Source organism: Callospermophilus lateralis, chromosome 7, assembly GCF_048772815.1.
Source record: "Callospermophilus lateralis isolate mCalLat2 chromosome 7, mCalLat2.hap1, whole genome shotgun sequence".
In the NCBI taxonomy this organism is placed as follows: Eukaryota; Metazoa; Chordata; class Mammalia; order Rodentia; family Sciuridae; genus Callospermophilus; species Callospermophilus lateralis.
Genome location: NC_135311.1, coordinates 64947837 through 65092015, shown reverse-complemented (window position 1 = coordinate 65092015; position 144179 = coordinate 64947837). Strand labels below are relative to the sequence as shown.

At 40.3% G+C, this 144179-nt stretch overlaps 3 protein-coding genes, 1 long non-coding RNA gene and 5 pseudogenes across 10 annotated transcripts; 4 read left to right on the top strand and 5 right to left on the bottom strand.

The window, feature by feature from the left end:
* Positions 1-26406: 26406 nt before the first annotated feature.
* LOC143405154 (uncharacterized) lies at positions 26407-30763 on the top strand. Its single transcript, XR_013091984.1, has 2 exons — positions 26407-29072; positions 30641-30763. It is a non-coding gene; the product is annotated as an uncharacterized LOC143405154 (long non-coding RNA).
* Positions 30764-30775: 12 nt separating this feature from the next.
* LOC143405153 (ADP-ribosylation factor-like protein 4D) lies at positions 30776-31356 on the bottom strand (the record flags this gene model as incomplete). Its single annotated transcript, XM_076863511.1, has 1 exon — positions 30776-31356. A coding segment is annotated over one exon (498 nt), but the record flags the coding sequence as incomplete, so codon positions are not given.
* A 1034-nt stretch (positions 31357-32390) lies between these two features.
* Positions 32391-38250, top strand: LOC143404364 (pantothenate kinase 2, mitochondrial pseudogene; annotated as a pseudogene).
* Positions 38251-45155: 6905 nt separating this feature from the next.
* Positions 45156-46854, bottom strand: LOC143405149 (nucleolar complex protein 4 homolog pseudogene; annotated as a pseudogene).
* Positions 46102-91672, top strand: LOC143405150 (glycogen debranching enzyme-like). 7 transcript variants are annotated; one of them, XR_013091979.2, is made up of 11 exons: positions 46102-47015; positions 68773-68926; positions 69171-69268; positions 71298-71444; positions 72451-72563; positions 73262-73473; positions 74606-74703; positions 76425-76512; positions 76610-76743; positions 85761-85824; positions 89467-91672. XR_013091979.2 is itself a non-coding variant. In XM_076863508.1 (8 exons), exons 2-8 carry the CDS (start codon positions 69261-69263, stop codon positions 76721-76723), a joined length of 780 nt encoding a protein of 259 aa, XP_076719623.1. In that variant the 5' UTR covers positions 66851-68926; positions 69171-69260; the 3' UTR covers positions 76724-76747. The 7 variants fall into 7 exon arrangements, 2 of the variants coding, with proteins under 2 accessions (XP_076719624.1, XP_076719623.1); XR_013091978.2 differs by lacking the exon at positions 46102-47015 and adding an exon at positions 59003-60029; XR_013091983.2 differs by lacking the exon at positions 46102-47015 and adding an exon at positions 75140-75272 and having other exon boundaries at positions 66852-68926.
* On the top strand, positions 48149-51092 carry LOC143405151 (BTB/POZ domain-containing protein KCTD5-like; annotated as a pseudogene).
* On the bottom strand, positions 89155-89761 carry LOC143404363 (COMM domain-containing protein 2 pseudogene; annotated as a pseudogene).
* A 10036-nt stretch (positions 91673-101708) lies between the features above and the next one.
* Positions 101709-103815, bottom strand: LOC143403750 (endoplasmic reticulum chaperone BiP pseudogene; annotated as a pseudogene).
* Positions 103816-104691: 876 nt separating this feature from the next.
* Positions 104692-128027, bottom strand: LOC143404362 (rho GTPase-activating protein 29-like). The gene is made up of 9 exons (XM_077110069.1): positions 127911-128027; positions 119660-119735; positions 115787-115926; positions 114890-115078; positions 114481-114618; positions 111186-111418; positions 108084-108399; positions 107849-107957; positions 104692-105542 (listed from the first exon to the last, which is right to left on the bottom strand). The coding sequence occupies exons 1-9, from the start codon at positions 128025-128027 to the stop codon at positions 104692-104694; spliced, it is 2169 nt and encodes a 722-aa protein (XP_076966184.1).
* Between the last annotated feature and the right edge of the window lie 16152 nt (positions 128028-144179).

Here is a 144179-nt window from a genome sequence, read left to right as displayed (position 1 = left end):
AAAGGAGTTCACATAGATGTCTTGAAAACAAAATCTGACAATGTTACTTAAAAGCTGTGCTGCAAATTTTCTTATTAAAGGAAATTTAACAGTAGAGAGGAAAGAAAGAAGGGAGTGTTAAGTAGGAAGAAAGGAGAAAGAGAGGAAGAAGGGAGGGAGGAAGAAAAAAAGAGGGAAGAAAGAAGACAGGTTAGTTGCATAAGCAGATAGACCCCAAGTGGAGCTATCAAGAGGAGAGTAACTGATTAGGGTTAGCAAAGGGGAGCCCTACTGTGTGGTCCCTGAAGGCCTGCTGCTCCCTGTGCTGTCTCCACACAGCCTATCAACTCTAATTACTTGTGTCCTGATAGTTAAGATATATGTGGCTTTCCATGCATAACGTCCCTGCAAAGGCAAAAACACTATGCCAGGCATTACTCAGACCTCTTGTGTGTTACTGATTCCATCTGTGGGGGGCTCTTCAGTTTGAAGAACAGCACAGAGAAATGCAAAAGAAATGAACAATGATTGTGAATGGTGATTTATTGGAAGACTTGCTAAGACCGGTGAATTGATTGGAAGAAAAAAATAGTTGGAATTACTTTGAAAGAAGAAAGAGATTTAGTAAGGCCTGCAATATTATCATTACCACCAAATAAATAACCACTCTATAATAGGGCTAAAGGAAAATGAAGGTAGAAGATTGTTGTCTGAGTAGAATCTGAGACAAGGGCTGTGTGGGGCTAGTTAATGTAGGAATGCAATATTTGGGAATATGGAATGAGAGTGAAAAGGGAAGGAGAGAAAACCAATCCAAGAAAGCATTACCCATTTGAGTTGGTACTCCCACAGTGTCCACTAACTTTTAAAAATCTTTCAATGATCATTATGAAATAAGCCTCTAAACTCTCCACTCAAGGGAAGAAAGAGGGAAGCATTGATCCAGAGGTTCCTGTTCTATCTTGGACAAAGGTCGCCACTTTGAGTCCTAGCTACCTCTCAGTGAAGAGGTCCATGGTAGTCCCTGTGTGAGCATCAGAGAAGGTTGGCAGAACTGGTGAGGCTGAGAGGCTTGGACTACGGCAGCACAGTTGGAATAATGGGCTGGGAGGACCTGCACCATGTAGGAGAAGGGCTTGGGACAGGGTTTTCTGTTCCTATTCCTGAGTCAGGCTCCTACTGAGGGAGGTTCTTTAAAGGAAGATTAAGGAGGAACCCCTCCATTTAAACACTAAGGCCCTCGATTTCTAATATCCAGAACTTTCTTCTTACTTCAATAAGTTTAAACTTAATTCCTAAAAAAAAAAAAAAAAAAAAAAAAATGTTATAATACATGAGAAAGTAATCATGCGGATAGCACATTGCACAGACATATTTGTATTAAAAAACAACAACATATCAGAGATGGAAAATATTATTATATCTTATTTTTCCTAACACATGAACTAAATATTTTTTCAAATAAAAAATTAAATTTAAAAACAACAGCAACAACATTTACTGTAGCAGGGCATAGTTGTGCATATGCCTATGATCCCAGCAACTCAGGAGACTGAGGCAGGATCACAAGTTTGAGGCCAGCCTGGGCATCTTAGTAAGACTCTCAACAAATTAGAGAGATCCTGTCTCAAAATAAAAAATAAAAAGGGCTGGGAATGTAGCTCAGTGGTAAAGCGCCCCTAAGCCCAAACCCCAGTCAAAATAAATAAATAAATTATTGCATTATAATTGTGTAAAGGAAGGAAAATCACTGAAGGGCGGTCACATTTGAGGATTATATCTTTTTCCACATGACAATATTCTTATGTGGAAGTAGGGGAGGTATTATAGGGAGAGTTATATAATATAAAGCAATGACAACATATGATAGATATTATTGAAATAGCTTTTGTTTTTTAAATTATAAGAGCTAAGTAAATTATTTCACATTTTAAAACTTATTTTTAAGAGCTCTAATTGAGAATATTAAAATAGTAATGTCAACAGACAACATTGGAGAACTTGAAGACTTCCAGAATGACACACATTTCAGTTTCCATCAAAAAATAGCGATACTGAGAGGTGTCCAATGAGTGATGATTTGTCAAGTGGAGCAAGAACTGCCCTTTGTACTTGCAGTGCCTGACACAGTTGTTTAAGCTTGTTACCCCATGGGACAAAGTTCATGACTATATTTTAACAAAGTATCTTTTCACAGTCAGTTCATTAAAACAAAGACAAGTTTCTGCAAAACATCTGAAACTAACACTGTAGAACTGAAAGAAGAAATAGACAAATATACAATTATGGTGGAAATATCAACATCCCTTTCTTGATGTTGAAAATGATACAAGAACTAGACAGAATATCCTCAATGATATAGAAGAACTCAATGCCATCAGTCAACAAAAATATAAAGAGCTTTGTAGAACACTGCACTCAAAAACAGAAAGACCCTAATACACAGCTACCAGAATGACCATAATAAAAACTAGTGACAACACAAAATGCTACAGCTCTGCCTGCTATTACCACAACTTGTATGTATTTTTAAATTAAAATTTAATTCTAAGATAAATGTAGATGAGTATGCAATTTTAACTTCCTATCACCATTGTTCCTGATAAATAATAGGTGTTCAAGATTTTTTCATTGAGTGATTAATTGATAGTACACAAAAGAATCTACCCCAAATTCACTTCAGTTTCTACTTAAAATTGAGTAATTGTTTTCTTCATCTGCCATTTATTATTTATTTTACACCACTTTCTGTATGCGTTCTGTGTATGTTTCATGATGTTTCTTTATGCTTGAGTTTTTTTAACTATTTATTTGTTTATTTACTTAATTGCAGTATTAGGGATAGAAGTCAGGGCCTCAAGGATAATAGGAAAGCCCTCTACCATTGAGCTACTTCTCCAGTCCTTTTAAAAATTTTGACACACATTTTCTCTAAGTTGCCCAGCCTAGTCTCAAACTTGAAATCCTGCCTCAGCCTTCCCAGTAGCTGGTGTGGTACCATGCTGAACTAAAGTCTTTTTTTTTTTTTTTAAGGTGGAAACTGGATGCCATGGCCCATGCTTAGAATCCCTGGTACTGGGGAGAATGAGGCAGAATGATGGCAAGTTCAAGGCCAGCCTGAGCAACTTAGCAAGATACTGTCTCAAAAATGAAAAGTGTGGGGATATAGCTTAACAGTAGAGTACCACTGGGTTCAATACTTAGTATGGGGCAGGGGCAGAAGTAACCTTTTGTGCCAGGAAAAGATACAAAAGAAACTTAAATGTATATTTCTTAATGGAAAAGACAATGAGAAAAGGCAACATACTGTATGATTTCAACTATGGAATCACCTTTGTCAAAACCTATTGATTATACAGCACAAAGAACCCTAATGTAAACTATGGACTTTAAGTGATAATAATGTAACAATATTGATTCATTGATTATAACAAATGTACAATACTAATGCAAGATGTTAATAAAAGAAGCTGGGGATGTATATTAAAACTAAGGGTATATTAGACTCTGTATTACCACTTAATTTTTCTGCTTTGAAAAATAAAGTTTATAAACAATGTTGCATGTTTCATTATATTTTATGAGTGTTTGTGGGGTTTTGTTTTGTTTTTGTTTTTGTTTTTTTGTTTTTTTTTGGTGGTTGTTGTTGTTTTGAGATGGGGTCTTTCTGTGTTGCCCAGGCCCAAACTCCTGAGCTCAAGTAATACTCTGGCCTCAACCTCTGAAGTATACATGACTACAATTGGCTTGCATTTTCAATTAATGTGTTACTATGCTGGTTCATGTATATAAAGTATTTTTTATATTGTGTGAACACTGGCTATTTATATGTAGTCTTTCCACTTTTATTTCTCACTTTCAAATATTAAACTCCATGATTAGGCTCTAAGTAAAGCATTTCCATTAAAGACTTGATCTAGCAGACAGATGCAGGGAAACTGGCCACAACTCTGTTATAGGCTATTTGAAAGCCTGATTGGAAGTTCCATTGTTGAGTCCTGTGGGAACCATAATTCCCAGGCCAACTCACCTGAGAGTGATCATGCTCCTGGACCCATCACAGCTCTGTCACTTAAGAAATGTGCAACCTTGACGAAGTCATCAGTGTTTCTGAGCCTGAGTCCCCATCTGCAAATGGAAGGGGTAATAATCATTTTCTCTTAAAGCCCTTGCAGTATTTCAGTTATCCTGAACAAGTTGAATATACCCGTGTAATTAGCACCTTGATCAGGAGACATTTCCTTTCTTGTCACTTCCTTTTTGTCTCTACAACCCAGAGTAACTACCATTGTGATGTCTGATAGCATAGATTAGCTCTTTCTAATTTGTACCTAATGTCAATAAATCATGAACTCTGTGCTGTCCAGGGTTATTTTCTTAACATCATGTTCTAAGATTCACCAGTTGCAGATAATTAGAAATTGTTCCCTTACCTTACTGCACAGTAGTCTGTTGTGTGAATATTCTATGTGTATTTATCCATTCAATCCTTGATTGGCATTTAGATTCATAGAGTTATTTTGAGGATTTGTATATACTAAACTTTTGCATACTTAACTCTCCCAGATAACCAGCACCTGGGTTGAGAAACAAGCCAACCTTGTGTTCCCATTCAGTCACTATACCCTAAATATATATATGGCCCCCTAGTATCCTCCAGCATGGAGCAAGATCTGCATGATCCCACAGTCGATCTTTATTCACCACTGACATGATGTCCCACTGATCCAGGTCAGTGTGCGGTTTACTCAGTTCTTCCAGAGAGCAGATCCCATGCCCTCAGAGCCAAGGGTGGTTGTTTGCTCCTCTCCTGAGCTTCACTGTTTTTGCATATAGGACACTTTCTAGGGCATAGGTCAGCCCCAGCAGACCTGCCACACCTGAGCGTGAACCCTCTTACCTTCCTAAGATCCCATACCCTGGAAGATACTGGGGGGCAACAAATATATACATACATACATATATATATGTATTTGTTTTATGATGCTGAGGATCTAACCCAGAGCCTCTTGAATGCTAGGCAAATGCACTACCACTGAGATACAACCCCAGTTCTTTAAAAATTTTTAAAATAGTACCTGACTATCAGTTATTATTGTTGAGGTTAGAAGAGATTTTTATTTGTTGTTATTTTTGTTCATTTGTTGTTGTTGTTGTTTTCTTTCTCTTCACCAGCAACTTGTGCCAGAAAATCATTTGCAACCAATAAAAGTGGACTCTCACTATCTGGAAGAGGGGGTATTAGCACCTTAAATCCCTTTACAAAGATAGAGGTGGGAACTTGCTTAAGAGTCGATCACTTTAAATCACTGAAGTGGCTTTCTCTACATGGATATGGACTCCCCCCAGGGCCCCAGGGAGTGGGGTGGGGGTGTATGTCTAAGGGAAGCCACCTGAAAAGAGCTCACTTTTACCTCTGTTGTCCAAGGAAGTGGGGCATAATTGTACCTTTTGTGACTTCGAGTGTCTTGTTTGTCTGTTTTTGGAACTATGGATTGAACCCAGGGGTGCTCTACAGCTAAGTTACATCCCCAACCCTTTTTATTTTTTATTTTCAGACAGGGCCCCTCAAACTTGCAATCTGCCTGCTTCAGCCTCCTGAGGACCTGGGATTACAGGCATGTACCATCATGCCCCGCCAACTTTGAGATTTGGACTGGAAAACTGGGCCAAAGTTTAGATCAGTGTTTTTCAAACTGTGCACCTTGAATCATTAATGGCTCACAACCAAGTATTTTTTGCTTAAATAAAATAAAGTATAGAGAAGAAATATCGCAATGTGAGTCATATATAGAAAGGGTAGGTTTTATAAAATTTTTGTTTCAAGTTCAAGTGAGTGTGTGTATGTGTGTTGGGTTGAGTAAATGTGTTTCTCACTGTGCGTGGACAAAATTGTTGTAGGTGGATCTTAGGAAGGTAAGAGGGTCTGGACTCAGGTGTGGCAGTCTGCTGGGGCTGACCTATGCCCTAGAAAGTGTTCTATACGCTACAAACAGTGGAGCTCAGGAGAGGGGCAAATAACCATCCTTGGCTCTGAGGGAATGGGATCTGCTCTCTGGAAGAACTGACCTGGGTCAGTGGGGCATCAGGTCAGTGGTGAACAAAGATCGACTGCGGGATCATTCAGACTTTGCTCCATGCTGGAGGATACTGGGGGGGCAACAATTTGGTGCCTCAGGAGGGAACGGCCTTCACCACCCCTTAAGCACCTGGCTTCATTTCTATTCTTGTTTCTTAGGAGGTGACCTCAAACATATCAGCATTAAAGGAATGCTGCCCCAAATGAAGCAATAGTCCTCTCCTGACTTCATCAAACAGAGCCACCCACTGATAACCTCTGGCCCAGTTCTCAAATGCCTTTCACCTTTCCCCTAGATATTTTGATTACTTTTTTAATAATTCTGGAAATGTTTGACAATCTGTTGATAGGAATGATGAGGGTGGAGGTCAGGACAATTAGCAGGGAAGATCCTTTCCTTTGCAAAGTCCAGATTTTTCTCCCAACCACAGGTTGGGCAGAATGGGATCAGCAAACAAGAACTCTCAATAAGGAGAGAGGAAGGGACTTCCCAGGACACAAGGCAGAGGAAGTGGAGGTAAATTTGTTGATCCAGTTTGGCAATTGTTTCTTTCCACTCCCTCCTCATATAATGTTGGAATAACTATTGATTATCAGGGAAGAATATATGATAATGTACTAAGGGCAGAAGTTTTCTTTGATTATGTGTGTGTGTGTGTGTGTGTGTGTGTGTGTGTGCGCACGCACGCACGCATGTCTGTGCAGGTGTGTGTTATATAAAGTCCCAGAGATAAGCTTGAAGAGCTGCTTTCTTATTTCTTCAATGGCAAAAGGACAAATGTAAAAGCTCCCAGTTGCCACCAGCTAGATCTTAAAATCAAAGGGTCTCTCTTTTTTGGGGGGGGGTGGATGGTGGTTACTGGAAATTGAACTCAGGGGCACTCGACCACTGAGCCACATCCCCCGCCCTATTTTGTATTTTATTTACAGACAGGGTCTCACTGAGTTGCTTAGTTCCTTACTTTTGCTGAGACTGGCTTTGAACTCATGATCCTCCTGCCTCAGCCTCCCAAGCTACTGGGATTATAGGTGTTTGCCCCTGCACCCACCAAAGAGTCTCTCTTTAAAAAGGTGGAATTTGGTCTACATGATAGATGCCCTTTGAATAGGGATATTTATCATATCAATATGCTTAAAATACATAGAATTTGAAATAATGGCTCACATATTAACTTTTGGCTGTCTTTCTAGTGTTCAAATTGGACATGAAATTGGATATTAATGTCTAACCTCCTCTTCTGGGCAAGTAGTGCGCCTTGCAGGTGAATATGGGGGAGTGAAGCTGGATTGCAGGCATAGACTTTGGGGACTAAGAGAATCCAAAACCTAATTCTCCTTGTTGCATACTGGGTCACCTTGAGAAATATAGTTAGTATCTAGTTGGAATGCTTTAGGCTACCAATAGCAGCCTAGTGTGAAGTAATGGAGTGTGGTAATTCTGCAGATTCTAAGATAGACCTGAGTTTGAATCCTAGCTCTATCACTTAACTAGCTGAGTGACCTAGCAAAATTTTTAGGCTCCTATACCTGAATTTCCTTATATGCAAATGAAGAAAATAATAGACCTGTAAGATTGTTCTAAGCCGTAAGAATGAAGGGCATGTGGGTGTGGCTCAGTGGCAGAGCACATGCGTAGCATGGTTCTGGGTTCAATTCTCAGTGCCAAAATCATCATCATCATCATCATCATTGTCATTATCATCATCTTTAAATATATGAATTAGTTTTAAAGTTCTAAAAGGGTTCCCAGAACTGAGTTCAATATTTAACAGTAACCAAACACCCTAATCAAACAGACTAAAACATTAAAGAAATGCAACCTCTCTCTTAATGGGAAGCCCAGAGGTAGAAATGTCACTACAGTTGATGAAGTAAGCAGCACAGAATTGTCATCGTGTATCTGTTCTGCGGTCCTGAATGGTGGCTTCATTTTCAGGCTAGTAATGTCTGCAGAAGCTCCAAACATCACATCTAGAAATAGGATATATTTCTCTCTGTGGCTTTTTAAGAGAAAAAAGTAACATTTCAGAGAAATTCATCCTCAAATTTCTAAAATCCCAGTGGCCAGAATTAGTCTTTTGACAAAGGGAATAAATGAGTTACTCTTAGACCAATTCATTTCATCTGCCTCTGAGGCTGGAGGTGGGTCAGCTTTCTCTGGATGTTTGAAAGTAAGCAAATGTTTGAATGATGTTTGGGTTCCATTAGGAACTCATCTAGAGGAAGGGGAGGCATGGTGGAGAATGGATACTGGATAGTCAACTAATAGTTGTTCACCACACCTAGGATGGACAAAGACTAAGAACAGGCTGCAGGATAAGATAAAATGGCAAAAGAAAGTGCAAGAGGCAGAGCCTGGAGAGATCCACTAAGGTCATTCCACACCCTTCCCCCGCCCAACCCACTCCCAACCCTACAAAAAGACTGTTTAAAGAACCTGGCCAAGCCCACTGAAGGGGAGGGAGCTGTGAAGGACATCGAATGTCAGCCAAGTCCCTCACAAATCCTGTTTGGGTGGGAAGAGACAGAATTACACTAAGCTCATTTGGTGAAAAGTTTTACCCAATTAAGAACATTATGGATAAGATGGTGAGTTCTTAAATGATGTGAAGAGCTATGAGGGATCTGAGATTTTACTGTACTTCCAAGCTAACAAGCTGGGCTGCTAGTTTCATGGATTCTAGCAGAAGACTTGAGACTCTTGCAGCAAAGGTAAAGGACTTTAATACTGACAGCAATCTCAGTAGTCAAAGTATGAGCTTTTGTGATTTTTCTAAGCCGTAATACCTGCAGGGCCTTGCAAAAAGAGCTACATGACATCTGCATGTATAATGGATTCCATCACAGGGGAGAAACCCCAAACTTTGAGAACCCCAGTATTTTATAACGTAATGTAAGCCTGCTTGTTCTTTGTTCCAGAAGTGAACACTATCTTTATTATACTAAATCACAAGCATTTCTATCTATGCGGCCTTGAATCCTGATGAAATGCCAATGAGTACGACACTCCATTGGCCACTCTGATTAATCTGACCAATAAAGGCCAAGACCAAACCTGTTCAATTTCTCTCATGCAGCATTAATTTAAGCTGTTATCAATAGGACTCCAACTACTTCTCAGGATCCCAGAGTCAGGCACCGAACAATAGATAATTTCATAAATCCCATAAATCATCAGAGTCTATTTTAGAGAATCATGTGGCTTTCTCCTTAAGTTTCTATGCTGACTTTTCCACTTTGAGATATTAATCCAGGCCCAGCGAGATATATCAGTGATGGCACAAGCTCTATTTTGGCCCTTAAAATGTAAATCTAGAGCTATTATATCTGGTACAACACTGATCAGTGAGTTGAGTCCAACCTGGATGTCTTCCAAGGATGATGTAGTAGTATTGATCACTTCAACTAAAGTCAGGCACTAATTTTGTATCATTTTTTTTAATTGGACAATTCCTGGCATAGAATGACTACATACAAGGAGCTCATAAATAAAAATGAGGTGGTTGTCTCTCTCTGAATATCTCCCAAATAATTAAGGGTAGTTTCCCTTTAGAGAGATATCTATAGTTCTGATATATATAGCACAACTTCCAGTGGTGCTTCCTTAAATATATGAAGATTTCTTATGACCACTGCTAAGTTACAAGTCACTGAATTTTCAGAAGGCAGGAGGGTCAATACCTGGGTTCCATAAAAAGAAACATAGCCCCCAGGGAATATATCATGCTCATGAAAAGAAAATGTTGGTTACAATTATGGGAGAGATCCCTAAATAGAACCTACATGTTTTACTAATGTTAGCTGGCCAAAAGTAGGTTTCTGCCATTCACAACCCAAAATTCATTCTAATATATCTTCTAATACCTGTTGCCTCTCCATCCAAGTCCATCCTCCCATTCATTATCTTTACTAATTCTGTTGCATCTATCAATCAATATTCCACCTCCAATTTCTGATAAACTAGGTTAGAAAATGACCAACGTCCCACAAGAGATTTATGAGGAATGGTATGACTCAATCATTTGCTAAGACTCATTGTTAAGAGATAATTCTTCAGGGATTGCTCATGTTTCTGTACATTTCACAAACACAATAACAGACTACCCTGGTTATCAACTGTCTTTCAAAGAATATTTGTATAACAAACAACCCTGGGAGAGAGAGAGATGATATCTCCCTCTTGGAACAAAGGTGCCTATCTACTTGCTATCTATCATAAAAGGTTTGGGTTCGGGCTGGGGATGTGGCTCAAGTGGTAATGCACTAGCCTGGCAGGGTGGGGCGCTGGGTTCAATCCTCAGCACCACATAAAAATAAAATAAAGATGCGGTGTCCACCGAAAACTAAAAAATAAATATTAAAAAATTCTCTCTCTCTCTCTCTCTCTCTCTCTCTCTCTCTCTCTCTTTAAAAAAAATTAAAAAAAAGGTTTGGGTTCCCTAAGTTCAAGGTTTTTCTCTTCTAACATAATCCACTGTGTATGCAGGAGCCCACTGCATACACTGTGCATACACTGTGTTACTTAGGACTTGGGAAACTACCACAAATGTCAATCTGACTATTGTGATTGTGATGAAAAACAAAGTCTTATATCTATGATCCAAGAATCTTGCGCCTTCTGCCAGCATCCAAGAAATTGTGGCAGGCCAACTTAGATTATAAGAATGGGAAAATCTCAGATATTTCAGTTATTAATAAAGAATCACAACTAAGATGGAATGTAGACAGACATATAAAAAAGAAAGAATGAGGGCTATATAGACCAATTAGGCTTGCTTTCTTCTTCCTCTTCCTATTCCTCCTTCTTTGTTGTGGTACTGGAGATAGAACCTGCCAGGGGTGCTCTACCACTGAGATACATCCCTAACCTTTTTTAAAAATTTTCATCTTGAAAAATGGACTCACTAAGTTACTCAGGCTTTTCTGGGATTTCAGGCATATGCCACTGAGCCTGGCAAGTAGCAAGCGTTCTCTAAACAACTGAGACTATTTCGAGGCATATACTTTTTCTCTACTATAAATTTTCACTTTTACTGATTAATAGATTAAACAGATTTGCCCAGGTAAGGGTAAAAAGCCCTTGTTGGGTTACCTCACCCAGTTCATTTACAATCATACCTATGCAGTAAATTTGCCATAAAACTCAGAAGAACTGGGTTTAGAGAGCTTCTAGACAGCTGAATATGTGTTGATTCCTGTGCCCCTTCTCCAGTACCTCACTCTATGAATCTCTCCATTGGTAATTCTTTATATCCTTCACAATAAATCAGCAAGAGCTTCCCTGAGTTCTGTGAGTCACTTGGGCACATTAATTGAACCTTCGAGTCATGGGAACCCCGATTTATAGCTTGTTGGTTGGAAGTAGAGGTAAACTGACCTGGGGTTTGTGATTAGCATCTGGGGGAGTGGAGACAGTAGTCTTGGGGACTGAACCCTCAACTTATGGGATTTGACATTATCTTCAGGTGTTTGGTGTCAGACTGGATTGTATTAGAGGACACCCAGCTGGTATCTACAGTAGAATTGATGGCTTGCTTGGTATATGGAGAAAACCCCATACACATCTGGTGTAAGAAGACTTCATATTGGTTGTGTTTTGAGAGCAGAGGAAAAACAGGTACTTTGTTTTTTCCAGTGCAATCCCAGATTCTTGGAAACACCCGCTGTATCCTTTCTCATGAAGGAAGGCTGTTGGCAAGATTTCCCAGACTGTTTTAAGGGCCGTACATTAGCTGCTGGGTCTGCAATTCTCTACCAGATGACTCTATGAATTGTCTGTCTCATCCCTTAACCCCATGTGGAAATCCATCAGGAACAATGCAGGATGGTCCCAGATCCTGCACCTCCCCTACCCCCACACATAAAATCTGTTAACACCTCTAGATGTCTTACCTACTCTCATTCTCATAATTGTCACTCAGTTATTTCCTCTGATGGACAAATGCCACCTGGCTGACAGTCCTGACAAACAGGATAGATTGGATTAACTGTCCCTAGGCAGCCCTCCCCCAAACAAAGAATAAGCTCATTTAAACTGAACTGAAATTTTAAGTTTACCAACTGGCCAAGAAGTCACATTGGAAGCACTGTCAACCTCTTTTTGGAGAATATGAAATACATTACAGAATTATAGGAAAGTTCAGGGAAATAAGGGAAAAGTTGAGCAATTGAGTCTTTAAGAGAAGAGGGATTTAGATTTATAGACCAATGGATAGTCTCTGAATGTCCTTGTTAAGATGACCTTAATGCTCATGGGAACCTTTTAGTCTTATGTCACATAGCTCAAGTTCTCATGGAATGGCATCTAATTGGCCTCATTTGGGTCACATGTTTGGGACAGGAGAGGATAGGGATCTCAACTTCCAATTGAACCAAGTCTGCATTTGGTAGGGTATGTATACCCCGAAGAGAAACAGAGACATTTCCCAGCATGTAAGATTTCATTTTCTTAATCTTCTCCATGTTATGAGGGATGCTGTTGCTAGCAATTGAGATTATAACTTATATTTCCTTTACTAGCAGGGGAGAGAAAGAATCAAAGGAAAGGTCTCTGAATGGCCTGGCTAGGTCACAAGCTTTCTGTGTGGATTTTGGGATGAGACCAGGATACTGGGACTGGTTCCTATTCTAGAATCATAGGATGAAATAGGAAAGGAACAGTTCCCTAAAGAATGAAGGTATTTTTAATAAAGGCGGGATTAAGGGTGGTACTAGCGAGAGAAAACAACAGATGTCTTCTGTGGTCACCATTTTTACATTATCCTTTTTCCCAGTCTGGAATATTGTGTGTCCCGGTCCCAGCATAAAGGAAATTAAGGCATTTCTAATTAAGTATCACAGCAGTCACAGCTCAGACCAGCATGGGTGAGTTTTTCAGGGCCACCAGAACATGTTTGGTGTAGTGGGGAGGGGGCTTGGGTGCACCGAGGGGGGTGAAAAACAACCTGGAGAAAGTCTTAGATGTTGACCATTGGATGCTCAAATCCATTCTGAGGCCCCTGGAAGGCACAGCTAGAGCCCAAGCTGAGAAGCCAGTCATTAAATACTGCCAGCTTCTCACCAGGGAACTAAAGAGAATCAAAGGATTGGCAGGGTCAGGAAGCCAGGTTTGCCTTTTAGGGCTTAGAGCCCATGGGTCAGAAAGGAAACTGTCTTTCCTCTCATTCCAGTCCTCTCTGGGATAAAAAGCATGGTCTGAAATGTCAAGCTCACAGTACAGGGGGAAATGAGAGTAAGGGTGAGATATGTCAGTAAAACTGAAACGAGGTACCAAAGACCCCTGAAGGCAAGGTACTTGCAAGTAGAACTTAAGACACACCCTAAGGTTCCAAAGCCAAGGATAGGACACTTTATGGAGCATGAGAATGGGAATGAAATGAAAAAATAATAGTAATTCTCAATAAATATTTCTAAGCAATTTTTTTTCTTACAGAAGAATAAAAGCATCAGTTATGCATGTAAGTGATATATATTTCATAGTAAATCATATTAGATTCTACATAATATATTACATTATGGCATACATATAATATTGTATGTGATATAAAATTTCTATCGACCCACCTCTTGCAGCTATTATAGGAATCATGTAGAAAATCAGCAACAAAAGAGAATGTCTTTGCTGCCTCACAGTCTTCATAGATCCTGTCAACATAAATCCCCAGCCATAGAGCTCCTCACATGAGCTCATAGAATAAAACCTGGGATCCAGTAAACTGAAAAATATGAGATTTGGAGATGATCTGGAGGCCATGGTTCAAGATGTAAAGCAGTCATAAGAACACAAAGGATACTCACCTAAGAACCTTTGTTCATAACCTTACACAGCCAACACTTGCATAAATCTTCAGGTGACAGTGAGATCTTGCTCTGGTGTTTAATCCAGGTGACAGTAAGATCTTGCTCTGGTATTTAATCCAGACTGGCATTAAAAATATTCAACAACCAAACAGCTGAACTATACATCTTTTGGGAAATGGGTAAACAAATCATGGTACAGCCATACAATGGAATACCACGTAGGGATAAAAGAAATGAATGCCTAATTTACACAATAGGGATGACTTTCAAAAGCATTATATTAAGTGAAAGAAGCCAGACATAAAAGAACTACACAGTTTATGGTTATATTTTTATGAAATTCTAGAAAAGGCAAAATTAAAGTGACAAAAAATAATCTGGTGTTTTCCAAGGGATTGATTGACTACTAAGGGGCATTTGATTAGTTAGTGATTTTTTGTTGTGGTAAACATAGAGCATTAAAAGTGTAATTTTAACTACTAAACGTACAGTTCAGTGGCATTAATTATATTAACAGTGTTGTGTAACCATCACCATTACCTATTTCCAGAACTCTTTCATCATCCCAAACAGAAACTCTGTACCCATTAGGTAATAACTCCTCATTTCCTCTTTCACCCAGTTAACTTTTATTGTTTATAAACTGTACCTCAGTCAAGATGATTTTAAAAATTCACTGCCTCTATCCAGACACTGTGATAAGTGTCCTCACATAGTTAAGCCCTTTCTTAGTAATCTTTGATTACACAACCCCCTTTGGACTTTCCACTGTGCTTCTGTACCTGAGGATCCAGGTCAATGGCCGTCCTAACTTTTTCAGAATGTGCGCAGTTTGGACACACATCTGGTTTCCCCTGGTTGAAGACTTGCTCTTCCCTCTCTCTAATCTCAATGATTCTTTTAACCCAGCTCAGACTATCAGCATCTGTCTTTGAAAACATATACACAACACCACACACACACACACAAATATGTCCTTACTACAGTTTCCTCCTTCAACCATGTGGAACAGCCTGTTCTGTGACTTAACTCACTCCTAGATATAGGTCCTCTTTCCCTTGGCCGTTTTCCCTCCCAACAGTCAGCTAAGTCCAACTTGGACTTCACACTTATATTTTTAAGTGGTATCGACTGCCAGATATAAAGAAAGACTGAGTTTTCTTTTAAAAAGATAGGAATCCTTTTTCTTTGTCATCCTTTATATGACACTCCTCTAACCCCACAGTCCTAAGGACAAGGACTGATATCTTCCAAATTGTCTTATTCTACTGTTTCCTATCAATAACTTAGAAACTGACTTGTTGGTCCTGTTGTTCTTTCAGGGAAGGGAGTAAAATGTGCCTCCCTCATGAGTCCCCTTCCCCTTCCTCTTCCAAGGCATGTAACCAATGCTTACCTCCCTCCTTTTTCCCCAAGGATGACCTTTGATTAAAAACTTAATTCATCTTTACAGAAGAGATACTGGAAAACTTCTGTGAGTGTGTGGCTAAAACAGTGGCCATTTAGAGCCCATTTCTTATTCTCCATGACCTAGGGGACATGATCTGATAGCATGAGGTTAAGGAACAACATTAAAATAGTCAATGACAGGTAAATGAAATGGGGTCTGTGGTTTATGTGAGTGGAGATACCTCCAAGGAGACTGGACTCGGACTGCACATTCCAGACTTCTTTGTTGAGTTTGCAGTCGTGGACTCCTCCCCAGGCAGTTTTGGGGGTCTTGAAAAGGCAACAGATCACTCCCCCACGTGATAGAGCCCCATATCACCTTTAATATTCTAAGGAAGATCCACTGTGGATGGAAGAAAGACTTACCCTGTGGAAAGGCAGCAGGTCTCTTCAAGAGGTAGGGAGAGGAATCCCTAGGAAAGACGTCAAAAGAAAGATCTAAGAATAGAAGTGATATTTACTAACCAGGGTACACCTGTGAGGAGCTCCCTGTGAAATAATTTAATGCACTGGGTACACACAGTATTTTGGGGGGAAAAATATAAAAGTATGGCCTTCCCCACACTCACACCTCAACTGGTCCTCAGTGGAAGGACTCCTTGAGGGGAGTGGCCTATGCCTAGTAATTCTAGTCAGATAGCAGCTCTGAGATTACCAGGGGACTGTGGCAGAGTGGGAGCCCAAGGAAGAATCATTTGCAACTGAAAAACAGCTCCTGACAAACAACTCTAGAACACAAATCAAAATCTTTCCAAATAGTTAAAGAGGAATGATCAAGGAGAATCTGACATTTGGGCCACAAGTGGATCAGAGCTAGACATTTTACTCTACCCCAAAGAGGAGGGAGAGGAGTTGCCACATATCTGTCAAGATCAAGGCCACATTTTCTAGGGTGGAGTCTTGAGTGAGCATATAAAGAAACCTATACAACATCCATGTTAAACAAAACTCACCAGCAATAAGCTGCGGAAAATGTTCCAGCAACAAATAATTAATAAAGTGTTGTTAACTCTAATATAGAGAGAGAGTGACTACAATTCAGTGAGGAAAGACAACATAACAAAAAAGCGAATGGTACACCTCAAATAAGCTGAACTAAGGAGGTTTTATTTACTAAGGGACTATTTATATACAAATTTGATTTAAGGGAACTACATGGGATGGTGCAATTACCTAGGGCCATATGGGGCCCCATTATTACTTTTCACTTTCAAAGACAGGAGGAAGGAAAAGTTATGGGAGCCCAGAGAGAAAGGATCTGGTTAGAGAAGTAATGAACTTTGTTCTAGAGACCTAGCCAGTCAGAGGAAACTTCCTTGGGAGGGAACCAAGGAAATAAATATTTTGAGTTTACTGCCATCCTATCTCCAGTCTCCTGCTGTTTTCTATATACTGAAACCAGCTGGGAGCCAAAGGGCACAGGTGCTATGCTAATGAAGCCCACAGAGGTCACACTTGCAGAGCAAGAGACAGAGTGGAGAGAGGAGCTGTGAATAGAGCCCAGGTGGAAATAATTTGAATATGCAAATCACACAGGAAGAGATACTAATGGGCCTACTGGCCACTGGAGACTGGGCTCAATCTCCCCAACTATTAAAGATCAGAGTCTGAAATCAGAATGCCTGAAACACCTGCTCCACTGCTTGATTATTATATGATCTTGGTCAAGTTTGTTCTCCTCTGTAAAATGGGGCAATAATACATCTACACTGAGAATGCTAGTATAAAGATCAAATGAGAAAGGCATGGAAAGCCCAGGTAGTGCTTGGCATGAGGTAAACAATACATGATACCTATTTTTTTCCCCTCTCAAATTGGTAATTAATAAAGATCCATAAGCCAAGCATAGTGGCCCAATCTTGTAATCCCAATAGCTCAGGAGGCTGAGACAGGGGGGTCATGAGTTTAAAACCACTTCAGTAAGGAACTCAGTGAGACCCTGTCTCTAAATAAAATATAAAAGAGGACTGGGGATGTGGCTCAGGGGATGTAAAGTACCCTTGGGTTTAATTCCTGGTATAAATATATATATATATATATATATATATATATATATATATATATATATATATATTATACTTGGCATTGGTGAGAGTATGGGGCAAAAGACATTCAAAAACCCTGTGTGTGTGTGTGTGTGTGTGTGTGTGTGTGTGTGTGTGTGACTTGAACCCAGGGCCTTACATATTTTAAGCACATGCACCAATCTACATCTCCAGTCTTTCAAAAATATTATAATGGTATTATAACAGCATATAATCTTTTGGAAGACTAATTTGACTGTATTTATTATAATTCAAAATTAGAATAAACAGTTCCATGTCTAATAATTTTTTCCTACACAATTACTTTCAGGAATACCCAAGGCGGGGGGAAAAAAAAAAAAATATATATATATGCATATACACACACACACACACACACAAAGTTCTTTAATACTAGATTACAATTGAGAAAAGTTGGAAATAATCTAAATTTACATAATAGCATTCTGTGTAACCATTTGTGTTAGTTATCTATTGCTGTGTAACAAATTACCCCACCCCCTGCAAACTTCATAGCTTAAAACAACAAAATTTTATTATCTCAGAGTTTGTGTGGGTCAGAAATTTCTGTGTAGCTTCACTAGGTTTCCCTGGCTCATGGTGTCTCATAGGGTTTAATTCTACTATTGACAAAGGCTGTGATCTGAAGGCTTGATAGGAGAGAGGGAGTAGGAATAGAGATAAATATATGCATCTTTTATTCCTGCATTGTGCTTCCCCAATAATTTGGGTCGGTGTAGGCATCTTCTCTTCCTAGTATAATATCCATGTCAAGGGGTTGGACTTTGATGCAGAAAAAAAATGGAGGAGGACCCTCTGTCCTACCTGATCCTGGCCCCATCAGGCCATATCATAGGAAACTGTTTTCCTCCTTTTGAGAGAAAACACGGTGGTTTGGAGCTTAAACCTGAGCTTGTTGCAAGTTTTACCTACATTGCCTTGCTTTGTTATCCGTGAACTATTTTCCTGTGGTATTTTAGGAGAAGGGGTTGGCATCTAAAACAGAATTAAGAGCTGGGTGTGGTGGCACATGCCTGTAATCCCAGCAACTCAGAGGCTAAGGCAGGAGGATCTCAAGTTCGAGGCTAGCCTCAGTGATTTAGCAAGACCCTGTCTCAAAATAAAAAAAAAATAAAAATATCCAGGGGTATAGCTCAGTGGTAAAGTGCCCCTGGGTTCAATCCCTAGTACAAAGAAAAACAGAATTAAGATAAGCATGTATTCCAGCAGGTCCTAGCTAAATCCATATCTCAACATATCACCAACTTCAAATTTGTAAAACAACATTTTTCATAAAGACATTGTCATGGAGCGTCTGAGTTTTCTCAACATGAGGTATTTCTCATCATTTTCACTCAGTTAAGAAAGGTTTTTAATCCTTTTATCAGTTTGCTCGATCTATAAAGAACTTGAATGGTATTCTAAAAATACTTGATAATGAATTTATTCATTCAAAAATGAGCAAATATTCTAATATGATAACATCCTTAAAATATCACCAGAGCACAGTAGTACTTTAAGGACAGTGTATAGTGAAATGGTCTACATACTAAGCAGGACTCATATTCCCACTCAGAGAATGGAAACTTCCCTTTCCCTGTCCACCAAGCCAAAAGAGGAGTTAGGAAGACCAGACTAATTTAGATCACCTTCCTAGCCCAGATCCAACACTGCCTGTGCTGTCGACTTGGTCTGGGGAGGTAGCTACTGGAGTCATGGACAGCTGCTAAGAGGTCTGGGCTTGCAGGCCATCAAATCCTGCTGTTCTCACTTTCTCCCAGGGCCCAGAGGTAGGAAAACCTCCCCCAAGCTCCATGGCTGAGAAATTTCAGTCTTGCTATGGAGACTGGAAAAAGGATTACTGTTTCATCGTTCATTCAGCAGATGTTCACTGAGTACAACTGTGTGCCAGACCTTCTTCAAGGCCTTGGGAAAACAGCAGAGAAAAAAGTGTGCAAGGTCTCTGTTCTCATGGAGGGGAAATAGAAAAATAAGCAAAAAACATAAATATATCAGGTAGGCTAAGAGCTACTGGGAATAATGAGAACTGCTACTCTCTAGAGGGCTGTAGGAAGACTTCCCAGTAAAGGTGCCATTTGAGAAGTGATTTGGAAGAAATAGGATAGAGGGAAGCTTGGGGCTGAGAGCAAAGAATGCAGGTGGGGCACTAAGTAAGCACTGAGGGCCTGAGCAGGAGTGTACTTGAAGGATCTGGAGAACTAGAGTGGGGAGAGGGGAGGGTCAGAGAGGAGTGAGGGCCCAGCAGGCAGGTCCTAGGAGGCCACAGCAAGGAGGGCAGATGGGAGTGAGGAGATCAACCCTGTCTTCTGGGCGCAGGGCCTAACTGCAAGCTGTGGCCACACTGTTGGTTGTTGTATCTCCACCATCCCCCACCCCTCTTTTTCCTGGTCACAGAGTTCACCTCCCATAATACCAGATGCCACTTGAGCATGAGGAAGTGATTTGTGATCCCTAAGATGCAGCCCATGGTCAGATAGATCAACAAAGAGAGAAACTATGGACAAGAGCATTCAGGAGGATCTCACAGATTCCAGAACAGTTGTAGATTGTGTCTGAAGAGTAGAAATTGATCTAGGACAAGGGTGAGGGTTGGATGAGCCAGAGAGCTCTCAGTTCCCCAGATGGAATTGAGGAGTTCTGGCTAATGAGGAGAAAGGGAGAGTAAAGTCACATGAGGAGCAGGTGACTGGGAGAGGGATAGAACCTGGAGCAACAGTGGTGTGGCTAGAAATGAGTTCCCTGACATGGTATCTCAAAGTGACCCCAGGGTGGGAAAGGACTTTGGGGAAGAATATCTAGAAAGCAGGAAGAGCCTTCACAGACTAGATTCATTGGTAGCTCTGGTCTTTACATCTGTAATTCTTTCTACCTGGGATGCTCTTTGCCTGGAAAACTCTTATTCATCCTTTTAAATCCAGATGAGTTATAAGTTTCTCTATGAAACCTTCTCCAATTTAGTTCCCATTGTAGGCTTCCACAGCTCTTCACTGATACCCCATTCTGACACTTGCTAAACACAATGCATTGTCATTTCTTTGGTCTTCTCTTCCCAGACTATAGGTGGATTTCTTGGGGGCAAACTCGATGCTTTTTGTATCCTGGGTACATAATACTATGCCTGAAATATAATAAGTGATTATTAAATGAATGATGAATGAAATATGATAAGGGGAAAAGGGCAGAAGGTGATAGTGGGAAAAGGGATGACGTTTTGAAATATTTAAATTAAGATACTGAGATATTCTAGTTATTGGTGGAAGAGATGAGGCTATCCTTGGAAACTTTTAGAAGATGCTATATATGGAAGGAGGAGATATAAATCACATATGAGGAGGAATTATAATTGTTAACTGAGAAAAGCTATAGAAGAAGAATGCAGAGAAAAGTAGGTGGAATGTTAGATTAAGTTGAAAACCTGAGCCTACTGAGAACCTCAAGTTCAGGGAGTCTTTCTGATTTTCTGGAAACCTAGCAGTCACATTTTATGATATGATCATACAATACAATTACAATGACCTTACACACTCAAGATTGATTCTTTTCATAGACGTCAACGTAAGGGTGGATGCTGTATTCTTGGGTTGCATGATGCATGAACATAAGAGTTTTGTGGCATTTTTTCTGGAGGCTGATCTTATGGCTGAGTCAATGGCAAATGGTCACATTTCTAATTATTTTTCCCCTATTTTAGGAAAATTAAAGTTATATGGGCTATCATGCTGCTTTAATTTTTACTCTATCTCAACCATTTCAGAGTGTACCCTTTCTCACTGGTTTGCAACCCAAACTTCTCCATTGGCCTCCTGCACCCCCACCCCACCAGCCATTTGACTATGTCTGGAGTTTTTGATGGTCCCAACTGGAGGAATGCTGCTGATATCTACTGGGTAGAGACCAGAAATGCTACTAAACATCCTGAGATTTACAGGAAAAACTTCAAAGTAGCAAAGAATTATCAAGCCCAATATGTCAATAGTGCCAAAGTTGAGAAATCCTGCAAAGTTTAATCCTTAATTAGCAGCACAGGATGGCAATTATTTGGCTGGCTTGCTTCAAGATCTTGTGGAAGAGATGGGGTTATCCTTGGAAACAATAGTTCCTCCCAATTCTGAAATGTGGGAGGGAGCCAGAAGATTCCTTTAGAAATCTTAAGCAGCTGAAGAGCTTGTTCCTTGCATTGTACCAAAATAGTCACAAGACGGTGCCAAGAGATTCCTTTTGGAAACCTAAGCATGCTGTTCTTGGTTTGGTCATTTAAATTATGCTAAAATAATACTTCAGTTAATATATTTAATTGGAACACTACAATTCATGAGTTCAAGTGCAAATGTTTCAATTTAAACATAGATCAATTTTTTTTCACAGTTCTAATTCTCACAGAAGGATCTTGGAGAGAAAATTTCTATCTCTATTAATCTAAAAATTAAATGAGAATTTTTTTTTTTTTTTTAATCAGTTGGCTGGTGGTAAGTTGGTAGTCCTATTCTATAGAAAGGATGAGGTTCTTGGGATGTGCTGCAAAGAGTCCCTGTGTTGAGGGATTACTGTGAAGAGAGCTGCCTCATTACAAGTTTATACCTGAGCAGATGCGAGACAGTGCTAGAAGTAGGGTTTCTCTGGAGTCCTGGGCTTTGTTCAAAGAAGAACTCAAAAACGTGATTTTAGATGACAAAATTAAGTAACAATTAAGTAATTTGGGAGGGCGTGGCTTGGGAGGCTGAAGTAGAAGGAACCTGAGTTCAAAGCCAGCTTCAGCAACTTAGAGGCCCTAAGCAACTCAGTGAGGCCTTATATTTAAATGAAATATAAAAAAAGGTTGGGAATGTAGTTCATTGGTTAAGTGCCCCTGGGTTCAATCCTGGATACCAAAAAAAAAAAAAAAAAAAAAAAAAAATCAAGTAACTTATAGGGCCATTCATTCCCCAAACCTCTCTTTTTCCAGTTTGTCTCTCATCCTGGGCCTAATTCTTGGGGACTGAGGGCAGAGCCTAAGGAGGCTGCACCTCACTGCACCTTTCCACCAGCCAACCTGCCTCCAACAGGTGCAAAAGAGCCAGGCTGAGAAATACATGTTATAGTGTATAACTATAACTGTTAACAGCCACAGAGAAAAGAAACCTGGGGTCTTTCAGACATCCTAATAGGCCCATTTGAATAGTGATAATTCCCTTGTAATTATTGTTTCTATTTATTGCACTTTCTTATGCTTGTCTTTACATACAAAATAGGTTTAAGAACAAAATTAAAGTAAGAAACAGCCCTAAAGCTTGGACCAAAGAATCCCAAGTTTGTCACATCCGAATTTCTGAGAAACTTGACAGAGAAGAGGGAGGGAGGAGAAAAGAAGGCAGGCAGGTGGGAGTGGGAGGAACCAGGAGGGAGCCTGGGCCAGGCAGGTCTAGTGCCTCCCATCTGAACTCACCTGTTCTCAAAATAACCAGCTTGGTGTTTTTACCTTCATTTGATGGGTTAACTGAGAACTTGAGAAGTAACTTTTTCAAGGTCACACAATTAGTAAGGGGAGGAACCAGGAGTCCACCAGATAGCTAAGAAATGCCAAATATGTGGAATTTTAATAAACGCTAACCATCCATAACTTTTAGCACTTGCTCTGTGTGGTTGCTGTCAGAGGAATATTTGGAAAACAGGTTATTTGCTCTCCTGGCTTTGACTAAAGGGCAATGACCACAGATGACATAGATGGGATGCAGGCTCTTCCCAGGGCGAGGGACTCCCACCCTCCCTCACGAGGCCCTGTGGTTGCCAGACAGCCAGACCAGGCTGGAAGATGTAGCTACAAGGCTCTGGCCTGTCTAGTAAAACCTGCCTGGCTTCCTCCAGTACAGTAGTTTCCCTCTCCTGTTTATTGAGATGCCATAAAAAGAAAAGTGCTTGTAAACAACTTGAGCAGCATGAACAATCTAATTAAAATAATTAAAATAATAGCTTGTGAAAAAAAAGTAAGTAAAACTAATTATTATAGAGTAGCTGTGTGGGAGGATGAAAATTGCTGACATTCTTTAAGTCTAAGCAGTTCTATTTGGCAGGGAAAGCATAGGCGTTTGAACAGATCCCTTCTGAGGATACCCCCACCCTGGCCCAACCTGGATTTAACCTCTCCTACTTCTCATCTTGCTTTTTAATTTCCTTCTTGGCCACAACAACATGCTGGTGACCCTGCAGTGGTTCTCAGATGGTCCCTTTTAGACAAGCTTTCAACTTTTTTTTTTTTTTCTTTGAACTCAGAGAATTATGAATGTTTAGAATCTGAGACCATTAGAACTGAAAGAACCCATAGACCCCTTAGGGAAAGGATCTCTAGGATGCATGATACCTTTGCAAAACTGGATGCTTAGCCAGCCCCCACCACCACCCCTACTGCCCCCCCTCGCCATACCTTTTATTTTTGTTTTTAGCTACAGTCTCTCCCTTTAATGTCCCACTATTTCTCCTGCTATGCCTGGGGGCCTAGAGAATAATAAAAATGCTTCTTCCAAGTATTTGAAGACAATGATGGCAGCTCTTGTCCAGTTCCAAGGCCAAACCTGCTAGGTGTCCCACCCACAGGAGTACCCGGTGGAAAGGTATCACAGTTTACCTAAGCCCCAGGGTGTTTACCTGAGATGGGCAAGTACAGCCCTGCAGAGGGGAGGGCCTGAATCTTCATTGAGAGGAGTCACAATCACAGATGAGAGGAAATGGGGTAAACATCAGCCTAAGTACAGAACAGGACCAGAAGGACATCAAACAGTACATATTAGTTCACAGTAGAGAAACAGGTGGAGAATCAGAAAGGCAGTTCAGAGCTAAGACCATGGACAGTAAGTTTGTTTTGTTCTCTTTCTCTCAGTGCAAGGTATCAAACCCAGGGCCTTACACATGCCAGACAAGCACTCTACCACTGAGCTATGCCCCCAGTCCATAAATTTTTATAGGACCAGATACTCTCAACTAAGCAGATACCTGGCAGTTTTTCAATATCTATCATATGACAGGCTTTTGCAGCTGCCTTTATAATCCACTCTAGAATCTTTTTTAATCATCTCACTGAATAAGTGGCTAGTTGATAGAATGCATCTAAACTTTTGGGTAACAGAGCATCTGAGGTGCTCGGAAATGTATACCTGAAAATGAAGCTGACTTGTTTTTTGCTTAGGAAAAAAACACATAAGTGAAACTTCTTTTTTATGAAAATATAATTTAATATAGAATGGAGTTACATCAAACTATAGCACAGCACAACAAAAAACTTAAAACAAAATATTAGAGATTCCTATACTTAAAGCTCACTGGGTCATACTTAGTCACTTACTGGCTGTCTTTGTGAGTATCCTTGACAACATTTACACCTTACTTCACTGCCCTGAGCAACCCTTTCTCTTTTCCTCACTTCCCTTCTGACCATTAGCCTTCAATTCTTTTTACTTTTCTCCTACAAGTTACTTTATCATCTTTTGCATCCAAGGTCTTTTACTAAACAAAGGATAGCCCTCTCTCTGAACAATTCTACTTCCATCTTTAAAATTAATATTACACTTTTTCTGTACCATTCTTATAAAATTTTAGATTTTAGTTCTAATATTAAAATTAATGCAGAAGAGGTATTGATAATTGAGTCCAAAGAAGGAATTGATGTGTTTTATAGGGTCCTTACCATCACTGTCAATCTTTTCATATATGATTTCTGCTTATAGTCATTCAACAATATTTATGGAGTTCCACTCAGTCCTAAGAAATAAATTGTTTGGGGAGATTTTAAAGAAAAAGAAAATTAAATTCTACTCCTAGCTTTTAACTTCTTGAGAGAAAAAGTAGAGAAAGATCACCCAATGTCTATAGCCACACTGACTCTGGCGGATTAGGTATCTAGGTGAGGAAGCTTTGAGGACCTCCACCTCATTCAGGTGGGGTGAGAAACATATTTATCCAGAGAAATGTCAGGGGAAAATGCAAAAGGGAGTGGGAATGGAAGAAGATAATTTGGTGGTTTCAGACACATTTCAGTGACTTTCAACAAATACTTGCTTATGTGATATGAATGAAAAGGCAAGGATGTGAGATTTTTCAAAAGACAATTGGAAATTCCAACCTCAGAAAGGAGTCAAGGAATGACCTGCAAAGAAATGATAAACCATGGGCTCTAATGAGGCTACCCAGAGAAAAAGTACAGTGTGAGCAACCGAGCAGGCTAAGTCTAGAATTCTTGAAGATACTTACAAAAACTGTTTAAGAGTGCATGTGAGTATACACACACACACATACACACACATACACACACACACATACACATACACACACAAAAAGCTAAAGAGCAATCAAAAAGGAGAGTGCCTCTCACCAAAGACAAAATCAGAATCACAAGAAACTAGAAAAGAATAAGATGAGGAACTTTCTTTTTGGGTGATCATCAAACCAGTCATAAAATTAGAGTTTAGTTTTTGTGGGGAAGACCAAAAAAAATCAGCGGTTCTGACTTTGAAGGAAGACACAAAGCTGGGAAGGACTGAAGTACCACCAGAGACTGAGGGGAAGCAGCGGTGGAGGAGGAGTCACTGCAGCCTGGAAAGAGGTATGCACTCGCCCAGGAAACAGTGTCCTGCTGGAGCCTCAGGGATCCCGTCAATCCATAGTGCCAGAGATAAATGTTAGCCTTAGAAAGGAGTAGAGGAACGCCGCTCTCAGAAACAGGAGAGGAGGCTAGGCTAAGAAGAAAGCAAGGCTGTTTCCAGTGGAGAAAAAGGAAATGGAGAATGAAATTGAACTTTCTACCATCTCTCAGAGTGAAAGAACCAGAAGGAACTGTGGTCTTTGGAAAATGTAAAGGGGCTTGATAAAGCTAAGAAAGTCAGACAGGCATAACTCAGGAATTTAGAAAAGGTGTGCACTCTTGTCCTCATGATTCATTCACTGAGAGAATATTGGAGTTTTTATTTTTCTAAGTGCTTATACGCATATTAATTAACACTAGCTCACTTAACTCAGAACGATCCTTAAGGAAGCTTTATTAAAATCCCAATTTTGAGATCAGGAAACCAAAATACAGAGATAAAAAAAAAAGATGCAATTTGTCTTTGCATTGCCTTTCCTATGGAGTTAGACAAACCAAGGTTGTTTCACTCCAAAACTGTCTCCCATTCTAGAATACCTTATCTTTCCCATTGCTTCTTACCAAATTCATGCTCTCTCTGTTCATGATTCCTTACTCTGATTTGCTATTTCTGGTCTGGGCTGTCTCAGAGGACCTTCCAATATTAGAAATACCCTTTCTGGGGCTGGGGATTTAGCTCAGTGGTAGAGTGTTTGCCTGGCATACATGAGGCCCTGGGTTCAATCCCCAATTTGCAAAAAAAAAAAGAGAAAGAAATGCACTATCTTAAAAGCAAAATTTTCACGAAGGATTACATTAATCATTAAGGATTACTTCACGTGTATCTTTTCTGAGATGGCCTCTTTTCAGATAGGCCTGAGATAGATATTCTCTTGCTCATACCCTGCACAATGCAAATGTGGAGGACACTACTTAAGTTTTTCTGTCATTGGCTTCCCAAGCACGTGGGTACCTTTGTGTCTACACTGATGTCAGCTCCTTAAGAATGTTAGAACTTCAGGGAGGGAAAAGGCAGTTTAATCTTCCTTATCAGCCTTATTTTCATGATGTTAGTTAACAAATACCCTTTGCAGTTTTCAAAACCCTGTTCTTGAGAAAATCCAATTCTCTGTATTCACACCTGTAGCTGACTTCGGCTGTAGATACTCCTCCTTCAAAGCAAAAAAAGAAAAAAAAAATAGGTGCAAACTCTATTGAGAGTTTGGAGATATGACAGTAGAAAAAAGATGACCTTGCAGAGAAAGGGCCCATTCAGTAGCTTCCATTTCTTAAATGAGAAATGAAGAACTATGGCAAAAATGAGGATGTAAGAATGTAAAGCAGAAAGTGTCAGAAGGACAGGATGCGAGGACCAGAAATTTGAGGAAATAAGAGATTCAAGATCATTACTGTGAAGATGAGAAGGCTATGTTACAAAAGAAACAAGATATTTGGGCCCTATGAATACTAATTTAGGGCTATGAATTCATAGGATATCAATTTCTGAAATTTACTGGGCATCATAATAGCTCAGAATTGAGCACACAAGCCCTGACACATGCCTATAATCCCAGCAGCTTGGGAGGATGAAGCAGAAGAATCACAAGTTCAAAGCTAGCCTGAGCATAGTGAGGTCCTAAAGCAAATTATGAAGACTCTGTCTATAAATAAAAAATAAAAAAGCATTGAGCACACCAATCTTATAGAGTTGTAATGGAGCATTACATCACACCTTCTGTCAGAATACCCATATGCCAACCTCCACTCTGATGTGGCATACAGACATCCTAATGCACTCTCACAGAGGCTCTGTGTCTCTTTGTAACACTTAGTACACATGGCTGATACATGACAGAGCTATAAGACAGAAGGAGTCAGGATCCTGTGGACAATGGAAACTTCATGTCAGACCTGATATAGATTTGTGTGTAACAGAAACAAACTCAGATCTTAAGTCACAAGTATTTTCACGTTTTCTGCCTCCCACAGTTGATCCTAACTAACCAGCAAAAAATCTCCAATTAACTAAAAAGAATAACATAGCCACAAAAGTACTCATGTTAAACCACAGTCAAAATGACTACAAATAAAGGGTTTAAATGGTGAGTAATATCGATGTTAAAATAACTTTAATTCTTTATGGAATTAATATATTAGAAATTTTTTTACTAATTTTATAAATATAGGGTAATGATATTTATAATAAGGAATTTCATAAAAATGATAAATGAAGACATGAATAATTGCACAGATTGCCTCAGCATTTTCTTTATCCAACATTTATTGAGTACTATACCATGCTAAACAGTATGTTGGCTGCCAGGGATATGAAGATAAAACAAGGAGTCCCTACCATTGAGGAGTTCACAGAGACATAAACAGATGATTTTATGTATTCTAATTTCCAGTATTATTTATTTATTTCTGAACATAAGTAGTTGATTAAGCAAATGGACAATTTTTTTTTCTTTTTTTTTTTTTTAACCTGTAGAAAAGAAATCAACTTTGGTAGAGAAAAGGGCTAACTGTAATTTGTCTCTCTGAGCAGTAGAGGGCAACAGAACATCAAAGTGACAGCTTGAGTAAGCCTCTGTGGACAATGATGTAGGCCTTTTTCTATAAAAGCAATTTATTCAACTAAGTGTTTTTTTCCCCAGACTCAATAACATATATTTAACTATGAATATACAAATTGCACAAATTCATTCTGAATAAAATACATTCATGACTTGACAAAAATAACAATTTTGTGGGGCTGGGGTTGTAGCTCAGTGGTAGAGCACTTGCCTAGCATGTGTGAGGCATCTGGTTCAACTCTCATCACCACATATAAATAAATAAAATAAAAGTTCACTGGCAACTAAAAAATATTTTTTAAAAATAATTTTAATTTATTCCTGTGGCATTTATCATTTTTTAATTTTTTCTCCATGTTATAAAATCATGAAAATTCATCATTCAAGAAAATACATTTAATCTGTTTTTTTTTCTCATAAGTATTGTAGATCACTTCTTTCTTATTGGTGTCTTCCCAAGATTAATTAATAAAACACAATGTGGTCACCAGCTGTGGGTTTTGACAGAAGAATTAAAAAATTTCTTCAAATTACTTGTGAGTAGCATCTCTTTGCATCATAAAATTTGACAACCTTCATTTATGTCATCTCCTTTGACTATAATTCATATAAAAATATTCATGTGATCAAAGCTTTTTAAATTGCACTAAAGCATTTTATATTAATCCACGGTGTGTTTTCTATGAAAAAGAAGGGGAAAATGGCTTTTCTTCATCATGTTTTGTTTAAGATTACTGTGGAAATGCTCCTCTAGGTGCCAGTGAATAAGTTAACTCTCATTTGGAAAGTTATCAGCTGGCAGGTATTTGTGGAGTTCCAGTAAATGCTCAACTTATAAGTATTCACAGAAGGAAATATTTTAAATTTGAGCTAGGGCAGTTTCCTAGGATTTCTGTAACAAATTACCAGAAACCCCATGACTTAAGACAATAGAAAATTACTCTGTCCTAGTTCAGGAGGCAGAAAATCAAAATAAAGGTGTTGGCAGAGTGTGTTCCTTCTAAAGGCTCAGAGGAGATTCTGTTCCTAGCCCCTTTTCTAACTTGTGGTGGCTGCCAGCAATCCTTGTTTTTGACTTTTAACTGCATCACTTTAATCCCTGCCTTTGTCATAAGAGGTATTCACCCTATATGTGTCTCTGGGTCTTCCCGTGACCTTCTTATAAGGTCATCAATCATTGGATTTGGGGGCACATTCTAATCCTGTATGGCCTCATCTTAACTAATTACATTTGCAAAGACCTTATTTCTAAACAAGATCATATTCTGAGGTTCCAATGGACATGAATTTTGCAGATTCCTTTTTCAATCCACTACAAATAGTAAGGCTATTTTGTATGTCTTCAAAAAAAATATTTAAAAGGAAGAAAAGTATTTTCTCTATGGAAATGAGTACCACATATATTCTATCAAAATAGATACATACCAAAATGTACTCAACTAAATTTTTTAATTTATTTTCATATTCATGTTATTTATGTTATCTTGTACAGGAGTTTTGAAGTGTATAATAAAATAACCCATTCATTATACACTAAGTATAACATAATATGTATGCTGATCATTGTCAACAAATAGTGTGTACATTTTATTAACCCTGTAGAATTAATAAATAAAGGAAGATATAGTAAAATCTTACTATAAGTAGAGTCCAAAAAGTTCTATTATGTAAGAATTATGGCCACATTATTGCAAGGTTAAAAAAAAAAACAAATTTCTCAAGTAGATTTCCAGTTAATGTGCATTTTTTTAGAGGCATCAATCTTTAATAACTTACAGGCAAATGCTAAAAAATAGTTAATAATACAGAGAACACACATGGCTTATAAAAAGGATTGTGGATATACAAATGTGAGGGAGAGATCTTGGTATTTTCACACAGACACAAAAAATAAAGACTATTATGACTGGCATTTCTATAAAAGCAGCTGGGGAACCCTCCAGCTGGAAGAAGGGAGAATGGGAAGATAGTTCTCATTCATCCTAAATGCATTCTCAGAACCTTCTACCCCCCATAAAATACATCCAAACAATAAGCTAGAGAAGGAAAACAAGAAACAAGCCCGAGGTAGAGTCAGCATTTACATTTGTCTCCAATCTTGCAGCCCCTACTTCTCCAGAGGAGAGAATAAAGGAGATATGTGCAAAAACAGCTCCTCTCCCATCCCGTCCCCCAGTGTGGCACCAAAACAGGACCCCCTTGATCCTCGGTCCTTCATTAAGGTGCACAGATCCTGCACTCTGGGCTGACCAAGAGGTCACAGGCCCTGCCTGGCTATCCAAGTGTACAGACCCCTAGTACATGGGGAGGAACAGCCTCAGGTCACCGTCTCTTCTTGCTTGCCCGGGCCACCTTCTTCCTCTTGAGGATCATCTCATACAAGCGCTCAAGGCCTGGCTGCAAGCCCAGCCCATCCACAGCACTGCAGCCCTGCACGTGGGTGAGCGTGGCAGCTGCCAGCTCACGGACTGCCAGCCTCTTCTCCACCTCTGCTGTGCTGAGTGCCCCAGGCTGGTCCTGCTTGTTGGCCAGCACCAGGACGGGAACGCCCTGGTTGTCTGAAGCCCGACTGATTCGATGCAACTCCACCTTGGCCTCTTCTAGTCGCTCAGTCTCTGCAGCATCTACTACAAACACCAGTCCATCTGTCCGGCGGGTGTAGGAGCGCCAAAGTGGTCGCAGCTTCTCCTGACCCCCAACATCCCATACTTGGAAGGTGATTCCGCGGGAGCCCCCCAAGGGCACCCGGATCTTCTCAGTGTTGAAACCTTTTGTGGGGACCGTCTGAACAAACTCCTTGAACTTGAGGCGGTAAAGGAGGGAGGTTGTGCATTTTAATTTATGTTTACATTTATAAAATGTATAAGAAACAAATTATGTTAAAATTGTACCATATATTAAATTTAAAAAGCCTTAAATAATCACAGAGCACTCTTCACCCTGCATACCTTTAGCCTGTCCCCATTTGAGAATTGCAGCCGGGTAAAGTATGAAATCAATTACCAACCCAATTTATGTTATCTTTCTTTTTTTTTTTATCTTCAATTTATATTATCTTCTTCTTTTTTTTAGTTGTAGACACAACACCTTTATTTATTTATTTATTTATTTTTATGTGGTGCTGAGGATCAAACCCAGTGCCTCACATGTGCCTGTCAAGTTCTCAACCACTGAGCTACAACCACAGCCCTGAATTCACATGATCTTAGAGACACTTTTAGAGTTTTCAGAGAATAAAATCAAGACTAAAGAACTTTAAAAAGATGATAAAGGGAAATTCCATTATGTTGCTTAACGACAGGGAGGTATTTTAAAAAACAAATCCTTAGACAATGTTATTGAGTGAACACCAGAATGCACATACACAAACCTAGGTGGCATAGCCCCACTACACACTAAGCTGTATCTTCTAGCTACCATGTATAAGGTTTGTCTTGTTAATCAAAGCATCTGCATGCAGCACATGACTCTACAATGAATTGTACAATTCTCATTATCAGAAAGGAGGGAATGCATCTGGGTTTTGAAAAAAGTCAAGTTTTTGTAGCAAAGAGTTGTTTGAAAAAATCTTTCTGAAAGATAAAGATAGTGGATAATGTCTCTTAAAAATTCCTAAAATAATCACAATAACAGGCTTAATAAGGGTACTATGTTGTTTTTTTTTTTAAATGAAGGTCATAAAGCTAAACCACAACTCATTCAAGGCAGTTATGGCTAAGACTAGGCCAATGATTGTTCCAACTTATTTGAAGAATAGAGGTTAAAGAATTGAAACAAATGTCCTCTAAACACACTTCAAATATCACCCTCCTGCTGGCCTTTTGGTAGGCAGAGGATGACAGACTCTACAAGCCATGCTCCCTGATGAAAACCCAAAGTTAGTAGTCTGAGCTGCTAGTTATGAACATGCTTTAAAACAATTGAGCAGACAGAGAAGTGACCTTTTAAAGATAATATAGCCAAATCAAACTCTGGTTGAATACATGAAACATTCCTACAAGGGAATTCTGGGGTTTCAAGACCCAGCACAAGACTTCTTCTTCCCTACCTTTCTAAGGCCTAATGATAAATGGGAATTAATTCAGAACACCAAGAAAAGCAGGAGGAGAGTTGCCAGTGCAGGAAGTGATGTTAGTGTAGGAGAGTTCAGTCTCCATGGCAGAAACCCAAGGAAGCTTCAGGCTCACTTTGCAGGTGCCTCTAAGGGCAGAGAGCTAAGAGGCTAAAATGGAAGGATGGTTTGAAAGTGGGCCTAGCACATGATGGCACCAGATATCTGCCTACACTTCCTGCCTTCCTCTGCCATTTTTAAATACATGAAATACCAACTAGCATTTCACCTCTGGGAAAAATAAAATAAGTTTTCTTCTTCTGAAAAACAGAATAAACTGAGGAGAACTAGGTATGCTGAGGATGGACATCAGTGTCCTCAGTAAAGCCCTCTGCCTTCTTCTTTGGAGTTCCAAACCTCTCCCTGCAAAACTAAAAGGCATCAACATTCTAACCCCAAGATTAAGGCAACTCGTAGGGAAGTCTGTTTATTGACACTGTGGTTAGTTGGGGCTAGGGTTGTGGCTCAGTGGTAGCGCACTTGTCAGGCATGTGTGAGGCACTGGGTTTGATCCTCAGTACCACATAAAAATCAATAAATTAATTAATTAAATAAAGGTATTTGTCCAACCACAATTTAAATATATATATTAAAAAGCTGTGGTTAGCTATGTACCAAGAACTTGACTTCCTCATTCCTTAACCTCATGCTTTTCTGGGAAGGGACTACCAGACTGGGCATTTCATTTTCTGGCCTCCCTTATATCCAAATGTAGCTTTTAACTACACGGAATATGAGTAGAAGTGGTGTGTGTCACTTTCAGGCCAGGGCTTTTAAGAAAGTAACTGTGGAGCTGGGATGTAGCACAATGGTTCAGCACATGCTAAACATTTGTGAGGTCCTGGGTTCTGTACCCAGTGGATGGTGGGGTGGTAGGGAGAAAGTGGGAAATAAAGGAAGGAATAAAGAAAGAAAAAGTGCCTTTTCACATTCTCACTCACCCTGTGCCAGCTGGAAGCAGAAGCCACAAAGGTCAAAGATGCCTGTAGCGTCAGTTGAAGGAGCCTGGGTCTCTGTGTCACTACATGAGGAAAAGCCACCCATGAATCAGGAACATCTGAACTATGCTGCAGTTGAGAAACAAGCAAATTTCATAGAAAACAATGAAGTTTTGAGGCTTATTTTGGTAACGAGCATTACCATAATTAATTAACCTTCCCATGTACATAGAGCACCCAGCACAGGCACTTAACCTGTGGAAGGAAAGACCTATATATTCAATAGTAAGAAACTCCGAAAAGCTATCTAGAACAGTCCCATTCTTAAATATGATGGACAACTAAAGATCCAGTTTAGTGGTAAAGTGCCCCTAGGTTCAATCCCCAGTAACTCCCCGAATAAAATTGAAGTGTTGAAAGACAAAGAAAATAAGCAGAATAAACAAACAAATCAAAGATTTACTAATCCAGAAAGAAGAACAGAGATTGTAGGCTTATAAAATAGGAAAAAAAAACTAAAACATTTGAATTTGTGTTCTTAGAGAAATTTGAAAATATATTAATTACTTCCACAAAATTAGCACTAGATAATCCTACTCCTTGCCCTGTCCCCCTACACATCAAAATAAAAATACAAAAGGAAATTCTTGTAAACTAAGCATATGATTGCTAAAATTTTAAAAATCAATTGAAAGTTCATGGGGCAGTGTGCCAGGTTTTGTGGCACATACCTGTAATCCCAGGGAGTCAGGAGGCTCAGACAGGAGGATCACAAGTTTCAGACCAGCTCTAGCAACTTAGTAAGACCATGTCTTAAAATAAAAACATAAAAAGGACTGGGTATGTAATTTAGTGGTAAAGTGCCCCTAGGTTCAATCCCCAGTAACCCCCCAAATAAAATTGAAGTGTTGAAAGACAAAGACTAGGACCCCTTCTAGAATATAAATCAAAAGATTAGAAAAAGAGAGCTTCAGAGAAGGTGAAACAAAGAAAATAAATCCTTAAGTTCCAACATTCAGCAAATAGAATACAGAAGAAAAATAGCTGGGGATATAGCTCAGTTGGTAGAGTGCTTGCCTCACATGCACAAGGCCCTGGCTTCAATCCCCAGCATCTCACACACACACACACACACACACACAAAAAAAAAAAAAAAAAAAAAAAGTTGGGCCTGGGGTTGTGGCTCAGTGGTAGATCACTCACCTAGCATGCCTGCGGTGCAAGTGTGAGGCCCTGGATTTGATCCTCAGCACCACATAAGAATGAAATAAAGATAATGTGTCTAACTACAACTAAAAAATAATAAATACTTAAAATATTTTTTAAAAAGAATAGAGAAAAAATAAAAATAAGGAAGAATGAAATGATAAAAATTATAGAGACCTCCTCCAAAGTTAAAGACATAACTATTCTTAATAAAGGGGATAAATGAGTACCAAGGGGAAAAAAAGACCATGTCACGTTACCATGAAACTTTAGAACACCAAATGATTAGAGAAAGGATTTTATTTTTATTTTTATATTTTACTGTAGTAAGAACATATAAGATGAGGTCTACCTTTTTTACTACATTTTAAGTATGGGACAGTGTATTCACTGCAAGCACAGTGTTGTACAGAAGATATCTAGAACTTACTTATCCTGGTTAACTGAAACTTTCTAGACATGGAACAGCAACTGCCCATTCCCCCTCCCCCAGTACCTGGCAGCCACCATTATATTTCTGCTTTTACAAACTTGACTATTTTAGGAATCTCTTGGAAGTGGAATATTGCAGAATATGTCCTTCTGTCATGAACTCATTTCAGTGAGCATAATGCCCTATAAGCTTATCTCTGTTGTTGCAAATGGCAGGATTTTCTTCTTTTTATGGCTGACTAGAATTCCCATTGTGTACATATCACATTTTCTTGATCCATTCACCTCCTGATGGACATTTAGGTTGATTCCATATCTAGGCTATTGTGCACAGTGCTGCGATAAACATAGGAAAAGTAGATTTTTTTAAAAGTCTCTAGAGAAAAAGAGGTCACTTACCAAGAAACAATAATAAACTGGCATCAAACTTCTTATTAGGAACACTTTGTGCTAGAAGAAAATGAAACAATGTCTTCACCATTCTGAGGAGGGAAAAAAATTGAATATACAATTTTGTGTTGCCCTAACTGTTCTTGGTTCCACTAGGGTGCCTCCTTCCCTTAGCAATTTACTTAACACCCCTTCCAGATTTTTGTAACAATGACAATACAACAAACCAAGACAAAACAAGACACAAATATACTGTATCAATCCTCTCCATTTTCTCGAAATGGCCATCCTTCCTCTCATCCTATCTACTTCTAGGGATGAGCAGATTTGCTCCTGTCCTATCTATCTCTAGGGACGGGCAGCTTTTCCTTGTCACTTAGGTGGATCTTTACAAGCAACTTGTGAAGGTTGATACAGCAGGAGCCGCTTTATTATGGGACAGAGAAGTATATATACCCAACTAATTACACACAGCTTAACTTAATTAACATAAACTAGATACAACAGTCAACTAATAAGGATCCTCATCATCTTAATGATTATACACAGCTTAACTTAATTAACATCATTAGATACAACAGTCAGTCATTAAGGAATCTCTATCATCTCAATGGCTTGCTGGCATTACTACTCAAACCACTCCCCCTGGCAAAGTGCCAGGTGCCATCTTGACTTGGTTGTGGCTCTCAACATTGTGCTCTGCCAAACTATAAATCAACATGAAGGCATATGAAAGACATTTTCAAATTTGCAAGTGCTCAGAAATTTTATCTCCCTTCTATGTGTTTGTTTGTTTCTGTTCAATATGCCTTTGGATATATTCCAGAGAAGTGAGGTACAAACCAACAATGATGTAGAATATGAGGGAGTGGGACTAGGAGTGAAGTTTAATAAAAAAACAATTCCAGGTTGAGAGTTGTGCATGGAGTTTGCTAAACAATCTAAATGAGAATAGGAAGCCAGTTGACCCCCAAATACAATGTCTTCAACAACAAAAATGAAATGTGGTCTACATTAAAGATATAAAATAATTATGGAAATGTGTGATATCCATGATGTAGTAAAGAAATGTTCTCTCAGTAAAAATAAAAGAAAGACAAATAGAAATATCAGGAAACACAAACAACAAAAATTGTGAAAAATAAGTTATGATACAAATACAAAGCCCATTAGAATACAGCATCATCTTATTTCTGAAATGATAAAAGAGAATTTATTTCATTTGGGCACTAGAACATTCTTCTCCAAGGATTCTAGAGATCATGACCTTAAAACTATAAAAAGAAATGTAATTGTTGCACATTATTTGACTATGCAGTAAATGATAGTTAAAAAGACACAATAATATAAATTAGGGAAAGCACTAATTTTCAATTTTGAGGATCAACCTATAAGCAACATGTGAAAGATAGGTCTCAGGTAATGGGGGTCACTGGGGCGTCTGGCTAGCAGCCTGTCAGCGCCTGCTGTTGGGCCTCGACAGATGGTGTGAGGCCCCATGGGCTCAACTCCTACAGCGGCCCTGTTTGGGTCTCTGGCTCGCAGGTCGACAGCCTCCGGAAAAAGCAGCCGCTTTTTCCATGGTTTGGCTTGGATATGGTGGAACCCTTGTCAGGCTGGTTTATTTTGAACCCAAAGACATCACTGCTGAAGAAGAAGAGGAAGAAGTGGAGAGTCTTCAAAGCATTGGAAAGTACTTGACCTCCAATGTGGCTTATGGGTCCAGGGGCATTAGGGACGTGCACCTGGAGCTGAAGGCCCTGACTCTGTGGATGCAAAGATAGGTGATCTTCAGCTTTGCCAACTGCATGAGCTAGACTGCTTAATCCAAGGAATTTTATGTATTGACTCAGTTGGTTTCAATGGACCATCACAGTGCTATTACTTTGAAAATCCTGCTGATTCTGAAAAATGTCAGAAGTTACCATTTGAGTTGAAAAACCCACATCCTCTGCTTCTGGTGAACATTTGCTCAGGGGTTAGCATTTTAGCAGTGTACTCCAAAGATAATTACAAGAGGGTCACAGGCACAAGTCTTAGAGGAGGAAATTTTTTTTGGTCTCTGCTGTCTTCTTACTGGCTGTACCACTTTTGAAGAAGCTTTTGAAATGGTATCTTGTGGAGGTAGCACCAAAGTGGATAAAGTAGTGCGAGATATTTATGGAGGAGATTATGAGAGGTTTGGATTGCCGGGCTGGGATGTAGCTTCGAGAACATTAACCAGGTAGTATTTGTTGGAAATTTCTTGAGAATTAATACCATCGCCATGCAGCTTTTGGCATATGCTTTGGATTATTGGTCCAAGGGACAGTTGAAAGCACTTTTTTCAGAACATGAAGGTTATTTGGGAGCTGTTGGAGCACTCCTAGAACTGTTGAAGATTCCCTGATTGTTACCTGGGAGGGTATCCTGAAATTTCTACAATGGGATCTGTGGAGTTTTGTTTTTTAAAAGACTTACTCAGTTTTATGATCGTGTACTACCGAATCAAGTTGAGAAATGACATGTATTTTTCTAAGTCATCAAGATAAATCCTTAAAAAATTTCAGTCTAAACTAGCAACCAGTAAGGAAAGAAGCATTAAAAAACAAGTGGACCATGTTCAGGCAGCATGAGGATTGCTGTGTTTAAGTTGCCCTTCAGAGTAGTGCTGTTACACATGTGGTATGTTTGGAAATCTCAGCAAAACTCACTGAAGAAGCCTTGGATGAGCTGTCCCACATTGAGTTGGCTCTGGTTGTGCATTCTATTTTGACTTGCTGTGTGCAGGACAGGCTGCTGTGTGTGATAATCTAATCACTGTTTTCTCAGTAGGACCTTAGAGATCACCTGTGCATTACTCTGGTTTGCATTTAGCCTTTGTGTGTACATATTGAAAAATGGTTTATTTTAAGCATCTGCAAACTTAATTTTGTGGGTTAATTCTGTTCCTGAAACTGAAAAAGCAACTTTTAGAAGTGCAGCTCTTGTGTTACTTCTCTAAATCATGGGAAGATCCATATGGAAGGAGAAAACTGCTGACAGAATTCTTTAGTGTAAGGGGCATAATGACCTGACCAAAGTGGGTGAGCTAGTGGAAAAAGCAGAGGCTGGCAGTGTGACACCAAAGAGCCTCTGGAAATGACAGCTCTTCAAGGAGCCATGTAGAGAGTATCCTTTCAGGCTGAGTAGCAAAGGAGGAACTGAAGTGTCTGCTGATGAAATCTGGGAGCCTCTGGTGCTCATGTGTTTCAGGCTACTCGAGTGTCTTGCTAAGGGCTGGACCTTTTCTTTCTGCTGTGCAGAATAAGTTAAGAAGCCTTCCCCTTGGAGACAGTGCAGCTTTTATATCTAATGTACCAAGTGATGTGGGAATCACAGTTGAAGGCAAGGAAATGCCTGGTATAAAGCAGCCTTGTAACCAGAAGGAAGATCTCAAGACCTTCCCTGTTCTGTGATCTCTACACGTAGCTCAGTTTTTTTTCTGGGGTGGAAGAGAGGGGTGAGTAAATTGGGTGTGGGCTGTGTGATGGCAGCAGAGAGTCAGCTGCATGCAGGGCATCCCATAGCCTTTTCCCCGAGTAACACGTGCCTTTATGCATGTGCCTTGACACATCTAGAGTGTGGGTCCAGTTGGGCTGGAGCCTCCTGCAGCATAGTAAGAGGGATGCTGCTGGGATGGCAGTCCACCCTTATTGCAGCCACTCATCTCTAGGCCTTCCACTCTCAGTTGTCTGCTTGTTGGCTGCACTTTCTCCTTGCTACCAAAAACACCACCATCATCTACCCACTTGTACTGGGACTGGAGGTAGGGATTTCTCAGCTCCTGTGCCCTTGGCTTTCCTGGTCTGCTGGGCAGATTATTCCCGTGAACTTCCATCTCATGGAGAACATGAGGTTATGACAGTGCTCCACATGGGCAGTCTCCTCAGCCCTGGCTATTCCTACAGTCTAGCCTAGAAGGAAATTGAAGCCTTGAAGAGCAAATATACCCAAGGTCACACAGCTGCAAATGGATAAAACTGGAATCAAGCCCAGATCTGTCTGGACCCAGAGCATGAGCTGTGAATGTCTCGCTGGCCTTCCTCCAATCCACTGCTCCTCTCTTGAGAAGCTGTTTTTCCTCACTTTCTACCTTGTGTTCAGCCCAACCTGTCATTCCATGAGAGTGTTCTTGATAAGCCACCAGTGAACCTCAAGTTACAAATCTAATGGGTATTTCAGGATCTTACCTGTGCCAGCTCTTAGCAGGCTCCTCTTGCTTCTCTGCCTTGTGGGATATTTCCATCTTTGCCAGCTTATTCTTTGATGACAGATGGTGTCAGTTCTCAGACACAATCCTGGATCTCCTTAAGCCATCTTGATCTCCTCAAGGCAGCACCCCACCCAGACATGGACCTTGAACTCAAGCCCTAGATACTGTTTCCTCTCCACCTGTGGACTTCCAAGCTATCCCTGCAGATGTGCACATCCTCCTCCAAGCTTCCTGCTATATCACGACCTCCAGCCCAAAAGGTGCACTTAGGTTGGTCACCAAAGCACCTGTCTGCTCTCAGTGGTTGTCCTAGTCTGCTTTCCACCTGGTGGCCTGAGTGTATCACCTTATCCTATCCCCAGTAGAAGCAGTATGTGGGCTGTGGCTATGGTGCAGAGAAAAATATATGGCCTGAGGAGGGTGGCTGGTAAGGGGTAGGAGGTGGCTGGGTGTAGGGAGATGAGGGCAGTAAGGGCACCTATGCTTGATTTTGGACTGTCAAATAGGCAGCTGAGTTTTTAAGTCAGAGATACAGAGCTGGATAATGTGCATGCAGATGGGAAAAGCAAGGGGATTTTGTGAATTCCAACAGCATGAGAAAAATAATAGTAATGAAATGGGCAGTGAAGGAATAAGAGACAAAACAAGCTATTCATAGGGGCCTGTGTCTCAGACTGAGTGTAGGTCTTCAGGCACCTGGTGGAGAATGGATGAGGCTATCCAGATTCAACTACAAGGTCATAGATGGCCTCACAACAAGTTTTCCTGAAGCCATGAGACTAAAGCTAAGCTACAGATGTCCTAGTGAGGAGTGAGGAGTAGCACTGGCTTAGAGGACTTTGGACCAAGACTTTTTCTCTTCAAGACAAATACTTTCAGCTCTGGGATATATAGCAAGAGGGTTGGTTTGGGGGTGAGTCCTTGTGGTCATGTGGGCTGAACAGGGAAAAAGCCCAGTCCTGCTACTTCAGGCCACCCTGAGTTCACAGTTGGGAGACTGTCAACATGTGCCTGTATAATTGAAGCCAGGGTGGTTGGTAAGGCCTGGACTTCCACTGTAATCTCCATTTGAAGCCTAACATTCTCACACTATGGCCTGTTACAGAAGTGGCTAGAGGCATCAGCACCTACCTCCTCTGCTTGAGCAGAACCTTTCCCTTTGTGTTTCCAAGTGTTGCTACCCAGGCAACTACTCTGAGTTGAAATACATACACTCAAACATTAAGTATTTTCAAAACCTGGTTTTTATTTACATGTGTTTCAGTCAATTACATGCACGTTTTGTTTTTAAACAAGTGATTAGCAAAAAAATACATTAACATTTTAAAATAGCAATTAAATATACAAAAATATACCTTACCAAAAAAAAAAAAAAGTATATCCAGAATGGGCTAATTCACTAACTCCAAGAGCACTGCCTACTCAGAAGGAACCTCATCTTTCTGGGTTATTTAAGAGCTGGATGGTCAGTCCCCTGCCTCCACCAATGTCTTCCTGCACCTCTCAACATGGAAGACACACACAGCCTTCTAAACACAGGTCAGACCATGTCACTTCTCTGCTCAAAACCTTGCAGTGGTTTCCCATTGAATCTAGAGTTTAAAAAAATCTCTAAATTGATCCATGTGGCCCTCCACCATCTCACACTCCTGCTTTGAGGCTTTTGCTATTGCCCCTGTCTGGAACTTTCTTCCAAATATATTCACATGGAATACAGAAAGTGAATAGATAGTATCTTTCGTGGTTTTGTTTTGTGTTCCTAGGGATAGAACCCAGGGCCTCCTGATGCTAGGCAAGTACTTTACCACTCAGCTATACCCCTAGCCCTTATTTATTTTTATTTTGAGACACGGTCTCCCTACATTGCCCAGTCTGGTCCTAAACATGCAATCCTCCTGCCTTAACCTCCTGAATAGATGGGATTACAGGTATGAACCACTTTACTCAGAAGACAGTAACTTTTAAATTGAGAAATAAAGAAATATCAGCAAAAGCATATAATTGAATGTCTGGAGGTCATTACCAGAATACTAAAAAGAAAAAAATAATTATTTTTTGCAGTACTGGCAATTAAAAAGTGGTCGCTATTTCTACATATGTACAGTCATGTGCTGAATAACACAGCAGTCCACAAACACAATGGTTGTCCTATAAGATGATATCTAGTGGTTATTGACATTGTAATTGTTCCAGTTTGTATAAGTACATACTGTGGTGTTCATGCAATGACAAATTGCTTAAAGGTACATTTTTCAGGATACAGCACAACCATAGGCAATGCATGACCGTATGTATGTTTGTGATGAGCTGAGAAATGAATTCTTGAAGGATATGCACCAGATTACTTTCAGATGTAACTTTTCAGGGATCAGTTGAAAGGAATACAGGGATAAAAATCAGTATTAAAGGTTTTAGTCTTTTTAACCTGCCAAAATGGGAGAATATTTGCCTGTGGCAAGTGGGACTAGGAAAAAGGCAAAACACTTGTTTTTCTATAAAAACTCTCCAATAGTATTTTATTTTTACGTTGATGGAAATTAAAGAAAATCAATTTCAAAAAGGAAAAGAATAAACAGTTCTTGTTTCAGTCTAGCACACACAAAAATGTACACTACAACCCCAAAGTACCATCACAACTGAGATGATGGTAGATTTGGAAATTTTCAAAGTATTACCAGCTGCTCACTAATAAAATAAGATAACATGAAACATTTGGTTTTAAGCATTTTAACTTCTTGATATCAACCCACAAGAGTTTCAAAATGTTCCTCTATTAACAACATAGTCACTATATGAACATCAGGACCTCTTCTCTTATCCACCTGTCATCTGCTGGGGAACTGGTCCAGTATTTTAGCATTTGATCTTATTTTTCTCCCTCTGGATCATGTGGTTTGCTTGGCCTCTTTATGAGATTGCCAAATGCAAGTGTCACATGCCAAGCCAAACATCTGTCACTAGGCAGCAGAACATTTATTGATCTTACCTAAAAGAGTGTTTTCTACACTAGGAAGCCCAGATGAGGACCCAGCCCTGGTGAATGGTGTGGCTGGACTTCAAGGTCTCAGGAAGCAGCCAGTTTCTCCCCATGCTCACAGAGCCCTGGAGGGCCCAGCGTCTCCTTGTGAAGCGATGTCCAGAAAGAGAACAGGGAGGAAATTCTGATGAGGAAGTGATAGGCAGGTCTACAAAGAGTTCTTTGAGTCACTTCTATAGATTCTATAAAACTCAAGGGCTAAGACTAAAAGTGGCCTCTGCTGTTTATTCATGGGTCAGCCTTGGCATCTGATGCAAATGCTCTTCCAAACCCTAGCCGGCTGGGGGGATAATAAACACAGTTTTGTCCAGACTGTAAGCAAAAGAGAAATTCTGGTTCTCTCCCCCTGATTTTATCCCAGGCAGGAAGGGAAAAAAATAACAAAAGGTTCCTGTATCTCCTCAGCAGATCTTTAGCATGGGAATGAGTATGTTGCCCTGGTTATGAAGATCAATCGACTACAACATAATTAAGTGCCAAACCAAACTGGCCTGTGATGCCACATGCCTGTAATCCCAGTGACTAGAGAGGCTGAAGCAGGATGATAGCAAGTTGGAGACCAACCTCAGCAACTTAGTGGTACCCTGTCTCAAAGAGAAAATGAAAAGTGCCAAGGAGGATACAGCTCAATGGTAGAGACTTACCTAGCACGTATGAGGCTCTGTGTTCAATTCCCAGCACCAGGAAAAGGGAGATAGGGGGTGGAGTGGGTAGGTGAAAAGCCATTTGAGGTGTTTAAGATAACAGGACCCAAAAACTTTATCTGTGCATTTATGTGTGAACTTTTGAGAACAAAGGCCTGAAGACAATATTACAGACCACACAGGTGAATTTATTATGTAGTTTATTAAGTTTATAAGACATCTAACAATTACATTTTGGAAGGGTGTGTTTGGAGAGTAACATGTTGTTAGAGTGCATGATTAGCATGTACAAGGCCCTAGGATTAGTCCCCAGCATCAAAAGATACAATATAAGTAAAATAAAAATTGGGAGAAGTTAGTAAATATGACATTCATTTTAGAATTATTAATATCATTCCATTTTTTTTTCTGACAATGATACTACTCAAGGATTGATTGTCCCTTAAGGTCATTCTTGCTTCTTGAAAGAAAACCCCTATTATCACATAATTACCTACCACTCCCCCAATTCTCCAAAATAGTGGGGCAATGTGTTAGAAAGGGAACTTCATTTTAGAGTACTTTTTTAAATGTCCCCCCCTCCAAGTACTGGAGATTAAAACCAGGGGCACTCTACCACTGAGCTACATAATCAGTTCTTTTTATTTATTTATTTTTTTATTTTGAGACAGGATCTCACTAAGATACTGAGGCTGGCCTTGAACTTGCGATCCTCCTGCCTCAGCTTCCCCCACTGCTAGGATTATAGGCCTTAACCACCTCATTCAGCTCTCCCACTACTTCTTTTATTTATCTATCTATCTATCTATTTATTTATTTATTTATTTATTTATTTATTTTTAAAGAGAGAGGAGAGAGAGAGAGAGAGAGAGAGAGAACTTTTGATATTTATTTTTCAGTTTTTGGCGGATACAACATCTTTGTATGTGGTGCTGAGGATCGAACCCGGGCCGCACGCATACCAGGCGAGTGCTCTACCGCTTGAGCCACATCCCCAGCCCCACTTTTCATTTTTTGAGACAGGGTCTTGTTAAATTGCTTAGGGCCTTGGTAAGTTGCTGAGGCTTGTCTTGAACTTGGATCCTCCTGCCCCAGCCTCCCGAGCTACAGAGGATCATAGGCATGTGCCACGGCACCTGTCACGAAAATTGGATCTTCAAGAGAAAACCTGAGGCTGCTGCCCTCAATGGACAACTAGACTCCTCTGGTGTAAGTGGGTCTTGGTACATGAGAATGCTGACTTCCAGCCACCTGGAGGAACAGGCTAGCCTCAGATGAGGAGTGGGGTGCAGACACATGCCCCTGGGACTCTGCTGTGTCCCTGCAATGCCGGTGGCTCCCAGGAAAAAAGCATCCTCTGACCTGCGTACAGTGGCCATGCCTATGATCCCAGCAACCCGGGAGGCTGAGAAAGGGGGATGGCAAGTTCAAGGCCAGCTGGTCAACTTAATGGGACCCTGTCTTAAAATAAAAATTAAAAAGGGCTGGGAATGTGGCTCAGTGAGAGTGAACCCCTGGATTCAATCCTCAGGACCAAGAAACAAAAACAAAGACAACAGAACACCCCAGCATCCTCTGAGCTCGAAGAGGAACACTGACTGCAGATATGTACACGTGATCCTCCCGTCATGACTCACCAGGCCACAAAGAAACTGCTGGCCCTGCCTGGTCTTATGCAGTGGGAGGCACAGGCACTTGCCCCCTGTGGGGTGTACACAGCACACCCATACTACTGGCTGCCTGGAGGCCCCTCGGCACCCCCACCAGGCTGCCCCCTCCCACCTGTCAGGGCCCACTCTGCCTAGATACTCTCTCCTACAAAATTATTTATTGGCATGGGAGCAGATGGCAGCCAGGGTCAGCTAAGTGTGAAGAACTGGGCACAGAGGTCATCCTGCCGGCCCAGCAGGCCTTGAGCTGGGATGAATTCCAGGGGCACTGGCTCGGGCCCCTTCCTCTTGAGGTCCTGCTCAAAGACCTCGAAGGCAGAGAGCTCCAGGAGGGGCGCAATGCTGACCTCTGCGACAGACAGCACCTGATTGATGACGCTGGCGGCTCTGGACACCTCAGGGTGGTAGTGCTGCTGGAGAGTCTGCAGCTCCCAGAGGCAGCTCTCCAGGGCTCGGCTCTTGGCCGGGTCCTCCTCCTCAGGGTCATAGGGATCACTGTCCATCTCAGGGCTTTGCGGGCGGTGCACCAGCACACGGCCGTCAGGGTGCCTGCGCAGCAGGTTGCAGATGAAGGGCAGGACCATGAGCAGGGCCTCTGGGGGTGCCGTCAGGGCCAGGCGGGCTAGGCGCATGGCGAAGGCAGCCACCAGGTGCGCAGGGAGATGGGAGGACGACAGGAAGAGGTCAGCCAAGTGGAAGAAGCGGGCTCGGTACTTGACATGGAAGACAGACGGGTCCAGGAGGCCGTAGAGCTTCCGGTAGAAGTCAGGGTATTCCAAATTGTGCTTGTGAATCAGGATAAAAAGTCCATTCAAGGCCAAAAGGCTGATGGCACCCCCCACATCACAGGCACTGGTGAGGAAGTCGATCATGAGGGTGGGCTGGGCCAGGTGGGGGAGGATGGAGTCATGTGTCACCAGGAGCACCTTCTTGTAGAGGCTGAGGGGCAGCTTGTGCTTAAGGAAGCTGAGCCACATGGCCTGGAATGCTCTCCTGTGCTCCCTCAAATGAGTGACCTTCCACTTGTCTGACAGCTCTGCATGCTTCACGTAGAAGCTGGAGAGATAGTGCTCCTGGCGAGGCAAGCTCACGGCGCTCAGCAGAGTAAAAGCATTGTTCCAGAAGATGACGGACGTCTCAGGCTGCTGGTTGATGACCTGAGCCACGGCATCTAGGCAGCCTGCATTGTATGGTAGCGAATGTCGTCAAACTCCAGGTACTCCCGGAACTGGGAGAGGAGCAGGCTGTGGTCCTCTGCAGGTGAGACCAGGCCTCTCACCACTGCCCTGAAAAGTGTGCGGGGGAACAGGTAATGGCCTTCCCACTTGGGCTGCTCCAGCGGGTGTGTTCCTTCCAGCTGTACAAACTTCATAAGTGTCCCAAGGGCCAGCTCCTTGACCTGAAAGGCAGGGTGGGCCAAGAGCTCCCCCAGGCGATTGCACCTGCTGCAATAGCGGTGTCTCATCCACACCTTGTACTTGCGCATGGCTCCCTGGGACCCTGCCCTGACCGTGTCCTCAGAGGGCAGCTGGCCCACGTACAGCTCAACCCGCTCCAGCAAAGTTCCAAAAAGTCGGCTGCACGCGCGGACTGCTTCCTGGACCTCCTCCTGGTCCTCGGACTGCAGTGCGGCCAGGACGTCGTTGGCCTCGCCGCGGCTGGACAGCACCGCCTGCACCAGGCAGCCTAGCGCGCGGCGGGGATCGCAGGGCCGCCCGCGCTCGGCCTCCCCTTCCATCTCCATGCTTTGCCGGCCGCGCGGGGATCCCACTGCTTCTTGATTTCTCAGTTTTTACACCTCTTAAGCATGATCCCAGGTATGCATTAAGACCAAGGGTTTTTATGTTTACCTCATAATAAAGGACATTCCTGAAATCGCTCCCTTCCCCCACCCTGTTATTCTCATCTGAACATATTATTTTAATTTATAGCTTCTATCACAGGTTATAATCCTAAATTGTAACTATTTGCCAAAGCATTTCCACTTTCCTCATACAACTAAACTTCATTTCCTGATCTCACTTGCAGTTAGCTGCAGCCAGATGACTGTTCTAGCCAAGGGAATTCAGGCAGCAAAAAGTAGCTTCCAGGTCTAGCCTGCAGGGTTCTGCCACATGTAATCCTCCATTCTCTTTTTCCATTCACCAATTTCATAGATAAGATTTAAAGACCCAGAGGAGTATAGAACTTCAAAGGAGAAATGGGTTAGTGCTAATGGAGAGAGTCCAGGATCCTCAAGACATCAGCAACAGCCTGGTTGGATCATTCCCTAATCAAAAGCAAGTTTTTACTGGATTAGTCTTTTGAGTTCTCTCTCTCTCAACTGGACTCTGAACTCAGGGGCACTTTACTGCTAAGCCACATCCCAAACCCTTTTTATTCTGAGACAGGATCTCACTAAGTTGCTGAAGGTCTTGCTAGATTGCTGACACTGGCCTTGAACTTTCATGCCTCCTGCCTCAGCCTCCCATGTCCCTGGAATTAAAGGTAAGCCCCACGGCATCCACAGGAGTTTTCTCCTTATAGAAGATTCCAGTTAATAAATTGAAGAAAGAATGATAGAATTAGATTACCACCATTTTAAACACCAATGAATTAATGAATCTAGACAATGATCATCAATGACTGTTATTTGTGATGGAAAGAGGGATCTTTGAGATTATTCACAGAATACTAAGAACCCTTCATTGAGTCTAGGTCTCTCTTTTCTATTTATATTCACTTCCAGACCATAATCAATCCCAGGATTTTAATACATCTATACATTGATAACTTCCAAAATTATATCTCCTTCTCTAACAATCCAACAAAGTTCTAGATTTCTATTTTGATCACCTTCTCAAAGTCTCTACTTGGCTGCTTACAAGGAATCTAAAGCATAACATGTCTTCCCCATCTGAGTAGATGAGTCTAGGCCACTATTGTCTATCACCCAGTGACAATCTTCTAAGAGGCCCCCTCTAGGAAGTTCTTCAAACAACCTCCAGAGTCAGTTACCTTTGTAAAAACACAAATCAGCGCTGTGGCAGGGCTTGCTGAGATCCTCGTGGAGAATCTCTCAGAGCTGCTGCCAGCAGTACTAGGAGGCCATGGGGCCAGACTGGGAGGTGGCCAATGCTGCCGCTGAAGAGCAGGGCTCAGCTGGTGCCCTGGCTCAGTGCCCTGGCAGCTTGTCCCAGGGGGTCCGGCTCAATGGACTCAATGTCAGTGTCACTTACTTCCTCACCCCCCAGCAGACACTGTTCCAGGACCGAAGTTCTTCCTGTACCGCTTGTGGCAGGCCGACGCCTACCTCGACTCAGACAAGGTGAGGGCCGCACAGGCCCGGGACCTGGGCCACAGGACAGCACTGCACCCTGGTGCCCACTGCTGCCTCAGGGACTCCCCCCCCCCCACCCCGTCGCTGTGCCAGGGGCGCCCTTTGCCCTGGCCTCCTGCCTCCAGTGGTGGAGGAGGAGTTCCGCCAGACCCCTGACTTGGCTGCAGACCTACTTTTTCTCCCTGGACTCTGGCCCTGGGGTGAAAGGGGTGCCTATTTAATTGACCGGAACCCAGGGACCTTGCAGCTGTGTTGAACTCCTCGAGACATGGGAAGCTGGTCCTTAACAAAGACCTCACTGAGGAAGGAGTGTGGGAAGAAGCAGAATTTTACAACATCACCTCACCCATAAAACTTGTAAAGGACAAAATTAGAGAACGAGACAGCAAAACATCACAGGTGCCCGTGAAGCATGTATACCCTGTGTTCAGTGTCAGGAGGAGGGGCTCACACAGATGGTGTCCACCATGCCTGATGGCTGAAAATTTGAGCAGCTGGTCAGCATGGGCTCCTCTTACAACTATGGGAATGAAGACCAGGCCGAGCTCCTCCGTGTGGTTTCCAAGGAGCTGCCCAACACCCCATATGGCACAACCAGTGAGCCCAGCGAGGAGGCCAAGATTTTGCAGGAACAGGGCTCAAGGATGTGAGATGCAGCACTGACAGCTGAAGAAATGATATACTTTTGCCCAAGATTCAGTGAACCACCATGTCCAGGAAGTACGTCTGTGAGAAGAAAACTGCTTTTGATCATTTTTCTAGAGATCTGGGTGTGCATCCTCTTTTGCCTCAGAGGTGGCTGGTGAGAGACAGCCCAGCTGTCTAAGGCCAGGCATCCCCATAGACAGGAGGCACAGGGGCCAGGGGGGCTCTCTGGCAGCCTGCTCTGTACTTTCCCAGTGCTGCATGGGACTGAGGCAGGGTGCTCCCAACAAGCCTGCGCAGTCCTGATCCTGAAGACCATCTGAAGGGCAGGGCCCTTGGTGCTACATTCACAGTCTGTGATAGCAGCTCAGGCCTCACCAGGAGGAAGGGGCAGCAGCCATGTGGATTGTCCAGCACACCATGGCTCAAGTCCAGATGCCTGGTGATCACTGCTTGAGCACCTGAACATCATCCTCGGGTCAGGGAGGATGCTCTGCCTTCAGTGTGATCAGTTAACAGTTTCTCAACCTCGGTGAAGACCCCTGACAACGGTGGACTCAGCATCATCACTACTTTCTGGGCACCTACCCTGAGGACCGGCCTCCTTCAGAGCCAGGCTCTTATTCCAGCCTGCACAGCCAGGACAGTCAAGGCTTCTTGATTTGTATTTTCCAGGCAAGAGAACTTTGTATCCCTTTTTTAAAGTGTGGATAGATTACCCAATGTTTATACTCTTTAGAAATGCCTAAAAGTGTTGCTATGTTTTAGATGGATCTGTCAAATAGTTAAAAGGAAGTAGAAGTTTTGCCTCATGGTTTCCACCTGAGGGTTCATCAGGGAGCTGGTGCCCACCAGTGCCTTTGTCCCACATGGGATGGAGGCTAGGTGGAGGCCTGTCCCCTAGCTTCTGGAGCTGACACTCCTAGTCACGTTGAAAAGTCAGGATGTTTACAGTGCATCATGTGTCTCTTTCTCTCTGGCTCTGTTTTCTCTGTAAAACTATGCACTTTTTCTTTCTAATACTCCTGGAGTATTTGAGACTTGACACAACCTACATGACCCAGCCAGTGTGCCATCCATGCTGCTGGGTTGCTGTAGAGGCTGCCCCCTGCAGGATCTGATACTCTTGAGTTGGGGCTGGGGGCCTGGCCCCAGTGAGCAAGTTCTGCCTCTTGAACTCTGCTTCCCAGGGGAGCTGTGCAGACTGACCACTGGAGTTGCCTGTGGGAGGTCAGAGGCTCTGACACTGTCCAATGTCAATGCTTCCAGAAACTTCTTGCCTAGGTCCTCTTTTTTTTTTCTTCTTTGCCAATAGCCTGATTAACCAAGTTTTCCAGTATTTAGGATTTACCTCCTCCTTTTGTAAGGCCTCTTTTACGTTGTTAAAGGTTCAGCTTAAACAATTTATAAAAACCTTTCTATAGGGCAGATTTAGTCTCTGGCTGACCCAGGCCTCCCCAGCAGAGCTCCAAGGGAAGGTGTCCCTATTGGCTCTAGGGAGCTGCTGGGTGTTAGCATTTTTTGATTTTGACATTGACATAATAGGTAGGCTTGTGTATTGTTTTGTTTCTGTTTTTTAACTTAAAGATATTAAGACTTAATTCACTAAAATTTATTCTAAGGGGAGAGTTATGCTTTTGTACTTTTTTCGGTATCCATATTTTATCAGCTTACCATTTAATGCCTAAGTTTCTCCTGAAAATAACAAATAAAATTGTGTATTTATGAATGAAAAAAACACACAAATCAGATAATGCCACACACTTGTGCAGAATCCTCATACATTCTCCTTTCACACTCAGTAAAATTCAAACTTTTTTTCATTGATAGATTGTCCAGAAAGGCTTCTCTAGGATGTCTAAATGATGTGAGTGACAAAGCCATTGGTTAAGCACTTATTATTATTATTATTATTATTATTATTATTATTATTATTTTTAAATCTTAACCAATTTGGAAATCTGAATACTCATTTCATTTTCATTTTCAGAGGTATCCTCCTTCCTGGATACCTCTCTGACTTAACTTTCTACCACTATCCTGATTCTTTACTCTTCTCTACTTTTGTGATTTTTCCTTGAAGGCAATAGCTCCTTCCTGCCTCTGGGCCTTTGCATCTGCTCTTATTCTGCATGGTATACTCTTCCACCATGTGTGCTCATGGCTTTGTCACTCACATCATTCAGACATCCTAGAGAAGCCTTTCTGGACAATCTATCAAAAAAATAGCACCTTAGCCAGGCACAGTGGTGCACATTTGTAATCCTAGCAGTTTGCGAGGTTGAGGCATGAGAATCTAAAGTTCAAAGTCAGCCTCTGCAACTTAGCAAGACTTGTCTCATAATAAAAAATAAAAGACAAGGGGCTGGGGATGTAGCTAAGTGGTTAAGCAACCCTGGATTCAATCCCTGATAATCCCCCCAAAATAGCATCTTTCCTCTTCCCATGGCCACCACCCACTTTGACCATCTTTTCCCCCTGTTTACTCTTTTCCATTGCCCTATTAGTACTTAATATTACATATTCGCTTGCTTGTTATGTGTCCATTTAAAGCCTATGGAAGTTCATGAGCACAGGAATTTTGTGTGCCTTGTCCACTGCTGTCTCTTCAGTGCATAGAAGAAGTGGTCTCAATGGGTATGAATGCAATATATATGTATTTTTGAACAAACAAATCAATTAATGGATTCTAAACAAATGTTCCTGTTTCACTCAATTAGAGTTGTGAGTTTAATTTAGCAAACCCTATATATTTCTTACTGATTGGGTAATCTTAGGAGAGTTGTTTAATCTCCCTGTGCCTCAATATCTTCATCTGTGAAATCTAAGAAAATGTCACCTATTTCATTAAATATGAGGTTTGAATATGAATACATGAAGTGCTTATTGTGGAATAATACCTAATAATAATAAGTATTCTATTAGAGCTTGCTGATATTGTTGGGTTTTGTTTATTTATTTATTTATTTATTTATTATTTTGATGGTGCTTGGATTGAACCCAGGGCCTTGTGCATGTGAGGCACACACCCTACCAACTGAGGTATATCCAGCCTCCTGATATTGTTATTGTTACAGAAATCTAGACTTTCAAAGTTTAAATTAAGGGGGTAGAAGAAAGGGCCATTTTTCACATTATAAAGGACATTTGAAAATCATAACAAATGAATGTGTATTAGGATTTACAAAGCAGAGTTTAAAAATAGTAGAGAAACTTGAAATGAAAGTCTTAGAAACTTCTGCCAATTAAAAATCAATCAGCAGCTGGGTGTGGTGGCACATGCCTGTAATCATAGCAGTTTAGGAGGCTGAGGCAGAAGCACTTCAAGTTCAAAGCCAACCTCAGGAAAAGCAACGTGCTGAGCAACTCAGTGAGACCCTGTCCCTAAGTAAAATCCAAAATAGAGCTGGGGATGTGGCTCAGTGGTCAATTGTCCCTGAGATCAATCCCCAGTACTAAAAATAAATAAAGTAAAAATCAGCAATAAAGACAAAGGAAGTCTGAAACTATGATGGACCCATTCAAATTTGATTAACAACCAAAAAAATTAGTTTATATACAACTTTGCAGGATAACAATTGCAGTATATATCAAAGCACATATGTATCTTTAAAACTGAATGCCACAATATAAGCAAAGAAGATGGAATCATTTCCCACTGTCTTTGTGCCTTCTACACCACATAACCACAATGTCCCTCTTTACTAACAAGTTTGATCTGGAGGAAGCAACATAATTTTTACTCCAGCCCAGACTTATCACATTAGTGCAAAGCCAATAAACTTGACCCACAAAAAGGGTTCTACAAATGAAGTTGATTGATTAGCTAAGTGTTAACTATCAATTCTGCACTAAAAATAAGCCAACAATTGAAGCAAAAATATGGACTTTTTTTTATAAAATTTGATTTTAAGCCAGTTGCTTATGCATTTATCTCAGTTTCCTGTTCTACATGTCATTAGGGAAAAAATGTTTTCTCTATCTTTTTTGTTGTTGTTATCTGCATTGTTCTGGTGTTTTTACTTTGTATTAAAACCATCAGGATTCTGCTGTACTCTCCTTTCGCCAAACTGACTTGCCAAGCATGTAGCATTCTTCTGTTTCCACAAAGCAACCTCCCACCTTTCCTTAGAATTTCAAAGCATGCCAATGAAAGGGAATTGTGCTTGGTGTCTCAACATACCTCAGGACTCACCCTCCTGTCCTTCCAACAGCCAGACAAAAGAAGAGCTTCTCATAAAGACAGCTCTTAAGATTCAAGGGAGAATTAGAAATCAGTGAAGTTAACTATAGCACTATAAATACCATTCTAGTTGAGTCTACCGCATGTTCCTACTGTGATTTCAGATTGAAAATGCAAAGCCATAGACATGGAATAAAGTATTGCTTAGGACATTTTGTGTTATAAAATGACTCAAAAAATAAAAAAAAAAATAAAAAAAATGACTCGCTTGTAATAACAGATCTTCTCTCCTATTTCGTACCTTGTGAAGCAATTGGTTAAGCACTTATTATTATTATTATTATTATTATTTTTAAATCTTAACCAATTTGGAAATCTGAATACTCATTCTCAGAGAGATTGCCAGCTGAGAAATTATATTTCATTCCATGACAGAAATTGTCTATGGGCTATTTATTTTAAATTTGTTAAGCATATCAGATTTAATCTAGAAAGTCCTTCATTTTAAGTATTCAAAGAGCATGTGAGCTAAAAGCTTAAATTAAGTCTTTCCAAGGATGGACACTTTTTGTTGTTGGTACAATAAAGATCTTTTGTGCTATTTTAAGAATTCCCTTGGCTAAAGATTTTGAATGCAGTAAGAAATCTATAGACCTCAGACACTGTCTAACCATGAAGGTCAGCTTAAAGTTACAAGAAGCATTTTTTCAACCCTCAGTCTGAGAGAATAAATACACTTAAGTAATAAAGGAAATAGTATTAAATACAAGTAACCTGGGCACTCATTACCTCAGTGCAAAAATTCAAGGTGTCCCCAGTGCCTTTCTCATTTTCATCATTGGCATCAGTTAAAGTCAAATATATATATATATATATATATAGAGAGAGAGAGAGAGAGAGAGAGAGAGAGAGAGAGAGATATGAATAGATGGATATAGATGCCTAAAAATTATGTATTTTTTTTTCCAAAATGTAGTTTGAATATGTTTCTTCCTTACAAGAGCATATTTTCTAATGTCAACCTAAATCTGATTTTCCTCCTGCATTTCTTAAATTTTCTTGAAGTACCACCATCCTATCTATCAGGGAGACTTTTAATACCAAAGTCATTTTTTAAAATTCTTCCCTTATTTCATCACCATATGCACTCAGTTGCCAGGTTCTATTGGGTCTAGCTTTGCAATAACCTCTCGAGTGCCCTCCTCTTCAATCCCCCTAACTCGAGAGATTACCTGCCCTGCTGTGATAACTACTCCTACAATTGTCCCTGCATTTAGCCTCTCCCTATCTCAAAGCAAATAGTTCTGTCGAATCAATCTTTTAATGAACAACTATGATTTTTGATTCCCTTCTCAAATGTCTTACAAACTACAAAACAAAATCTAGATGCCCCTCTCTAGCATTTAAAACCAGAATATGACCATGATCTACCCTCGACCACTGAGCCACATCCCCAGCCCTATTTTGTATATTTTTTATTTAAAGACAGAAGTTTCATGGAGTTGATTAACATCTCTCTGTTGCTGAGGCTCGCTTTGATCCTCCTGTCCCTGCCTCACAAGCTGCTGGGATTACAGATGTGTACCACCAGGCACAGCTGGGTTTTTTTGTTTTGTTTTTAGTTGTAGATGGACATAGTACCTTTATTTATTTATTTTTATGTGGAGCTGAGGATGGAACCCAAGGCCTCCCAAGTGTGAGGCGAGCACTCTACCACTGAATTACAAACCCAGCATTGCGCCCGGCTTTTGTGCATAGTTTTTTAAAAACATTTTTAGTTGTAGCTGTACAGAATACTTTTCTCTATTTATTTACATTTTTGTGGTGCTGAGGATTGAACCCAGTGCCTCACATGCGCTAGGCTAGCACTCTACCACTGAGCACAACCCCAGCCCTTGTGCATAATTTTTAATGGACATTTCACAGGAAAGCAAGGAGCTAAAACTGCAAACCTCTGTTCTTGCATTCTGATGAATGAAAATTTAAAGTCAGACAACGAAAGCCATGCAAGAGAACTTGATTATAAGTAAATGTAAAGAGAAAGTGAGGTGAAAGTAAAATCCTATTGAGGCTTAAGCAGAGAGCACTGTCAAGAGAGGATGGGCTGTCTCCCAGCAGAGAATGACAAAGGAGACAATGCTGTCTCCAGGTTCATTACTGTGTGCTGTTTACCAGGACAACTGGGGACTGCCTTCTGCACTCTTTGCCAATCAGGTGTTCAACTCCTCCTTCACCTCAGGCAGTGGAGTTTTGACCTTAACTGGTCTTCTCTGGAGCTGTCATGGTGGCCATCCTTTTGGGGATGGGGGTAGGTCATCGACAAGTCAATCCCATGTTAATGTGGGTACTGGACTCAATAGCCAATTAGAAGTTACCTTAGTGCACCTGAGCTACTAAAGGAGCCTTCTTTCCCACACCAATGGAAACCCCTCTAGCCATAATTCCTAGCCTCACACCAGTCTTAATGGGCCCTGTCAAGAGTTAGTCCCATTAATCCTTTTCTCTTGTTGTGTGTTCTCATTAGCGTCTTTGCTTCTATTTATTTTCTACAAATGAACTACCATACTTTGCTTTCTCATCTACTTTGGAAGTAGTTTAAAGAACACTTGTGACCTTGTCATGCATTTCACTACTCATCACTAGCTACTGCCTAACAGACAGATTTGTAGAACTATTCTACTTTCTTTATTATTAGGATGAAGCAACACTCTTGATTTGGCCCTAGCTTGTTCAAATAACATTTGAAACACCATCAATTCTAAATATGTCCCAAGTGAACACAGCACCTGGTAGTAACCATTTCCTAAAAAATAAAGTCTTTGTTTCACTATGAACTTTTTAGATCACCCTTAAGACATCATCAGATTTATTCTTATTTTGTTTTGTTTGTTTTTTCCTGTGTGTGCCTAGCAAAGTCTCGGTATTAAAACAAAACAAAACAATGCCTCATTAAATATTGAATGAATGAATGAATGAATGAATGAATTAATCATCCACATAATCAATCAATGAAATGAGTGTGCACATAGTACTTGTTTCCTACTACCTCCATATTAAGAAACAGAGCCAATAAAGAGCTTGGTTCCTACTATCTCTGTATTAAGAAAGAAAGACAATAAAGAGCACCACATATATCAGTAAATACTTGCTAAGTTTAATTTATGCAATTTTAGAGCCAAAGAGGACCTTAGAGATGATTCCAGTTGTTTCCCTCCCCTCTATGAGTACATAGTGGTTTTGAATCTGTATTAGCAAAAAACATTTAGTTTTTCTCCCTCCTTGAGGGCAAAGACATTATAATGACCAGTGTCCTTGCCTTCACCTCACCTGTTCACCTGTTGCTTGGGGGATTGTAGGCACTCAAAAGCTTTCTGAGTGATGGTGTGAGAATGCATGTAGCCCTCTTTTGTCCAATAAGCAGCCATTAGCTACATGAGGCTATTTAATTAATTAGAATTAAATAAAATGTAAAATTTATCCTTTGTCACACCAGCCTCATTTCAAGTGTTCTGTCATCATATGTGGCTAGTGACTACCACATAAGCAGAGAACAATCCCTTCACTGTAGAAAGTTCTGTTGGCCAATGCTGGTCTAGACTATTTCACTCAATTTGAAGAACTGAATGAGCTCAGGGAAGTTGTCACTTGCACAAAAACAAGCTATTAGGAGCAGAACTGGGAGTAAAACTAGAAACTCCTAAATCAAATCCATTGTTGTTAAGTTATAGATGATTCATTGCAGAATTCCAATTATGTGTAATCTTAACTTAGAGTTCCAGTGATATTATATGAAACATGGTCTTTGTCTTATGATTGCTGTAGAAGTTATTTGTATTTTAATTATCAATTTGTATGTTTTATAAAAAATATACAGCAGGTACAAAATGTATCTAGGAGTTCTGTACTTCTGGTGTATGAGAAAAAAAAATGATGCTAACTTTCAAAATGCTTTCAATGTGTTTAGTAAAACAAAATATTAAAATATTATGGGTTTGTACCAATTTAATTAGAAAAATTGATTCATAGAATAGGCTCTGGTTTTAAAGGGTGCTTTTGTTTTGGTTTCTTTTAATGCAGTCCTAGATTTACTGATTTGTAAAAATTGACTGGATCTTAAACAACAAATAAATACAGTTTGTTATGACTTAAAATTCAAAGTTGGTTTTAATTTGAAAAGATTTTTTTTCCTGCTTTTATAGGGAGCATCAGTGTTTTTTTTTCAATGCTTTTAGAGAAAAGGTCTCATTTTCTACAACTTCCATAATGTGTTTTTTTATGAAATTAGTGTTTAGTGTTCTCTGGAAAAAGAGAAATCCAGTTCAGCCTGATAGGACCGGAATAATTACAAAGAGGTGACGAAGCCACTGTTCCTGATCATTCCTCTGGCTTCCCTAACAGTAGACTATCAAGAAAGCTAGGAAAGGAAGGACCAAGTAAGAATTTGGAGATCCCCTTTAGGCTATCCCCTAGGGAGGACTTGGAGCTCTCACAGTTGCTCAGCTGAAGATCACTCTTGATCCACTCGAGTAATGTCCTAACTAGAAAAAAGTTCTTGAAAAAGCACTCTCGTTTCTTTTTCTCTCTTCATTTTTTTCATTTGAGCTTTCTATTTATACACAGTCGTTGAGTTCATCCCAACAAATTCATGGTATTTTGTTTTGCTTTTTATTCTAGAAATTGAACCCAGAGGCACTTGATCATGGAGTTACATCCCCAACCCTTTTTTATTTTTTATTTTCATCTCCTAAGTTGCTTAGGGCTTTACTAAGTTTTCCAGGCTGGCCTCTAACTTGTGATCTTCCTGCCTCAGCCTTCTAAGTTGCTGGGATTACAGGTGTGCACCACCACATTTGGCTAAACATTATAGTTTCTGATAGAAAATTCTACAATCTAATATTTGTTTTTAAAAACTACAAAGGCAATTTTTCAGCTTTCCATAGAAATTTGAACATGGGTCAAACAAAAAGAACTAGTGATGAATGAGATCAAGTTTTAGCATTAAAAGATAATTCAGAAAGGTTCTATATTTGAAAGCCTTTATTCTTCAATCAGGTAAACTAGTATTAAAGATGATTATGTATCAGTTCTTAGGGATCAATAATATCTATTCAACCACAATACCAAAGAAAAATGTGTGTTTACCACCGCATTTCTTTGGAAGTGAACTTTTTAAAAACTTTTTTTAGATGTTGATGGACCTTTATTTTATTCATTTATTTATATACAGTGCTAAGAATTGAACCCAGTGCCTCACACATGCTAGGCAAGCACTCTATCACTGAGCCACAACTCCAACCCAGGAAGTGAATTAAAAAAAAAAAAAACAACTTTTTCTTGGCTAGGAATGTAATTATTTTGAGGTCCTATGTTTTTTAAATCAATCAATCTCTCTCTCTCTCTCTCTCTCTCTCTCTCTCTCTCTCTCTCACCCACCTCACACACAAATTTTATAGACTTCCAGTAGGGAACCAGGCTGATAGAGCCTTTTCCATCTACAACACCTGGCTTCAAAGGTCATTCTTGACACTAATATGCAGCCATCAGATGGGAAGAAGAATGACAGGATCACACCCAGGAGTTCTTCATGAACTAGACTTGGAAGTTGCACATATTTTGTTGACTGAAATTTTCTTGCAGCCACATCTAATTACTAGGAATAGTTTAAGTAAGAAATCTCAGCTTTGGGAGTTGAGTTCTTTGCTTGTTGAGTTCTTTGCTCTAAGAAGTTTATAACTTCATTTTTTGTTTACAAGACCAAGGTAATAATTATACTATTAGGGCTCTTCATTTGAGGAGTTTGTTTTCAATTAAGCTGGCAGCTGGTAGGATAAGGAGGATGATGGTGAAGTATAAGACTGATGCTAGTTGACCAATAATAATGAATGGGTTAGTGTAAATAGGTCAGCTACCAGGATTCAGAATATACACTGACTCAATGGTAGGAACATCATGCTACTTTGTTTAAAGATATGGAGTATAGGAAAGAGTATAATAATTAGGATAGAGAAAACTAAGGCCAATATGCCTCCTAGTTTATTAGGAATAGATCGGAGGATGGCATAGGCAAATAGAAAGTATCATTCTGGTTTAAAGTGAGGGGTTGTTTAAAGGGCTAGCAGATGTGTAATAATCGGGGTCTCCTAGGAAGTCTGGTGAGAATAAGACAAGAACTATTAGGACTAGGATAAGGAGAAGGACCCCAAGAATGTCTTTGATAGTACAGTATGGGTGAAAAGGGATTTTATCTGGGTCAGAGATAAGGCCAGAAGGATTGTTTGACCCTGTCTCCTGGAGGAAAAGAAGGTGATTATTACTAGTGCTGCGATAATAAATGGTAGTACAAAGTGAAATACAAAGAATCATTTTAAAGTAGCTATGTCAACTGAGAACCCTCCTCAAATTCATTCAACAAGCGTGGTTCCAATGTAGGGGATAGCAGATAGAAGATTTGTAATTAAGGTTGCCTCTCAGAATGATATTTGGCCTCAGGGAAGAACATAGCCTATAAATGTTGTGGCTATTACAGCGAAGAGAAGAATAACTCATGTTTCATGTTTCCAAGTAGGTGTAGGACCCATAATACAACCCTCGGCCTATGTGAAGGAAGAGACAGATAAGGAGCATTGAGGAGCCATTAGCATGTATATAACGAATGAGTCAACCGTAATTAATGTCTCCACAAATGTGAGTGACAGATGAGAAGGCTCTTTGGTGTCTGATGTGTAGTGTATTGCTAGAAATAACCCTGTAAGAATTTGGATAGCAGACACCTAAAAGGGAACCAAAGTTTCATCATGTGGAAATATTAGAGGGTGCAGGTAAATTGATAAAGGGATGGTTGATGATTTTAATTAAGGGATGAGTTTTTTGGATGTTTATCATTGATGTTTTTATTGTTGAATAACAATAATGATTTTTATGTCATTGTTCATGGTTAAATTCCATGTAAAAATAATGACATACATTACATATTTATTAAGCATACTTTTTGTTTTAGGTTTTGTAAGATTTTCCTCAAAGCTGTCTCCAATTTATGGTAGATTAGGGATAATTGTTAGTGGAGGAATTGGGTGTGAGGTTGTATTATATTTTGGAGGGTCTTTTTTAGGTTTGATAGTACTTTTAATTTATTTAGGAGATATGTTAGTGGTATTTGGTTATACTACAGCTATAGCAACAGAAGAATATCCTGAGACATGGGGGTCAAGTGTAGTAATTTGGGGTGTACTGTTACGATTTTTAATGGAGTTTTTGATTGTTATGTTTATGGTATTGTATGATGAAGTAGAGATTGTGATTGAATTTAAGAATTCTGAGGATTGAATAATATTTGAGGGGGGATGAGTTAGGGTTGATTCCTGAGGATTTAATGGGGGTGGCAGCTATGTATAGTTATGGGAGTTGATTGATGTTTGTAGGAGGTCGATCACTATTTGTTAGTGTTTTTATTGTAATTGAATTTACGCATGGAAATAGAATACAGTGATAATTGCTAGTAGTGTTGAGATTAGGAAGGATAGGAAATACAATTTGATGAGACCCTTTTGGTTTGAGGTTTTAACAGAGGCCATTGAGTGAAGGTTGGCAGTGAGTTTGAGGATGGCTTTTTCTAATCAGACTAGGTCTAGCAGGGTTGATGAGAGTTTTTGACTCATAACGAGGTTAAGGTAGGGAACTGAGCGGTGAATAATAGTAGGGAAATAGTCTAATAGTTTGGAAAACTTTGATGTGCTTGAGTACATTTTAGTTTTAAGATAGAGGGTTATTAAATTTAGCTCCATAGCAATTATAAATCCTAGAATGGTGATTAGTAGTGCTGAGATTTTTAGATACATAGGCATGGTTTTTTTTTTGAACATTTATAGGTGGGATATTGTAGGAAAGGATAAATCCTACAAAGATACTGCTGATTAAAAAGCATTTAATTGAATTAAGTAGCTGGGGGTTGTTATAATTGATAGAGATTAGTGTTGAAAATCGAGGCTGTCCTTTAAGAGCATAGAAGATAATTTGTGTACTATAGACAGCAGTTAGGGAAGTGGCAAAAAGTGTGATAGTAAGGGCTCAGGCATTGGTGGTATATGATGGGTTTGCAGACTCAATAATTAGGTCTTTGAAATAAAATCCAGTTAGATAAGGGGTCCCTGTTAGTGCTAGGCTTCCAATAATGAGTGAGGATGGGGTGAATGGAAGGGCTTTGAATAGGCCTTCTATTTTTTGAAAATCTTGTTCATCATTTAGGTTATGAATTGATTGACCCAGAACATATAAATAGTATGGCATTGAAAAATGCATGGGTGCAGATGTGGAGAAATGCTAAGTGGGGTTGGTTAATTCCAATAGTGACTGTTATTAATTCTAGTTGGCTTGAGGTAGAAAATGCGATAATTTTCTTAATATCATTTTGGGTGAGGGCACAGATGGCAGTGAATAAGGTGGTAATGGCTCCCAGGCAGAGAGTAAGTGTTTGGATAGTCTTACTATGTTCTATTAGGGGATAAAAACAAATAAGGAGAAATACTCCTGCTTCTACTCTAGTGCTGGAGTGGATTAGAGCTGATTAGGGAGTAGGGCCTTCCATGGCAGAGGGCAATCAGGGGTGTAGGCCAAATTGGGTGGATTTTCCTGTTGCTGCTAAGAGTAAGCCTAGGAGGGGAAGTAGAGATACATCTATTATGAAGAGTTGTTTAGTTCTCATGAGTTCGAGTTGAGTAGAAATCATGCTATGGCTGAAACAAATCCAATGTCACCAATTCAGTTGTATAGAATAGATTGGAGAGCTGCTGTATTAGCATCTGTACAATCATACCATCAACCAATATGTAAAAATGATATAATGCCTACTCCCTCTCATCCAATGAAGAGTTGGAATAGGTTGTTGGATGTGACTAAGATTATCATGGTAATGAGGAATATTAGTAGATATTTCAATAAGCAGTTGATAAAGAAGTCTGAGTGTATATATCATATTGAGAATTCTATGATTGGTCATTTAGCAAATAGTGCTATGGGCATGAATAGCATAGAGAAGTAATCTAATTTGAAGCTTATGGAGAGAGTAAAAGTTTGAATTGTCATTCAGTGTCAGTTTGAAATAACAAGATCATAATTTGAATTGATAAATATTAGTGTTGGGATTATACAAAATGAATATGCACAGATAATAGATGTTTTTACATAGTGTGGGTAGTTGCTGTTTTTATAGGAGTTGGTTATGGTAAAGAGAATGGGGAAAGTTAGTGTAACAAGTGACATAAGGATGAGTGAAGAAAATATATTAATTATTTTTATTTGGAGCAAATTTTTGCTCCTAAGACCAACGGATTACTTCTATCTTATAAAAGTTAAGAAAGTCATGGGTGTAATCACGGAGAGCATGAATTAGCAGTTCTTGCATACTTTCTTAGTAAATAAGGGATTATGATTCTCTATTGTTAGATTCACAAGCTAAAGTTTTATTTAAACTATATTTACAGTATAAGTGTCCCAGGATGATAGTAGGATTTGATGATAGAATAATAAGTGGGAAGAGGTGAAGTAACATGAGTGTGTTTTCTCATGTGAAAGAAGGATTAATGTTAGATGTGTGGTATGTAAATTTTCCCCATTGTGTTATGTTTAATTAATTATATATATATATATATATATATATATATATATATATATATATATATATATATATATATAGTGAGTAAAGGGAAGTGATTAATATATTAAGGCCAGTTAAAGTAATCATAATATTTGATCAGGTGAATGATGATGTGATAATGAATAGTTCTCCAATCAAGTTAATTGTGGGGGGAAGAGCTAGATTAGTTAGACTAGCCAGAACTCATCATGTTGCCATAAGGGGAAGAATGGATTGTAAGCCTTGGGCTAGCATTATAGTTCAGCTATGAATTTGGTCATAATTACTGTTTGCGAGACAAAATAGTATGGAGGATGTTAATCCATGGTCAATTATTAGTGCTGTGGTTCCTGTAAAACTTCAGGGTGTTTGAATTACAATTGCTACAATAACTAATGCTATATGACTTACTGATGAGTAGGCAATGAGGATTTTAGGTCTTTTTGTTGTAAGCAGATTGAGCTTGTTATAATTATATCCCATAGAGATAACATAATAAAGGGATATGCCATATTACTTGCAATAGGGTGGAGTAGACCTGAAATTTGGATTATTCCGTATCTGCCAAGTTTGAGTAGAATAGCTGCCAGGATCATGGAGCCAGCAACAGAGGCTTCAATATGGGCTTTGGGGAGTCAAAGGTGGAGACCATATAAAGGTATTTTTACAATAAAGGCTATAACACATGCTAGTCACAAGATATCACTAGTTCAGGAAGAAGAGAGTACAGATGACTGGTTTATACAGATAATAAAGTTTACGGACCCGGTGGATTTTTGAACAGACTAATGCTACTAGAAGGGGAAGGGAGTCTACCAGAGCATAAAATAGGAAGTACAGTACTGCATTTGGACGCTCACTTTGCTTTCCTCATCGAGTAATAATAATTAGTGTGGGGATTAGGGTGGCTTTGAATAGAATATACAATATGATTAGTTTGGTGGCTGAAAAAGTTATAATTAAAAATGATTGGGCTGGAGATGTGGCTCAAGCGGTAGCTTGCTCGCCTGGCATGCGCGTGCAGTGCTGGGTTCATCCTCACACCACGTACAAATAAAGATGTTGTGTCTGCCAAAAACTAAAAAAATAAATATTTAAAATCTCTCTCTCTCTCTCTCTCTCTCTCTCTCATCTCTCTCTCTCTTTAAAAAATGATTGAAAGGAAATTAGTATAAGAATATAAAGTTTTTTTAGGATCAGTGGTCTCGGTGAAGTGGTTTTGGCTTGCTATAATTATAAGGGGAAGGAGTCATGGTGTTAAATCAGTAAAGGGGAAGATAGGGGATCTGAGAAGAAAGTTAGTGAGAAAATTAGATCTGTGTTTGCTGTTTGATTTAATGTAAGGAGCACAATTAAGCTGATTAACAGACTATGGATCGAGGGATTGATTCAAATTATTAAGGGTTTTGAGAATCATATAAGGGGGGAGAGTAGAATTGTAGGTATAATAATTTTTACCATTGAAGGATATTTAGGTTCTGAACATAGTCTAGTCCATATGTGTTAGATACTATTACAAGGAGAGCTAGCCCTAAGGATGCTTCACAGGCTGCAAATACTAGTAAGACAAGAGGGATTATAAATGATAAGGAAAAGTGAAAGTTTAGAATTAGGAGGGAGCATAAGACAAATATAGATAATATTATGCCTTCTAGGAATGATGATATTAAATGAGACAAGTAAAGATGTAGTATAATTTAGGAGGATGTTAAGTATGATAATAGGCATTTTGATAATTATGGTAACACATAGTCTAGTGAGTCAAAATCACTTGTTTTATCTAAAACTAATTATCATATTCAATTCATTCTAAGCCTTTTTGAACTCATTCATAGGCTAACCAAAGGATGAGAATTAGAACTAGAAAAAAGTTATAGTTAGTATAAGATTGAGATTGTTTGAGAGGCTCAGGGAAGGGGGAAATGTAGAGAAATTTCTAAGTCAAATAAAAGGAATGTAATTGCAACAAGGAAAAATTTTATCGAGAATGGTAGGTGGGTAGATCCTATGGGATCAAAACACATTCATAGGGACTTGCTTTTTTGGTGTATACATTTAGCTGGGGTAATCAAAATGCCACTGAGATTAGTAATAGTGCAATAGAAGAATTGATAAGTAGGGAGATTATAAGGTTTATTACTCTCTCCTGGGTTTTACCAAGACTTATTAATTGGAAGTCAACTCTACTGAATAATACTAATGGAGTATGAGCCTCATCAATAAATAGATACATAAAGGAATAGTCATACAACATCTACAAAATGTCAGTATCATGAGGCTGCTTCAAATCCCAAATGGTGATTAGATGTAAAGTGGAAATTTAATTGACGGATAAGGCATACTAAGAGCAAGGTTGACCCAATAATAAGGTGGAGACCATGAAAGCCTGTAGCCATAAAAAATGTTGAACCATATACACTGTCTGAGATTGTGAAAGATGTTTCTAAGTATTCTGAGGCTTGAAGTAAGGTTAAATATAATCCTAGTGCAATCATGATGGATAATGCTTGAACTATGTGCTTTCAGTCTCCTTCAGTTAGACTGTGATGGGCCCAGGTAATTGAGACCCCTAAAGCTAAAAACACAGAGGTGTTGAGTAGTGGAACTTCTAGGGGATTAAGTAGGTTAATTCCCATTGGAGGTCATCAGCTGCCTAATTCTGGAGTGGGAGCTAGGCTGGAGGATAAAATGCTCAGAAAAATCCAGCGAAGAAGAATACTTCTGAAATGATGAATAGGACTATCCCATATCATAAATCTTTTTGAACAATTGTTGTATAGTGCCCTTGGAATGTACCTTCATGTACAATATCTCATTATCATTAGTATATTGTAAGGATGATGGCTATTAGGCCTAACATGAGGAGAAAAGAGGAATTAAAGTGGAATCATCTTACTAGGCTGGATGTTAAGAGTAGGCGAGAAAGGGCTCCTGTTAAAGGTCAGGGGCTAGGATTAACTATATGATAGGCATAGGTTTGGTGGGTCATTAAGTATTATCATGTAAATATAAACTTACTAGGAGGGTATAGACATAGGCTTGAATTACTGCTACAGAAAATTCAAGTATTGTTAATATACTAGAATAATAAAAGTTAGGATAGCTGTGGGAGGGCTAATCGATGTTAATACTAGGGTGGATCCTCTGATTAAGTGTATAATAAAGTGGCCAGCTGTAATATTAGCTGTTAGTCATTTGGCTAGCGCTATGGATTGAATAAAAAGGCTAATTGTTTCAATAATAATTAATATTGGGATAAGAGGGAGAGGGGTTCCTTGTGAAAGAAGATGGGTGAGGGATGCTTTAGTCTTGTGGTGGAAACCAGTAATTACTGCACCTGCTCATAGGGGAATAGCCATTCCTAAGTTCATTGACAGCTAGGTTGTTGGTATAAAAGAGTGAGAGAGTAGACCTAGTAGATTTGCAGAGCCCATGAATATAATCAGTGAAATTAGTATTAGGGATCAGGTTGATCATTTTGGGTTATGTATGGCCATTATTTGTTTTAGTACAAGTTGAATTAATCACTGTTGGAATGATACTAGGTGGTTGTTGATAAGTTGTTTGGGTGAGGGAAAGAGGATGTTGGGGAACATTAATAATAAAGATAACAATAGGTAGTCCTATTATTGTAGGGATAATGAAAAAGGCAAGTAAATTTTCATTCATCTTTCTTCTCATACGGTTTTGTGTTCAGTTAATCTAATGTCTTTTGGGGAATGGTTAGACAGGTACAGATGGTTTAAAATTTTAAGTTGAAATATGAAAAATAGGGCTAGAATCATTGATAAAATTGTAACAAATCATGTTGATGTGTCTAATTGGGGCATCTCATTATGAGGAGATTTTGGCTCCTAATTTTCAACTTAAAAGGTTGATGCTGCTGTAGCTTCATAATGAATTTATAACATTGGTGAGGATCAATTTTCAAAATGTTTTAATGGGACCAGATCAAGGATGATTAGCATAAAGCTACAGATTTCAGAACACTGCCCATAGTAAAGCCCCAGCCATGTTGATGTTAAGGTAGCCTGATTAAGTCAACCTGGAATTGCATCCATTTTTAAGCCAAGGGATGGGACCACTCAGGAGTGGAGCATGTCTTCAAATGAAATTAGTATTTGCACAGGTAACTCTATTGGAAGTACTACTCAGTTATCTACTTCCAGAAATCGAGGATTTCCTGGGGCCAGATCTGAGGTTGGAATCATATAGGAGTCAAAACTAAGATCTTCATAGTCTGTATATTCATAACTTCAATATCACTGATGGCCTATAGTTTTTACCATTAGAGATGGGTCATTAATTTTGTCTATTATGTATAGAATACAGAGTGAGGGAAGGGCAATTAAGATGAGAATAATAGCAGGAAGAATAGTTCAGATAGTTTCTATTTCTTGGGCGTCTATGGTACTTGTATGAGGTTAGTTTTGTAGTTAATATCAATGAGATTACGTAGAGGACAAGAGAGCTAATTAAGAACACAATAATAAGAGTGTGGTCATGGAAGTGTAGGAGCTCCTTTATAATAGGTGATGTGGCATCTTGAAATCCTAATTCAAGGGAGTATGCCATAGAGATATAAAGGAGTTTAACCTATAAGTTAACTTTTACAAAGTTATGTAATTATTTTACTAATATCTCATGAAGAAAGTCATAATGGTTATGGGGCTGGCTTGAAACTAGTTTTAGGAAGTTCAATTCTTCCATTTCTTGGTCCAGGATTTAATAAAAGTCAGTTCTTCAAATGTGTGATAAGGTGGAGGGCACCCGGGTAGTCATTCTAAGTTATTGGGTGTTAACTCTATGGTAAGAACTTCTCATTTTGATGCAAATGCCTCTCAGATTATAAAAATTATAATTTGATAGCTGTGAGGGAAATAAATGAGCCCATCAAAGATACAGTGTTTCATGCCGTGTATGCATCTGGGTAGTGGGAGTATCAACATGGTATTCCTGATAATCCCAAGAAGTGTGAGGGAAGAAAGTTAAATTTACCCCTACAAACATTACAGTAAAGTAGATTTTAGCTCACATATTATTTAGCATATACCAGAAAAAAGGGGAAATCAGTGAACGAACCCTCCTATGATGGCAAATATGGCTCGTATAGATATGACATAGTGAAAGTGGGCTACAACATAATATGTATCATGTAAGACAATATCTAATGAAGAGTTAGGCAGAATGATTCCTGTTAGCAGGAATCTGCTAACCTCCAATGGTGAATAAGAAAATGAAGATGAGGGCTCATTGTATTGCTGGTGACCATTTAATATTACCTCCGTGTAAGGTTGCTTAGTTAATTGAAAACTTTACCCCTCTTGGAATAGCAATAATTATAGTTGCAGATTTGAAGTAAGCTCGGGTATCATCGACATCTATCCCAATAGTGAACATGTTAAATGCACTCATACAATGAATCGGAGAAAACCAATAGATATTATAGCTCATACTATTCCTATATAACCAAATGGTTCCTTTTACCTGAGCATATGTTACAATATGGGAGATAATACCAAACCCTGGTAGAATAAGAATATAGATCTCAGGGTGCCCAAAGAATCAGAATAATTGTTGATAGAGAATAGGATCTCCACCTCCCACGGGGTCAAAGAATATAGTATTTAGATTTCTATCTGTTAGAAGTATTGTAATCCCTGCTGCAAAGACTGGAAGAGATAAAATAAGTAATACTGCTGTGATAAGTATGGATCAAATGAACAGAGGGGTTTGGTATTGGAATATAGCAGTGGGTTTTATGTTAATAATTGTAGTAATAAAATTAATCACTCCTAGAATTGATGATACTCCTGCTAAGTGAAGTGAGAAGATGGTTAATTCTACTGAGGCTCCTGCATGGGCAAGATTTCCAGCTAGTGGGGGATATACTGTTCAACCTGTTCCCGCACCTGCTTCAACTATAGAAGAAGCAAGCAAGAGGAGGAAGGAGGTGGGAAGGAGCCAGAAACTCATGTTATTTATATGGGGAAATGGTATATCAGGGGCTTCAATTATAAGGGGTACTAATCAGTTCCCAAATCCATCAATCATAATTGCCATAACTATAAAGAAAAGTATAACAAATGCGTGTGTAGTTACGATAACATTATAGATCTGATCATCGCCTAATAGGGCTCCAGGTTGACCTAATTCAGCCCAAATTAATAGACTAAGTGCTGTTCCTTCTATTGCAGCTCAAGTGCCAAATAGGAGGTCAAGTGTTCCGATATCTTTGTGATTAGTTGAGAAGAATCAACGGTTGATGAACATAGGTAGATGGTAAAATGGCCCAGTAAGTATTAGGCTATAAATCTAAAGACAGAGGTTGAGCCCTCTTTTTACCAAGACCAGAGGTGAATAATCACATTGAATTGCAAATTCAAAGGAGCAGCTTCAACTCTGCCAGGGCTTCTCTGGCCTTTTTACTTACCACAGGAGAAGTAGATTGACGCCAGTTGAAGTAGGCATTTAGCTGTTAACTGAAGTTTTATGGGTTTAAATCCCATTAGTCTAGATGGAAAGGTCTTAGCTTAATTAATTGATTTGCATTCAGTTGATGTAGGGTAGAGTCTTGCAGTCCTTAACTCAGGAATTAAGTGTTGGACACTTACTTAGGGCTTCGAAGGCCCTTGGTCTGGGTTAACCTAAATTCCTAGCTCAGAGATGATAGGAGAGGTGTGTGTATACAACCAGAGATATGAAAAATTGTGCTGTATATATGTAATAAGAATTGTAATGCATTCCACTGTCATATATAAATAAAAAAGAGATATAAAATATTTATGTTTTTATTAATTTAATCTGCTCCTAGGTATCTAGCCTATGAAATAATCCAAAACACACAAAAAAGTCATATGATGATATTGATCATACCATCATTTATAATTATATAAAAGGAAGAAACAGCCTTTACAATTAACAGAAAATATTTACATTGACCAGAATGAAAAAATTACAAAATTATACTTATGACACACAAATGTGAAATCTAGTAAATAAAAAATATTTGGATATAAGTCATTTATAAAAATATTACTGTATAAAATATTAGAATGAAATATATGTCTTTTGATTTTACAATATGATTATGGTTTTATAATTTATGATTTTAAAATATAATATTGCATTTAAAATATATTAATATATTAATATTAATATAATGGCACCATTTTTAACATAACGTAATGAACCTTTGAGTTTCTAGGTAACTCACTACACTCATTGGCAAATATTGTATGTTCAAAGTTACATTTTATATATTAATTTAAAATCATTAATTTATTATTTCTAGCAGTGACATCCAAATACTAACTCTGCTAACCCAAATTAGCGGCTAACAATCACTTATAGTTCTTTTATCCTTCAGTAAATCAATAGAAATAGATTTTATATTTAAAGAACATATTTTGTGATATCTTTGAATTAATTTTGTTTTTCATTTCAACTTACAGATAGTGGTATAAATTCTACCTCAAACTTAGTACTCAAATTAAGCAGATATTAACATTTGGTTATATTTTCTTCAGATCTTTCTGTTTTTGTTTGAAAAGAAATAAACCATATCAGGTATATCCAAAGCTTCACCTCTCCTTTTCTTCCTTTCCTCTCTAGAATTAATGACTATCTTATAATCAGGGTTCACTATTTCCATGTATATTTTTAATGCTTTAGACTTTTGTGTGTATTCGAGTATATACAAATTACATGTGATCTATGTTGTGTTGTATATATTCAGTGTACTATAACATATACACTGTATAAATATTTGATGTATTTTAAAATTATACACAAACACGTGTATAATTTCATGAGTTTCATATAGACCAGATAGACATGCATAGCTGTATACATTATTATTATCTATGTTTTAAGCTTTTACAGAAAAAGTTTTTATTATACATCTCCTTTTATAACTTGTTTACTCAATCATTTTGTCTTGGGTATCTTTGTTCACATAAATCTACTTTTTTAATTTTATATGATATAGGTGTTTCCCCATATATGAACAGCATTTAATTATTCCTCTACTGAGTGGTTTATTTTTTTACTGATAAAAGCAAAGTAATGATGAATATTCTTATAAGCATCTCCATGTACACAGAAGTAAGAATTTCCCTAGAGTATATTTAGAAAGAAATGTAAGTACTGTTCAATTTTATGTCTCTAATTTTTAAGATATTACCAAGTTGATCTTCAGAATAGTTGTCCTGGTTTATTATATTCCTATAAATTGTATAAATATTTTAAATAAAATATTAATTTTCATTTGCTATATATAATATGTACCGGTTATAGAACATTTGTTTTATACATGTTTTGAGTTTTTTAGGTTTTAATATAACTGCAGGGGTTGATGACAAAACAGGATTTATTTATGGAGGAAATCGCTTAAATTGTGGCACATGGATGGATAAAATGGGAGAAAGTGACAGAGCTAGAAGAAACAGAGGAATACCAGCCACTCCAAGGTAGTGTTTATTTTGAAGTGCTTTTGTAATTATGCCCTTTTTTTAAAAAATTTTTTAATATATATATATATATATATATATATATATATATATATATATATATATATATATTAGTTGTAGGTGGACACAATACCTTTTTTTAATTTTTATGTCATGCAGAGGATTGAACCCAGTGCCTCAGGCATGCTAGGTGAGCACTCTACCACTTGAGTCACAACCCCAGCCCCTAATTATGCCCTTTTAATTTACCATTTTAGTTTTTAAAAACACATACTTGTAGAATCTTTTACTCTATTAATGATGTATTCTACATAGTAAATCAATAAAAATCTGCCTCTCTTCCTCTCTTCTATTTTCTGACTCATCCTTTCTTTCTCCTTGTCATGCAGATATGTTCCTTTTGATATATGTTATATAGCAAAGCTGTCTGTTCTTTTTTTTTAGAAATTATCATGGTTTCAACCTCTGCAAGTACTTCAAAATCAAGTCTTATGATCTATTATCCCAATGGTTAATATTTCATTGTGCATATCTTTTGTAAATATGAGCAACCATCAGTTGTTCTGTCTTTTATGAAGCCTTTTCACTTCATAAAAGGAAATCTTTTTTCTTCATAATTCTTTAAACTTTTGTCCCAGAATTTTTCATTTTTCTTTTTCTTATTTCAGAAGCTATCAACAAATAGCTTCTTGTACTATATTAAACTGAGAAGCTCTTTTCTTCAAATTTTATCTTCAGTCAGAATTATCTAAAAAATAATTTTTAAATAGTTGCTACTAGACTGAGGGGTGTAGCTCCCTGGTAGAACACTTCTCTAACTTGGGTGAGGCCTGGTTTCAGTTCCCAGCAAAATTATACATTCCTAATTAAGTTAGGATTTCTTAGTAGATAGTTGCTTTTATAATAAAATGGTTATACTATTTATCAGAATTGTTTATTGAATACCTTCTTAAAATAGAGCCTAAATGAATCCTTCTTAGAGAATGAAATTTATTTTTAATTTTAGAGATGGGTCTGCTGTGGAAATTGTGGGCTTGTGTAAATCTGCCATTCGTTGGTTGCTGGAATTATCCAAAAAAAATATTTTTCCTTATCATGAAGTTAGAGTAAAAAGACATGGTAAGCTGTTCCTTTTATTTACAAAGAAACTTCTAATACTGTCTGTATTTTCAACTATGTACTCATCATTTGATGCAGTTAGCTAATATTAGAAAACCATAAATTTCAAGAAGAAAGAAAAATCATTAATCTACTCTATGGAAATTGTAGCAAATCTAGTTACTAACCATATTTTTGATAGCAGTTTAAACTGAGGTTAAAAAAAAACAACAACAACATATTACTGCCTTATTGTGCTTTTCTTTGATCTTAGTGTGACTGTGAACAGGTTCTATTTTCATGAACAATTTTGAAATCTTTACATCTTTTTTGAGAAAATTCTGTCCAATTGAAATATTATTTGAGCCACATAAATAATTTAAAATTTTCTAATTCATTTGTTAAAAGTAAAAAGAAACGGATGAAGTTAATTATGTTTCATTTAATATAATGTGTGTGAAATATGATTCAATATGTAGTCAATATAAAATTATTCCTGAACTATTTTATATTTTGGGAAGTACTGAGTTTTTGAAATACAGTAAATGTTTTATATCACATTTCAATTTTGGCTAGCTACATTTTCAAAAAGTGGCCAATTTATTTTACCCTAGTAGATAAAAAGTAATAAGTGTACTAAATATGACTTTTTGGCTCTTATTAGAGGTTTGAATTGCTTTAAATGTCTGAAACTGCCATGTCTTTTCATCATTTTCCAGGGAAAGTTGTAACAGTCTCATATGAAGAATGGAACAGAAAAATACAAGACAACTTTGAAAAACTGTTTCATGTTTCAGAAGATCCTTCTGATTCTAATGAGAAGCATCCAAATCTAGTTCACAAATGTGGCATATACAAAGACAGTTATGGAGCTTCAAGTCCTTGGTGTGACTACCAGCTCAGGCCTAATTTTACCATAGCAATGGTGGTGGTAAGTGAAGTGTTTGTAACTGTCCAAATTGTAACAGAATTTACTTAATTTTCTTATTTTTTACTGTTTTCATTGAACTGCAGAAAAGGATATTGCTTACTAACTAGTTTTATATAGTCTTTTATAATTAAAAAGGTCTGCTTATCACCTTTAACATTTACCAGTCAGTATCAAAAAATAGAAAACAATGGAAGATGATCAATGAAGTGTTTTCCTGATGTATCTTTCACATCCTGAATACACTTAGAAAATGATATTTGTGCAAGACACTGTGCTTGAATTTTGCTGTTTATGCCAAATCCAGCTGCTTTCATGAGCCCCTGACCCACCCAATTGTCCTGAAAGCTAAAGATGTCTGTATTTCCAATCATCTGTGTCACAACCAGTGCCTCAGCATGCTAGATGGGAAGTTCTGGAGTAGTGAATTACCAGGAATAGCTTAAATTCACACGCTCTTTTATTGATAATTAATAAATTATGTATAGCCAAGGATTCTAGAGTCTCTCCTTTTTAAATTCTGCCATAACTATGAGGGCAATAAAATAGAGGTTTGTGTTTGTCCATGCCTGCCTAGCTGTTTCCATTTTGTCAAAAACATAACTAAACATGGTATTATAAATTACAGTAGAATGAAAAACACACAGGCACACAGGACAGCTTTGGTTCAATGTGCATTTGATTTTATTAATCATTAACTGTAGGCCAACCACCAAAATTAATGCAGATCCTCTTCTCCTTCTTCTCTGTATTACAAGTAACTTTACACTGTTCTACATTTTATTATGATCCTAGAAGCAGAAAGTGGGTTCAGATATACCTTAAAGGAAACTCTTGTAAATATTATAAAGAATAAATTACATGAGTTGAAGTGAGTTCTATATTCCTAATAACTATGATAACTTCCTGTTTTTGAAGAATATCCACACATTTTCCTAACTTCTAAGGCCTAGAACAGTGCTTCCAAGTTAGCCTCATGGAATTAAATCTGGTTAGGCATCTACTCTTAAATTCTGCCCACACTGTATTTTTAAATATATTCATTCTTTTTCAAGATGATGATTTGTATATGTAGGTGGAAAGTAATTCTTCTGTGATGTGAAAAAGTTGTATATTTGTTTTTGACATTCATTAGGCCCCTGAGCTGTTTACTACAGAAAAAGCATGGAGAGCATTGGAGATTGCAGAAAAAAAATTACTTGGTCCCCTTGGCATGAAAACTTTAGATCCAGAGTAAGTTGGAATCTAAGTATTAAGAATGTTGTTAGGATTATATTTAATCCAAATATATTAACACCAGCTATTAATTTTTCTTATCGATAACATTTCCAAAATTTCATTCAGATTGAGTTTTTAAAAGTGTCATCTGTACTTTCATTAAGCATCAGTACTCAGAATGCCTCTGTCTTATTCTGTATTCAATAATCAATTAGAGTTTTAGTTTATAAAACTAATGTCATGAATATTTTCGGATGTGCATTTTTCTGATCATAAAGGTGGTAAATGATTATTATAAACATTAGAAGTTACAGATATATATATATATATATATATATATATATATATATATATATATATATATATAAAGAAAAACACAAAATTAATTTAAACCCCTTTATCTAGAAGGAAGCATCATTATCATCTGATCTATCTGTGCCTTTTTTTGTAGAATTTGGACCATATGGGCATATACCTAAGAGAATTTATGGAAAACATTACATGGGGTCAATCCCCAGCACCACAAAAAGAAAAAAAATTCATTCCCTTGCTTCCTTTCTTCACCTCAATTCTACTCCTCAAAGGTGGTCATTATTTTCTATATTGTTTCTACTAATAGCTGTTTCTACATTTCTAAAAGAAAGTATATGCTGCTGTTTTATGATATTTTAAGTATTAGGTATTATTCACATATAGTGATGACAGGTGAGGATTTAATTCTGTTCTCAATATTAGTCTTATCCATCCTTTCTTTGTAATTATACTACTCTTTTTACTTATATCCATAAATGATTTAATTTTTATTTTACACTTGTGGGTTTATGCCATCATGTATTTCCTGTCCTTTCCAACTTTGTTTTTTTTCTTGAGTTTCAAATAACCCTTCTGTTTTTCCTTTATGATTTTTCTTTAAAACTTGATACTTGTTATCAACTTGCTTTCTGTATGAATTGATGACAGAATCTTACCTTTGTAGAATTTTCCTACTTTACTATGTATTCATTTCCATCATGAGATGCAAAATTTTGTATGTTTTAACTACATTCTGAGATACTCACATTTTCAGAGTCGTTAAGAAGCACTGATCAAAACTGAAACACAAAGTTTATTTTTGTGGCCACATCTATCTTACTTAAAAAAAACTTTGTATTTAAATTAAATCAAGTATACATTGCCCTTGTATTATCTGTTACAATAATTTTTGTAATATTGTTTGCTGCATAAATATGTTATAAATTTTACATACTATCAGAATGTATGTTGAATTGCTATTTGTAGTCTGATGATATGCCACATATAATTTTAAAATAACTTCATGGAGAAGTTTCAAAAACAACCTTTATAATCTATAACCTGTAAAACCTTATCTATAATATTTAATAATTTAATTTATTATATGACCATTTCAATTATTATTCATATATTAGAGACCTTTTGAAATACTTGACTTTAAACCAATGGTTAGTGTCAAGTTAACTCCTGGAAGGCAAGATACCTGAATATTTAATAATTTTTATATTAGTCAGTATTTGTTAATTATTCCTGAACACATTGCTAAAGTCCTCTGGACTCATTATATTCTTATTTAAGGTTAAATTATGTTTTAATGCTGAGCTTATTCTATGAATTGGAAGATAACATGATTATTTCTCTTAACATTGCTATTGAAATGTTTTTAATGCTTTCTATGATATCTGAGCTTCTTTTATTTAACTTAAGTTCCAATCATTTTGCAGTGATATGGTTTACTGTGGAATATATGACAATTCGTTAGACAATGACAACTACAATCTTGCTAGAGGTTTCAATGATCACCAAGGACCTGTGAGAATTTCATTTTTCTCTGAGTTTTCAGTTATTTTTCAAATATTTTTAGATATTCACAGTTCTTTTTCTTTACTTTAAATTATCTTTTTTTCAGGAATGGCTATGGCCTGTTGGATATTTTCTTCATGCAAAGTTATATTTTTTCAAATTGATGGGTCCGGAGTGTAGTGCAAAGACAATGTTTTTGGTTAAAAACGTTCTTTCTTGACATTATGTTCATCTTGAGAGGTAAGTTGTCATGGGCATGTAGTGTCTATAACTGGTGTGTCCTCAGTTCATTAGATATTAGGTAAGTTGGGTTTCCTTAGGATTCATTTCTCTGTGCTCTTGGTAGCCCAATGAAGCTTGAAACCTTTCTTCTTTAACATGGAAATTTTACCTTCCGTTCATTGATTTAGGTAGTAAGTTACTTAAAGCTAAGGATTTGATATTGTATGATTTGAACATATGGAATAGTCTTTGATTTTCAGAATTTAGCTCGTATTTTTAGAATGTGGTTAGCAAAGAATAAATACAAAAACCAAAAATATTTGGATCAGGCCTTTTGAACTAGTTGAGATATATATATATATATATGTATATATATAACAATTTTCAAAAATGTTCCATTATAGTTAAAATATTTGAATTGGCCTTTTGACTCTTATTTCAAAAACAGTTTCTCACCTCCTCTCTCCTAATTATTAGCAGATTATCAGGGTCAGAATTACATATTTTTCTAAAATGGTACAAATTTCATCAAGTCTATCTTAATTTCTCAAATTCTAGATTATGCCTTCATCTTACTGCTCAGACTAATTATGCATAATTGGCATAAATTGTATCACCTCTCTTTCAAGAACATAAGGGACTTCAAACTATCATGGCAAATATTGCATGAAAATTGGTTTTCATTAGGTTAAATATACTCACAGAACACCCAACTCTGTCGTTGCCCTGTACTGTTTCGGGGGGTTTTGCATTTATTTTCTCTTTGTTCCCTTTTATCTGTTAAAAGTAAGACTATCTGGCATGCCTGGGTTCATTCTACTTTTAACTGTCATCTCATCACTTCAGACCTGTTATGAGACCTTGTTCCAGTAATTAATTATCTTCTCTTGGTATTCCACTTTATCTTTCCTACTTAAGCTACAGAGATATCTGTCAGCCCATTCTAAAACAAAATCCCTTCATATAGTTATTAACTCAAACCTGGTCCTGTCTCTCTTACCAGCCCATGTCCCCTTTAGGAGTAACCTCTTTTTTCTCTCTCCATTTTGACCCACTTAGTCATTACCACCTTCATCTGATTTTCGCCCTCACCACTCTGGCAAAGCCACTCAACAAGATCTCTCCTAGTTTCCAGACCCCATGACTTCCCTTAAGTTCTCTACTTTGAGCTGGCTATTGCTTTCCTTTTTTCATGAAAAACCTTCTGGTACCATTAGTATTAGGTTTCCCTTGTTTACATGGTAGAACTAATGGTAATAACAACAAATGATATTCATTGATCAATTAAGCCTGTTTTAGGCATTATTCTAAATGTATGTATGTAAAATGACTCATTTAATCCAAACAACTATATAAAATTGCTCATATTACCATCATCATCATCTCCACCACCACCACATATTATTGTTGTTATCCACTTGTCCACTTACTCACTTTGTGACCATGAGGAAGTTGTTTAACTTCTCTAAAGCTTGGTTTTCTCATCTGCATAGAGTGAGTTGGGATCTTTGAAGGTTGGGTTGTTTCAAGGAGTGTTATATTTTTTTTCCCTTTTTTTTATTGGTTGTTCAAAACATTACATAGCTCATGACATATCATATTTCATCCTTTAGATTCAAGTGGGTTATGAACTCCCATTTTTACCCCGTATACAGATTGCAGAATCACATCGGTTACACATCCACTTTTTTACATAATGCCATATTAGTAACTGTTGTATTCTGCTACCTTTCCTATCCTCTACTATCCCCCTCCCCTCCCCTCCCATCTTCTCTCTCTATTCCATCTGCTGTAATTTAATTCTCTCCCTTGTTTTTTTTCCCCTTTTCCCTCACAACCTCTTATATGTAATTTTGTATAACAGTGAGGGTCTATTTCCATTTCCATGCAATTTCCCTTTTCTCTCCCTTTCCCTCCCACCTCATGTCTCTGTTCAATGTTAATCTTTTCCTCCTGCTCTTCCTCCCTGCTCTGTTCTTAGTTGCTCTCATTATATCAAAGAAGACATTTGGCATTTGTTCTTTAGGGATTGGCTAGCTTCACTTAGCATAATCTGCTCTAATGCCATCCATTTCCCTGCAAATTCCATGATTTTGTCATTTTTGAGTGCTAGGTAATCTCCATTGTGTATAAATGCCACATTTTTTATCCATTCATCTATTGAAGGGCATCTGGGTTGGTTCCACAGTCTAGCTATTGTGAATTGTGCTGCTATAAACATGGATGTGGCAGTATCCCTGTAGTACGCTCTTTTAAGGTCTTCAGGGAATAGTCCAAGAAGGGCAATAGCTGGGTCAAATGTGGTTCCATTCCCAGCTTTTCCAGGAATCTCCATACTGCTTTCCAAATTGGCCTCACCAATTTGCAGTCCCACCAGCAATGTACAAGAGTACCCTTTTCCCCACATCCTCGCCAGCACTTGTTGTTGTTTGACTTCTTAATGGCTGCTAATCTTACTGGAGTGAGATGGTATCTTAGGGTGACTTTGATTTGCATTTCTCTGACTGCTAGAGATGGTGAGCATTTTTTCATGTACTTGTTGATTGATTGTATGTCCTCCTCTGAGAAGTGTCTGTTCAGGTCTTTGGTCCATTTGTTGATTGGGTTATTTGTTATCTTATTGTTTAGTTTTTTGAGTTCTTTGTATACTCTGGATATTAGAGCTCTATCTGAAGTGTGAGGAGTAAAAATTTGTTCCTAGGATGTAGGCTCCCTATTTACCTCTCTTATTGTTTCTCTTGCTGAGAAAAAACTTTTTAGTTTGAGTAAGTCCCATTTGTTCATTCTAGTTATTAACTCTTGTGCTATGGGCAAAGGACTGATATATTAACATATGTTACATAGACAAGATAATAAGACAGATATGAGCTATCATTAATTATCTTTATTTTATAAACAAAGTTAAGAAGGTGAAGTAACTTAGATAAAGTCAAACAGCAAGTAATCTACTTTAGCTTTTACTAAGATCCAGGCAGTCAGGTCCTCCAGGCTGTGCTCTTAACTGCACTATTAACTCTGTTTACTTTCTCTGGCTTTTATTTCCAGCACCTAAATATGCTCATTCTCTAAAAATCCAAGGGATTTTGTTTGTTTGCTTATTTCTTATTAATGTTTTTGCTTTGCAATACTGATTTCTGAACTCAGGGCCACACACATGTCTAGCAAACACTCTACCAGTGAACTACATCCCCTGCCCAGGCAGGCTTTGAACTTGTGATTTTCCTACCATAGCATCCTAAGTAGCTTGGGAAACAGATGTGTACCCTGGTTGCCTCTTGACCTTTCTAATACAGGTGTTTAGTGCTATACATTTCCCCTTACGTATCAGTTTATCATATTCCACAAATTCTGATAAGTTGTATACTTATTTAGTTGAAGTACTTCCTTTTCTTAAATTTTTTTACTGGTGTTTTTAGTTTTACTTAGCAGTAGAATATATTTTGACATATTATACGTACATGGATTATAACTTCCCATTCTTGTAGTTGTGGATGATATGGAGTTACACTGGTTGTGTATTCATATATGAACATAGAAAAGGAATGTCTTCTGTCTTTCCTATTTCCACCCTCCTTGCCTTGCCTTGATTCCCCTTTGTCTAATCCAATGACTTTCTATTCCCCCACCCCTTATTGTGTGTTAGCTTATCAGAGAGAACATTTGGCCTTTGATTTTGGGGGATTCATTTATTTCACTTAGCATGATAAGTCTCTAGCTCAATTTATTTACCTGGCAAATGCCATAATTTTATTCTTCTTTATGGTGAGTAATATTCCATGTGTATATATACCACATTTTCTTTATATGTTCATCTGTTGAAGAGCATCTTGGTTAGTTCCATAGCTTCACTATTGTGAATTGAGCTGCTATAAACATTGGGGTGGCTATATAACTGTAGTATGCTGTTTTTCAGATCCTTTGGGTATATACAGAGGAGTGGAATAACTGGGTCCAATGGTGGTTCTATTCCAAGTTTGGTTGAAGTACTTTGTTTTCTCCTTTGATTTTATCTTTCACTCATAGGTTATTCAGAAATTCATTAGTTTTCAAATGTTCATGAATTTTCCAGAGCTATTTCTATTATTGTTTTTAAAATTGTGACCATTGTAGTCAAGGAATATACTCTGTGTGACTCAAATCCTTATAAACTTATTAGTAGTTATGATTCAGAATTTTCTGTCTAGGTAATTCATCTGTTTTCAGTTGCAAAGAATATATATTCTGGGGCTGGGGATGTGGCTCAAGCGGTAGCATGCTTGTCTGGCATTCGTGCGGCCCAGGTTCGATCCTCAGCACCACATACAAACAAAGATGTTATGTCCGCTGAAAACTAAAAAATAAATATTAAAAAAATTTCCTCTCTTTCTCTCTCTTAAAAAAAAGAATATATATTATGTGATCCTTAGGTGGCATGTTCTATAAATGTCAGTTGGTTCAAGTTGGTTGATGTTCAAATTCCTTAAGGGATTTCCATCTCCTTGTTACTGATTTACTGACAAAGGAATATTGCAATCTCCTGCTGTTCTTGTTTCTGTGTGCTTTTGTATATGTTTTTGCTCCAGGTGTTTTGAAACACTATTTTTAAGTATATAAACATTTATGAAATCCCTTCCTTCTCACTGATACTTCTCTGCTCCAAGGTCTACTTTCTTTAATATTAATATAGCACTCCAGCTTTCTTTTATTTGTTACCAACATATATTTTTCCATATTTATATTTTCAAACCATCTGTGCCTTCTCTGGCTCTGACATCCCCTGAACAGATGTTCTGAGACATAAATGCCCTTCCCATATAGTCTTGCACTCCATACTAGGCAACCTCTACATGCAAGTGCCTTCCTTACATCACTTGAATTCAGATTACTCTCAACCACCCCCACACCTGTTGTGACCTCCACCTCCTTCCTTATACCTCTTGAGTGCTGACATCTTGCTTTGAAGTACTTGTAATCTGTCTTAGTCAGCTTTCTCACTGCTGACCAAAAAGACCTGACAAGAACAGCAGAGAGGAGGAAAAGTTTATTTGCGGGCTCACCGTTTCAGAGGTCTTAGTCCATAGACAGCTGGCTCTATTCCTTGGGGCTCAGCTCCATTCCTTAGGGCTTGAGGTGAGGCTGAATATCAGGGCAATAGGGTGTGGTGGAGAAAAACAGTTCAAGACATCACAGCAGGAAGCAGAGAAAGAGATCTTCTCCTCAAGGACAAAATATATATCCCTAAGTCATATTCCCAGTGAACCACCTCCCCCAGGTGCTCCCTCCCTGCCTACAGTGAACAGTTAGCCCTGTCAGGAGATTAATTCACTGATTGGGTTAAGACTGTCATAACCCAGCCATTTCACCTGTAAATCTTACATTTTCTCACATGAGCTTTTGGAGAACACCTAATCTAAACCATAACACTATCCTTTCCTTCTTTTCTCCTCCTCTCTCTTATTGTACATACCCCCTTTGTTCTGCCTGCCTAATGAATTTAGGGATGAATTTTTCAGGAAAGGAGACTTCTTTATACTAGTGTGTGTATGTTCCATGTACTAGTGTCCACATTTAATTGTGAGCAGCATAGATTTATAATCTTATAATTTTAGTAATTTTATAACCTCATTTTGTTCCATAATATCAGTAGGACTTTGTTATGGCCAGGGCTGCCATAACAAAGCACCACAAACTGAGTGACTTCACAGAAGCTGTTAAACAACAGGATATTGTCTCAATTTCTCCAGTCAATAATCTGAAATCAAGGCATGGGCAGGGCCATTCTCTCTCTGAAGGTATTAGGGCTGTGACAGCAAACCTTCAGTCATCACTGAACATTCCTTTTGTGTGCATGTTGGTGTCCAAATTTCTCCTGTATAAGGATGCCAGTAATATTGGATTAGGGTCCACCTTACCCGAGTATAACCTCATCTTAATTAATCATATCTGCTAATAACTAATCATGAACGTGGGTAATATAGTTCAACAACAGATTACCCAAGTATCCAATTTCAGAGATTTGGCATTTTGCTCTGAAATAACTTTAATATTTGGAGACATTTAAATAATTTTTCTATATTTTACATTTCTATTTCATAGATTTTTTTAAGGAATATAATACCAGGCTAGGGTCATAGCTCAGTGGTAGAGTGCTTGTCTAGCACTTGTGAGGCACTGGGTTCATTCCTAACCACTACATAAAAATAAAAATAAATAAAGGCATATGTTCATGCAATATACCTTTATTAAAAAATAAATATAATACCTAGCTTCTTTGATAATACCTATCAAAAATATCTCATATTCATCTAATGAAATTATTTTCCTATTTGGAATATTTCATATGTACAGAAGAATATGTGTAACACAGCTGAGTTCCAATGACAAATAATGGCCACCAAATATGGCCAGTGAATGTCTTAGGAGAGGCAGTGATTCATTCTTTTTAGTTGCTGGGAAGTGATTTTTCTCTCCTCTGCACCGTCACCCATTTGTTGGATTTGTCCATTCAGGAAATAATTAATCAACATTCATGTGTGTTTTGTGGAGCTTGCATTTGGACAGCACTTTTTAGTTTCCAGGATGATCTTTTTTTTTTTTCAGGGAAATTATTATAATTATTTATTTTATTTTATTATTATTAATCTCCTTTTTAGCTTCTCATTTTTTAAAATTTATTTTTATTGACTTTTTAAAAAATAAATGACAGTGGAATGCATTACAATTCTTATTATACATATACAGCATAATTTTTCATATCTCTGGTTGTATATAAAGCATGTTGACACCAATTCATGTCTTCATACATGTACTTTGGGTAATGATGTCCATCACATTCCCCATCCTTGTTAATCCCTTGCCCCTTCCCTTTCCCTCCCACCCCTCTGCCCTATCTAGAATTCATCTCTTTCCAGTAAAAACTGATCTTACTGCATTTTTCCAACAGATCCTAAGCTAGGTAGGGCAGGAATTGTGAGTTTTTCTGTCATTTCCATTCTAGGAGGTGTCAGAACCAGCTTGGTATTCCTTAACCCTATCAGGAGCTGCAGGTATCTAAGGAGAGGCCTGGGCACTCTGCTTCCCTAGGAAGGCCTCACACTTCTCCGCTTCTCATTGTGGTCCACCCCTCTGTACTATAAACCCTCACCAAAGACCCTCAGATCACCTCTTGTTTTGCATTCTCCATGCCAGCCCCAGGACAACCAGAACTTTGGAAGGTCCCATTCCAGCTCATGGGCAGATCTCTTCCTGAGAAGTTGTCTCCATCAACCTCTCTCACTCTGATATGTGTCCTCTCTGCCTCAAAGAAACAGAATATAACAGCAAATGATGCACACACTCACCACTGACAGGCAGAGTTGGGGCTAGAGGCTGGGTCGATTGAGAGTCCTTGGGGGCGTTTCCAGGAAGGTCTCCTGGAGCAAGGTCCCTGAGCTGTGCCAATGGCAGATGTTACTTTACATTGCAAGACATGGCTTGCAGCCTTCTTGCTTAGGTAGCTGGAATATTCTTCCGTTTTTATTTTTAGAGCCAGAGTAGAGATGATCAATGTAATTTCAATGCTCTGATCATAAACCTCCATGTTAATATTTCCCCTTTAAATTGAGTATTTATGAGTCCTTTAAGAACCACCTGGATATTCTACCTTGAGGTCCCAAAGTCATTTAGCTATAAATTATTGAACATTCTCTTAGACCTTTTTCCTTGGTCTGGACTTGATTATTTCTAATGATCATAAATGCTGCTCTAACATTCCAGACATGCACTGTTAAAGTCACGCCATCAGCCAGAATTGAAGCAGGGTACCCAGTCACCCATGTGTCCCCAGCCCAGTGCTGAGAGGTGTAATGACCTTCACACCTTTTATTATACAGGAGAGAGGGTGAGGAGGATGCTGTGTGAGGGGTCGGACCTCATTGGGTATCTCTGTCTTACCTTCTGGAAACATGTGCTGGCCTCTCACCGAACTCCGTGAGCAGTGCCTGGTGATAACTCTGAAGCCAGTTCCTTATAAACATATTTAAAAGTGGTATGTAGCATGGTCCCAAAAGCAATGTGGGCTCCTCCTTACCTTCAGAGGTCAGGACAGTTGAGTTTTGCCAGGCTGCCATGCAGCCGTCTCTACAACCTGGTGTGGCTCAGACTCACTCCTGTGCTGGAGCCAGGCCCAGGCTCTCATCCCTACTACTCCTGACACCTCCTGACAGGCCTGTCTTCACACAGCTCTTCTGGCAGACTGAGCAGCTGCAGATACTGGCGCTGAGTCCATCAGAAGGTGCAGGCTGCCAAAGCACAGTTACAGGGAGGCGAGAGGCAGGACAACCTCTGACTGGGCTCTGACCTTTTCTGTTCTGAGCTCTATTCCAGAGCCAGTGACCTGACAGAGCAGCGGCCCAGGCAACCATCTTCTCCTCATGTGATCTCACAAACCAGAGATGCTTTTACTCCCTTAAAAACTCCTGATGTATTTCTGAGCTTAATTTGCAAACATTTGTGTCTGGGGCTACGGGGGGCCCCCTGACCCAGCACTTGCAGCTCTTCACCTGGGTACCTGTCCAGTGCTGTCTAGTCAAGCTGCAGCTCTTGAAGGTTGTTTCCCACCCCCTGGATTATGCCTCCTCCATCCTAAGAAACTCAAATAAATCATCAGCCAGGAGGAGATGGGAAGTCCATAACAAGAAAGCAGAAAAGAGTGAAAGGAAGTCTTTAACCTCACCCTGCCTCCAGAAAAGGAGGAGGAATTGGAAGATTTGAACTGCAAGTTAGATTTAGAAACTTTTGCCCTTCTGTTTCTTTCCAAATAAAGTGTGATAATCTCCAAAAGAACTTTTATTGAAGTCATAATAACTAGGCTTTCTATAACTATGTCATGAATTAATGAAAGATTAAATTTTCAATTTGCTTTTAAATCATCATTAGGTTTATTAATATTAACATTACTCTGCTCATGAATACCTTTTAGATGGTTTGCTGTGACACTGTGAACTAAGGGGAAAAATGTTATTTGCTAATTACTTTAGGTGAAATTCAATAGATCCTCACTTTTTGTTTAAAAACAGATAAAATAAAACCAAGAAGATGTTCATGGGACTATACCAGCATTTTGGAAACTTGAAGACAGAGGTGAGTGCAACTGGCCCCATGGAACAACTCATGAGAAGTCTGTGGGTTCCATAGTAACCATCAATCCTGCTCTCTAGAAAAGCTGTGCCACCAACAGACATGGCACAAGGAACCAGAGAATGAGAAGCAAAGTTTCCTGAACAGTCCTCTGGGAGGAAAGGCACAGATCACCCATTGCTTTTATTGTAAAAAAAAAAAAAAAATTGGAGTAAGGGTACCAGGGATTGAAATCAGGGTCACTCAACCACTGAGCCACATTCCTGTCCTTTTTTGTATTTTATTTAGAGACAGGGTCTCACTGAGTTGCTTAGCATCTCACTTTTGCTGAGGTTGGCTTTGAACTCAGGATCCTTCTGCCTCAACCTCCTGAGCTGATGGGATTACAGGAATATGTCACCATGCCCATAATCACTCATTGATTTTAACCTTCTCTCAAGCCATCCAATGATTAACAAAGATTTTTCTGCAGCAAAGGGTTCCCAGGCTCTGCAAAGCTGGCACATCAAAGGACCAGGGGTTCCAGTCTGCTCACCATCACTACTTATCACAACCTACCTAATCACCAGCTTGAAATCCTGGGTCCCACCAGACACCACTGAGCAGCTTCCCCTCTTGGTCTCCACACATCACAGTCAGCACATTTGCTTCCAAATGCCTCACCTTTCTCCAAAGCCACCAAGAAGGGCATCAAACTGCCTTGCGACTGCCAGTCTGTCCTCTTGCTCATCTGTCCTCTACCCTCTGCCCTGTACTCTTTGTACAAAGCAGATCTGGTTGTGCTCTTCACCTGCTTGAAACTAACTTTAAATCAGAGCTCAGACACCTGCAGCCTGAGAGCATCCTGTCCCGCAGGGAGTCTCAGACCTGCACTGAGAACCCCTTGGTGAGCCTTCAGATATGTCCTTTCCTAAACTCATTCTAAGGCCAATAAATGTGGATGTCTGGGGGTGAGATCCAGGCACTAAGAACTTCCCAGGTGACTCCAGGGACAGCCAAGATTCCACAGTTCTGTTTGCTGGTCAGATGACTGAAAAATGAGCACAGGTGTGGGAATGTGCCTCTCCTCAGCATGTGGCCTTTGTTTTCCTCTTCCACCCCCATCCACTGCCACCAGAAATCCATGCACATCATTGAAACATTGATTACTAATTTTCTCATGTTTCAAAAGATCTCAGATGGCAAAGATTCAATTGCCCATAACTCACATTGATAACACACTTACATTGTCCATACTGGCCTGCTTTTATTAAGTTTTTAGTTATTTCCCATAACCCTACCTTGAAAATTCAAGTGTAACAACTTTCATGAAAGTATACACTTTCCCCTGCCTCCTTCCACCTTTAGGAGTCCTTATTCTCTCACATTCTTTGAAGTTTTATGGAAGCTGCTAGTATTCCTAACATTATATGTGTATGTGTATGTGTTTGTTTGTGTGTACAAATGCATATAAATGTATAGCATATAAGTGATCCTTTAATTTAACAAAAATATTCTGTTGAATGTATCTACATTCTGTGTAGTCTGGGAAGAGATAAGGAGAGAGAGAATGGGAGAGAGATTAGTTTTGATGTGTTGTTTCATATTATGGGAACAGACAATCAGAAATCCATGGCACTTGTCAGCAGGCCGGAAATTTAGGAAAAAGTAGATGTTGCAATCTCGAGTCAATTCCATAAGTTAGCAGGTTGACAACTCAGATGAGTCTTCTATTTTGCTACCTTGAGAAGAATCCTTTCTGCTTCAGGAACCTCAGTTCTTGCACTTAAGGCCGTCAACTGATTAGATGAGGCCCACCTACACTATAAAGGGTGGCCTATGTTACTCAAAGTCAATGTCAATCACAGCTAAGAAGTATTTTTCCACATCTAGACTGATGCTTAACCAAACAACTGGGGACCATAACCTTGCCAGCTGGACACATAAAAATAGGCATCAAAGAGTGGTGGTCCTTAAACTCACCCACTGTGCTCACTGGTTTTGACTGGAGTCAGCCTGTGGATGTACCTGGTTGCATTGATCACTCTCCTGCTTATGCACTTTTGAGAGATCTCCAGGTTTTTGCTGCTCTGAACCTCATTGCTACGAGCTTTAGGCACAGGCCTCCCTTGTGTGGGACTGTACCTGGTATATGTGCAGGGAATGTGGCTGCTGGTCACAGGGCATATGAGAGGTGAGCCCAGGGATCACACCCAGCTCTCTTCCTAGAAGCAGCATCAGTTGCCACAAGTGTCGGTCACATGTGAGATGCCCTTGGTCTAGTCTCCTTGGAGGTGTCCAGGCACTTTCTCATGGTCTCTTAGCTGTTGGCAACAAAACCTTCAGAAGCTATTTCATTATGAGGTCTATATTTATTGTCATTGATAATGTTATATTCCTTTTCTGTGTTTGATAGTCATTTGTATTCCTTTGTAAAATTTCTGGTCATATATTTTGGTCATTTTTAACTAGATTAATTATATTTTTCTTACCAATTTGTAGGTTATCTTTACATATTTTCAATTTTCAAGTGTGTTAGTTATATTGAAACCTCTATCAGTTATATTGAAAATATATTCTTAAATTTCAAAACATTTTTAGTTTAAGACATCTTTCTACCCCAGATAATCAAGCATTGATTACATTATTCTTGTATCCATTATTTATAAATGTAAATGACAGTGTGTCTCTTAGTTGCTTTTGGTATATAGGAAAAATTAATCCTTGTGAAAATATTATTAACAATCACACAAAATTGAGTACTACTTAAGTCAATGAATCATAAGTCAAACTTCAGCAATATGGTAAAAAACTACTGACCTTTACATTCACAGAAAAATTCATGAACTTCCTATAACAATATGGGCATATAATTTAAAAAAAACTCATACTCACTTTACATTATTCTGTAGCTAGTAACATCATGAGATGCTTTTAAAAGTCAGAAATATTGTACTATTTAGAAATACTCTGAATAGGAAAGAAATTAGCTGTAAATTTTATTCTCAAAATTGATCAATAAAGAGGAAAATACTAGTTAAGCAGACAAAAATGTACCAAAAACAGGGTATTGCTCATATATACAGAAGATATGAACAGTATAGATTTATTTCTAGTTGATTCAATCCTATTTACACATTTAAAATACAAAATTACATTTCAATCTGTCAAGAAGCTGACCACATTTAGCATCAGAAAAGGAACTTGACTTTAGCTTCTGATCATGACCTCAATATCCTGGAATAGGAAAAGGAATTTCATGGAATCTAGATGCATTTATCAACACCAATTAATAAAAGTTAATTCTGAAAAGTAATTCCTGAATGTCATCCATTCACAAATGAGTCAAAGGCATTAGGACCTTAACACTTGGTACCACTTGAAGTTGTGAACTACTCTCCTACAGTGGTTGGTTTTCATCTCGTCCAAGGATTGTTACAGTTGCTGAACTAGATGAAGTAGGGTGGCTGAGGCTGTCTGCAGAACTTTGTTGTTGTGGTCTCCATTCTGATTTAGGTGTAGTTTTATAGTCACTGCTGGCTTTATCTGTTGCCTGAGACTTCTGCTTGCAGGCTGTACATCTAGTCGCCACTCAAGGCTGTGATAACTGGGAAGGCTGGGTGCCAATTCACCCAGAATAGTCCTGATCTCTTTTCTGTTGTCCAGGTAAAGCTGAAGCAATAATTTGTTCAGTTCTTCAGAGAATCCCAGAACAAAAACAGAGTCTTGGAAACCCACTTCAGAAATCATGAGCTTGGAGCTCTCAGTGAGCAGGTAGGTCAACCCTTCCACACCATGCTGGACAGTGTTACTGCTCATGTTGAGCTTCCTGGCGGCACCCTCATAGACCCTGGGGATGGTCCTTGCCTCAGGAACTCCACCCTGATCCACCCAAACTCCACCACCACTTTGGCAGGAAGGCCAGGTGCTCCTTATGCTCTTCCGACAAGTCCAGCAGCATCTTCGCTGGGCACCCTTTTCCACCCAGCAGCACCCTGGTCTTCCTGTTTAAGACATCTTTGGACATACAGATGTCTTTAATTTTTTAAAAAAATATTTTTAGTTATAGTTGGACACGATACTTTTATTTTATTTATTTATTTTTATATGGTACTGAGAATCAAACCCAGCACCTTGCACATGGTAGGCAAGCACTCCACCACTGAGCTCCAGCCCCAGCCCCAGATGTTTTTAATTTTATGTGCTCAAATTATTAATCTTTTCTCATGTGATCATATGTTTTTATGTGTGCAATCTTAGGAAATATTTTATAAGATCAAGTTTTAAAAGCTACCCACAATATTTTCCACTAATCATTTTAAAATTTCCTTTTAAAATATTAACATGGTTAATATATCTAGAGTTGACAATACATATGGAATGATGTAGGAATGCAAGTGTGTATTTTATTTGTGGAATGTCAGTTCTCCAGTCCCTTTTGTTAAGTAATTCTCTTTTTTCCTACTTCTCTATGATGCCATCTCCATCATGAATCCAAGTTGTCCATGTGGACAGTTCTGTTTCTGGGATTCTTAAGAATGTGTTGATAAACTTGTGTTTTTATTGTATTGATACATGATTCTTGCTACATCGGTTGAGAATGTTTCCTTCCACTACAGAGTAAAAAGAAAAAATATAATCATAAGACATCCACTTGTATAGAAGGGTAATAATAGTAATCTGTGTGATATAGCTTTCCTTGGGAAGAATATATTTTGGACATAATTTTTTTTAATGTAGGAGTATCAGAACACTGCTTATAGAACCCACTCAACACTAAGTAGCCACGAAGCAGAGACCTGTCCCCTACCAATGGACAGCTCTCTTTCTTTCATGACATCTATTCTTACCATATGAAAAGTCTTCCATGTAAAATAATTGCCACTTACTCAGTATTGTAGAGAGAGTTGTGAGAGACTCTGTGTCTAATAGAAGAAAAAATAGGCCTTAATCTTATTATGTGGGATTAGGCCCCAATTTCCTTAATAAGACTCTTACTGTACAGGAATTAAAACCAAGAATCAGTAAAAGGGATGGAATCAAACTAAAAAGTTTCTTTTCAGTAAAAGAAACAATCTGTGAGGTGAACAGAGAGCCTACATCCTGGGAGCAAATCTTTACACCTCACATATCAGATAGTGCACAAATCTCTAGGGTACATAAAGAACTCAAAAAGCTAAACACCAAAAAAACAAATAACCCAATCAACAAAAGGGCTAAGGACCTGAACAGACACTTCTCAGAAGAGGATTTACAATCATTCAATAAATATAAGAAAAATGCTCATCATCTCTAGCAATCAGAGAAATGCAAATCAAAACCACTCTAAGTTATCATCTCACTCCAGTCAGAATGGCAGCTATTATGAAGACAAACAACAATAAGTGTTTGTGAGGATGTGGGGGGAAAGGTACACTCATACCTTGCTGGTGGGACTGGAAATTGGTGCAGCCAATATAGAAAACAGTATGGAGGTATGGAACCACCATTTGACCCAGCTATTCCTGTCCTCAGACTATATCCAAAGGACTTAAAAACAGCATACTACAGGGACACAACTACATCAATGTTTATAGCAGCACAATTCACAATAGCTAAAGGAGGGAAATGCAGGGAAGTGGGTTTAAGAAATATAGTAGAATGAAATAGATGTGAGCCAACCTAGATGTCCTTCAGTGGATGAATGGATAAAAAAACGTGGCATATATACACAATGGAATTTTACTCAGTATTAAAAAAGAACAAACCATGGCATTTGCATGTAAATGGATGGCACTGGAGAAGATAATACTAAGTGAAGTTAGTCAATCCCCCAGAAACAAATACTGAATGTTTCCTCTGATAAAATAAGGTTGACTCATGGTGGGGTTGGGAGGGAGAGCATGGGGGAAACAGGGTAAAGGGGTGGGAGAGAAAGGGAGGGGGCAGGGGATTAGCAAGGATGGTGAAATGTGATGTATGAAGACTTGAATTGGGTGTCAACATACTTTATATACAAAAAGAAATACAAAAATTGTGGTATATATGTGTATTAAGAATTGTAATTCTACAAAAAAAAATATAGCATTACCTTAGGTAGAGGGAAGTGAAAGGAGGGGAAGGCAGGGGATATGGGGATAAGAAAGATAGTAGAATGAAACAGACATTATTACTTTATATATATGTGACTGTTTGACCAATGTGAATCTACAATATGTACACTCAGAAAAGGAGAAATTGTATCCCATCTACGTATGATATATCAAAGTATAAAAGTGCATTCTACTGTCATGTATAACTAATTAAAACAAATTAAAAATTAAAAAAGAGAGAATTGTGGCTTTGACCAATAGCGTTGCCCCTGCATCTCCCAAAAGAGCAAGAGTGCATGGCTCTCAGAAAACTCCCTCTGCTGAGAAGCCTTGCTTCCCTTCAGTCTGGTCCTCACAACTAACCTCTTACACTGTTACCAAGAAAGCCTAATGTGTGCATGGGAGTGGGTATGTCATGAGGAATAGAACATTCCAACATTTAGATTGTATATTGCTTCCACTCTGCATTCTTCTTGCTCACTACCCTAGTGTGTAATTTTGCAATGAATTTCCTTTCATTTTACTGAACATTTTTAAATTCTTCAAAGACTCTGTGATTCTAGAATGCTGTGTTGTTTTGTGAGCCTCTGTGTTTTCATGCAAAATGGAATGTCTAATTGATAGGAGGTTGCTGTTACATCAAAGTAAAGTTTTGCACTTAATGTAATTTCTACATCTGCACCAGCATTTTACTATTTTAATCAGAACAACTTTATAATGACAATAGCTTAATTTATAATAATAATAGCTTAATAGTTAATTGATAGGCCAGAACCACTCCAGGTTCCTCTTTAGATTTCATGGTGTTTTAGCCTTCAAAATACTTTTTTTTTTTGGCAGGGAGGATGTACTGGGGATTGAATTTAGGGGCACTCTACCATGGAGCCACACATCCCCAGCCCTATTTTGTATTTTATTTCAGAGACACGGTCTCACTGAATTGCTTAGTGCCTGTTTTTGCTGAGGCTAGCTTTGAACTCATGATCCTCCTGTCTCTGCCTCCTGAGCTGCTGTCATTACATGTGTGTGCCACTGCACCTGGATACCTTAAAAATAATTTTAAAAATGACCTAGACAAAGTCTTATGTTGACAAATGTAGTATATGCCTTTATGTATTTATGTTCTTTTGCATATCCCCTAATAAAATTTTATAATTTGTCTACAGAAGTCTTAAGTCTATTATTTGATTATTTAGGCATTTTCAGTCTCTGATACTATTGTAAATAGTATATCCTGTTCAATCACGATTTCTAATCATTTGCCACTGGAATATAAAACTTTAATTTTGCTTTTATATCTCAAGCTTTTATTCAGGAACCTTGACAATTTCTATTTAAAAAATAAACAATATATTAAAAAAATCGTCATCATTTGAAAATAATGCAAGTTTAAGCTTTCTATATTTTAGTATTCCATTCTTCTACTTTCTTTTATTCTCATTATATTTTACTCATGAGGATCTCCAATACAAATTTGATTAAACATGGTGATACCGGGTATGATTATTCTGATTTTAAATAAACATTTCTAGGGAGGAGAGATGCTAGCAAGAAGTCTGACTAGAAGTCCTACCATCCTTCCTCCCATAAAGACAACTCCCAAAATAAGCAATGCATTTTGGTGAGGGTAAGTGAAGAGAGCCCCAGAGCACATCTAAGGATCACCAGAAGCCAGATAGAGCATGGGATCCTGGGAGGTTCACACAGAGTATAGGACACACTTAGTTTCTGACACACCATCAACAGCCAGGAGCAGCTCAGAACAAGGGAGCTTCCTCCCTGTGTGGACTAATCAAGCAAGAGGACCCCAGCAGCTCCCACCCAAACCTTGGACACCTTCCATACTCACTACTAGGACTCTTGTATTCTCATGCCACTCAGCTCTCCTGAGGGGACTGCCTGGAGTCCACACATCTGAGTTCCCAGAAGAGAAAGAGGTGACGGTGTACCCCACTCCTGTGGCCAGCACAGCTATTAGACCATGACACCTGGGGACTGGAAATACTGCTGGATTGTGTCTTGCTCAGGTGACAAACAGCCATGGCACCCCACCTTCCCTGAGACTTAGCACTGCTAAACCACCCACACTTGGTGGCCTGCCACTCCTGAGCTCAGCCCCTGTCATAGCCTACCCCATGGGGCCAGCCTGCAGTGAAGCCACACATCAGTGCTCCCAGACCCTGGTGCATCCTGCCCCTCAGGGCCTGGACTGGGACTGTAGGCTGCCTCCTGGAAGAGGCATCTGAGTGCCCACAGCAGTCATAACCTACGTCTGACTGAAGTTTCACATCACTTCTTGGGACCTAGCAGAGCAGCCAGACTTGCAAGGACTGAGATGAATGTAGTGTCGTGGGTTCAGAAAACAGCATTGGCTGAGCTGCATCCTCACCTACAGGTCAGAAAACCCTACAACCCTGGGTAAGACCGAGGACCCTGCAATGCTGGAACTGTGTGATCTTCCTAGACCTTCCACTCCTAGAACTGGATAGGCCTCTGTGGGGGCTGTTGCATTTTCCTTCCCTGATTGGTTGCAGCTCTGTCAGTCACTTGCAGTGATCTGGCCACATTCAAAGTGGCCCTACATGGCTGCCCTGATCCTGGAAGTAGCAGAATGTGTCTTCATGCTTAGGCATGCCTTCCTATAACCCAGGGGTCAAATTACCTTACTTGTCCTTGTAACCCTGACCCTCTTGACCTTATTTGGATGAAATTTTCTAAAGAATGAGGGTCTCCCTGGTAAAAGTCCACCCTTGGACATGCTCACTCTCATCAGCCCCTCGTGAGATTCCTTGCTCTCCCATTTGGAGAGCTTGAGGCAGAGGAGCTGTCCTGGGTGTTTTATTTGGTATCCTAGGAAATTCACTGGAGTAACCTTTAGTTTGGATGCCTGTGCTGCTGGGGGCGGCAGGCCTGCCAAGATTCTGCAGTCCTGGAACTGGATAGGAATCCTAGACCCTACAATGGAGTGATCTCCCAGAACCCTGCAGTTCTGGAACTGGGTGAGTTTTCTGGACCCACCCCCATTCCTGGAACTGGGTGACCCCCAAGCTGCTGAGCTGCTGAGCCACTCTGCTCCCTAGAGAGGAGTCATTATATATTTTTGTTTCCCTTCCCTTCAAAGTGCAGCACTGTGGGAGTCCATCCTTGAACTGACTGAGTTTACTCCCTGGCTAGGTGTGAGGTGCTCAGACACTTTTAATGTGGCAGAGCTCTCCCCACCCTTTTTGGGTTTGAGAGCTTTTCCGTGTGATGTGGAGGCATGTCTCACCACTGCCTCAAAGACCCAATCATCGCACCTGACCTTGCCACATTGCCCCCCGCTTGACCTTCATTGGATAAAATTTTCCCCAGAATTTTTTGTTCCCCAATAAAAGCCCTATCCCTAGTGTTCTCTCTCTCTCTCTCTCTCTCTCACTCTGTCTCTCCTCTTCAGTTAAACCTCACTGCCTCCCTGGGGGGCTTGAGGCTGAGGGTTCAAGAAGCCATCCCAGAGCTGGTTTAAAGGTAAAATGGTGTCTGTGTCTTTAATTTAAACTCCCTGAGGATTTTCCCACGTGACCAAACTGTTCACACCATCTGCACTGGCCCTGGACTAAATAGCACCACAAACTCTTCTTGCAATCATAGAATGAGAAAGGGCCGACTCTTATGTAGATCAACTAGGAGTTCCTTTGAGTTTGTTGAGATGAAAAGTGCTTAGAACAGTAACTCACCTAATAAATTCTCAGTACACTTCACCATCACCTGGTTAAGATCAACATTTCTTATTGTGTACTATATATCCTTAGATAGTGGAACTGTGTGCCTTGCCAGTGGTCTGATGGCTTTCCAATGGCCCTGTTCATAGCCCATGGTCCTCATCCCTGCCACCTGCTCCTTCTCCCACATCCTTGGGCAGTGGTTTGCAGACAGGTGCACACCAGGATCATTTGCAGGTCATCATCTCATCTGACCTCCTTCTTCACCTGAGGCTGCTGGCCTCTCTTTCCTGGTTCCCAGGCACTGCTCATGTGATTTGCTGTCCTGGGCCCTTCTCCACATTGATAGAAGGGAGCTGAGCCATTGTGGTTGGATGGTAAACACCAGAACATATTTACAGTCCTGCAGAACTTCTAGCACCATGAAGAGTGCAGGCTCTGCAGCCAGGTGCCTGGGTGCTGGCTCAGCTCCTGCTCCAGTTCTTCCCTGGACAAGTCCATTGCACTAGCCCTACCTGCCTTCCTCTGTGAAGACTGACTCCTATGTGGAGATATGTTGGCATGTGGTCTTAATCATCTACTAAGGAAGAGGCTTAGAATTACTTGGTATGTAATAAGCAGTCAAAATTAAAAATTTTAACTTATCTTTTCTTAATATTCCTCATTAGGAGCTCTAGATCTTGGGATAGTAAAATTAATGGAAGCTAGCTGGGTTCAAATTCTGACTGAAGGACTCATTGGGAGCACAATTTGGAGCACATTATTAAACTAAGATCAGCCTGTTAGGCTATAGGATTAATACTACCTACTTCCTAACACACAGTTATTTCAGAAGTAAATAAAATAAATGGAATTAAGCACTTTGTATAATGCCTAGCATGTAATAAATAGGAATTACTAAACTTCAGTGCAGTGGTTTTTAGACTTTATGATTACTGATACCAGATTTAAGATCAAAGATATCATATAGGACCCTATTTTCATATGTCAATTGGAATTTAGCTCTACTAGTATCTAGAGCTGCAGTAGCAAGAAGTAGTTTTTTAAATCAGTGTGTATGAACTCTTACAACAAAAATATACTAGAAAAAAATTGAGTGAAATATAGTTTTAAAAAAGTATATTCACATATGTATATTCACTAAAGGCAGACCACAGTCAAAAAAGAGTTAGAAAATTCCTTATGAATTTCAAAAGTCTAGTTTGACCCCTGTTGAGCAGTTAGTCAAGAAAGAACTTTCACTATGTTAACACACCCCTCAGTGGCTTTGTTTCATGGAAGAATTTCCAGTCTGTTATTTTAGTGCTGTGCTATTATGCATTAGATGAACTAGTTTTCCTGGTTGGTTTTCTATTTGTAACATTCAATTGATAATCAACCCAGATTTGTTTACAAGATTTGGGACTTTTAAAGTCATTACGATGCTTTTTTGTATATACACAGCAAAGAGGCTATTTTCCAAATGATGTTATTTTGCCAACATCATGAATGAGATGCTGCCAATTTGGCTGGTTTGTTAAGAAGGTCCTTTTTTTTTTTAGTTTCAGGATTTCTTCTTGTAGGTCACAATTTGCTAAGTGTTTTTTTTTTAACATGTATGGTGTCTAATTTTATTGAATATTCTTTAACACATCCACAATACCAGTATCTTGATGTGATGCTTCCTCTTTATCAGTGTTGTCCAATAGAACTTTCTGCCATGACAGAAATGTACAGTATCTGCACTGCACTGTCACGTATAATAGCCACCAGCCCATGAGCCCATGTGGTTACTGAGTTCTTGAAATAAGTGGTGGGACTGAGATAGTGAAATTTGATTTTGTAGAATTTTAATTAATTTAAATAGTCATACAAGGGCTTTGGTTCCTGTATTGAATGACTAATATGTAGGTTAGCAGAAGACCTTTTAATTGGTGTTCATTATAATTTTCTTTTCCTGATCTTTTTCCTTGCCTGCCTTCCTTTCTTTGTTCCTTCCTTCCTTCCATTCCTTTTTCCTCCCTCTCTCCCTCACTTTTCCCTTTTCTCCTTTCTCTCCTTCCCCCATTCCTTCCTTCCTTTTTTCCTTCCTTCCTTCCTTCCTTCCTTCCTTCCTTCCTTCCTTCCTTCCTTCCTTCTTTCCTTCTTTCCTTCCTTCTCTCTAGCACTGGAGCTCAATCCCAGGGCCTCAGCATGCAAGGAAAGTGCTTTACCACTGAAACACATCCCAGCCTTCAGGAGAGTTTTCAATTAAAGTCTCCTGAAAGAAAACTGGGTGTACAAATATAATAATTACAATTTTAGAAATGGGAGGTCCATCCATGCTTTTAATTCCAGTGGCTTGGGAGTGTGAGGCAGGAGGATCATTAGCTCAAAGCCAGTCTCAATAAATTAGTGAGATACTGTCTCAAAAAATAAGATCTCTGAATGTGACTCAGCGGTTAAGCTCCCCAGGGTTCACTCTGCAGTTCCAAGGGGAAGATAAGAATTTTACAAATGGGAAATAATGTTTTTGAAATAGTACAAGTTACATATTTTAGCTTCAATTTAAAAGTTTAGTCCTATTCTCAGACTTTATTTACAGGACATTCTGCTATTTTTTTTTCTTGAAAACATGGTACTTAAACAAATCTGACTTTTTCAAATGTGAAAATAGAATCCACTGAGAGTTAGCTGCCAATTCCTGATAGTATTTAGTTGTAAGTTCCACAAATACAGAAAGGTTTTTTGTTTGTTTTTAGTACTGGAAATTGAACACAGAGCCTTGCACATGTTAGGCAAGCACTTAACTGAGCTTTATTCCAGCCCAGAAAGTGTTTTTAAAGATTGTCTTGTCTCTGTTATCTAGCATGGTGATGGTGTATAGTAAATTGTCATTCAATGTTTGTTTAATTATTGTAATTAAATATCAACAACCTAAAGCTTTAAACTACACAACAGTCCTTAAATCCTACAATCCAATAGTGACATCAGTTCATGTTAGTAGCAAGATGGAGATGGGAACCAGGGCCACAGTGCAGTGATCCCTGGCTGGTAGCTGAAACCTCAGGATGCAAACTGCATCAGCACAGGGCACTGCCATGTATGGACACATATTTGGAAACAGCCCACTAGAATCAAGGTCTATTTACCCTACAGTCTTAGGTTCAGAGTTAGAAAGGACTTTCCACATGATTTAAACCAACATTCTTTCCCCAGAAGGATTTGTCTTTACAGTGTATTAAACATGGTTGCTATGGTCTGAATATGTTCTTCCCAAATGTATATGTTGTGACAATCACTATTGTGACAGCAGCAAAAGGGAAAATGAGACTTACTATGCTCTCAAAATCAACTTAAATAAATTATGTCTCAATTCTAATGACATATACATTTTCACTGGTTGATAGTACAGGTAGAAAAAGTATGTAATGTGATTTATAAGTCAAAACGTGTGATTAGGTCATGGAGCTCTATATTTTTTAACAGAATGAATGCCCTTATATAAGAGGCTTCACACATCATTCACATCCCTTTCCCCCCTTCTGCTTTCTGTCAACTGATGACGCAGCAATACACGCCACCTTGGACTATGTGAATATACATAGTGTTACTTAACTGTACACTTCAAAATGGTCTAAATGGCAAATTGTAAGTGTATTTTACAATAAAAACATCAAAAGATGCATTTTCTATTGTTCAGTGTTTCCTGCTATTATTTAGTAATCACATTCATTAAGAGTACTAAGCAGCCAGGCACAGTGGCTCATGCCTGTAATCCCACTGGGAGGCTGAGGCAGGAGAATTGCAAGTTCAAAGCCAGCCTCAGCAAAAGCAAAAGCAAGGTGCTAAGAAATTCAGTGAGACCCTACTCTAAATAAAAAACAAAATAGGGTTGTGGATGTGGCTCTCTGGTACCCAAAAAAAAAGAAGCACTAATCAAAATTTCACAACCCTGTATTTGAGATTCAATTCTGCTTGCTGCATCTCTGAAAACTAAAAGCATGTCACTTAGCTAAGCCTCAGTTTCCTCATCTGTAACACAGGAATTATAAAATGCTTACTTACCCATTAGAAGTTGCTGTGAAATTTCAACTTGGTAAACTCTAAATACACAAAGCTCAATAAATGTTAACTCTGATTTTATTTTTAAGTTTTCAAACCAATATGATTCTTGTACTTTGTATAAAGAAGGCTAAAAACTGGCTTTAGCATTAAAAAGTCCATTTGTTCATTTCTCCTTAGTCCTTAATGTTATGGAGAACTATAATAAGATTACATGCCCTAAAACACATTTCATATTATAGTCAAGTGGTGAGCCCATGTGTTGACCACTGAGTCAATAGTTAATAATCTTAAAGTATCATACTCCAAGAGGCAAAAATTTCAGAGAAGCCACAATAACTTATTGTACTTGAAATAATTTACATATAATAATGTGTGTATAAACCTATACATATAATTTTTATCAAGTATAATATGATCATACAAAAACATTGACTCACAATATAGTTCACACATACCAAGAATGCTATTTTATTTTTGTCCCTTTTACATCATATTTTAGGCAAGATGATGAAACCCAGAAAATAACAGGAATGGACTAGTTTATAAAAACTGGGTATTTTATAAGTGAAACACATTCAGTCATCTACATCTCTGAAATTGCAAACAATGTGACTTACTATACTCTCAAAATGAACTTAAATAAATTATTGCTCAATTCTAATGACATATGCATTTTCACTAGTTGATAGTCCAGGTAGAAAAAGTATGTAAAGTGATTTATAAGTCAAAAGATTTCATACAAAAGGATTTTGGGGGGTGGGTACTGAAAATTGAAGTAAGGGACACTCAATCATTGAGCCGCATCCCCACTCTTTTTATGAACTTTATTTAAAGACAGGATTGCTAAGAGTTTTTGCCATTGTTAAGGCTGACTTTCTACTTGAGATCCCACCTGTCTCAGCCTCCCAAGCTACTGGGATTGCAGGCATACATCCAAAGGAATGGTTTTAACCAAACCCTCATAATGTCAGGAGAAAATGCATTGAAATTAAAAATATCTGAAGCATGCATTTTTTAAGACCATTATAAAAAATACAAAAAAGGTTAAAAATGTCATAAAATAAAAATTTATACAGATAAAGTTAAGGGGTTAAAAACTATCAAATGTATTAAAATCATCTAAAGTCAAATAAGACATAATTTATCTATATAATTTAAATTATAATATCATATAAATATATTGCATGTTATATAATACATATATAATATAAATTAAATACAATATATTTATATAACCTTCTAATTTATATTATGTATAATACATTTATTTTATCATATATACATATAATAAAAATATATAAAATATATATATATAAATTTTATGTATATTAATATATAAATATATATTCATAATATATTATATATAATTTATTTAATATACATACTTATATATTTATATATAAATTATATATATTGATATATAAATATATAAGTATGTATATTATATAAATTATATATTACATATCAAAATGTTTATGATTCATATGTATTTAATATGAATTATACATAATATATGAAATATGTGTATATTATATACACATATAATAAAATAAAATATAAATTAAATATATAAATATTATTTTATTATCTATAACATATTTATTATATATCATATAATATATTTAGATTTATATTAATTTATATTATATTGCATATCATTGTAATGTAATTATATAATAATATAATTTCTATTATTAATAAGATAATAATACAATTATTATATTAGTATAATTAATATTAATATGATATATAAAACATGGATTATATTATAATTATATATAAACAACTTATATCATATAGATATATATAAATCTATTATATGTAGTATATAATAAATAATACATAATATATAATATATAAATATATTATAATTTAAATTATATAGTTTAGTTATTTGGCTTTAGATGGTTTTAATGCTTCTGATAGTGATTTATCTCTTAGCTTTATCTGTACAAATTTTTATTTTATGACAGTTCCAAACTTTTAGTATTTTTTTTTTTAAATAACATTTATTGGTGTCACTTATGGTAGAAAAAAGTTCCTACACCAGATGTGCATGACCCAATCGTTAAATAGAACATTTCTGAGGTGAACACACATCCTGACCCACATTTTTATATCCAGTTTTTTAAGATAGCCAATTCCTCCTCTCTCTCTTCCCCAAAACATGTGAGCAACTGCTAATGGAAAGCAGTAAACAGCCACTTGGGCTATAGCATTTTCAACTCCACTCTGAGGTGAAGATTCCAATTACATTTGAGACTTAAGTTCTCTTGGTTTTCTCCTAAGGAAAGTTCTGAGACCAGTATTTACAATATTACAGCACTAGCAGATCAGTGTCTTCAACTCGTCTCTTTCTGCTGTAGCCTCTTCACCAGTTGGGGGAGGGCCTACACTTCCATAGAATTTGCTGATAATTGGCTGAACAATTTCTTCTAGATCCTTTTTAGTTTTGAAGTCTTCAATGTCAGCTTCTTGGTGGCTTTCCAGCCATTCAATCTTTTCCTCTACAGCTTTTTCCATGGTCTCCTTATTTTCAGAGGAAAGTTTGCCTCCCAACTTTTCTTTATCTCCAATCTGATACTTTAGAGAGTAGGCGTAGCTTTCCAAGTCATTCCTAGTATCAAGGCACTCCTTGCATCTTTTGTCTTCCTCAGCAAACTTCTCAACATCATTAACCATCTTTTCAATTTCCTCAGGTGTCAGGCAATTTTGGTCATTGGTAATTGTAATCTTATTTTTGTTCTCTTTACCTTTGTCTTCAGCTGTCGCCCCCAAAAATAACATTCACATCTATCTCAAAAGTGACTTCAATCTGGGGGACCCCACAGGAGGAATTCCAGTGAGATCAAATGTACCCAGAAGGTGGTTGTCTTTTTTCAGGGGTCCTTTACCTTCATAGACCTTGATTGCAACAGTAGGTTGATTATCAGAAGCTGTGGAAAAGATCTGAGACTTCTTGGTGGGTACCACAGTGTTCCTTGGTATCAGTTTGCTCATGACACCTCCCACAGTTTCAATACCAAGTGTCAGGGGACATACTTCAAGCAGTACTAGGTCACCTGTATCTTGATCATCAGAGAGTACACCAGCCTGGACAGTGTCACCATATGCAACAGCCTCATCTGGGTTTATGCCACAGGATGGATCTTTGCCATTGATGAACTCTTTAACAAGTTGTTGAATCTTTGCAATTTGAGTAGAGCCACCAACAAGAACAATCTCATCAATATCAGACTTCTTCAAGGCAGAATCCTCCAGTACTTTCTGAACAGGCTTCATGGTAGACCAGAACAGGTCCATGTTTTCTCTTCAAATTTTTCCTGAGTCGGGGTTTCAGAAAAGTCTTCTTCATAGAAGGACTTGATTTTAATTCTTGCTTAATGTTGAGCAGACAGGGTCCAGTTGGCCTTTTCTACTTCATGCTGGAGTTTCTGCACAGCTCTGTTTTCTTTCCTAACATCTTTGCCAGTCTTCTTTTTGTACAGCCTAACTAAATGTTCCATAACATGCTGGTCAAAGTCTTCTCCACCTGGATGAGTATCTCTATTGGTGGCCATGACTTCGAAGACATCAAAATGTCAATGGGGAGAAGAGACACATAGAAGGTTCCACCACCCAGATCAAACACCAAAATGATGTTCTCTCCCTCCCTCTTATCCAGACCATAAGCAATAGCAGCTGCTCTAGGCTCATTGATGATCCTCATAACATTCATGCCATCAATAGTTCCAGCATCTTTGGTTGCTTGCCAGTGGCATCATTAAAAAAGGCTGATAGAGTAACAACTGCATAGGTAACCTTCTTTCCCAAATAAGCCTCAGCAGTCTCTTTCATTTTAGTGAGAATCATAGCAGAGATTTCTTCTGGAGCAAATGTCTTAGTTTGCCCACCTCCAATGTCAACCTGAATGTATGGTTTATGTTTATGTTTCTCTTCAAACACTTTGAAAGGCAAGAACTTGATGTCTTGCTACACAGAAGGGTCATTCCCTGTGCTGCCAATGAGCCGCTGGGTTTCGAAGACCGTGTTCTCAGGTTTGGAGATGAGCTGATTCTTGACTGTATCGAGGATCAGATGTTCTTCTTCAGAGGTGAAGGCCACATAATAAGGCCTGATGCACTTTCCCTGATCATTGGAGATGATCTCCACTGGCCATTCTTGAACGCCCTGAAGCAGGAGTAAGTGGTCCCCAGGTCGATGACGACCATGGTACCCATGTCCTTTTCTTGTCATCCTGCTCAGCCATGCTGCGCAGAGCAGCAGCAGAACGCGGCCACCAGAGAGAGCTTTATCTTGCCCTAGCTGTTGGCCACTTGCTCTCATCAGCAGACAGCCAGAAGTCGCCAGCAATCCAGCAATAGGCTGCAGCTGACAGCAGTGAGGTTACAGGTCTCTTAAACTCAAGATGCCTCAACTCTGTTCGTCTGTGTTGTCTCTGCCAATGTCTCAAACTTTTTAGTATTGAAGTGCATTTTCTTTCTACAATTGTATTAATTACTATATGTAAAAACTGACAAGTAGAATTCTAGTACACACAGATTCGCAAGCTTTTAGGCCACTATGTAAATATTTAAAAAGTTAAGTGAATTGCCAATGATTCCACGCATGCTATAACAACACAAGTGGTCAAAGATGTACTAGAACATTATGTGGGAAAAAATATATTCATACCCAATCAAGATTTTTCAGGCACTTGCATTCAGAAGCATTTTATGAGTCAGCACCAGGTTTGCTCCAAAATAAAGCTCATTTTTCCCTACTGCCCCTATTTGTTGAGAACAATATTATACATTAAAGATGCATTTACATGAATCATTTTATAGAGAATATTATTTTAAGTTTTAAATTATAGTACTTATTTTATGCAAAACTTCAAAAACACAGAATTTAAAGACAATACCAGTGAGGCACTATCATTCTATATGACTAAAACTCTATCATTCTATATGACTAGCAAACACAATACAAGGCCAAGAGGCAAAATATACACTTTGAAAATCCTATACAAAAGTGGTTCTGTTACAACATTCTTTCATAAAATAAACACAATACATAAAAACGAAACAAGAAAAAAAAAACTGAATTTTGACCACCTACACAAACTGTGGCATTTCAAATTCAAGGTCTTGTACCTCTTCCATTTGTTTTAGCCTGAGTCCCTGGCACATTGGATTCATGTCAGGCAGGCCAACCTCCTCACAGTTCTCTTTAGGCTCAGCAGCTGGTTTCAAAGCATAAGCTGATGTGCTGTCTGCCTCTGGAACAGATTTCTCCACATGACTCAGGGGAGTAAGAGCTGTGCTAGGAGGCACTGTTGCTAAAGGTGAAGCTGGTCTCTCCTCAGTCCCCCTGACTTTGCTGGTCAGGATAGGTGGTTTGTAAAATGTTGTCCCGAGATGGGGCTGCACTATTCTGGGTGCTCTTGCAGGAGCAAGACGGTGAGAATGAGAAGACAGTCTCACTGGTGCCTCTCTTGCTGAACTGGCTGGCGTGTTGGGCTGTGTGGCACCATTGGAATGGTCACCACTATCATTGATGCTCATTGTCACTTTTTCCTGGAGTACACTTGGCACAATCACTGCACTCATGCCAGTTAAGTTCTTTAGTTCACATTTTTGTTCCTGAGTTTTTTCTGAAATCTGCTGATCAAAACCATTAATTTGGGAGCCAACAGTAGTAGAGGTATCTTTTATATTAAGTCCTTCAAAGGTAAGATTCTGGCAAAACTTGTCTGAATTGACATTTCCCACATTTCTCCTGTTTTTCTCATTAGGAGAGCTTGCAAGATGGAATCTATCTACAGGCAAACAGCAACATCTGATCTTGGTGCTTGGCATAGGCCTCTGAATATCATTTGTTGTCACATCAGATTTCAGACTAAGTGGTTTCGTGGTTTTACATATATTGTCCATCTTTTGTGATGATGATTCAAGTTCTTTGTGATCTGAAAAAGAAGAGATTTTTTTTTAACTTCATGAAGCTTGGTTAATAAGGAAGTGTGGTTATTATGAATGGGCATTCTCTCAAACAACAGAGACTTACATATTTTTCCAACACTATTTTCTCAGTCATCTATGCAGAGGAATTAAAAATCCATACAATATTAAAGGCACATTTTTAATTAAAGCATTACTTTTTAAAATTTATCTTAATAGTATAAATAGTCACAAAGCACATAAAATAAAAAAAAAAAACACTTCCTGTAGTTACTTGTTTTAATATACTACCCATGAATGAATATTTTCTGTGTTAAGACTTTCCTGATTTCAACAGGCAGACAATGGTAACTCTAGAACAGTAACACTATTCTGTACACCAACAAACTCCATGTCCTGAATCCCAAGGACTTTGCCTGTCACTTAATCTGCTCTCCAGCTACATTCTGTCCATACTGAGGGCAACACACCAGAGAGGACTTGGATGCTCTCCCAGCTGATCCACTAATACATGGCAACATCCTCTGCACAAAGGAAGGTTGAAGAGCTGTCAGAATTGCCATTGTGCTACTGGTTCTGTAGACTCCAGACTTACCTTCTTATCTTTCTCCTCTAGTCTGGTCCCAAGGTCCCTGTTTTCTCACCTAAAACCCTAGCATCTCCCACTCTGTCTTTGCTGCATGTGCCTTAGAAGCTCCTGTTACTAGAAAGGTGCAGCCCTCTGGCCATGATCCTCTTCTCCCTGCTGAGAAACATCAGACAATTGTGTGCCTTGCCACTGGTCTGATGGCTTTCCAACAGCCCTGTTCATAGCCCACAGTCCTCATCCCTGCCACCTGGTCCTTCTCCCACATCCTTGGGCAGTGGTTTGAAGACAGGTGCACAGCAGCATCACTTGATGATGATCGCAGGTCATCATCTCATCTGACCTCCTTCCTCACCTGAGGCTGCTGGCCTCTCTTCCCTGGTTCTCAGGCAGTGCTCATGTGATTTACTGTCCTGGGCCCTTCTCCACATTGATAGAAGGGAGCTGAGCCATTGTGGTTGGATGGCAACCACCAAAACATATTTACAGTCCTGCAGAACTTCTAGCACCACTTCTAGCTGCCTGGGTGCTGTCTCAGCTCCTGCTGCAGTTCTGCCCTTGGCAAGCCTAATGCACTAGCCCTACCTGCCTTCTTCTGTCAAGACAAACTCCTATGTGGAGATATGTTGGCATGTGTTATTAATGATCTTCTAAATAAAAGGTTCAGAATTACCTGGTATGTAATGAAAATTTCAAATATTTTAAAATTATTTATTGTTATTACTATACCTACCTGCGAATCCAATTTCATTGGACAGCAAAACAAGGTTACATTTAGGAATGAGACAGGATGAGGTTCAAATCCTGAATCAACAATAATTTAAGGACATGACCCTTGGCATTATTTACCTTCCTGAGACTGTTAACTATGGCTTAAATGAGGTCAAGGTTCATAGCACAGAAGTGCTGATAAGATCAAATCAGATAAATGGAATCAGTGAGTCCAGTGTTTTTCTTTGCAGAGAGGAAATGGACTCTTTGTTTTCAGACTTTCTCAGGCTACACTTATTGATATTTCATTAATTTTATATATCAAATTTAACATTTATGACTATATATTGAAAAATTCAGATTAAGCTCTACTAGAGCAGTAAGGAATGGAAGGTTTTCAACCCCCTTACCAGAAATGATACACTGAAATAAAATGATTAAAAACAGTGAACAAAAAGACTGGAGCCAAGAAAATGGAAGACATGTGTGCTTAATGTGCTAAAGTTAGGCCACAGGTAAAGGGACATCAAAAAACTTTAGGAGTCTATTTTTTTTTTTTTTTTTGATTTTCAGGAGTCCAGCTTTTTTCTGTTTTGACTTTAATTGATGACAAAGAAGTGAAGGTGAAAACAAATCTCAGAAAGAGAACAAAAATAATTTATGAATTTCAAGATATCTTTTTACAAGAGAGAAACAAAGCATGATATTCATTTAAATGACATTCACTAAACTTTCTCAATGGCTAGAAAAGTTAACTAATAAAACCTTGAAGTTTGAACTTACCTCAACTTAATACCCCTTGTTTTTTTTTAAAGGATGAGTATTGTAGATGGACACAATATTTTTGTCTTTATTTATTTGTTTTATATGGTACTGAGGATCCAACTCATGGCCGCACACATGCCGAGGCAAGCGTTTTACCACTGAGCTACAAGCCCAGCCCTCACCTTGGTTTTTAATCACGACTTCTTGGCAAGGTTTGAAATATGCAAGGATATATGTTACATGACCACTCACCAATGAGACATGCATCCCATTTTTCCAATGCATTTTGCTTGCGTTCTGATTCCTCAAATGATGTAGCCAATTCATAATTTTTAATTTCAATATCTGCAGTGTGAATATCCTATTGAAACAAGAAAAGTTTTAAACTAAAAGCAAAACACATCTCAAAACAAACAGTTCAAAGACTATTAACTTGTTAACATAAACATCACAAATTTAATGCAATTCTGTAATGGTCAAAACTCACTTGCTTCATAGAAAAATATTGTGACTTTGTGGAATGTTCTGTTGATATTACGGGTTTGCAAGGAGGGCTTTTATCCACCCGAGGTGCAACAACGTCAGTACTAGATGAAACATTTTGTGGGTCTAGGGACCCATCAAAGATCATCTCTGCATTGGTAATGAGGAATTCGACCAACAGGGCCTGATTGGCATATGCAACAAGAGAGGAGGAGATGGTACCAGGAGTGGTTGTAGGCCTGGGCCTCATGACACAGGGTCCAAATACCACCCCCAAGTTTTTTGAGTTCATCAGGTTTTCTTCCGAATGGTCTGCAACCCTGAAAAGAAGAACACATAAAGTGTATGAGATTTGCCTAATAGATGTCTTTAATGTTAGTTTACTATGACTTGAGAAGGTTGGAGAAAACTCGGGCTATAGAAGACTACAAAACGTTTGTCAAGGGTCAAGTTTGGTGGGTCCAGGGAAAGAATCCTTTGTTTCATTATGATACTTACCACACACCAAACTGAGTTTCAGAGTACTATATTAGGATAAAATGCATGTAAGTAGAAGGAACTACTGAACTCAGTAGCAGAAGGAAGAAAAACACCTCAAAAAATTGCTCCATCATTGTATGTGGGATATACTCCCCGTTCCAGTATAAGAACTGGAAACTGAAACAGCACTGTCAATTTCTCTCTCACTGCCCAGTTATTTTTCTTTTTTTAAAAAATAATTTTTACCTAGAGATGGACACAATACCTTTATTTAATTTATTTATTTTTATGCAGTGCTGAGTATCAAACCCAGTGTCTCACATGTGCTAGGCAAGTGTTCTATCACTAGCCACACTCCCAGCTGCCCACAGCTAGTTTCCTAGCCTGGATGGTTCTCTCTCCTGAACACCTCTCTGTTCTATTGCCACTATCAATGTTCTGGTTTTACTTCAAGCACTCTCAGCTTGATATTTCTATGACTATCCAAAGAAATCTGTCTCTGCCTGGTTTAGCTATCAGGATGATACTAGATTCATCTATGGGTAAAGTAGCTGTGATATATATATATATATATATATATATATATATATATATATATATATATATATATATATATATATATATATCTAGTGAATGGGTTAGCTTTGCTATTTGTCTTTCAGAGGATTCACCACTGATGTATAGAAATGCATTTGATTTATGGGTATTAATTTTATATCCTGCTACTTTGCCAAATTCATTTATTATTTTAGAAGTTTTCTGGTGGAGTTTTTTGGATCCTCCAAGTATAAAATATGTCGTTGGCAAAAATGGTAATTTAAGTACTTCTTTTCCTATTTGTATTCCCTTGAATTTCTTTCACCTAATTGCTCTGGCTAGAGTGGCAAGGATTATGTTGAACAATTTTTAGATGGAATGCTTCCAATTTTTCTTCATTTAGAATGATGTTAGCCTTAGGTTTAAAATAGAGAGCTTTTACTATGTTGAGGTATATTCCTACTACCCCTAGTTTTTCTAATAGTTTGAACATGAAAAGGTACTGTATTTTGTCAAATGCTTTCTCTGCATCAATTGATATAATCATAGGTTTCTTCTCTTTAGGTTTATTGATGTGATGAATTACATTCATTGATTTCTGTATGTTGAACCAACCTTGCATCCCTGGAATACACAACTTGATCATGGTGCATTGTTTTTTTTTCATATGTTTTTGTATGTGATTTGCCAGAATTTTATTGAGAATTTTTGCATCTATGTTCATCGTGTAGATATGGGTCTGAAATTTTCTTTCCTTGATGTGTCTCTGGCTGGTTTGGGTATCAGGATGATACTAGCTTCACAGAATGAGTTTGGAAGGGTTTCCTCCTTTTATATTTCATGGAATAATTTGAAGCCCTTCAAGATATGAATAGTTAAAAAAACTGTGGTATATATACACAATGGACTATTACTCAGCATTACAAGGGAATAAAATAATGGCATTTATAGGTAAATGGATGGAGTTGGTGAATATCATGAAGTAAGCCAATCCCCCAAAATCAAAGGCCAAAATTCTCTCTGATAAATAAATGTTGATACATAATAGGGTTCCTGGGGATGGAGGAACATTGATTGGGCTCAGGAGAGGGAAGGAAGAGGAGGGGTATGGGGTAGGAAAGATGGTGGAATGAGACAAACATCATTACCCTAAGTACATGTATGACGGCACATGTGGTATGACTCTACATCATGTACAGAGAAATGAAAATTTGTGCTCCATTTGTGTACAATGGATTGAAAAGCATTCTGCTGTCATGTATAACTGATTTGAACTAATAAATTTTTTTAAATTTTTATTTTATTTATTTATTTGTATGTGGGACTGAGGTTCGAACCCAGGGCCTTGCACAATCTCTACTGCTGAGCCACAATTCCAGCCACAAAAAATAAATTTAAAAAAAATTTAAAAAGGAGATCTTAATTACTGTCAGAAAGGTCTAACAGGCAAATCTGAATATGTGAAATTCCTGATTCCAAGTTCTTTAGTGGGCATAGAAACACCTTGGTCAACTAATCTGCCAGGTAGGTAAGATTTTTTATCAAGTCTCTAGGAAGGGTAGCACAGTTCCTGCTACTGCTTGCTATATTGTAGCCTAATAAAATCAAATTTTCTAAATGCAAAATGCTTTCTTGTGTCTCCATGTCATTTCTCTCTGCCTCATATGCTCTTCTGCACATTCAATACCAAATCACCACTCAGTTCTTAAAAATCAGACACAAGGCCTTTTGCCTCTTCTGCTCTATTCCTACCCCCAAAACTTCCTCTGCATGCCTACAAGCTGTGCACAGCTACTAGAAAAAGAATGATGGTGAACTGTGGTTATATACAGACCTGTACCCCAAGAGGATAAACCCACAAATAGCAGAAACTCTATATTTCCACCCTAGTTTCCCCAGCCAGAGCCTGGCACACAGGAAGCATCTGAGGGAACCATGTTTGCTGCATGAACATGTATTCAATGTCTCCCTCTCCCAACACATAATAAAAACATCCTAAAATCATTTTGAAAATCATAACAATATAAATGTACTGAATACTATTGCCCTGTTGAATTAAAAATGGCTAAGATGGTATAAAAATTCTTACCTCTTAAGATGGATGATAAGGTAATGTAGAGTGTTAAAATTGAACGGTGGCAATTTTCTTACAAGGTCCTTGGTTTTGAGAAAAATTTGGTTGATATCTGTACACATATTTGGAGATGTGTTGTCTTCAGAGTTGTCCCTTTTGGTGTCCTGTTCTTGGTTAATTTGTTGGATGACATTTGCAAGCTGCATAAATTCTTGGTACCATTGGAATAAAACCAATGGCTCTGGTAGCTAAAGAAACAAAATTATATTAAAAATACCTTTGGGCTGAGGTTGTGGCTCAGAGGTAGAGTGTTAGCCTAGCACATGCAGGGGCCTGGGTTTGATCCTCAGCACTACATAAAAAATAATAAATAAAATAAAGGTATTGCATCCCGCTACAACCAAAAAATAAATATTTTGAAAAAATCTTCTGCCTGTTTTCTTTGTTAAAGTCAACTATAAGTGAGAATTACTCAAATAATTTAGCATGTCCCCTTTAGATTAACAAAATTTTCTAAAGTCAATCTGTATTTATTGATATCATTTTCAGTATTGGGGATTGAACCTAGGACCTCAAGCATGCTATGCAAGCACTCTAGTACTGAGCTTCATCCCTGCCCATAAAATAGAATATATATGTTTGGTAGAGAAGTGACTTAGAAAGCAAATCAAAATCTTGACTATAAATTATATTTATGTTAATAACAAATTAATGGAAAATGAGTGAAATTCTAAACTTTAAATGAAGTTTAAGCTTTAAGCTTCATTATGGGATTTTAAAACTCTTCTATTCACATCTGCCCCCCAAATATATAATCTTCAGCTGTTTCACTGGAACAAACATAGAATAGTGAACAGAATCTATAAAATGAATCAGAAACCCATGGATTTTATGAGTAAGGGGTAAAAATATCAAAGTGCTAAAGGGCACAGATTTTACTTAGGCAAGAATGAAGATCAGCACAAGATTATATGACCTACAAAAACATACTGTCAACATCTCATGAAACTTTCAAACAGGCTGATTTGCCATGAATAGGTCAAAAGAAGTTCTTACAACAAATATCCACTGCCAAAATGAATTTCAATGTTTCTACTGACCTACAATAAAAAATTCAGTGAATCGTTGGCTACCTGATGTCCTATAATATCTGTGGGAAGTTAAGGTGTTGCCCTGTGATCAGTTTCTATCTTCAACCACTCTGGGATCTGAAGCAAGTCACATCACCTGTTGGAGCTTTAGGTCAATGAGTCAGATAAAGGCTACTGTCTAACACTATTGCAAGAATTGAGCACACTTTGCCAAATGAAAGTCTTAGACATATAAAATTCCTCAACAGAATGCAAGTTTATTGTATTGGACCCAATTCATCTCCTTTCCCTGACTGACTAAACAAGGTTAAGGATGACACATTATGAGACTTCCAGTCATTCAAAGGTATCAACCTCCATTTCTCAGTTGAGGAATCTGTAGAATGTGATTAAAGGGTTATCAATGCTTTCCTGGGCTAACATTGTAGACCCAGCAATTTATACTTAATTTCTTTCCCTCCTGCAATTCCACTAAAATACAGTAGGCTCATAAGGACTAGGAAAATAGAGAAAACAAAAAGCAACAATTCACAAGTAGAAGAGCAGATGAATAAGTCCTGATGCAGCATTTCCAAGAGAACTGACTCTTTGTCACTCAACATGATTTTCAGAATCCTAAAGGGATGTAGACAATCACTACCAGGTCCTCTGATCTTGGCTTAGGTTGCAGGTGGGCCAGCGGAGAAAGCTTAGCTCTCTATAGAATCCTGTCTCCACTCCATGTACTAGGGCAATCTCCTTTCTAAAACTGGAAAATTTTTCTCTGGGCAATGGGATACAGAGGCTCTCTGAATCGAGGCAATGCCAAACATAAGGACCACAGAGGTAACTGTTTTCAAACGGGGATATGTTGGCTATATGCACACTGAAAGCACAGATCCTACAGTCTTAGTAACCCTGGCTTCCACAGTATTGGTACTGCATCTCTAGGCAAGGAAAAAACCCTTTCCTGGGGGACTGGGGTTGTGCCTCATGGTAGGGCACTCATCTGGCATGTGTGAGGCACTAGGTTGGATCCTCAGCACCACATAAAAATAAATAAATTAATTAAAAGTATTGTGTTCATCTACAATTAGAAAAAAATGCCTTCCCAGGAGGATCACACCAGTGCCAGAACAGGGAACTAGAGACATGTAGTTAGGCATATACCAAACAGTCCACCTAGACCACTTTATAGTAAAGTTCAAAGTTTTTAAAAAGCCTTGATGTGTTCAAGTGCTTCCAAAGTGATTTCAAGTCCAAACTCATGTAACTAGCCACCATGAAAGACAAAAATCAAAATGGATGGAAAAAGAACAAAATGAAGTTCTAAAATGATGCTGTCAATATGCTGGCAACTAGTCAGATATGGTGAAAGAGTACTGGAAATGCAACTGATCTAAATTGAGATGTGTTCTAAATGAAAAATAGATACCAGATTTCAAAGAAAAAGAGCTGCAATACAAATACATAAATAAACAAAATACCTCATAATTTGAAAAACTAGATATTCAAAATGTTAAATGAAATGTTAAAAATCACTTCACTTTATTTTTAATTTTTATGTTGCTATAGAAAATTTAATGTTATATATGAGGGTCACATTGTATTTCTACAGAGGTTAGAGGCCAAATAGAGAAAAGAACCCTTAATGAGAAAAATCTATGAACATCCACAATAAAAGAGCATCATATAATCATTTAAAAAATGTGATCAAAAGAATAGAAAATCAGACTTCTTGAATATTAAAACATGATCTCACAAATGGAGTAATTTACTTATTCAAGAAGAAAAAGACAAGGAAATGTCTTAGAAAGTTTTTGAAGAAAAAAAGAACAATAAAGAAAAGGTAAGGGAACTGGAGAACAAGTATGCTTGCCAAGCAAGTGCAAGACCCTGAATTTTTAATCCCCACGAGTACAAATAACAAATTTATAAATATTTATATGTGTGTTTGTGTATGGTACACACACACATCTCCAAAGAAGAGCTTCAAGTACAAGGGTGGGAGAATGGCAATAAAAATCAAGAAAAGTTCCAAGAACTAAAGTGCTCACAACTGACGGAGCTCATGGAGTGGCCAGAATACTGGATGGAAATATATCCACATCAAAGTACATCATTATAAAATCTTAGAATAATGAGGGGGGTGATGACATAGTCTATACTAATGAAAAATATTCAATATAAAATATTTTTGCTCTTTGCATTTGATGGTAGGTTTAGAATAAAACTTTAACCTTTTGTAGGTAAAATTTTAACACTTCACATATATCGTGTGAAGAAAATTCGGACAGATCTACTAAATGCCTTCCACTTTCCAGAGCTCGACACAGGATTGCGATTTTTGCCTTGTTGCCACTGACTCTATAGATGCCCTTGAAGAGAAAAGGAAAACAGAATGCAATATTTCACTTTAGTACAAAGGGCTAAATGCAGACATCTAGACAGAGTTGATGTATCTACTTCAATTTTTATTAGTATTTAAAAAATACAAGTTGAAGTCAAATAAATTAACATTTTCCAAATAAATGTGAATAAATTTAGTTATTACAAATGGAGAGTGCTGATTTTCTTAAAATCTCTTTTTCATTAAATCAAATCACAAAGGCATTTATGTTTTTAGAGTTTTAAGAGTAAACAACATACTTGTAAACTCAAGGCAGTCCTTTCGATTTCTGAAGCACACATTTTGATTATGAAAGGAATGCCATCTGGCTCCTTTTTGGCAACACAGGACAATTCTGCTCCAAATAGGTGTATTTTCCCCCGAAGTTTACGATGTCCGCAAACGATGGTTAAGTTTGCCATGCATTTTTTATGGCAGATAAGAAGACACTATAAGAAAATGATATTTGAAAACTGATTGACTCACCTTAAAATTATTCACAACTAAGCAAAATACAGGCCGACTAATAACGACAAAAATAAGTGAAAAAGTACTATTTGTGGTTTGTGAATTACATTTAACAGGAAAACAAATAAGAAAACTACAAAAATAAACTGTGGGACTTTATTAAACATGTACTGGCAAGCTAGGTGTGATGGCATATGCCCATGATTCCAGCTACTTGAGGGGTTGAAACAGGAATTTCACAAGTTAAAGGCCAGACCAATCTAGCAAGAGCCCATTTCAAAGCACAATTTTAAGAAAGAGTGTATGGGCTGGGGATGTGGCTCAAGCGGTAATGCGCTCCCCTGGTGTGCGCAGGGTGCTGGGTTGGATCCTCAGCACTACATAAAAATAAAATTTAAAAAAAGATATTGTGTCCACCGAAAACTGAAAAATAAATATTAAAAATCTCTCTCTCTCTCTCTCTCTCTCTCTCTCTCTGTGTGTCTCTCTCTTCCTCTCTCTTTCTCTTTTCTCTCTCTAAAAATATGGCATGTGCAAGACCCTAAATTTAGTTCCCAGGAGTACAAACAACAAATTTATATATATTTAAATGTGTGTTTGTGTGTGGACACACACATCTCTAAATAAGTAAAATCATAACAAAAAAGTATATAGCAAAAGAAAAAATTGTGATTCCAAAAAGATCTTACCTCTTGGCATTTAAGACCTTGAAATATGACAATGTGTTCACAGTATCTACATCTTGCTGGATATCTCCATTTTTTGAACTTATGGGTGGCAGCTGCTTTTGCCATTAATGATTGCTGAAATCTTCCAAGGGAGCTGGGTCCTTACAACAGAAATGTTAGTATGTAAGAAGGGTAAAATGACAAAAACATATACCACATGATATTGTACATGGAATAATTTTTAGACTTTGAGATTACTTATATATTACAAAAAGCTATTATTTTGAATTTCTAACATAAAAAAGCATCTCATTTATTGATCTCTTATAAAACACACATTTTTTTTTCTTTTTTTATTTACTTATGACAGTGGAATGTATTACAATTCATATTACACATGTAGAGCACAATAGTTCACATCTCTGGTCATATACAAAGTATATTCATACCAATTCGTGTCTTCATACATGTATTTGGCATAATGATGACCTTCTCATTCCACCGTCATTTCTAACCCCATGTTCTCTCCCTTCCCCTCGCATCCCTCTGTTTCAGAGTCCTCCCTTGTTCCCCCTCCCTACCCCACTATGAGTCAGCCTCCTTATATCAGAGAGAACATTTGGCATTTGTTTCTTTGGGCTTGCTTAGATTCACAGAGCATTATCTTCTCCCACACCATGCATTTATCTGAAAATGCCATGATTTTATTCTCTTTTATTGCTGAGTACATAGGATTTTGGAAGAACCCTGCATGTTTTTATACAGAAATTAACAAGTTGATTCTAAAGTTTATATGAAAATGTTAAAGATATTGGAGAGCCAAAGAAATTTTAGAGAATCTAGACTGCTTGACTTTACAACTCACTGTAGAGCTACAGGATTCAAGCCAGTGTGCTTTTGGCCTAGGAAGAGACATGCAAATCAACAGAATAAAATAGAATCCAAAGTAGACTCTCTTGTATTTAGTGAAGCTATTTCTTTTTTTAAAATTCATTTAATTTTTTTAAATACATGACAACACTGGATTGCATTTCAATTCTTATTACACATACAGAGCACAATTTCTTTTATCTCTGGATATAAAGTATGTTCACTTCAGTTTATGCCAGTATATATGTTCTATTTTTTGCATTACAATTCTTAATACACATATATGCCACAATTTTTCATATCTCTGTTTGTATATAAGGTATGTTGACACCCATTTCAAATCTTCATATATGTACTTTGTAAAATGATGTCCAACACATTCCACCATCCTTGCTAATCCCCTTCCTCCTCTCTTTCCCTCCCACCCCTCCCTAGAATTAATCTCATCCTCCCATGCTGTTCCTCCCAACTCAACTATAAGTCACCCCACTTATAGCAGAGAAAATATTTGGCATTGTTTTTTAGGAATTGGCTGACTTCATTTAGCATTATCTTCTCCAACACCATCCATTTACCTGCAAATGCCATGATTTTGTTCTTTTATCATGCTGAGTAGTATTACATTGTGTATAAATGCCACATTTTTTTGTCCATTCATCCACTGAAGGACATCTAGGTTGGCTCCACAGTTTAGCTCCCATCTTCTCTTCCGAACCCCATCTACTGTAATTCATTTCTCTCCCTGATACAAGATTTTTGGTTGGAACCCATTATCTTTCCAGTTTGAAATATGTTGTTCCAGGATCTTCTAGTTCTCAGGGAATATGTTGAAAAATCTGCTGTTAACCTAATTGGTTTACTTCTATGTGTAATCTGATTCACTTCTCTTGTGGCTCTTAAAATTCTCTCCTATTTCTGTATATTGAGAATTTTCATTATAATGTGTCTTGGTATGGGTCTGTTGTGATTTTGCACATTCAGTGTCCTGCAGGCTTCTTGGATTTGGATTTCCATTTCATCCTTCATGTCTGGAAGTATTTCTGATATTATTTCATTGAATAGCTTGCACATTCCTTTGGTTTTGAACTCTGTGCCTTTCTCTATCCCAATGACTCTTAAATTTGGACTTTTTATGCTATGCCATATTTCTTGGGTTTTCTGCTCATGGTTTCTTATCATTTTTGCTGTGCTGTCTACATTCTTTTCAAGATAATATACTTTGTCTTCGTGATGTCCTATCTTCTAAGTTGTATTTCTGCTGGTGATGCTCTCATTTGTGTTTTTAATTTGGTTCATATTTCTTTCATTTCAAGTAATTATATATATATATATATATATATATATATATATATATATATATATATATATATATATATCTCCTCAGTCCTCAATCTCCCTGTAGAGGTCATCTTTTGTTTCTTGGATTTGTTTATGTAGCTCATTGTCAAAGTGATCTTTCACTATCTGTATTTGTTGTCTAATGTCTTTTTTGAGATTCCAAAACATCTGAATAATGTAAATCCTGAAATCTTTTTCTGTCACTTTTTCTGCTGTTTCTAATTATTCTTCTAATGATGCATTGTCTTCAATTGTTTGTGGTATTTTCTTCCCTTGTCTTTTCATGTTGCTGGTATTTCGTTCCTGCTCTGTGGGACTGGTGTGTTATTCTTTTTACCCTATAGATTTGTAGTGCTCTTGTATATTCCAAGATCCCTTCTTTGTGGGGAGAGACAATGTTGACATTCCCAAAATAAACAGTACATCACCTATGTGTAAATTACTGCTATTAAGACATTCATAGTTAGTCTCAATGTCTAGTTATTCTAGATTCAATTATAATTTAAAATATAATCAGTAGTTTCATAGAAGATGTACACTTTCTTCTGGTGGTGGACAGAGAACTAGAGGTCAGGTATCTGACTTTATGTTAAGGGCAAAAGATGTGAGGGCAATGGATTAATAAAACTTAGAAATTTGGAGGAGAACTCTAATCAAGAGAGTTAGTAGCAGGGGAATAGACAGGAGGTAATTTAGGGGAGACAAGTATGTGGGAGGACAGTAGAATGCATAAAAACAAACATGTATATGTGTTTAGAAAATTACAAGAAGTAAAAATAGTAAAAATTAGGAGGTTGAAAGAGAAAGAGAGGGAGGAAGAAAAATAAAAAGGAAGTAAAAAAGAGAAAAGAGAGAGAGAGAGAAGTAAAAAAAAAGAGGGGTGGCTTATGCAATTCCTTTATATTATATTATTCTGGTGACTCAGTTCTATTTCATGCAAAGTTCTTGGTTATATGTTGGGGTTGTGAGGACCAGAGGAGGAGGGGTAGAGGAGAAAGAAAGAGGATAATATGGAAGAGAAGAAAACAAAAAACAAAACAAACAAACAACAAAATACTCTCAGAGTTCCCTTTTCTTCTCTTTTAGTAGGTAGAGTTGTCTATTCCAAGCTTGGTTCTCTGCCCTCAGTGTGGTGTAGGTAACCAGTGTGAGAAGACTAAAGCTCTCCCTCTCTTGTCTGGGCTTCCCTAATCTTGGTCTCTCTGAGTTGCTCCTAGGTTTTAGCCCCCTCCCCTCTCTTGCTTATCAGGTCTCATCTGGGGGACCTCACACCCTCCAACTTAGGATTGCACCAAGTGGGCAGTGTCCCGGTGGCACTGCACTCCTGTTCAACTGAGAGCTGATTTTGTGCTGATAGTTTCTATACCGAGTTATTACAGCTGGGGGAGTGGATTTGGAACCCAGGTACCTGTTCAGTCACAGATCCAGCTGGTAACCACACCCACCAAAGATGGTGAGAAAGGTCAAGTCAGTCCTTTTCCCAGTCGGGGTGTCTGGTGAGGTGGGGGGAGCTGGGATGTCCTTGTGCTGTGCCTAGAACGTGGTCTGGGGACCTGCGTGGGAGCAGAGCATCCCCTGGAGTTCTGCCACTCCACCGAGGTGCTTAGTTGGTGTCTCTGCTCCCCCACTTGAGAGTCGCGCCTGTGCTCAAACTGTGGGCTTTGGGACTGAAGCCTGGAGTCTCACCTGAACACAGAGGCTCTGAGTTCTGCTTGGTGTTCGCAGCTCTGGTGGATTCTGTGAAAATCCGCTGGATGGGGTCCTGTCACATGAACTGAGATGTTGTGTTCCCTCAAGGCAAGACCCCGAGCAGGAGAAGCCACCTGATAGCTTTCTCTGATTCAGGCACAGAGCAGCCTGAAGCAGGATCTCCTCTACTCTGCCACCTTGGATCCCAGTCAACCGATTTCTGTCAGAGATGCCAAAGTAATTCCGTGGTCTTTCAATAAATGGTGCTGAAATAACAGATATCCATAATGCGAGGGATGAACATCAAACCTTATTTCAGTCAACTCTAAAATGAACAGAAACCACACACCTAAACATACAACCTAACACTATCCGTCTTTGAATTCAGGGTTATGAAGGGCAGCTGTCTATTTTTATAAATAAAGGATGTTTTGGGAACACAGCCATGTTGATGTATTGTGTATAATTGCTTTTAAGGATTATTAAATATAATGGTAGTAGAGATAAATAACTGTTCAGGTGTTGATAATTTTTGAAACTGAGGTTGTATTCACAGAGTATACTGTTTGGCCTACTTTGATGCCTGCTTGAAATTTCCCATTATGAAAACTTGTTTTTGTTTTTTTAGTCTACCTTCAGATCTACTCTGGGCTATCTCAAGATCATCCCCATAAGCTCCATCACTCTCCTTCCCATTTCTCTCCAGCAAGGCTCAACCAATCCTAAAGTCCCCTGAATGTCCTGTGGAAGCCAGCCATTCATTCTAACATGCTAAGCACAAATGTGACATCATGGTGGTACTCAATGAATATTAGAAAATATATATTATAAGTAAAATTATGGAAGGTTCTGTCTGCATACACCCTGAAGTTGAAACTGAACTTGCCCTTCCCTAACACTTCTATAAACATGTTAATTAGCTCCGACCTCTTCCTTTCAAAGGAAGACTGTGGGGCTAGAGTGTAGTTCAGTGGTAGAGTGCTTGCCTAGTGTGCCTGAAGCCCTGGTTCAATATGTAACACCACAACAAATAAAATAAAAAGGAAGACTGTGACATTTGAAAACTTTCTCAGCAATACACCCTGAAACTTTCTTCAAGAAAAATAAAACTCTTATCAAGGGAGGCATTATTGCCGAAAATCTGCTCTATGAACAAGGTGGCTCAATTCCTTATCATGTAATCATAAAGACAATTAATAAAATATGCTCCCAACCTTTATCAATCCCCTGTATTCTTTACACATATGAATTATTTTTGTGTGTGCGTCTCATCACCATGATGAAAATGAATGGGAAATTTAAAAGAAACAGCAAACCAACTACTCTTCAAATCTTCAAAGCAGAGCTATTGTCTGTGACTTGTTGTCTCAGATCAAGTGGTTCTGGCTTGATTTGAGAACCTGCACATACTGGCAACCTACAGAGCTCTCTTTCAGATTTCTCAGTGTCTCTGAGCAAATGGCTGCACTGTCAAAGCAGTGAGATCCTGGTAGACATTAGAGATGACCAGCAATTCTGTGCAGGAAGACCCCCCCCCTTCTGTGCTTATTAAAATTACCCTTTACTTTCAAGCTCACACAAAAATACCACTTCATTCCCTCCACTGAAAATAATCATTCCTTTGGCTGTAGTTTTTGGTTATTGTATTCTGCCACTCATTAAATGGAAAGGTTCTACAGGGAGTCTGTCTAGCATAAAGTGAGATTCTGATTAATTTTCAGAATCTGAATAAATTAAAATACATAGGAATCCAAATCCTTCCAGAATCCCTTCTGGGAATCATCTTTGTTCAATGGTAGTACTAACTCCCTGGGACAAAGAGCAGTTGTAAATGCCCACATTCCTAGGTCAAGGGCTTTTACAGGTGGGAGGTGAAGGGGATGATAATTGAGAGGTTGTTCTATTTTGGGGAGGTGGAGTGGTCTGGTGTTACCCTACATTCACTGAATATAGTGATTCTTCAACTCAGCCAAACTTCAATATCCTGCCAACTTGGGGGCTGAAACTTTTCTACCGGGGCCCATTGGGCTTTCTTCAAATTCAGTCTGCATGAGACCAGATCTATAGGTATTGTCAACCTAATGAGGCTTAAGTGTCACTATTCCTCACTTTCACAAGTCTTACAATAGGTTAGCATTTCTATGTAGGCATTTCTGGCAAACTGATTAAAGAACTCACTGCAGGGAAAAGGATCTAAATTTCAAAGACACACATGTATATATGTATAATGTGCTGTGATTTATTTACTCATCCTAAATACTCACCTCCACATCTAATTTTGAATTCTTTTCCATGAAGAGGGAGACCCCTACACCCAAACTCAATAAGGAGGTGAAGTGAACCCAAAGAGGAAAAGAACAAAACTGATTTAGAACAAAAAGCTGCCTGCTGTTTAGAAATGGCCTTGGAATATTCACAAAACACCTAACACTCCTCCCTTCCCCCAAAAGATCCAAAGAACTCAGTGGATGTCAAAGATCCAAAGGACTCAGTGTGGAACCCTCTCCTTGGTCTGTAAGACAGGGACAGTAGTGAAAAAGTCAAATAAACCAGCACCTGTCTGACTCAAAGAAAAGGACAGTCCTGGTCCACTGGTTTCCTCAGAAGGGGGGCCACCTCTGGAACACCAGATTTTTATCACCGACAGGGTCTTGGGGAATCCTGGACACATACTCACAGGGACATACCCTCCTTGTAGCAGTTGGGATCTCCCAGCTTATCAATTCCAATTTAGACCCTAACTTTCTGTGCTGAGGTCATGGTTGAAAAAAGGTGAATGGAAACAGAAGGGACAGTAATAAGGGAAGGACAGAAAAGAGATAGGATAGAGATACAGTCAGAAAGAAAGGCAAAGAGGGAGTCCCTGCACCTTTAGGCCCCCTTCCCTGCTCAAAGTAGTCATCAACAAAGGCCTAGATGAGGTGAAGTGTGTAAAGAAAAAGAAAAAAGGGAACAGCACTTGTTAGTTTCTTTACCTAGGTACTCATCAGAATGAAATTTCAGGAAATGTACCCACACTTACAAAAAGATCCCAGTGGGAAAGACGATTGTGAAGACCCGAAGAGCAAGAAGGAAAAGTCAAGTTAACCCGTGAGTATCGCTGTGGTCCTCAGCTGCCTCAGCGTCGTTATCCTGCTCCAACTGCTAACTGATCACAAAGGACCACAGTGTTCCGGTTCCCATAGTGCCCACTCCTGACGTCTACCTCTCGTGGGCGCCCATCTCAATGTTCCATCCTCGCGGAAGACCCCGCCCCGCCTGCAGCTGCCTCCCCTCCAGGACCACCGCGAGCCACTGTGGCCGCTCTGACCCTGAAAGGCAATTGGTCAGCAGCCATCTCTGCAGTCCCCAGCCCAGTGCAGCGCCAGAGCGACCAACTCCATCCCACACTCATCCCCGTGCTTCCTCCAGAGTCCAGGACTCAGACTCCCGTGAAATGCATGGCAAGAGAGGGCCAGAGCTCGCTGCCTCCATCCCCCACGCATTGCCCTTGGTTGCCCTATCAAGCCACCTCCAGGACCACCCTGGCCACAGAAGCCCCTCCCCGCCATGCACTGCCAAGTCCCCCAGAGACCAGGCACTGTGCAGCACTCATGGGGGTGAAACCAGGGCCAGCAGCAGATGAGGGCGGTTGTGGATCACAGGCTGTCAGCTGTGAAGCACTCTGATTCAGGCCCCGCCCCGCCCGCAGCTGCCACACCTCCCGGACCAGGGCGCTAAGCTGTGGCTGCTCTGACCCTGGATGGCAATTGGTCAGCAGCCATCTCTGCAGTCCCCAGCCCACTGCAGCGCCAGAGCAACCACCTGCATCCCACACAGCGGTTGTGGATCACAGGCTGTCAGCTGTGAAGCACTCTGATTCAGGCCCCGCCCCACCCGCAGCTGCCACACCTCCCGGACCACTGCGGGACACTGTGGCTGCTCTGACCCTGGATGGCAATTGGTCAGGAGCCATCTCTGCAGTCCCCAGCCCAGTGCAGCGCCAGAGCGACCACCTCCATCCCACACAGCGGTTGTGGATCACAGGCTGTCAGCTGTGAAGCACTCTGATTCAGGCCCCGCCCCGCCCACAGCTGCCACACCTCCCGGACCACCTCACGACGCCAGAGCAACCACCTCCATCCCACACTCATCCCCATGCTTCCTCCAGTGTCCAGGACTCAGACTCCCGTCACATGCATGGCAAGACAGGGCCAGAGCTCGCTGCCTCCATCCCCCACGCATTGCCCTTGGTTGCCCTATCAAGCCACCTCCAAGAAAACCCTGGCCACAGAAGCCCCTCCCCGCCATGCACTGCCAAGTCCCCCAGAGACCAGGCACTGTGCAGCGCTCATGGGGGTGGAACCAGGGCCAGCAGCAGATGAGGGCGGTTGTGGATCACAGGCTGTCAGCTGTAAAGCACTCTGATTCAGGCCCCGCCCCGCCCGCAGCTGCCACACCTCCTGGACCAGGGCACTAAGCTGTGGCTGCTCTGACCCTGGATGGCAATTGGTCAGCAGCCAACTCTGCAGTCCCCAGCCCAGTGCAGCGCCAGAGCGACCACCTCCATTCCCACACAGCGGTTGTGGATCACAGGCTGTCAGCTGTGAAGCTCTCTGATTCAGGCCACGCCCCGCCCACAGCTGCCACACCTCCCGGACCACCACAGGACGCCAGAGCGACCACCTCCATCCCACACTCATCCCCATGCTTCCTCCAGTGTCCAGGACTCAGACTCGCGCCATATGCTTGGCAAGAGAGGGCCAGAGCTCCCTGCCTCCATCCCCCACGCATTGCCCTTGGTTGCCCTATCAAGCCACCTCCAAGACCACCCTGGCCACAGAAGCCCTTCCCCGCCATGCACTGCCAAGTCCCCCAGAGACCAGGCACTGTGCAGCACTCATGGGGGTGGAACCAGGGCCAGCAGCAGATGAGGGCGGTTGTGGAGCACAGGCTGTCAGCTGTGAAGCACTCTGATTCAGGCCCCGCCCCGCCCGCAGCTGCCACACCTCCCGGACCACCGCGCGATGCCAGAGCGACCACCTCCATCCCACACTCATCCCCATGCTTCCTCCAGTGTCCAGGACTCAGACCCCGCCAAATGCTTGGCAAGAGAGGGCCAGAGCTCGCTGCCTCCATCCCCCTCGCGTTGCAGTTGGTTGCCCTATCAAGCCACCTCCAAGACCACCCTGGCCACAGAAGCCCCTCCCCGCCATGCACTGCCAAGTCCCCCAGAGACCAGGCACTGTGCAGCGCTCATGGGGGTGGAACCAGGGCCAGCAGCAGATGAGGGCGGTTGTGGAGCACAGCCTGTCAGCTGTGAAGCACTCTGATTCAGGCCCCGCCCCGCCCGCAGCTGCCACACCTCCCGGACCAGGGCGCTAAGCTGTGGCTGCTCTGACCCTGGATGGCAATTGGTCAGCAGCCATCTCTGCTGTCCCCAGCCCAGTGCAGCGCCAGAGCGACCACCTCCATCCCACACAGCAGTTGTGGATCACAGGCTGTCAGCTGTGAAGCACTCTGATTCAGGCCCCGCCCCACCCGCAGCTGCCACACCTCCCGGACCAGGGCGCTAAGCTGTGGCTGCTCTGACCCTGGATGGCAATTGGTCAGGAGACATCTCTGCAGTCCCCAGCCCAGTGCAGGGCCAGAGCGACCACCTCCATCCCACACAGCGGTTGTGGATCACAGGCTGTCAGCTGTGAAGCACTCTGATTCAGGCCCCGCCCCGCCCACAGCTGCCACACCTCCCGCACCACCACAGGACGCCAGAGCAACCACCTCCATTCCACACTCATCCCCATGCTTCCTCCAGTGTCCAGGACTCAGACTCGCGCCATATGCCTGGCAAGAGAGGGCCAGAGCTCCCTGCCTCCATCCCCCACGCATTGCCCTCTTTTGCCTTATCAAGCCACCTCCAAGACCACCCTGGCCACAGAAGCCCCTCCCCGCCATGCACTGCCAAGTCCCCCAGAGACCAGGCACTGTGCAGCGCTCATGGGGGTCGAACCAGGGCCAGCAGCAGATGAGGGCGGTTGTGGAGCACAGGCTGTCAGCTGTGAAGCACTCTGATTCAGGCCCCGCCCCGCCCGCAGCTGCCACACCTCCGGGACCACCACGCGATGCCAGAGCGACCACCTCCATTCCACACTCATCCCCATGCTTCCTCCAGTGTCCAGGACTCAGACTCCCGCCAAATGCTTGGCAAGAGAGGGCCAGAGCTCGCTGCCTCCATCCCCCACGCATTGCAGTTGGTTGCCCTATCAAGCCACCTCCAAGACCACCCTGGTCACAGAAGCCCCTGCCCGCCATGCACTGCCAAGTCCCCCAGAGACCAGGCACTGTGCAGCGCTCATGGGGGTGGAACCAGGGCCAGCAGCAGATGAGAGCAGTTGTGGAGCACAGGCTTTCAGCTGTGAAGCACTCTGATTCAGGCCCCGCCCCGCCCGCAGCTGCCACACCTCCCGGACCAGGGCGCTAAGCTGTGGCTGCTCTGACCCTGGATGCCAATTGGTGGCAGCCATCTCTGCAGTCCCCAGCCCAGTGCAGCGCCAGAGCGACCACCTCCATCCCACACAGCGGTTGTGGATCACAGGCTGTCAGCTGTGAAGCACTCTGATTCAGGCCCCGCCCCGCCCACAGCTGCCACACCTCCCGGACCACCACAGGACTTCAGAGCGACCACCTCCATCCCACACTCATCCCCATGCTTCCTCCAGTGTCCAGGACTCAGACTCGCGCCATATGCTTGGCAAGAGAGGGCCAGAGCTCGCTGCCTCCATCCCCCACGCATTGCCCTTGGTTGCCCTATCAAGCCACCTCCAAGACCACCCTGGCCACAGAAGCCCCTCCCCGCCAAGCACTGCCAAGTCCCCCAGAGACCAGGCACTGTGCAGCGCTCATGGGGGTGGAACCAGGGCCAGCAGCAGATGAGGGCGGTTGTGGAGCACAGGCTGTCAGCTGTGAAGCACTATGATTCAGGCCCCGCCCCGCCCGCAGCTGCCACACCTCCCGGACCACAGCACAATGCCAGAGCGACCACCTCCATCCCACACTCATCCCCATGCTTCCTCCAGTGTCCAGGACTCAGACTCCCGCCAAATGCTTGGCAAGAGAGGGCCTGAGCTCGCTGCCTCCATCCCCAAAGCATTGCAATTGGTTGCGCTATCAAGCCCCCTCCAAGACCACCCTGGCCACAGAAGCCCCTCCCCGCCATGCAGTGCCAAGTCCCCCAGAGACCAGGCACTGTGCAGCGCTCATGGGGGTGGAACCAGGGCCAGCAGCAGATGAGAGCAGTTGTGGAGCACAGGCTTTCAGCTGTGAAGCACTCTGATTCAGGCCCCGCCCCGCCCGCAGCTGCCACACTTCCGGGACCACCACTTGATGCCAGAGCGACCACCTCCATTCCACACTCATCCCCATGCTTCCTCCAGTGTCCAGGACTCAGACTCCCGCCAAAGGCTTTGCAAGAGTGGGCCAGAGCACACTGCCTCCATCCCCCACGCATTGCCCTTGGTTGCCCTATCAAGCCACCTCCAGGACCACCCTGGCCACAGAAGCCCCTCCCCGCCATGCACTGCCAAGTCCCCCAGAGACCAGGCACTGTGCAGCGCTCATGGGGGTGGAACCAGGGCCAGCAGCAGATGAGAGCAGTTGTGGAGCACAGGCTTTCAGCTGTGAAGCACTCTGATTCAGGCTCCGCCCCGCCCGCAGCTGCCACACCTCCCGGACCAGGGCGCTAAGCTGTGGCTGCTCTGACCCTGGATGGCAATTGGTGGCAGCCATCTCTGCAGTCCCCAGCCCAGTGCAGCGCCAGAGCGACCACCTCCATCCCACACAGCGGTTGTGGATCACAGGCTGTCAGCTGTGAAGCACTCTGATTCAGGCCCCGCCCCGCCCACAGCTGCCACACCTCCCGGACCACCACAGGACGTCAGAGCGACCACCTCCATCCCACACTCATCCCCATGCTTCCTCCAGTGTCCAGGACTCAGACTCGCGCCATATGCTTGGCAAGAGAGGGCCAGAGCTCGCTGCCTCCATCCCCCACGCATTGCCCTTGGTTGCCCTATCAAGCCACCTCCAAGACCACCCTGGACACAGAAGCCCCTCCCCGCCATGCACTGCCAAGTCCCCCAGAGACCAGACACTGTGCAGCGCTCATGGGAGTGGAACCAGGGCCAGCAGCAGATGAGGGCGGTTGTGGATCACAGGCTGTCAGCTGTGAAGCACTCTGATTCAGGCCCCGCCCCGCCCGCAGCTGTCACACCTCCGGGACCACCATGCGATGCTGTGGCTGCTCTGACCCTGGATGGCAATTGATCAGCAGCCATATAGGCAGTCCCTTGCCCAGTGCAGCGCCAGAGCGACCACCTGCATCCCACATGGCGGTTGTGGATCACAGGCTGTCAGCTGTGAAGCACTCTGATTCAGGCCCCGCCCCGCCCACAGCTGCTGCACCTCCCTGACCACCCCACATGCCAGAGAGACCACCTCCATCCCACACTCATCCCAGTGCTTCCTCCAGTGTCAGGACTCAGACTCCCGCCAAATGCTTGGCAAGAGAGGGCCAGAGCTCCCTGCCTCCATCCCCCACGCATTGCCCTTGGTTGCCCTATCAAGCCACCTCCAAGACCACCCTGGCCACAGAAGCCCCTCCCCGCCAAGCACTGCCAAGTCCCCCAGAGACCAGGCACTGTGCAGCGCTCATGGGGGTGGAACCAGGGCCAGCAGCAGATGAGGGCGGTTGTGGAGCACAGGCTGTCAGCTCAGAAGCACTATGATTCAGGCCCCGCCCCGCCCGCAGCTGCCACACCTCCCGGACCACAGTGCAATGCCAGAGCGACCACCTCCATCCCACACTCATCCCCATGCTTCCTCCAGTGTCCAGGACTCAGACTCCCGCCAAATGCTTGGCAAGAGAGGGCCTGAGCTCGCTGCCTCCATCCCCAAAGCATTGCAATTGGTTGCGCTATCAAGCCACCTCCAAGACCACCCTGGCCACAGAAGCCCCTCCCCGCCATGCACTGCCACGTCCCCCAGAGACCAGGCACTGTGCAGTGCTCATGGGGGTGGAACCAGGGCCAGCAGCAGATGAGAGCAGTTGTGGAGCACAGGCTGTCAGCTGTGAAGCACTCTGATTCAGGCCCCGCCCCGCCCGCAGCTGCCACACCTCCGGGACCACCACGTGATGCCAGAGCGACCACCTCCATTCCACACTCATCCCCATGCTTCCTCCAGTGTCCAGGACTCAGACTCCCGCCAAAGGCTTTGCAAGAGTGGGCCAGAGCTCGCTGCCTCCATCCCCCAAGCATTGCCCTTGGTTGCCCTATCAAGCCACCTCCAAGACCACCCTGGCCACAGAAGCCCTTCCCCGCCATGCACTGCCAAGTCCCCCAGAGACCAGGCACTGTGCAGGGCTCATGGGGGTGGAACCAGGGCCAGCAGCAGATGAGGGCGGTTGTGGAGCACAGGCTGTCAGCTGTGAAGCACTCTGATTCAGGCCCCGCCCCGCCCTCAGCTGCCACACCTCCTGGACCAGGGTGCTAAGCTGTGGCTGCTCTGACCCTGGATGGCAATTGGTCAGCAGCCATCTCTGCAGTCCCCAGCCCAGTGCAGCGCCAGAGCGACCACCTCCATCCCACACAGCAGTTGTGGATCACAGGCTGTCAGCTGTGAAGCACTCTGATTCAGGCCCCGCCTAACCCGCAGCTGCCACACCTCCTGGACCAGGGCGCTAAGCTGTGGCTGCTCTGACCCTGGATGGCAATTGGTCAGGAGCCATCTCTGCAGTCCCCAGCCCAGTGCGGCGCCAGAGCGACCACCTCCATCCCACACAGCGGTTGTGGATCACAGGCTGTCAGCTGTGAAGCACTCTGATTCAGGCCCCGCCCCGCCTACAGCTGCCACATCTCCGGGACCACCACACGACGCCAGAGCGACCACCTCCATCCCACACTCATCCCCATGCTTCCTCCAGTGTCCAGGACTCAGACTCGCGCCATATGCTTGGCAAGAGAGGGCCAGAGCTCCCTGCCTCCATCCCCCACGCATTGCCCTCTTTTGCCTTATCAAGCCACCTCCAAGACCACCCTGGCCACAGAAGCCCCTCCCCGCCATGCACTGCCAAGTCCCCCAGAGACCAGGCACTGTGCAGCGCTCATGGGAGTGGAACCAGGGCCAGCAGCAGATGAGGGCGGTTGTGGAGCACAGGCTGTCAGCTGTGAAGCACTCTGATTCAGGCCCCGCCCAGGCCGCAGCTGTCACACGTCCCGGACCACCATGCGAAGCTGTGGCTGCTCTGACCCTGGATGGCAATTGATCAGCAGCCATCTCTGCAGTCCCCTGCCCAGTGCAGCGCCAGAGCGACCACCTCCATCCCACATGGCGGTTGTGGATCACAGGCTGTCAGCTGTGAAGCACTCTGATTCAGGCCCCGCCCCGCCCACAGCTGCTGCACCTCCTGGACCACCTGCAACGCCAGAGAGACCACCTCCATCCCACACTCATCCCGGTGCTTCCTCCAGTGTCAGGACTCAGACTCCCGCCAAATGCTTGGCAAGAGAGGGCCAGAGCTCGCTGCCTCCATCCCCCACGCATTGCAGTTGGTTGCCCTATCAAGCCACCTCCAAGACCACCCTGGCCACAGAAGCCCCTCCCCGCCATGCACTGCCAAGTCCCCCAGAGACCAGGCACTGTGCAGCGCTCATGGGGGTCGAACCAGGGCCAGCAGCAGATGAGGGCGGTTGTGGAGCACAGGCTGTCAGCTGTGAAGCACTCTGATTCAGGCCCCGCCCCGCCCGCAGCTGCCACACCTCCGGGACCACCACGCGATGCCAGAGCGACCACCTCCATTCCACACTCATCCCCATGCTTCCTCCAGTGTCCAGGACTCAGACTCCCGCCAAATGCTTGGCAAGAGAGGGCCAGAGCTCCCTGCCTCCATCCCCCACGCATTGCAGTTGGTTGCCCTATCAAGCCACCTCCAAGACCACCCTGGCCACAGAAGCCCCTCCCCGCCATGCACTGCCAAGTCCCCCAGAGACCAGGCACTGTGCAGCGCTCATGGGGGTGGAACCAGGGCCAGCAGCAGATGAGAGCAGTTGTGGAGCACAGGCTTTCAGCTGTGAAGCACTCTGATTCAGGCCCCGCCCCGCCCGCAGCTGCCACACCTCCCGGACCAGGGCGCTAAGCTGTGGCTGCTCTGACCCTGGATGGCAATTGGTCAGGAGCCATCTCTGCAGTCCCCAGCCCAGTGCAGCGCCAGAGCTACCACCTCCATCCCACACAGCGGTTGTGGATCACAGGCTGTCAGCTGTGAAGCACTCTAATTCAGGCCCCGCCCCGCCCACAGCTGCCACACCTCCCGGACCACCGCACGATGCCAGAGCGACCACCTCCATCCCACACTCATCCCCATGCTTCCTCCAGTGTCCAGGACTCAGACTCGCGCCATATGCTTGGCAAGAGAGGGCCAGAGCTCGCTGCCTTTATCCCCCACGCATTGCCCTTGGTTGCCCTATCAAGCCACCTCCAAGACAACCCTGCCCACAGAAGCCCCTCCCCGCCATGCACTGCCAAGTCCCCCAGAGACCAGGCACTGTGCATCGCTCATGGGAGTGGAACCAGGGCCAGCAGCAGATGAGGGCGGTTGTGGATCACAGGCTGTCAGCTGTGAAGCACTCTGTTTCAGGCCCCGCCCCGCCCGCAGCTGTCACACCTCCTGGACCACCACGCGATGCTGTGGATGCTCTGACCCTGGATGGCAATTGATCAGCAGCCATCTCTGCAGTCCCCAGCCCAGTGCAGCGCCAGAGCCACCACCTCCATCCCACACTCATCCCCGTGCTTCCTCCAGGGTCCAGGACTCAGACTCCCGCCAAATGCATGGCAAGAGAGGGCCAGAGCTCGCTTCCTTCATCCCCCACGCATTGCCCTTGGTTGCCCTATCAAGCCACCTCCAAGACCACCCTGGCCACAGAAGCCCCTCCCCGCCATGCACTGCCAAGTCCCCCAGAGACCAGCCACTGCGCAGTGCTCATGGGGGTGGAACCAGGGCCAGTGGCAGATGAGGGTTGTTGTGGATCATGGGCTGTCAGCTCTGAATTTCCTCTCTGCTGAGAGGAAGCTCCAGAGGCTCAACAGCTGTGAAAGCAAGTCCAGTACCAGCAGCTCCCAGAAGACCACAGCAGATGCATCGGAAATCTGCCCAGCCCCTCTGACGCTGTGGAAGAAGAAAGAGCAGAGCCCAGGTAGGCACAGCTGGGATCCTGCCAGCCTCCTGGCATCTGAGCTGGTGCAGCTGCACATGACGCTGGAGGAGAAGCACAGGGCCATAGAGACCCAGAAGAAGAGGATGGAGGCACTGTCTGCATGGCAGCGCCTGAAGCTGGGCAAGGCCGCCTTCCTGCATGTGAAGAGGGGGAAGGCTGATGGCGCCCCACACCCACTGAGGCTCAAGCATTTTGCAAAGGAGTATGCTCAGCACAATGGCAAGGACTCTTGTCCTGCTTCTTTCCAACCCAATTGGCTGTGCAATCTTAGGTAAAAGGCAACTTCTTTGCTATTTTCCTAACCTCCTAAGTCAGTTTGCCTTGGGGCTCAATTCTTGAGCTCCCTGTGTAGATCTTTCCCTGAGGCATTGTTCAGTCTCCTGACCTTGGAAGCCATGTCTAAAACAATAACTCCACCTCTAGGTTCTTTTTCTAGCCCTGTTTTTCCTTTCAGTGTTTCTTTTATGGAGCATTTTACATCCTCGGATCATGACAGAAAATCTTCAATAGGAAATATCACAATCGCCTTATTTTGTAGATGAGGAAACTGAGGCACAGAGAGTAAGAAAGCTGAGTGTGAAGTCAAGTGAGAGCCCCAGGCTGTATTCTTAACTAATGTACCAATCCACCCAATATGGCCAGTGAATGTCTTAGGAGAGGCAGTGATTCATTCTTTTTAGTTGCTGGGAAGTGATTTTTCTCTCCTCTGCACCACCACCCATTTGTTGGCTTTGTCCATTCAGGAAGTAATTAATCAACGTTCATGTGTGTTTTGTGGAGCTTGCATTTGGACTGCACGTTTTAGTTTCCAGGATGATCTTTTTTTTTTTTTCAGGGAAATTATTATAATTATTTATTTTATTTTATTTTATTTTATTATTATTAATCTCCTTTTTAGCTTCTCATTTTTTAAAATTTATTTTTATTGACTTTTTAAAAAATAAATGACAGTGGAATGCATTACAATTCTTATTATACATATACAGCATAATTTTTCATATCTCTGGTTGTATATAAAGCATGTTGACACCAATTCATGTCTTCATACATGTACTTTGGGTAATGATGTCCATCACATTCCCCATCCTTGTTAATCCCTTGCCCCTTCCCTTTCCCTCCCACCCCTCTGCCCTATCTAGAATTCATCTCTTTCCAGTAAAAACTGATCTTACTGCATTTTTCCAACAGATCCTAAGCTAGGTAGGGCAGGAATTGTGAGTTTTTCTGTCATTTCCATTCTAGGAGGTGTCAGAACCAGCTTGGTATTCCTTAACCCTATCAGGAGCTGCAGGTATCTAAGGAGAGGCCTGGGCACTCTGCTTCCCTAGGAAGGCCTCACACTTCTCCGCTTCTCATTGTGGTCCACCCCTCTGTACTATAAACCCTCACCAAAGACCCTCAGATCACCTCTTGTTTTGCATTCTCCATGCCAGCCCCAGGACAACCAGAACTTTGGAAGGTCCCATTCCAGCTCATGGGCAGATCTCTTCCTGAGAAGTTGTCTCCATCAACCTCTCTCACTCTGATATGTGTCCTCTCTGCCTCAAAGAAACAGAATATAACAGCAAATGATGCACACACTCACCCCTGACAGGCAGAGTTGGGGCTAGAGGCTGGGTCGATTGAGAGTCCTTGGGGGCGTTTCCAGGAAGGTCTCCTGGAGCAAGGTCCCTGAGCTGTGCCAATGGCAGATGTTACTTTACCATGCAAGACATGGCTTGCAGCCTTCTTGCTTAGGTAGCTGGATTATTCTTCCATTTTTATTTTTAGAGCCAGAGTAGAGATGATCAATGTAATTTCAATGCTCTGATCATAAACCTCCATGTTAATATTTCCCCTTTAAATTGAGTATTTATGAGTCCTTTAAGAACCACCTGGATATTCTACCTTGAGGTCCCAAAGTCATTTAGCTATAAATTATTGAACATTCTCTTAGACCTTTTTCCTTGGTCTGGACTTGATTATTTCTAATGATCATAAATGCCGCTCTAACATTCCAGACATGCACTGTTAAAGTCATGCCATCAGCCAGAATTGAAGCAGGGTACCCAGTCACCCATGTGTCCCCAGCCCAGTGCTGAGAGGTGTAATGACCTTCACACCTTTTATTATACAGGAGAGAGGGTGAGGAGGATGCTGTGTGAGGGGTCGGACCTCATTGGGTATCTCTGTCTTACCTTCTGGAAACATGTGCTGGCCTCTCACCGAACTCCGTGAGCAGTGCCTGGTGATAACTCTGAAGCCAGTTCCTTATAAACATATTTAAAAGTGGTATGTAGCATGGTCCCAAAAGCAATGTGGGCTCCTCCTTACCTTCAGAGGTCAGGACAGTTGAGTTTTGCCAGGCTGCCATGCAGCCGTCTCTACAACCTGGTGCGGCTCAGACTCACTCCTGTGCTGGAGCCAGGCCCAGGCTCTCATCCCTACTACTCCTGACACCTCCTGACAGGCCTGTCTTCACACAGCTCTTCTGGCAGACTGAGCAGCTGCAGATACTGGCGCTGAGTCCATCAGAAGGTGCAGGCTGCCAAAGCACAGTTACAGGGAGGCGAGAGGCAGGACAACCTCTGACTGGGCTCTGACCTTTTCTGTTCTGAGCTCTATTCCAGAGCCAGTGACCTGACAGAGCAGTGGCCCAGGCAACCATCTTCTCCTCATGTGATCTCACAAACCAGAGATGCTTTTACTCCCTTAAAAACTCCTGATGTATTTCTGAGCTTAATTTGCAAACATTTGTGTCTGGGGCTACGGGGGGCCCCCTGACCCAGCACTTGCAGCTCTTCACCTGGGTACCTGTCCAGTGCTGTCTAGTCAAGCTGCAGCTCTTGAAGGTTGTTTCCCACTCCCTGGATTATGCCTCCTCCATCCTAAGAAACTCAAATAAATCATCAGCCAGGAGGAGATGGGAAGTCCATAACAAGAAAGCAGAAAAGAGTGAAAGGAAGTCTTTAACCTCACCCTGCCTCCAGAAAAGGAGGAGGAATTGGAAGATTTGAGCTGCAAGTTAGATTTAGAAACTTTTGCCCTTCTGTTTCTTTCCAAATAAAGTGTGATAATCTCCAAAAGAACTTTTATTGAAGTCATAATAACTAGGCTTTCTATAACTATGTCATGAATTAATGAAAGATTAAATTTTCAATTTGCTTTTAAATCATCATTAGGTTTATTAATATTAACATTACTCTGCTCATGAATACCTTTTAGATGGTTTGCTGTGACACTGTGAACTAAGGGGAAAAATGTTATTTGCTAATTACTTTAGGTGAAATTCAATAGATCCTCACTTTTTGTTTAAAAACAGATAAAATAAAACCAAGAAGATGTTCATGGGACTATACCAGCATTTTGGAAACCTGAAGACAGAGGTGAGTGCAACTGGCCCCATGGAACAACTCATGAGAAGTCTGTGGGTTCCATAGTAACCATCAATCCTGCTCTCTAGAAAAGCTGTGCCACCAACAGACATGGCACAAGGAACCAGAGAATGAGAAGCAAAGTTTCCTGAACAGTCCTCTGGGAGAAAAGGCACAGATCACCCATTGCTTTTATTGTAAAAAAAAAAAAATTGGAGTAAGGGTACCAGGGATTGAAATCAGGGCCACTCAACCACTGAGCCACATTCCTGTCCTTTTTTGTATTTTATTTAGAGACAGGATCTCACTGAGTTGCTTAGCATCTCACTTTTGCTGAGGTTGGCTTTGAACTCAGGATCCTTCTGCCTCAACCTCCTGAGCTGATGGGATTACAGGAATATGTCACCTTTTAACCTTCTCTCAAGCCATCCAATGGTTAACAAAGATTTTTCTGCAGCAAAGGGTTCCCAGGCTCTGCAAAGCTGGCACATCAAAGGACCAGGGGTTCCAGTCTGCTCACCATCACTACTTATCACAACCTACCTAATCACCAGCTTGAAATCCTGGGTCCCACCATACACCACTGAGCATCTTCCCCTCTTGGTCTCCACACATCACAGTCAGCACATTTGCTTCCAAATGCCTCACCTTTCTCCAAAGCCACCAAGAAGGGCATCAAACTGCCTTGCGACTGCCAGTCTGTCCTCTTGCTCATCTGTCCTCTACCCTCTGCCCTGTACTCTTTGTACAAAGCAGATCTGGTTGTGCTCTTCACCTGCTTGAAACTAACTTTAAATCAGAGCTCAGACACCTGCAGCCTGAGAGCATCCTGTCCCGCACGGAGTCCCAGACCTGCACTGAGAACCCCTGGGTGAGCCTTCAGATATGTCCTTTCCTAAACTCATTCTAAAGCCAATAAATGTGGATGTCTGGGGGTGAGATCCAGGCACTAAGAACTTCCCAGGTGACTCCAGGGACAGCCAAGATTCCACAGTTCTGTTTGCTGGTCAGATGACTGAAAAATGAGCACAGGTGTGGGAAAGTGCCTCCCCTCAGCATGTGGCCTTTGTTTTCCTCTTCCACCCCCATCCACTGCCACCAGAAATCCATGCACATCATTGAAACATTGATTACTAATTTTCTCATGTTTCAAAAGATCTCAGATGGCAAAGATTCAATTGCCCATAACTCACATTGATAAGACACTTACATTGTCCATACTGGCCTGCTTTTATTAAGTTTTTAGTTATTTCTCATAAACCTACCTTGAAAATTCAAGTGTAACAACTTTCATGAAAGTATACGCTTTCCCCTGCCTCCTTCCACCTTTAGGAGTCCTTATTCTCTCACATTCTTTGAAGTTTTATGGAAGCGGCTAGTATTCCTAACATTATATGTGTATGTGTATGTGTTTGTTTGTGTGTACAAATGCATATAAATGTATAGCATATAAGTGATCCTTTAATTTAACAAAAATATTCTGTTGAATGTATCTACATTCTGTGTAGTCTGGGAAGAGATAAGGAGAGAGAGAATGGGAGAGAGATTAGTTTTGATGTGTTGTTTCATATTATGGGAGCAGACAATCAGAAATCCATGGCACTTGTCAGCAGGCCGGAAATTTAGGAAAAAGTAGATGTTGCAATCGCGAGTCAATTCCATAAGTTAGCAGGTTGATAACTCAGATGAGTCTTCTATTTTGCTACCTTGAGAAGAATCCTTTCTGCTTCAGGAACCTCAGTTCTTGCACTTAAGGCCGTCAACTGATTAGATGAGGCCCACCTACACTGTAAAGGGTGGCCTATGTTACTCAAAGTCAATGTCAATCACAGCTAAGAAGTATTTTTCCACATCTGGACTGAATCTTAACCAAACAACTGGGGACCATAACCTTGCCAGCTGGACACATAAAAATAGGCATCAAAGAGTGGTGGTCCTTAAACTCACCCACTGTGCTCACTGGTTTTGACTGGAGTCAGCCTGTGGATGTACCTGGTTGCATTGATCACTCTCCTGCTTATGCACTTTTGAGAGATCTCCAGGTTTTTGCTGCTCTGAACCTCATTGCTACGAGCTTTAGGCACAGGCCTCCCTTGTGTGGGACTGTACCTGGTATATGTGCAGGGAATGTGGCTGCTGGTCACAGGGCATATGAGAGGTGAGCCCAGGGATCACACCCAGCTCTCTTCCTAGAGGCAGCATCAGTTGCCACAAGTGTTGGTCACATGTGAGATGCCCTTGGTCTAGTCTCCTTGGAGGTGTCCAGGCACTTTCTCATGGTCTCTTAGCTGTTGGCAATAAAACCTTCAGAAGCTATTTCATTATGAGGTCTATATTTATTGTCATTGATAATGTTATATTCCTTTTCTGTGTTTGATAGTCATTTGTCTTCCTTTGTAAAATTTCTGGTCATATATTTTGGTCATTTTTAACTAGATTAATTATATTTTTCCTACCAATTTGTAGGTTATCTTTACATATTTTCAATTTTCAAGTGTGTTAGTTATATTGAAACCTCTACCAGTTATATTGAAAATATATTCTTAAATTTCAAAACATTTTTAGTTTAAGACATCTTTCTACCCCAGATAATCAAGCATTGATTACATTATTCTTGTATCCATTATTTATAAATGTAAATGACAGTGTGTCTCTTAGTTGCTTTTGGTATATAGGAAAAATTAATCCTTGTGAAAATATTATTAACAATCACACAAAATTGAGTACTACTTAAGTCAATGAATCATAAGTCAAACTTCAGCAATATGGTAAAAAACTACTGACCTTTACATTCAAAGAAAAATTCATGAACTTCCTATAACAATATGGGCATATAATTTAAAAAAAACTCATACTCACTTTTCATTATTCTGTAGCTAGTAACATCATGAGATGCTTTTAAAAGTCAGAAATATTGTACTATTTAGAAATACTCTGAATAGGAAAGAAATTAGCTGTAAATTTTATTCTCAAAATTGATCAGTAAAGAGGAAAATACTAGTTAAGCAGACAAAAATGTACCAAAAACAGGGTATTGCTCATATATACAGAAGATATGAACAGTATAGATTTATTTCTAGTTGATTCAATCCTATTTACACATTTAAAATACAAAATTACATTTCAATCTGTCAAGAAGCTGACCACATTTAGCATCAGAAAAGGAACTTGACTTTAGCTTCTGATCATGACCTCAATATCCTGGAATAGGAAAAGGAATTTCATGGAATCTAGATGCATTTATCAACACCAATTAATAAAAGTTAATTCTGAAAAGTAATTCCTGAATGTCATCCATTCACAAATGAGTCAAAGGCATTAGGACCTTAACACTTGGTACCACTTGAAGTTGTGAACTACTCTCCTACAGTGGTTGGTTTTCATCTCGTCCAAGGATTGTTACAGTTGCTGAACTAGATGAAGTAGGGTGGCTGAGGCTGTCTGCAGACTTAGGTGTAGTTTTATAGTCACTGCTGGCTTTATCTGTTGCCTGAGACTTCTGCTTGCAGGCTGTACATCTAGTCGCCACTCAAGGCTGTGATAACTGGGAAGGCTGGGTGCCAATTCACCCAGAATAGTCCTGATCTCTTTTCTGTTGTCCAGGTAAAGCTGAAGCAATAATTTGTTCAGTTCTTCAGAGAATCCCAGAACAAAAACAGAGTCTTGGAAACCCACTTCAGAAATCATGAGCTTGGAGCTCTCAGTGAGCAGGTAGGTCAACCCTTCCACACCATGCTGGACAGTGTTACTGCTCATGTTGAGCTTCCTGGCGGCACCCTCATAGACCTTGGGGATGGTCCCTTGCCTCAGGAACTCCACCCTGATCCACCCAAACTCCACCACCACTTTGGCAGGAAGGCCAGGTGCTCCTTATGCTCTTCCGACAAGTCCAGCAGCATCTTTGCTGGGCACCCTTTTCCACCCAGCAGCACCCTGGTCTTCCTGTTTAAGACATCTTTGGACATACAGATGTCTTTAATTTTTTAAAAAAATATTTTTAGTTATAGTTGGACACAATACTTTTATTTTATTTATTTATTTTTATATGGTACTGAGAATCAAACCCAGCACCTTGCACATGGTAGGCAAGCACTCCACCGCTGAGCTCCAGCCCTAGCCCCAGATGTTTTTAATTTTATGTGCTCAAATTATTAATCTTTTCTCATGTGATCATATGTTTTTATGTGTGCATTCTTAGGAAATATTTTATAAGATCAAGTTTTAAAAGCTACCCACAATATTTTCCACTAATCATTTTAAAATTTCCTTTTAAAATATTAACATGGTTAATATATCTAGAGTTGACAATACATATGGAATGATGTGGGAATGCAAGTGTGTATTTTATTTGTGGAATGTCAGTTCTCCAGTCCCTTTTGTTAAGTAATTCTCTTTTTTCCTACTTCTCTATGATGCCATCTCCATCATGAATCCAAGTTGTCCATGTGGACAGTTCTGTTTCTGGGATTCTTAAGAATGTGTTGATAAACTTGTGTTTTTATTGTATTGATACATGATTCTTGCTACATCGGTTGAGAATGTTTCCTTCCACTACAGAGTAAAAAGAAAAAATATAATCATAAGACATCCACTTGTATAGAAGGGTAACAATAGTAATCTGTGTGATATAGCTTTCCTTGGGAAGAATATATTTTGGACATAATTTTTTTTTAATGAAAGAGTATCAGAACACTGCTTATAGAACCCACTCAACACTAAGTAGCCACGAAGCAGAGACCTGTCCCCTACCAATGGACAGCTCTCTTTCTTTCATGACATCTATTCTTACCATATGAAAAGTCTTCCATGTAAAATAATTGCCACTTACTCAGTATTGTAGAGAGAGTTGTGAGAGACTCTGTGTCTAATAGAAGAAAAAATAGGCCTTAATCTTATTATGTGGGATTAGGCCCCAATTTCCTTAATAAGACTCTTACTGTACAGGAATTAAAACCAAGAATCAGTAAAAGGGATGGAATCAAACTAAAAAGTTTCTTTTCAGTAAAAGAAACAATCTGTGAGGTGAACAGAGAGCCTACATCCTGGGAGCAAATCTTTACACCTCACATATCAGATAGTGCACAAATCTCTAGGGTACATAAAGAACTCAAAAAGCTAAACACCAAAAAAACAAATAACCCAATCAACAAATGGGCTAAGGACCTGAACAGACACTTCTCAGAAGAGGATATACAATCAATCAATAAATATAAGAAAAATGCTCATCATCTCTAGCAATCAGAGAAATGCAAATCAAAACCACTCTAAGTTATCATCTCACTCCAGTCAGAATGGCAGCTATTATGAAGACAAACAACAGTAAGTGTTTGTGAGGATGTGGGGGAAAAGGTACACTCATAACTTGCTGGTGGGACTGGAAATTGGTGCAGCCAATATAGAAAACAGTATGGAGGTATGGAACCACCATTTGACCCAGCTATTCCTGTCCTCGGACTATATCCAAAGGACTTAAAAACAGCATACTACAGGGACACAACTACATCAATGTTTATAGCAGCACAATTCACAATAGCTAAAGGAGGGAAATGCAGGGATGTGGGGATAAGAAATATAGTAGAATGAAATAGATGTGAGTCAACCTAGATGTCCTTCAGTGGATGAATGGATAAAAAAATGTGGCATATATACACAATGGAATTATACTCAGTATTAAAAAAGAACAAACCATGGCATTTGCATGTAAATGGATGGCACTGGAGAAGATAATACTAAGTGAAGTTAGTCAATCCCCAAAAAACAAATACTGAATGTTTCCTCTGATAAAATAAGGTTGACTCATGGTGGGGTTGGGAGGGAGAGCATGGGGGAAACAGGGTAAAGGGGTGAGAGAGAAAGGGAGGGGGCAGGGGATTAGCAAGGATGGTGAAATGTGGTGTATGAAGACTTGAATTGGGTGTCAACATACTTTTTATACAAAAAGAAATACAAAAATTGTGGTATATATGTGTATTAAGAATTGTAATTCTACACACACAAAAAAAAAAAAAGCATTACCTTAGGTAGTGGGAAGTGAAAGGAGGGAAAGGCAGGGAATATGGGGATAAGAAAGATAGTAGAATGAAACAGACATTATTACTTTATATATATGTGACTGTATGACCAATGTGAATCTACAATATGTACACTCAGAAAAAGAGAAATTGTATCCCATCTACGTATGATATATCAAAGTATAAAAGTGCATTCTACTGTCATGTATAACTAATTAAAACAAATTAAAAATTAAAAAAGAGAGAATTGTGGCTTTGACCAATAGCGTTGCCCCTGCATCTCCCAAAAGAGCAAGAGTGCATGGCTCTCAGAAAACTCCCTCTGCTGAGAAGCCTTGCTTCCCTTCAGTCTGGTCCTCACAACTAACCTCTTACACTGTTACCAAGAAAGCCTAATGTGTGCATGGGAGTGGGTATGTCATGAGGAATAGAACATTCCAACATTTAGATTGTATATTGCTTCCACTCTGCATTCTTCTTGCTCACTACCCTAGTGTGTAATTTTGCAATGAATTTCCTTTCATTTTACTGAACATTTTTAAATTCTTCAAAGACTCTGTGATTCTAGAATGCTGTGTTGTTTTGTGAGCCTCTGTGTTTTCATGCAAAATGGAATGTCTAATTGATAGGAGGTTGCTGTTACATCAAAGTAAAGTTTTGCACTTAATGTAATTTCTACATCTGCACCAGCATTTTACTATTTTAATCAGAACAACTTTATAATGACAATAGCTTAATTTATAATATAATAGCTTAATAGTTAATTGATAGGCCAGAACCACTCCAGGTTCCTCTTTAGATTTCATGGTGTTTTAGCCTTCAAAATACTTTTTTTTTTTGGCAGGGAGAATGTACTGGGGATTGAATTTAGGGGCACTCTACCATGGAGCCACACATCCCCAGCCCTATTTTGTATTTTATTTCAGAGACACGGTCTCACTGAATTGCTTAGTGCCTGTTTTTGCTGAGGCTAGCTTTGAACTCATGATCCTCCTGTCTCTGCCTCCTGAGCTGCTGTCATTACATGTGACATCCCTTTTGCACATCCCCTAATAAAATTTTATAATTTGTCTACAGAAGTCTTAAGTCTATTATTTGATTATTTAGGCAATTTCAGTCTCTGATACTATTGTAAATAGTATATCCTGTTCAATCACGATTTCTAATCATTTGCCACTGGAATATAAAACTTTAATTTTACTTTTATATCTCAACCTTTTATTCAGGAACCTTGACGATTTCTATTTAAAAAATAAACAATATATTAAAAAAATCGTCATCATTTGAAAATAATGCAAGTTTAAGCTTTCTATATTTTAGTATTCCATTCTTCTACTTTCTTTTATTCTCATTATATTTTACTCATGAGGATCTCCAATACAAATCTGATTAAACATGGTGATACCGGGTATGATTATTCTGATTTTAAATAAACATTTCTAGGGAGGAGAGATGCTGTCAAGAAGTCTGACTAGAAGTCCTACCATCCTTCCTCCCATAAAGACAACTCCCAAAATAAGCAATGCATTTTGGTGAGGGTAAGTGAAGAGAGCCCCAGAGCACATCTAAGGATCACCAGAAGCCAGATAGAGCATGGGATCCTGGGATGTTCACACAGAGTATAGAACACACTTAGTTTCTGACACGCCATCAACAGCCAGGAGCAGCTCAGAACAAGGGAGCTTCCTCCCTGTGTGGACTAATCAAGCAAGAGGACCCCAGCAGCTCCCACCCAAACCTTGGACACCTTCCATACTCACTACTAGGACTCTTGTATTCTCATGCCACTCAGCTCTCCTGAGGGGACTGCCTGGAGTCCACACATCTGAGCTCCCAGAAGAGAAGGTGGTGACGGTGTACCCCACTCCTGTGGCCAGCACAGCTATTAGATCATGACACCTGGGGACTGGAAATACTGCTGGATTGTGTCTTGCTCAGGTGACAAACAGCCATGGCACCCCACCTTCCCTGAGACTTAGCACTGCTAAACCACCCACACTTGGTGGCCTGCCACTCCTGAGCTCAGCCCCTGTCATAGCCTACCCCATGGGGCCAGCCTGCAGTGAAGCCACACATCAGTGCTCCCAGACTCTGGTGCATCCTGCCCCTCAGGGCCTGGACTGGGACTGTAGGCTGCCTCCTGGAAGAGGCATCTGAGTGCCCACAGCAGTCATAACCTACGTCTGACTGAAGTTTCACATCACTTCTTGGTACCTAGCAGAGCAGCCAGACTTGCAAGGACTGAGATGAATGTAGTATTCACTACTGAATGAATTTGTAGTGTCGTGGGTTCAGAAAACAGCATTGGCTGAGCTGCATCCTCACCTACAGGTCAGAAAACCCTACAACCCTGGGTAAGACCGAGGACCCTGCAATGCTGGAACTGTGTGATCTTCCTAGACCTTCCACTCCTAGAACTGGATGGGCCTCTGTGGGGGGCTGTTGCATTTTCCTTCCCTGATTGGTTGCAGCTCTGTCAGTCACTTGCAGTGATCTGGCCACATTCAAAGTGGCCCTACATGGCTGCCCTGATCCTGGAAGTAGCAGAATGTGTCTTCATGCTTAGGCATGCCTTCCTATAACCCAGGGGTCAAATTACCTTACTTGTCCTTGTAACCCTGCCCCTCTTGACCTTATTTGGATGAAATTTTCTAAAGTATGAGGGTCTCCCTGGTAAAAGTCCACTCTTGGACATGCTCACTCTCACCAGCCCCTCGTGACATTCCTTGCTCTCCCATTTGGAGAGCTTGAGGCAGAGGAGCTGTCCTGGGTGTTTTATTTGGTATCCTAGGAAATTCACTGGAGTAACCTTTAGTTTGGATGCCTGTGCTGCTGGGGGCGGCAGGCCTCCCAAGATTCTGCAGTCCTGGAACTGGATAAAAATCCTAGACCCTACAATGGA

Bases quoted from the DNA above. Each gene is read 5' to 3' on its own strand.
- LOC143405150 (XM_076863508.1), top strand. The intron at 74,704-76,424 runs GTAAGTTGGAAT...ATCATTTTGCAG, and splicing joins ATGAAAACTTTAGATCCAGA to TGATATGGTTTACTGTGGAA. The intron at 76,513-76,609 runs GTGAGAATTTCA...TCTTTTTTTCAG, and splicing joins TCAATGATCACCAAGGACCT to GAATGGCTATGGCCTGTTGG.
- LOC143404362 (XM_077110069.1), bottom strand. From the start codon at position 128,027: ATGTGGGATGCAGGTGGTCGCTCTGGCGCTGCACTGGGCAAGGGACTG. The intron at 115,927-119,659 runs GTGAGACTCCAG...TTCTGTTGTAAG, and splicing joins CTCAGAGCCTCTGTGTTCAG to GACCCAGCTCCCTTGGAAGA. The intron at 115,079-115,786 runs GTAAGATCTTTT...ATTTTCTTATAG, and splicing joins AAGGTCTTAAATGCCAAGAG to TGTCTTCTTATCTGCCATAA.